This window comes from Oryzias latipes, chromosome 17, assembly GCF_053564925.1.
Source record: "Oryzias latipes strain Hd-rR chromosome 17, Olatipes_Hd-rR_3.1".
NCBI classification, from domain to species: domain Eukaryota; kingdom Metazoa; phylum Chordata; class Actinopteri; order Beloniformes; family Adrianichthyidae; genus Oryzias; species Oryzias latipes.
The window spans coordinates 18,090,077-18,205,330 of NC_136253.1; the positions used below are offsets into that span (position 1 = coordinate 18,090,077).

The 115,254-nt window shown below is 39.8% G+C and overlaps 3 protein-coding genes across 29 annotated transcripts; 1 reads left to right on the forward strand and 2 right to left on the reverse strand.

Moving 5' to 3' along the window:
- The first annotated feature begins 4,262 nt into the window (after positions 1-4,262).
- Positions 4,263-6,055, forward strand: ptger4c (prostaglandin E receptor 4 (subtype EP4) c). Its single transcript, XM_020710855.3, has 2 exons — positions 4,263-5,257; positions 5,338-6,055. Exons 1-2 carry the CDS (start codon positions 4,397-4,399, stop codon positions 5,911-5,913), a joined length of 1,437 nt encoding a protein of 478 aa, XP_020566514.1. The 5' UTR covers positions 4,263-4,396; the 3' UTR covers positions 5,914-6,055.
- A 1,280-nt stretch (positions 6,056-7,335) lies between these two features.
- LOC101162318 (artemin b) lies at positions 7,336-40,184 on the reverse strand. Of its 2 annotated transcripts, none has more exons than XM_004078944.5 (5): positions 39,463-40,184; positions 38,778-39,088; positions 13,080-13,147; positions 8,679-8,886; positions 7,336-8,519 (listed from the first exon to the last, which is right to left on the reverse strand). In XM_004078944.5, exons 2-5 carry the CDS (start codon positions 38,890-38,892, stop codon positions 8,014-8,016), a joined length of 897 nt encoding a protein of 298 aa, XP_004078992.1. In that variant the 5' UTR covers positions 38,893-39,088; positions 39,463-40,184; the 3' UTR covers positions 7,336-8,013. The 2 variants fall into 2 exon arrangements, with proteins under 2 accessions (XP_004078992.1, XP_020566515.1); XM_020710856.3 differs by having other exon boundaries at positions 39,800-39,936.
- A 5,837-nt stretch (positions 40,185-46,021) lies between these two features.
- st3gal3b (ST3 beta-galactoside alpha-2,3-sialyltransferase 3b) lies at positions 46,022-107,550 on the reverse strand. 26 transcript variants are annotated; one of them, XM_078933968.1, is made up of 13 exons: positions 107,426-107,550; positions 97,736-97,885; positions 89,516-89,578; positions 88,995-89,036; positions 87,825-87,867; positions 85,613-85,705; positions 78,596-78,690; positions 70,251-70,314; positions 70,079-70,174; positions 69,186-69,372; positions 56,902-57,048; positions 52,809-52,955; positions 46,022-48,738 (listed from the first exon to the last, which is right to left on the reverse strand). In XM_078933968.1, exons 2-13 carry the CDS (start codon positions 97,842-97,844, stop codon positions 48,649-48,651), a joined length of 1,176 nt encoding a protein of 391 aa, XP_078790094.1. In that variant the 5' UTR covers positions 97,845-97,885; positions 107,426-107,550; the 3' UTR covers positions 46,022-48,648. The 26 variants fall into 26 exon arrangements, with proteins under 26 accessions (XP_078790094.1, XP_011484607.1, XP_078790097.1 ...); XM_011486305.4 differs by having other exon boundaries at positions 88,923-89,036; positions 107,426-107,527; XM_078933971.1 differs by lacking the exon at positions 107,426-107,550 and adding an exon at positions 105,928-106,042 and having other exon boundaries at positions 69,189-69,372.
- Positions 107,551-115,254: the final 7,704 nt, after the last annotated feature.

Sequence of the window (115,254 nt, forward strand, 5' to 3'; positions counted from 1 at the left end):
CCCCAGGGAGGTCTCCAGGAGGCTTCTGGACTGGATGCTTGAGCCACCTTAGTAATGTGGAGAAGCAGTGGCTCTACTCCAAGCTTTACTCCGAGCTCTCCGCGGGTGACCGAGCTTCTCACCCTATCTCTAAGGGAGCGCTCAGCCACCCTATAGAGGAAGCTCATTTCAGCCGCTTGTATTTGGGACCTCGTTCTTTCGGTCATGACCCAGAGCTCATGAGAGCTCAATCTTCAACCAGAGCTCAATCTTAATTACAGTAAGAGCTTAATTTTCTGGCTCAGCTCTCTCTCCACTATGGACCAGCACAGCAACCGCATAACGCCAACCAATCTCAGGCTCTCTCCCTCACTTGTCACACTCGGCTGCAAACCACCCCAATGCATGCTGGAGCTCCTGACTCAAGGAAGCCAACAGGACACCATCATCTGCAAACAGCAGAGAGGAAATCTTGTGGTCCCAAAATCAACCGCCCTCCGATGACTGCACCTAGAAATGCTGTCCATAAAGACTATGAAAGAACCAGTGATAAATGGCAGCCCAGCGGGATTCCAGCATGCACCAGGAGCAGGTCCGACTTACTGCCGGCTGGACTGGACTCACAACACTGATGCCCTGGATAAGAAGTGACAATAGCCGCCTCCACCTTCTGAGGAGACTGAGGTCTTTTGGAGTGTGAGCATGACTCTGTGGTAGCCTCTGCTATTACGCTGTGGCCTGTTGGGGAGCAGGCAGCACAGACCGGGACAGAAAGAGACTCAACAGGCTGGTCAGGAGGGCCGGTTTTGTCCTGGGCTGTCCACTGGACTTTGTGGAGGAAGTGGGTGAAAGGAGGATGTTGGCCAAGTTAACATCCATTATGGTCAACACCTCTCACCCGGTACATCAGACAGTGGAGGCGCTGAGCAGCTCCTTCAGTTGCAGACTGTTACACCCCCCATGTAGGAAGGAACGGTTCCGCAGGTCATTCATTCCAACAGCTGTTTGATTGTACAATGCCACAGTTCAAATATGCATGTATAAACTGGTTATCATGCATCCATAACCCATACAAATATTCTGTCTTTTGCTTTATTTAATTTTAGTTTACGTATAACATTTGTTATGTCGTAATAGTGTATATAGGTGTAGATTCTTCTTGTTGTTAAATGTTATTACTTTTGCATTTTTGCACATTTTTAAACACCCTGTCATTCTTTTTGCACATTGCTGTTGTTCTTCTTTTTTCTCTATTTAGCACTGAACTGCTGTAACAATTGAATTTCCCCAATGTGGGATCAATAAAGAATATCTCTATCTCTATCTATCTCTATCTCTAAATGACTCTTTGATGTATTAAAAACATGCTAAATATCTTGATAATTAATTCTTTATAATAAAGTTACACCATGTTAATAAAAATGTGTGGATCAAAATTTGAGACAGTAAGTAAATAAGGTGAAATTTTTTGGACATTCATCAACATTTTTTGCTTCTTAAAATAACATTGTTATGAGTGAAAACTACTTAATTACCAAACGTATCATAATTATTTTGTCAAAATCTCATAAATAATAATATAGCAATTTTTTTCATGGATTTCACCATAGTAAAAATAATTTAATTCTCAAAATTTTCAATTTTCTGTCAATTCTTTGATATTATGGGTTTACAGGGTTAAAAACTGCATCTGCACTATTTATGCAGGTCAAAGGAGGCACCTTGATGATAGGAAAAGTCGTATTGTTTTATCATGAAACAATCATCAGTCTGGTTTTCAGTTTTTGTTTATTTCAAACACAAATGAAAATGGACCACAGTGGTTTAAAAAGGTTATACGCTTTGTGAAATGGTAACACTGAAACACACACCAAAGAAAATCCTCATTGAACCAGCGGCAGCTCTGTGGGTGTGAAGACAGGAAGAGTTTATTTTCACAAGTGGGCAACAGAGCCACCAACGTCAGAAAGCTTTGGGTTATAACAGCTCTGAGGCCAGAATCTCCTCAACAAGACAAAGCACAGTGTTTCAAGGGAACCTGAATTGATTTCCTTTGCATAGCAGGCAATAACATTAGGCTTCAAGCGCGCCTAATTATCCTTCTCGTTAACACCAAGGCAACCCTCTGAGCCCAGAGCTCCAGTTCCAGCTAGTTCAACCCAGACTGGTAGTATGAGTCAGAGATTAAACACAAAAAAACCCAAAGACAAATAAATTAGGTTGACACCGAGGACTGACCCTCCCATTGGAAGGCTATAGCTGAGGGAAGCCGACAGGTCTCCGACACTGCAAAGTGGTGCACAGAAGGCATTTTGGGGCACCAAAGAAGACAGAAGCTGACAGAGAACTGTTGTTGGCATGTGTACAGTGCCTTTTTTTGTTGCAACTCAATGACCTTTGAAAAAAGCAAAACAAAAGACATGCATAGGATGGAGAGAAAGGGATTTCCGCTGAGTATTACCGTGCAGTTGGTTCAGTTAGTAAATAAATAAGGCTTATGGGTGTGCTAGATCTAAATAATTGGGTGAAAAATAATCTTGGTTGGAAAAAAAGGAGGAAAGGGGCAAGTTTTGAAAAGTGTATATCAAAAAAATTAAATCTAAACATTTACCGTAATTTGCGTTCATCAAAGACAATTACTTTTTTTTTCTGGAATGCCATCGTTTTTGTCTTTGTGACTTAATGGATAGTGTAAGTCCTCTATTGGCTCAGTGCTTGAGATGAATGGTCATAAACATGTGTGGCAGATTTTTAAGCAACACGCTTTTCCAACCTGTCTCATCAAATACAAGTAAATTAAAGATTTAATTATTCAGCTCTGTCTTGCTCCCTTCTTTACTCGTTTGTCACAAACTGTCTGGGTGCAAATGGTCACAGGGGTCTTTTGCCCAAAAGTACCCATCCTGGCTACTGTTTAGCGTAATGGGTACACCCTGGATAATCTGTCGCAGGGCACATGGAGCTGGAGCGATCCCGGGAGGCGAGCTGACGGCCAGTTTGCATGTTCTCCTCGTGTATGCGTGGGTTTTGTCCGTGCTCTAATGCTTCCTCTAACGGTCCAAAAACATGCTTCATAGGTTAATTGGTGACTCTAAATTGCCGATATGTGAGTGTGTGACCCTGTTCTGTATCCTGCTTTTGCCCCAACGCTTTTGCCGTCTGAGCCCGTGAGGAATGAGGCAGGTTCTGAAGATGGACAGACGGACTGCTAATAGTGGCATTTTTTTTGCAAAGTAGCTTAATATTTAAATATATAACACAATGAAGACTCAGAATAGCTTGAATAATTTTGGACATTAGAGATAAAATGCTCAACTGTGTGATCAGATGGCATTTTAACTGTTTTCATGCGTAAAATTATGTCGTGGCGTTGCAGGATTTAACTCAGAAATCTCACTCGTGTTGTCACAATCTTGTGATATGTTGGTGAAACCTCAATGACGCTGCTTCTTTTATTCTGGACGTTATCAGATCTTCTCCTTCCACAGGAACCATAATATTTTGTGGACGCTGCATCGCCGTGGACCCTGACACCTCTGTGGATCAGGCGCACGAACTGTTGTTTTTCATCTGCTTTTTTATTTGAGCATGTTTAGCAGAGAAGGTCGTATTTTGGGAGAAATTACCCAGAGGTCACCCTACATAAAAACTGGGAGCATCACAACAACAAACATGTGTCTCTTTTTTGAGCAACCAAAAACTATATTTTTAATAAAATAAGTGAACATATGCTGTCTGTTCATGACGAATGTGAAGACTCATTTGCTGTGAATCAATCAGGTGTTTCATTATCAGTAATCAATAAGAGGGTACAGGCAGGCAGTTTGAATGGCCCTCCAGGCAACGCATTAAAGGCGCTGACCTTGGTGCTGAAGTTTCCACTTCTCTTCTTGGGTTATCATCTGAGGTAACAGAAGATGTTCAGTCTGTGAAACGTTGCGCATTTTATTCAGCTGCTATAAACCTCCATCCACAGACTCAAAGAAGACATGGTTTTTGTAGGTACTTCACTAAAAGGTGTCAGGTTTCGCCTTTTGGTCTGACGTGTGTTTGTTTACCTGTGATGTCATTGCAATAGGCTTTTGTTTTTTTTTAAATAAACATGAATTTTAATATAACTTTGCCTGCAGAGATGAGACTCTCGGAAACTCATCTCCTCGCACTCACACTCCGCGCGTCACTGTGCTGACATCAGCGCGCGGCTTAAAACCCGCAGCAGCAGCAGAGAGCACAGCCAAACACCAACAGGTGCACCCTCATGTGGCGCGCGCTCACTACCAAACGCACCACCTGCAAACTTTCAAACTAAACAAACACTGTGTTCTCTGCGGGACACGAAGGTGCGGGTATGGTCGTCTGGTTCTGATCCGGGCTCTGCGCTTCTTGTCAGCGAAAAGAAGAAGAAAAAAGTCTGGGGATGATCAACGAAACTGTTGCGCGTGGACATCTGGACACGAATGGCTCTGAGTTGCTGCTGTCCCTTCATCTCAGCTCCAATAATTCATCTTTCCCTGCGCTCCGGCTCGAGTCCAGGTCTCTGGCCACCTCAGCGACAATGTTTGCCGTGGGAGTCCTGGGAAACCTCATCGCCATCGTGGTACTGTGCGTCTCCAAGAAGGAGCAAAAGGAAACCACTTTCTACACGCTGGTGTGCGGGATGGCCATCACGGACCTGCTTGGGACATGCTTCACCAGCCCTGTGGTGATAGCAACTTACGTGGCCAACCGCTGGCCAGGGGGAGCGCTGCTTTGCCACTTCTTCTCCTTCTCTATGCTGTTCTTCGGCTCCGCCGGCATGTCCATCCTCTGCGCCATGGCCGTGGAAAGATACCTGGCCATCAACCACGCTTATTTCTACTCCCAGCACATTGACAGGACTATGGCGCGCTTTGCGCTCCTCGTCACCTACCTGGCCAACATCGTGCTGTGCATCATGCCCAGCTTTGGCTTCGGGCAGCACGTGCGCCACTTCCCCGGTACTTGGTGCTTTCTGGACTGGAGAGCGCTGGACCCGATGGGCGCATGCTACTCCTTTCTCTACGGAGGCGTGATGCTGGTGCTGATCGCCGTGACGGTGCTGTGTAACCTGGCTGTGTGCAGGTCTCTGGTGGGGATGAACCAGAGGACTGGGATCGTGAGGGGTGAGGTGTGTGATCAGAGCGGCTCGCGGCGCCGCTTCCCGCGGCTGCCATCGGTCACTTCCGCCGCCGAGATCCAGATGTTCTGGCTGCTGATCTTCATGACCATCGTGTTTCTGGTCTGCTCCATCCCTTTGGTGGTGAGGAAACACATTTCCTGCCCTTTAATACACCCGTTCATTTAGTGCCACTCACCCTGTGGCCTGTTTTCTCCTGACAGGTGCGCATCTTTGTAAACCAGCTCTACGGTCCTGCAGACATTTCTGCTGGGGTCAGCCCGGATTACCGGAGCGACATGCTGGCGATCCGCTTCGCCTCTTTCAACCCGATCCTTGACCCTTGGGTGTATATTTTATGCCGGAAGAACCTGCTGTTGAAGGGCTGTGAGAAGCTGAAGAGGGCAGCTGCGTGGGCAAAGGACGGCCGGGACAAGAACGGAGGCTGGGTGGCGGGACAAAACTCCCTTCGGTCCTTACACAGCGACGAGACCAGCTACGCGTCATTACGCACCGCCGGCTACCGGAACGACGACCTGCAGCTTTCCATCAACAACAGATCGTTTGCAGAGTTTGCCATGAGACAGGCGTGGGAGTACGACACGGCGCAGGCCAACTTCCATCCGTTCAACGTGGAATCGACGATGGGATGCGAGGAGGAGAACGCAGAGCGTTTCAAAGCCAGCCGGACAGACAAAGCATCTCCGGATCCAAGCGCGGCTGCGCACATCAGGAGAGTGGACATTGTGGCGTGCTCCTTCAGCACACCGAGCTCCAGCTACTCCACCAAATGCATCTAAAGCACTTTTGCTGTCAACACCAGCTTTAGAAAAAAAAAAAAAAAAAAACCCTCTTTTCCCTCTGTTAGAAAATATCACTCAAGCAAACATATCTCGGTAGAATGCACTGATGGGGGCTGTTTTTGGACTCACAGCTCAGTTTTGTGAGCAGGGTGTTACGGAGGGAGGAAGAGGGAGTACCCAGGCGCAGAGAGGAGAGGAGGCAGGAGGTTGCAGGGGAACGGGGCTTTAATAATAACAAATGACTACAAACCAAAATCCACTGCTTAGCAGGCTAGAAACTCGAAACTTGAAAATACACTAAATCTGTCAGACACTTTCCTAAATGTCAATTGAATGCAAAGTTCAGGCTGTGTTACACACGTGTCTGACACACAGACATGTGCACCAATTGGAAACACAAGCCAAATGATAATCATCAGGACATTTACAAATGCTCTGTGATGGACATGGTGGCATGTCCCGGGTGTACCCCACCTTCACCCAACAGTAGCTGGAATAGGCTCCAGCAACCGCTTGACTCCAAAAGGGTTTCAGAAAATTTGAATGATGGACATTCTTCAATTGATGCCCCAACATTAAAGTTTGATGCCTTTCAGTCATGGAAATGAGAAGATTATTTTACCCCATGGGTACAAAAATATTAATATATGGATTCATTTGTGCATCCAGACTGTGTTGTTGTCCTTCTGAACTTTCCTAGCCTCATGCGCTGCTTATTTGTCATAATGTTTCATGCAAAAGTGTTGCATGATGCCGGAAAACGAGGAACGTAACTTTTTGTGTGTTGAATGTTGCACACTTGTATTGTTGTTTTGACTGTATACAGCCTGTAAGAACAAAGTGCTAAGGAAAATACATTTTCCTCCCCAAAGTGTATGACCTGACTCTAAATATGGTGCAGATTAATAAAAAACTGATATTTATTTTTGAGTTAGGGGGTTAAAAAAAAGAAAGAGAAAAAGTCACTTTGCTTATCATGTTTGGCCAGCAGATGGCGCTGCAGCATCATGACTTGTAGGTTAAATGGCAGAAAAACACTGATAACATGACATTTTTCAGAAATTTATTCCCTTTTACGATGTACAAAAATAAAGAACACAATAATAATATTATTATTAATAGTTATAATGAGTGACATAATGAGTGAAATTTGGGTTTTTACTTCAGAGAATGGATATGCTGAGGTGTCACAAAGTTTTATTCCGTTAAGATTTGCACATTCTTAGTTGAGAAAAAGACTTTTTCCATAACAATAAGATTTTGCAGTGCATTTAGAAAAAAAACAATAAATAAATAAAAATATTTCAAATGAGTTTTGGATGCTTAAACAGCCAGAACATCCTGCCGGTTTAAGCATCTCAATGCTTTTTTTTTTTAAATTTTATAATCCAATCAGATATTTTGGGGAGTGAATTAAAGTTTTGATAGTTAAAAATGTGAAAATCATACGTTAAAAAAAAAATGTGAGCAGAAGCCACCGTAAACGTGAAATGTGAGTCTTAGCAATAAATATTTTAGAGATTTATGTATTCCTATTTCTACATGAAAGAGTCCATACAAATAGCTCTCATAAGAAGCCGTAATAAATAAATAATTTATTTGAAAATAAATATAGTTTACTTTTACACAGTAATACACAAAGATGCATGGCATCCATTTGGCTGAGTTCACCTGAACACAGAGGAGATGCAAATGTGACGTCCCGGTTTGTGTAAGATAATAAAAAAAAGAGCTGATTTCAGCATGTGTCTGCATAGAAACACGGTGAGTCAAGCATCAGCCTTCAGGTTTCTCCCACATCAAATAGGTGTTCACACAAGAGGTCTGTTGTTTTTTGTTTTGTTTTGTTTTCTTATCTGCATAAGTAATGTCCAGCTTTCAGCATCCTGCATTTGAATCCTGACTGAGATTCCCTGATGATCATCTCCTCAGCCTCTCAGTATGACATCAATAGTCCGGCTGCGTCCAACGAGCATCCTCATCCTAAGCTCAGAGTGACAGCGCCCCTCTCTGGTCATCTTGCACAGAACTCCCATTCCGGACGCAATGAAGAGCACTGACTGCTTTCTCGTCACTGTCCTACCCTGGTTTTTCTCCTCAGCCCATGCACATACAGCTGGCGGCAGACAAGGACTGGATGGTCCTCCACGTCGTTTGGGCATCCATGAAGGAGACCGGCTCGTAGCGGTCGGGTCGACAGCAGGGGTGGCTGGTGACCTTGCGGACTGTGCGACGAGGCAGCGAGCCGTTCTGTAGCAGCGCTTTCAGTGCCAAATCGTAGTTCGTCCTCGAAGACTGACAGGAGCCCACGCAGAACTTAAAGAGGACGATCTCGTCCGAGTCGAAGCCCAGTCCTAGGTCCCGCACCTTCATTTGCCTCTTCTCCACGCGGCAGTCCCTGCTGCTCTGCTTTGAGGGTCTGCTTCTGTCTCTGCCCCTTCTGTCTGCTTTTCCTGCCTCCTCCTCATCCTCCGGCTCTTTCTTCCTCTTCTTTTTCTTCTGAGATCCTTTGGATTGGGGTTCTGTGGGATCTGAGGAGCGTGGGGAGCGCCCCGCCCAGCGGATGCTTGGATGGTCGTCCATCTCATCCATCACAAAAGGCTCTGAAATAGACACAAAATAGTAAATTGAGTTAATTAAAAACTCTCAGACATAATTAAGTTTAAGATCTAAGAACAAAATACTGCAAAATAAACCCTATTTTCACAGAATCCTGTGGCGTAGAAGAGTTACAGGCCCTCTTTGAGGAGCCGTTTCTGTACCGTATAGAGCGTGCCAGGTAGAGTGGGGGTCACTGTCGTCTTCCTGCTCCTTGTCTTCCACCACCTCCGGCAGCGTCACTGGAAACTCCTTCTCCTCCTGGCTTCCCAGGACACCCACAGCGTGGCCGGAGTCCGATCCCTTAGCAGCTGCTCTCATGTGAGCTCCTTCCACCACAGGCAGCAGAGAAACCAGCACCCAAAGCAACACCTGAGGACACAGAGAGCAGCACATGTGTAAGGGCAGCAGGACACAGCTTTGTTGTGTTGATGCAAAAGCCTCACTTTTGTCTCATTGTGAGTGTTAGCATTTCTGAAAAGAAGAAAAAACTTAAAAAAACTTTGGGAGACTTCAAACTTGGTTTTGCTTCTAGGAGTAATTTATGTGTTGCGTTTATGTGAAAGATGGTCAAGTGCTGCTGTAATATTCACATGATGCTATTTGGGTGACATAAAGTGATGTTTATTTGTGTTTTAGTTTTTGCAAGTTTTGTCTCTGACTAGCATTTGCTTAGCCCTGTGCTGCAGCACAAGCAGCTGGGGTGCAGAGCAGATAAAAATTTGAGTAACTTCAAGTTACTCCAGAGTATATGGTTTTCTGGGTACATATTTGAGTAACTCTGTTGACAAAGTTACTGAAGCTTCTGAATATACAATTTTTGAATGTTCATAACTCATTTTCTTTTAAATAAAAACATGGAAACTAATAGGAAATGTTCTTTTAAGTCAGCAAGACATTTAGAAACAGGCATGGATTTAGCCAGCCTCACAATGGGGTACAGAGAGAATATCAGGGGGATGTGAGTCTGGGTGTGCTTAGAGTGAATGGCGTATAATTATACAGCGCTTTTCTACCTTCCCTGAAGGCCCAAAGCACTTTACAGTCACACACACATTCACACACTGGTGGTGGCTCTGCTGCCGAACACTGGCGCCAACCTTTCACCAGAGCCAAGGTGGGGTTCAGTGTCTTGCCCAAGGACACTTTGACACATGGGCGAGCAAGAGAGTCGAACCTGCAACCTCCAATTGGAGGTCGACCGCCCTCCCACTGCACCACGGCTGCCCCGGAGAGTAGAAGGACATATGCCTCAAAGCAAATGAAATGAAATGAAATGAAATGTCTTTATTGTCATTGTACATGTACAACGAAATTACAATGCAATTTTTCCAGTGGAATAAAAAGGTCGCAATAAAATTAAAACTAAAACTGCGAAATAAGACAGTATAAATATAAATACAATATAAAACACCAGTAGGTGTATTTGATATGATATAGTATTTGATATCTTTTATAGGTTTTTTGTTGAATGCTCTATCAAACACTTCACTCTACCAGGCTTGGGACAGGCACAAGCAGGAAAATGGTTTGTGCCTTAACCCTTGTTCTATCCTAGGCACTTTAACATTGGGAGTTGGGTCATCTAGACCCACTAGACAGTGCTCTGAACCTTTTTTCTTTAATGATTTGTGATCTTCACTGGTGTCCATGGATTACATGAAATCTTTCCACCTTTATCCACCTTTGTCATGGTAGGGAGAACACGTCAATGTAAGGGTGGGGTCATCAAAAATAGCACAAGGGTTAAAGGGGCTGCATTTATCCTTTTTTTTTCTCTTTTTATGTCTGTCTGTCCATCACTAATTATTGTTTCTCTTTTTTGTGCAGTTCTTTTGTTGGGTTTTTGTCATTATTTGTGGGCCATCACATTTGGGGGAGGGTGGGGGAGGGTGGGGGATGCAGGGGCAGTCACGGCTTTTAGGGGGACAATGTCCCCCCTCGGCCATGCCCTATATCCAGCCTTCTTTAGAAACCCAAATAATCCTGTAAAAATGTATTTCACAATTAGATATTTCGGATTTTTTTTTGATCAATCACACATATTTTTGAATGATTTTAATCAAACGTGAATCATTTACACTGAAAGAAAAACTAAATAAATAAAAAACGCAGTAGAAACACATAAGGATTTCATCTATTTTAGGGGGAAATTGTTTGTCTGTCTGTGCCTGCCACTCTAAACCTCTAATTAGTTTTTCCACACTTGGCATCAAACCTCTGTGATTAAGAGTTTGTGATAATTGTCTTATGTTTGGCTCGGCTCATCTTTCGTGGGGTGACTTTGGATGAGGGACGGGTGCAAGGTAACCCCTAAAATCTGCACTGGACATCCTCAATGTGTTTTTGGTCAAAACTGATTTCAAAAAGTCAGATTTTTGGTCAGAGCAGATGAATCCATTCAGACTCTTTTTAATGGAAAATAGAAATTGTAAACTTTTTCCTAGTCTTCTCAGTCTTCAAACCATAGCAGTCATGTGTAAAGAGCAAATTTTAACTTTATGCATCATTACTTTCAATGATTTGCAATTTTTATTGGTTTTTTGCTTTTATGCCTGCTTTTATGCTGCTTTTAAGCAGCATCTGAAGTTTATTAGCTTAACTATGACGTAGACAACAAATGTTTGCAGTATTTCTGCACAATTTGCAGCAAAATGGAAGAAACACACATTAATCAAAGTCTTTTTCTTTTAAATTTTACATCAATTTCACTCTAGCTCAACTGTGCATTGGCTGAGACAAATCAAAGCATAAGTCATTCTAGTTTCCAGCTAGTCATCAATGTTTTGGAAGTTGTGGTCACCCACAGTAACTTCTTGAACTTCTTTTATTCCACTCCACATAAAAATGTCCTGGACAAGCCACCTCCTTTTCGCAGAAAATTTTTCACATGGAGACAGGCAGTTTGGGACAGCTTTTTCCAAAATAATTAAAATTCTGCGTAAAACATGTTTTTTTTTTCTAGTCATCAATGAGTAAAATTAAAATCAACCTCAAGATGCGAGTCGTATCTATGTCTATTGACTGACCATCTATCCATCCATCCATCCACCCATCCATCCAAGACTGCAGTCTGGGCTGTAGCTGTAAAGACCCACTCCATTGAAAATCACCCTTTTGGTTATTTTGACACATTACGTTTCATTTTTCCTTTGATGGAGGATTAAAAATTAAATTAAATTTCAGATTTTTTCTTTATTTAAATTGCTGTGCCGTGTCTTGACATGGAAAAAATAAAATATATCTAGTGCATTTCTGACGAAGAAATTGTGCTTGGGGGGGGGGGGGGGGGGTAGACAACATCCCTGTTTCCCTCTACTCTACAATGGGAAGGGGGGTAGGGTTGCTCCATGCCAACGGTCTCGTTCACAACTCAGGGTCAAATTTCTTATGAACACCAGCAAACAATGTCCTGGAAAACAACTGTTTTTTTTAAGTTTGTCTAAGACACTGGAAATGCTGTAAAATAGATTAAAAGATGGTTGGACTGGGACTTTTAGTTAGTACAGCTGGTGCTACTGCAGCCTTTGTGGAGACTTCTTTTTCTGTTGTGTTTGTTTGACCTGTGACACTTTCAGCTGTTGGTGGAGGTTTCTGCAACATCCTGGATGCTCAGGACTCCGTGACAGAGGCAGCTGAGCTCGACTGAAATGGATCTGGTCTCTGGACTCAGATCAGGTAACCGAGTGTCAGACATTCAATAGAAATGTCAACAGATGCTTGTCCAATTGTGAACTGCAAAGTAAACTCGGTTCTTGGTGTCAGCAGGACAGGACGAAGCGCCTCTCGCCGCTGGTGCGTTCTTAAGTCACGATAACCGGATTGAGGCTCAGCTCAACTGCAAAGACTCTTCACCTTATGGAGTAGATTTGTCTAATTTCAGGTCAAGAAACTCATTACACTTGATAGAAGACACACTAACTTAAAAGGCAACATTTCATGAGAAAGAAGGACTTAGTGTAGGGCAGATGTTCCTCCTCATCCAAATATGGAATATGTCAACATCTGGAACTTTTTAGTTCTTACTCCTGGGGTTTACATGGCAGACAAAATGAAGTCAGACAAATCAATGGCCTGTTATAACTTTTTCAAATGTATCAAAGTCATGTAGACTTGACTCTATGCCATCGAGGACAAAACAAAGTTTAAATAAAGTTAAAATGTTTCTTTTTATGATTGGAAAGTTTTTTTAAATTTTGATCTGCAGAGTCAAAAGAATTGTTCTCATATCTAGAAATATAATTTATCTGAGAAACAACAACGGCACTTTGTTCTTCGCTCATTTAATCAAAAGTGATCACTTTCAGCCTGAAGGAATGGTTAAGCCAAACTACACTGAGTCCGGCATGCCGACAATTTGAAGAAAAGCTCACGTCTCGCTGCGGATACATTTCATGAGTAATTCAGACCTACATGTAACTCATCTTGAGGTTTGTGTGTCAGCCCAGTGCAGAGGAAATTGTATACGTCTGGGCTGTTCACAGGGACGGCGAGGGGAGCGGAAAAGGAGAGCCGAGGCAACAGGAGACCACAGCTAGAAAAGAAGATGTCTCTTTCTGACAAACCTTGGCGCTTGCCGACGTGACAGCGGAGCTCCGTCTGTCCCTCCGCCGAACCCTCCATCTGGATCCACCTGCAGAAACAGAGAGGCCAGGAGGAATTTTAGCAACAAAAACAAGCTGCGCTCCGTCAGCCCCGTCACTTTTTCTTTATCCCAGAGGGCCTTTTGAAATCTGCAAGCTAAAGGCACAACATGCGGGCAATATGATGCCTTTACATTCACAATTGTCCAGATACTGTAAGGAAGGAGCAGCCCCGTGGGCCCCCAAGCGGGCGTCACATAAATCACGTCCTCAATGCACAAGGACAGTGTTTTTGTTGCTGCTTCAGAAAAAAAGCAGTGTTTGCTGCCAACAGCTGCAGCTAGTGTCGGCTTGTCTGTTCATACATCCATGCAAACAAGCTCAGCGTGGCAACAAAAGGCAGCATCTGTGATTTACCCGTCAAAGGCATTCTTCAGGGTTATTCCTGTGGCAGACGCACAAGCAGGGAACTTCACGGAGGTCCCACACACACACACACACACACACACACACACACACACACACACACACACACACAAAAAAAACACCCCAGAGATGGAGGACAACTGATAAGCAAAGTCATGGATGCAGATGTTTATATGTAGTACGTGCTGGGTGGAGGACAGACCTGGCCCTGGGATGAGCTCATCAGGTTCAATCTGTGAAAGTCAGAGCATCTCCACTTGGTAGCCTGTGTAAATGTTTCAGACTTTTCTTTGATTCTTGAAGAAATGTTATGAAGGAAGCAAAGGGAACATCTGCACCACATCTGGAAATATAGCGGTACCTGGACGTTCACAGGATCCGGCTGCTGTCAGACCTGTGGAGGTCATCAATACACACCAGATCATTTGTTATTGTATTGCTTCCGACTGCATATTTCACTTCGAAAGGCTCAACAAAAGGCTCTGCGTGTTTTTACGAGTGTCTTTATTCGCTTTGTTGTTTCCTTTTGGCTTCACCCATTTTTCAACACAACGGCGGTGTCTGTCAAAGAGCGTTAAAGCGGTCAGAAAAATAAGGGATTTGTCGTAAAAATCAAAGCAAATAAATTCAAAAGTCTAGCATCAATTCATTATAAACTCTTGTAAATTGAAAGCAGATTTAAAAAGGAAATAAAATTGTTTTTTACAATGTTGTTGAATCATTAGAGCGATTTTAATATTGCAGGATTTACTCGTGAATTCTGTTTGCAGTTAATCTTTTATTTCTCTCATAAAAAATACAACTTCAAAACCCGCTGCAGTCAAAAAATCGTACATTTGAAACGACTTCTATTGAATTGAGTAATCAGTATTTTTATTTTTGCAATCCTTTTTTATGTCAAGATCGTCATCCACAATTGTGCGTTTAATAACACACAGCTTAGGAACATTTATACGTGTTGGTTATGACATTTATACTTCGAGATTCAAGAATGGTTTTGTTTCGTCTCCCAAGCAGTGTACAAATTAATGAAAAGTGAAAAAAAATGATAAAGGATTTCATGGTGATAGTATTTATTCAAAATTTCCCTATATCACAAAAAGTATGTTATATTTGTTGGTCTTGTTTTTCCAATTTAGCTTTTGATAAAAAATGAGTCCTTATTATACAAATTCTGGATTTTTAGGAGATGAAATCGAATTTTTTAACAAAGTAAAGCAAAAAAAAGCTGCTGTTTTTTTTCATATTTTACCACTACTTTTTTCTCAAAAACAATTGTTTTAAATGGATATGTTTCCAGGAAAATTCTGGAGTTCAGGAGGAGACAACAAAGCGGACATTGCGGTAAACTTTGTGGTAGATTTGGTTGGTTTGGTGTAGGGGGGCTGTTTGTTCCCTGTTAGTCCCCGATTTGCCAAAGTCTGCGCAACGGCTTGACATGAAACGTTTCAGTACTATGTGTCTGAGAATTTTTGAATTAGCCTAGATTTATCTAATTGATTTTCTTAACATCCACACAAGGCTGTCTTTCTGCTCTTAAGCTACGTTCACATTGCCATCTGCAACATGTGTTCAAGCGACCACTTCCAATAAAAAGTCTATGTAATTGTCCATAAATGCTTGTGTCGGGCTTCTGCATTCAAACCTCTTGGGTTCTCTTGGTCTTCTCTTGCAGACCCCTAAATTCTGACTCTGTAAACTCATTTGAACTCCAGCTGACACCACTGACTCACTCTACCGTGTCCTAATCTATAGACCTCCAGGTCATGCCCAGGTTTTTTTAGATGAATTCCAGTTTTTAACATGTTATTAAGCTTCAGAGAATTTTAATTCTTAGGGATTTTAACTTACACATTGATGACCCTTCTTGCAGTGCTGGATCACAGTTGCTGTCACTCACATAGTCGTTTATTTTTAATCAACATGTAACTGGTCCCATGCATGAAAAACGTCACACCTTGGACCTTGGATTCTCGGTTGGCCTGAATGTGGACCAGCTCTGAGCTGTGAATGTTCATGTTTCGGACCATAGTTGTGTAAATTTTAATTTGTCGTGACTTTTTAAAACACCCTCAGACGTTTGGGATCTGTTGTACCCACTTCACTGTTTTCAAAAGAATTTGATGTACTGGGGCCACCTATGTTGTAAAACGGATAAACATGTCACTGTCTAGTGGTTCAGTGCCAAACTTCCTCAAACAGGCAGCCTTTAATCCAATACTGAAGGAGCCAAAGTTAGATCCATTGGAGTCAATCAATTACAGACCAATATCAAAATTAGCAAAAATCATGGAGAAAGTTGTTGAAACTCAACTGACATCTTTTGTGAACAAATAGAGTATCTAAGATAAATGTCAGTCTGGGTTTCGCAGGGTGCACTCCACTGAGACTGCTTCTGAAAAGTCTCAAATGACATTTTGATGGCAGCAGACTCTAGTCATTACTGTATCTTGGTTTTATTAGATTTATCTTTAGCTTTTAAAAGAGTCAACCATAAAATTTCATGATGTCAACTACAAAATGAATTGGGGGCTTTTGAACTGTTTTCTTGTGATTTTCCTCCTATCTGTCCAACAGAACAGTTACCATGTTTGCTAACAACATTTCATCTGAAATGACTCCCCTGTTACATGGTGTTCCAAAGGGCACAGTCCTGGACCCAATCCTTTTTCTGCTGTATATAAACCCTCTTGGGAAAATTATTAGTAGTTTTAAAAATGTGCCATACCATTTTTATGCTGATGACATCCAACTATACTGTTCCTTCACTGACTATGAATTTTCAAATAGCCTCTCATGCATTAAAGACTGGCTTGGACTTAATAAATTATAACTGAATGAAAATAAAACTGAAACTTAGAAACGGAAGACTTGCCCTTGGGGCTTGCCCCTCCTTTTTTGCCCATGGGGCAAGTCTTCCTCAGAAACCTTGGTATTATTTTTGACCAGTCAATATCCCTGGACAAGTATTTAACTTACCTGGTTAAATACTGCTTTTATCTCTTTGAAGAACCATCTTTAAACTGAGAGGAATGATTTCTAAAACTGACATGGAGGTTGTTATACATGTTAGTATTTTATCTCTCATCGTTTTCTCCAACAGTCTGAAGTGACCCTGATTTTTAGCAAAGTTCTGACCTGCAGACAACTTGACCTCAACTTTCAGCGCCGCTGATATCAGCTGTAGGAGGATATGGACCTTAATATAATATGTGCAGACATAACATAGAAGAGAACTATAACCTCTGTTTTCCGAAGAACGGCTGTTAATCAGGAGAAGAAGGAATACCAACCTTGGTCATTCGACAGAATATGGACCCTTTTTTATTTTATTTTATTTCAGAGCATTACCTTATTATAAAATAATAATAATAATAAAAAAAATGCCTAATCAATTATTGAAAATGGTCAAATTGATTGATTTCTAATTATATTACTTCACTTGCTCCAAAAATTGGAAAATTGATTCATGATTTTTCCTAATGTCATTTTGCACATATTTTAACATTTGAGACTTGAGCAATTGTTGCTATGAAGATTTTTGAAACAGTGTTATGTTTATTTTACCGATATAGTATTATTTTTTAATTATATAAATGACTTTTATAAGTAACATAATCTGCACATATTTCAAATAACTCCATTTGCCATGTTGATTTCTAAAAGTTATTTTACATAATAATTGAGTAATTCATCTTTGTCATGTGATTTATTGATACCTAATGATTCTTAATTTTGTCTGATAAAAGTTATGAACTGGATATTGATAAATCATGTAATATGTAATGGTTACAGTAGAACTGGGGTGGGATTATATAAATTCGCTTCCTTCCACTCCCTTTCAAGCAATATTTATCAATATGTCTAATTATCCTCAGTTTGATAGGTCATTGTATAAATGTATAACCGATGATTGTATTGTTTTTGTGAATTATTCTTATGTGATTGCTTGAAATAAACAACTTCAAATCAAAATCCAATCAAATCTTGATTAGATTATTGTAATTCTCTTTTGACTTGTTTAAATCCCTCTACAGTAAAACGCCTACAGTTGGTTCAAAATGCCGATGCAAGAATTTTAACAGGAACCGCCAAAGGAGCCCATATTTCATTAGTTCTGTCATCCCTACACTGGCTCCATGTCAATTAAAGAATTGATTTAAAAAATTTTGTTTTGACTTATAGATTTCTTAATGGACAGGCTCCTGATTACCTTTTCTCTACTGTTGGTTCCAAACACTCCTAGCCGCCCCCTTCGTTTCTTGAACCTGAATCTGCTTAAGGTAAAACTGGGGGGGGCATTGCTTTTCAGGCAGTAACCCTGAGACTCTGGAATGCCCTCTCCTTCTCTGTTCAGGTGGACGATTCAGTTTAGTCTTTTTAAGAAACCGTTTAAGACGCTCCTTTTAAAAAAAAAGCTTTTAACTAAATTGCTTTTTACACTGTTTTACTTATTTGTTGATTGGTTTTGTATAGTTCTTGTGTCACTCTTTGAAGCACTTTGTGACACAGTCTGTGAAACGTGCTACACAAAGAAAACTTTCTTACTTACTCACATAAGTAAGTAAAAAAACATATTCCCCGTTTATTTTTAGTTCTTAAACTTACATTATTTCGACTTTTAATGACAACAGCAGTAGAAAATATATCTTCTTAATGTCTTCTTAATTCAGAACAAGCCTGATCAGTAATCTGTTTATCTTTATCCATTTGTTTCCTTTTTTTAACAGTTTTCCTTTTTATTTTTTTAATTGAAACCAGTCAGCAACCCAATAGTTTATTATAGCACTGGGAAACTATATTGTTTTCTTTCAACTAGAGAAAAGTTAATTTAAAACAATTAGTGTGTGATTTATAGTTGAAGTGTTTACTGAATCTGACATTTCCTCACACTTTTCTGGACCAGTGCATAGAGGAGGGTGTCATCAGCAAAGTGTCAGACCTTCATTCTTCAAACTTACAACTTAAATGGCATCACACCTTGTGTGGCATTGAATGCTTAAAATAGCTCACAACATAAACTCAACATAAACAATCTGCCATAAGAGAACTGGTGGAGAATTCATCTGTCTTTTGTATCCTGTTCACATCAGCTAATCCTAACTGAACCATGCCAGAGCACATTTGTTCAAATAAACTGGCTTCTCCCTAACCAATGCTCAACCCAAGCTTCAGAGCATTAGCCACTGTTTCAAAAACCCAATACAGAGCCTCTTACTTGATAGTTTAACATCCACTATTGAATGAAAAGATGAAAGGCTTGATCACTAGCCAAACGTTGGAGATTATGGGTGCATTGGCACAACATAAATCATTTGGTGTAAGTGTGGCCCTTGGATCATTAAACACGCACTTGTTTTTATAAAAGTTTGATTAAAGAGAAATGTTGGGGCAATTGCCCCTGAAATGTGGAGCTTCTAATAGTGTCAGACACGCAGCAGACTTAATGCTAAAGAAGTTTAGAAAAAGTTGAAAAGTTTATTTAAAATGTTTTTATTTACATTTTTTTTAATTCATTTTTTGCGGCTCCTCATAGGCTTTTAATTTATTAATTAACAAATTTGATTAATTTCTATGATTTATGGCTCTACTTTTTGTTCTTTTACCATATTAATTTTGGAACCATTTTTGTACTCTCAATTCCTTCTATTGTAATTTTATTGTGAAAAACCTACTGATCAACTGGTTTTCATTTTAAACATCCTCAAAAGCTTGATTTAGAGTCTTGATTTAGAAGTCTTTTTAAAATGGAATAATTTCTGCTGATTTTAGACCAAAATATAGGAACGTTGGCTGTTGTGCTCTCAAACGCCAATCGGCACATTGCAAAGAAACACCCCTCAATCCTCCAAATTACAGTCATGGAGTTTTTACACCAGTCGGCTGGGCAACATAAAGGTTTTAAAAGTTGAAAGATTATAATCAAACCACCTGAATTTATCAGGTTCATCATCTGACTCCAAAAACAAAACATAATAAAGAAATAAAAATAATAAGAAGAATAATTCTTACTTTACGGTTGTTTCCAAAAAATCTAATCAGTTCAGCACTAAATGTACAAAAAAGTTTGTGGATAAATCTGTTCAAATTCTACTTCAACATCTGAAACCACATCCATCATTTGCGCAGGTCTTTGTTTAACTTTGCCGCTGAACTACAGCCGTGTTGCACAGCCGCTGTACCACACTCCTGTGTGTGCAGCTCATGTATTTGTAGATCTCGCTGATATGAAGGCACCATGTTTATTTAACAGTCAGTAACAATCCAAGCAGTTCAGTCTGTGCAGCGAGATGAAAGCCTGACAACAGCATACGGTTCACAGCTCGCGATAAGATCTGCTGATGCGTTTATGCAACCCTGCATGCTGCAGCTGTAGAGATGCAGTCCAGACAGTGACTGCTACACACTGAGGACATGGTAAAGTAAACGCTGCTGCAGAATTTAGACACAACTTTGGATGCACTGCAGGCTAAAACCAAACCATGCGGACTCCCGTCTTCCTCTCTGCAGAGGGCTGCAGGTCCTCACCGGGTCTCTGGAGAGGTGCCGCTCAGATCTCCTAATGCCGCAGCTGGGAGTGTTTAGCCCTCTTTTAGATCAATGAGTCTATACTGGCCTGTCTGCTGGTTCTTTTCACCCCAGCACTCCGGAGCTGTTTACAGCCTGACGCCTCCAGCCTTTTTTTTTTTTTTGCAGATGAGGTGGGAGGATGAGGGAGAACAAGAAACGGGCGAAAGGACTCACATCGGCCTCCTGAAGGTGTTTATGTGGCCTAAAGTTTCAAACCCAATGCGGGACATGTGTGTGATTCTTCGTGGGATTAGAAAGCCAAGCATGTTTGTAGCTTCTTGTCCCGTTGATTAAAGCCGTGGGTTTGTCCATTAGTGGGCATGTCTGCAGCCGGGGAGAGGGTCGCTCCTGTCAGCTCCCATTTACACTGTTTGGTTTTCTGCAGTCCAGTTGTTGTTCACTGTTAGCTGAGTGGGTAAACTGTTGGGAAGTGGGGACAGCAGATGAGGCCAAAGTCAGATATCACAACAACTGGACAGGTGGAAGACTTAAAAACACTGGAAAGCCTGTGCAGAGGTTAAGAGGAAAACTGGAGACTTTGGTTTGATTATGTTTTAATGCAAAAGCAGCTGAACTTTGCCCAATTTACCGTTTTTTCCACAGTAAAAGGCACACTTACAAGCCTATTTTTTGTTGTTGTTGGGCCCATGTTTATAAAATTACACTTAAAGTTTAAGTCCCATTATATGTCACACCTAGGAGTATGAAATGAGTTCTCTGCATTTGATCCATCCCCTGGTGGAGCGGTGAGCTGCAGAAAGAGCCTGCTATAGCGGCACCATACCCGGAACTATTCGGTGGTTTAACCCTAACCGCAACCGTAAACCAAACCTTAACCCTTTCTCTGGGCCCATGCAGCCAAGAAAACGTTCAGGGCTGGCCGCATGTATTTCGAAAATAGCCTACGAATAGAAACTTTCTTTTTCTTTTTTTGTTACTAACAAGGTTGGGATTTAGCACAGTCACAGTAATGCTTATTTTAGTGGAATCGGTCTGTTTTTTTAGGTGTTGCAAACAAGGCTCACTGGAATTGTGAGTACGCTAACATGGTTGACACGGCTAATGCTTAAAATGGCTTCTAACGTAGCTAACGCTTCTAATGCATCATTTCAAAAATAGACCATTCCTTGACTGTGCACCTCATAATCCAGTGTGCACTATTGTGCAAAAAATACAGCTTTTACTCTATCATAGCGCCACTCAATCGGCTTGAATGTGGTACATTTCAAATCAAGGGTATATATGGGTTTTAAAAATATAGACTTTTCCGTTCTCCAATACTGATTTCTTCAACTCTGTTTGGCAAACATCATGGGTCACGGGAGATAAAACAAAATGAAAATGGAGATCTGCACATTTGTAGAACAACAGTAAACCTTTCCTAGAGCTACGACACCAAATTCAATGGACACAAAGTGTCATTTAACCACAAATAAACAAGAAAGGATGCAAAAAAATCCACTTTCAACAGGGTCAGGCAAAACACATCATTCTGGAAAACACACAGTACATGTCGCAGCATAGAAAATGTTAAAGAGAAAAGTCTGGAATCTAAAATAGGATCAGTTCAGTAAGTTCAAATTTCAGCAAATGTTTGCACAATAATTTCTAACATGAATATAACAAAACGTAATTTAGAGCATAAAAGAAATGAACAATTTGTTTGTTTGTTTGTTTTTTGAAGCTTCTTATCTTTAATTGTATATTACTCATTATTGCTTTGCTTTATGTCTTGTCACCACAAATATTTGTGGCATTGGACCATCGTCTCCCTGTTCCGAAAGCGTTGTCCACTGTCCTATGTTAGAGAAGATTTATTGGAGGCTTCTTTCTTTTTTAATTTAGCTGAATTTGAAGGACTTCAGACACGGTTCATCTCATAAACCCAACTCAGATCATTATTCTTGGAAATCTTCTGCTGCACTTGTAGAAACCATTTGGTCTTTAGATTGACAGCAGAACAGAGAATAATTGTCCATAAAAATCAACCAAATCTTGTCTACACTTGCCAGTATTTAGCTAATTGATGCTAAACTGTATTTACTGGTAGCTCAAACACAGAGCACACAGTTACAAATGCACTGGAAAAGAATACAAATAAAACTTGGGCATGTGCAAAATTTGTGAAAATCAAAATTGTTTCTATCTGCTGATACCTGTAGACGTCGCAGTAAATCTTTGAATAACCCTGTTGCAGATTGAAAAATCATGAGGTCTTTCCAACCCTAAACAACAGCAATGCCAAGTATGTGCCAGGAAGTACAAGTCAGGTAAGTTAACACGCGTGTTTATACTTCATAGTTTTATCTCCAAACGTTTTTTTAAACTTCTGATTTGACAAGTTCATCCTCAAATCAAACATTTTTTTAAAGCCTTACTTATTTTTTAGACTTAGAAACATGTTTAGGGAGGGTATCATCCTCAGAAGTTATTACTAAATGGATGGACGGACAGATAAATAGATACAAAAATATATTACTTAAATAGCGCAATTGTTAACAAACACAATATAAATTATTAGAGAGGGAGGGTAAAAAGGCTGATTCTCAAGTGTTTCCAGGTATTAGATTAAAAGCGAATGGTACCGAAATTGGATGTTGGGTATCGACAAAATAAGAGTTTTTTTTTTGTTGTTGAATTCAGCCTGAACATGAACTTTAATACATTTTACTCCTAAAAAAAGATGAGTGTCTTTCTGCAGGCCTGTATAGACATTTTTAAAACTGTGTGTAGTAAAGCGGGTCAGATTGGACCCCTCATGCCTCTTGAGCATGGAGAGTCACTTTGGGGAAGTATCCTGGACACTGTTTTGCAGGACTATAGGGTGCGACCAACTTTGTTGCACATGCATCTCATTTTGCAATGGCACAACCAATAACAATGTCAGCTCTCAACATTTTGCCCAGCTGTTCATGCTATTAAAAAAAACACATCTCACATTCAGACAAGTTTGATGTCTAAACCGAGTTGTCTTAACAGAGCGGATGTAACCTCGGATGATAAGAGCAGACCAAAAGAAAGATTGAAAACTTTTAAGTTAAAAAAAGGTTCAGGCCTGATCTGTAGAAAAATGATGAAAACTTCCCCCAAACAGTTGTTTTACTCTGGATTCACAGCGACTAGGACTCATTGCTCTGGCGCTTCAAATAGAAACTATTCTAATCAGTCACACTGATTGTTGTAGGACGTAGAATGTTACAAGATCCCAAACATAAGTCAAACTGGGCTGAACAGCGACACCAAGAGGCTGTCAGCGGTACTGCACACACTTCAAGAGTGGAGACCACTATTTGCTCTAAATATGTGAGGACAATATGAGGCTTTTAGTCTGTTAACATGTCATTTCATTTGAGTATTAAAGTAAAACAGTTTAAACATGCACCATACGTGACTAGTGTAAGTTTGTTCTGAAAACATTTTCAGAACAAACTCCTTTTGTTTACAGTCTTAAAAAAAGTTTTTAGAAACACAAAAACAGGATCAGGTGAGAAAGATAAACAGCTTTAAGCAATAGGACATCCAGTGCATTGAGCAGTAGGAGTCCATTTGGTGACAATTGTGTTTTTACATACAGAGGATGCTGTTAAACTGTGCTGATAATCCAAGTATGGCTGTACCTCACTTTTTGCCTGATGCATCTACAAAACAAAAGTTTTTTAAAGTATTTCACCGCTGGAATTATTGGAAAACGTCACCTTACAACCCTGGTGCCTGAGATGCTTTGCATCACAACCAATGGGAGCAAATTTATCAGAGTGACTTTTATTTCAATCCAACTTGTTAACAATCATTATTGCTTTGTGACCTCTTCACGTTAGTTTCTGATGCCCTGACTAGGGCTTGCACAGCTCATGGCTAACAAGAAACACAAAAAGAGAAAAAACTTAAAACACATCTTTTAAGTAAAGCTTTTACATAGATTTTACTTGTCCACATGTTTTTATTTTATTTTATAAAACAACTAATTTGATTTGTTTTGGATGTGTATGTGTTGGGTTTTTGTGTGTTTTATTAATTCATTTATTTTGTTATTATTTTTATCAATTTTTATTATTATTTGTATTATTTTTTACTATGTTTATTATTTTACCTACTATATTTTTATCTTATTTTTATTTTATGTTTTTATTCTTTCTCTGGGAAGCACTTTGAGATACTCTGTAGCATGAAAAGCATCATATAAATAAAGTTGAATTTGAATTTGAAAAAGTTGCAATCAAAAATGCAAAGTAACAGCAATTTGTACTCAAATGACATTTCAACATGTAGCACAAACTTTTCCAGAGGTTTCCAATAATCTCATGCAATATTTTCTCATCTAGAGTCGTAGATTCTTGGTCTCCAATCCACCACAGTTTAGCTTCATTAATCCCAAATCCTGAAGTTTTCGACCAAAAGAGTTGCAGTGTGACTCACTGAAACTACACTGAGAAAGATTTGAGATGGGTTTGAGACACCACCAACATACGTTTTTCAACCTTTTAGTGCAAAGTTTGTAAAAATGTTCAAAAACCCAGACTTACATGAGGGAACACAGCACCTCAAGAGTTACCAAACGTCCTGGAAACCCCCTATAGAGAATAGTTGCTCATTTATCACCAACAGCTGCAGCCCGGTAAGATATGACTGAACTTTTAAAGCATCAACTCGGCAGAAATATGGCTTTGGTGGGTTGAATGTGAACAGACTGTACTGATAGAATTGAGGATTACTTCCATCTTAGATATTATAAAGGCGCCCCGCTGCAACGGTTTATTAGAGCTGCACTGGAACTCAGCCATTCATGCAAACAACTTTACTGTGTTGACAATTCAACTGCTTTGTTTCATTTCCGTTAGGAAAGTGTCAGATACACAGCGGCTAGCAACAAACCAGGTTTTTATAACATGTTTAGTATAAAGTGCCACAGATTTCATCCAATGAGAACTGAAATTGATTAGGAAAATGTAAACTTTTTCTTTTCTTTTTTTTTAGAAATAACTCAATGGGGTGGGATTATATACGTTTTCTTCTTTGCACTGCCTTTAAAGCAACTAATCCAACTCTGACATAAATTGATAATCAATACGTTTATTGAATCTAATGTGACATGTGAGTATTCTGCATTATTGCAAAAAAGTCTATTTATGTTTGATTAATTACTCTGTCGAGAAGATAGCATGATTTTCTAAAACAAGTGTTAATTTTTCTTTATCAGTGTATTAATTGATAGATGAAATGGGCTTGGTATATCTGTGTTGCAATACTAAATTATTTTTTAAATGCTTGAAATAAATCAATCAAATCAAATGTAAAAAGTAGATTCAACATTTTGAACAATGTTCGTTTGTATGAATTAAAATTCAGCTCAATCTATTTGTATCTCCATGTACATGGATGTTCATCTTTTATTGTCTCACTGTTCTAAGTTTGACTTCAATGAGTTTGATCAAAATCTGCAACAAAAAAAACTTTTTTTCCTGAAATCAGAAAAAATACATGAAAAATGTACTCAATTCAATGAATACTAATATTGACACGAACTCCCAAATGCAAGGATTTCTTTAAATCTGTATTGCGAAACTGTAAATAACTCATGCAATATTTTTGCTACACCTTTTTAAAAAATAATAACAAGGAATTTACTGTTTTATGGTTTGAAGAAGTCCATATTTATTGCAAAAACTAAAACAATTTTTAACCAAATGAATATTAAAGTAATTCATGTTATCCCTTATTAGGGCCTTTTTGAGCATTTTGTACAAATTTATTATTTGCTCAAACAATTTACTCTTACATTTTTGATATCCAGTTTTAACACATCCTCAGCTTATTTTTTGTGGATATTTTTCATTATATGACACAATATTCTATAACAAGCCTGGAACTGAACAAAAAAGTAAACTCTGCGTAGTACATTTTATTTTATTTTTGAACTACAAACATTTAGACCAAAACGTTTTTAGGTTTTATAACAAAGATAAAAAGGTATAAAATAAAAAAGGAAAAATCCCAAAACAACGCAAAGAAAAACCAATGTGTGAAAAGTTCTAAACATCCAGCAAAGCTCTACTTAACCATTCCAAGGGGGAATCACAATAATGTCATAACTCATGTTATGTTTGTTTTAAACCAAAATTTTCAAAGCTAAAAAATATTTTTGAAACCTTTTCATTAAATTTGGAAACGCAACTTTGCTAAAGTCAAGGCTGTGTCATTCCTAAATCATCGTAAACAAGCGATGTGATTGGCCAACTCACCGCTGAATTCAGTGACAACTGACGGATAAACATTTAATAACAAACGCTGGAATATAAAGATTAGTAAAGGAGAAAAAAGAGCCGGTTTAGCTCGTGCTGGTTTGCGGCGCCTTCCGTCCGTGAAACCAGGGTTCGACTCCGGGCTGCTCCCTGTTCCCTTCTCTACCTCTGTACCAGTTCCAAGCCCGGTTTGAGAAGGTTGCGTCAGGAAGGGCATCCAGCGTAAAACATTGCCAAGTTTACCATGCGACTTGTTCGCTGTGGCGACCCCTGATGGGAGAGCCGAAAGAGGATGGAGTAAAGGAGAAAAAAGTATAAAAACATATCTTAGATCATAGTGTGCTTTTTCCTGCATTGGTCACAAGATGCATCTGCCATCTTTGACTAAAATAATGCATCTGAAGGACATTCAATTGAGAGTTTACATCAGAAATATCTGCAAGACAGCGGACTCCACAGTTACTACTATGTGCACCATTTCCTGTCAATTCCTCACAAAGCTTTCTTTGCAGAGACAGAAAAAAAAGGCAAAATAATATGCGTGTGTTTCTGATCAGGGATCTGAGTGCTCACTGTGCACGATTAGGTCCCAGGGTCCGAGCCGTGGCCCCGGAGCCTCCATAAAACTCTCGCCTTGTTCAAAAGAAACAAAGCTCTCTGGTGTTTCCTCTCCCCGGGAAAGCCAAACTTCTCTAATACAGTAATTACCTCCCATTAGCAGCGCGCTGTGCCCTGCTGTGTACGCATGCACGTATGTAAAATGTTCTGACCTCCAGCTTCAACCTGTCACTGCCGCAGTCTTGATTGCAGGAGTTGGGAGGAAAGCAGGGGAGCGGTAAATCACAGCTGGCTCAATAAAAGACACCTGCGGTGTAAGAGGAGACGCAGGAGAGGGAGGCCGAACACCAGGAGAGCCGCCTGATCACTGCCAGACAGCTGAAGATTTGGGGAGGTCCTGCAAAGCCAGAAGGTCTGCTGGATCCACGGCTCCGTTGAAAGCAACCAAAACGGGTTTTGTGACTTTTTGTATGTCGCTCTGCTGACAGTCTCATTAGTGTGTCAGAAATGAGGCTTCAGGGTGTTGCTTCCAGAACTTAAGTCTGATCTGACTAAAGAGGAGTCCTTTAGGAAAAACAAGGTGCTCCTTCGTGCAAAACATTCTGTCCAGGATTCCCATCTTTCTCCCTTTCTCATTTTTTTAATTTTTTATTTAAGCCCTCCTTCTGTATTTTCCTCCTTTCAAGCACTGAAACCAATAAACCAATTTCACTCTTCAGGAGTTCTCCATGCAGATAAGTCTTTTGTAAGCTACACTGCTGCTTGTCAGGTGCCTGTTCGGGAAAGCTCCCGGCTGATAAATACAGTCGAAGGCACATGTTTAGATGTGTGGCTGACACAAAGTCAAGGGTGAAAGAGCTGGAGGGGGGGGACATTTAAAGAGAATGAGATCATTAAAAAGAACATGATAAGAGTAAGAGGCGTTCTGGAAAGAAAATGGGCCGTAGCGCAGGGGCAGGGAAAATAAGAAAAAGATCATTGGAGCGCAAAAAATGGAAGGACTAAGATAAGAAAATGGGGAAGGACAAAATGAGAGTGCAGAAAGAGGGTGCAAACTGAAGGCCAGTCGCTCTGTAATCCCCATAATCCCTGCCAGGCAGGCAGGATGTAATTGCTCGTTAGTGCCAGTTTCCACTCTGAGGGCTGTCAATGCTGGAAAACCGCAGAGCACCGGCCAAATGAGAAACAGATAGCAGGTCCCGCGTCTCAGTTCAGGTCGGGTAGGAGGGCCCCACCTATTATCAACCCCCACATATGCGCACACAAACACACTTCACACGCGCCGCACTTTTGTTCCCTCAATAATCCCAAACCGCAGACACGAAAAGCGAGAGATGCACTCTCCTTCTCCTTCCATTTCCCTGACGGTTTCTGCACAAACACACTTCAGCCCACACACAGGAGGTCCGGCCCGGAGGAGGAGGAACAGCATGACCTCACTGCTCCGGGTTTCCCCCCGCCAGGTGGTTTTATTAACTGAATGACAACGCGTGCGTGTGGAGGTGTCGGAGAGACTCTCAGGTCAGGGTCAGACAGGACGGAGAGGGAGGTTCGATTACCAGGCGAACTGAAGCGCAGCGTGAATCTCCACAGAATAAATATTAAACTAGACATAAAAAATATGACATGGTATATTCTAGTTTCAAATGTATCAGGTGCCAAAACAAATAAATCAGTTAACACATTGTCTCAAGCAAAAATTATAAAAAGAATAACACTGTAGACACAGACTGTTTTAAAAAACTACATTTTTCAAAACATGAGCGAAAATTTGTTTTATTTTGAAATTTTGAAATACAAAAAAGCAAATTTCTGCTTTTTTAGGTTGCTTTACTTAGACCCAACTTTGAAAACGTGCAGAAAACCGCCACACTGGAGCAGACATATTGTTAGCACTTGTGCATGGTTGTTGTTGGCACTGATCTGTAATAATAGGGCCAATTGTTTGTTAGTGAAACTGGAGCTGAAATAACATTTTAACAGGAAGGTGGTCTGTGAATGTTTTCAAAAGATGTCATGATAATTATTAGTTAGTTAAAGTTAAATTATTCCAAAGTATTGATGGATGAAAGAAAAAAGTTGGCACAAAATGCAGCACAAGTGTTGCCCATTCAGGGGGGTTAAAAAACACTATTATCCAAACCAAAGAAGACGCTGTTTTTATTTTTCCAGAAACAAGCTTTATCACTTTTATTTTGGCTGCTTGTGGGACTGGTACATCTGAAATCAGGGTTCGATTCCCAGGAGATGCAATGAGCTTTATCCAGTGTGGGTCTAACTGTGGGGGCCCAAGTCAGGGTCCCCCTGTGTTTGTCCCTCAGCCTGGGTAAAATATAGGGTTGTGTTAGGAAGGGCATTTGGCCAAACCACCTGCGTGAACCAGTGAAAGCTGATTCGTTGTGGCGACCCCTGAAGGGATACGCCAAGAGGCGAAGGACAACTTTAGAATTTACAACTTTACCTTTCATTCAGACACTCAGAGATGGGAAATCGTTACATTTGCAGTTTTCCTGTAGCAACGCCCCCATGATGGTGATCTTACAGTTAGAGAATAACCACAAAAAGTACGTCATGTGATCCTAGCAGAAAAACAACATTTTGTGTAACGTAGCCATGTTAGTGATGGGAGTGTGGTTAGCTGTTGTGACAGCAGCAAAGAAAAACACTGAACTTTCATTCCTTGTACACACACAGTAATTTGAAACCCATAATAAACAGGTTGTGATATTAGGGCTCTCGCGTTGTCCCAGAGACGGCTTCACTTCCCCAGTCTGCACGAGTTACAGGCTATTATGAGGGTAGAAATGTGGCCTCCCAAAACTTATGAACATCCAGGTGTGGGGCAGCAACAAGGAGGGGGGTGAGAGGATGGATGTCTACATTGCAATTTTATTGTTGTATTTGTAGTAGTACAACTTAAACTAAAAAGAAAATGGGTCCTATTATTTAGTTTGTTGTGGAGTGTCTATCCTTAAGCTGCGTTCACACTGAATTTGCGTGTCAGGGGAGTCCAGCGTCAACGTTAAGTCAATGTACAGACGTGATCAGAAATCATGGGGTGCGGTTCAATTGTCGGGCGCAGTGGTCTGGCAGCAGTGTGTTTTGGACTTCACAGAATGTTTTTGCCGTTGCTGTAGTTTAAATCTTGTCACTTTGCTGAAAAGGAGCCTTCGAGTCAACCAATCAGGGACTCAGCTTTGGTCCAAACCAAATCTAATCATTCTCTTCCTGAACCTTAATATAATTGTCTTGTTTGCATCAAGACAATGATGTAAACAAGTTTCTTTACCGTTTCTTTAGCAGAAATTGACAGTAGCTCCTCCCACACATGTCAGGAGCTTTACGAATAAGAACATATTTTTGGACAGACTTCTGACGCCTGTCCAGTGCGATCGCAGCATTATACTGGGAGGTTGTGGGTTAAACCAACGGTTGGGTCATACCAAAGACTAAACCTGGGATCCAATGCCTTTCTGTTAGGCACACTGATTGGAGGGTAAAACTAAAATGGTTCCTGAGGGCGGCGCTCTCCCGGCAGATGGGTCAAATGTGGAAAACAAATTTCTCAAACTAACTGATGGAGCTTTAACTTGACTCTTAACTTAAAGAACCAGTGAGGTGTTGAAATGCCTCAACGGAACCCAAAAGCTTGCAACATTTCAGGCCAGAAGTGAAGCTCATGAAAAAGCAATGCTAAAGCTTTATTGATGGAGAAGCTTTTCACCATCCAGTGATTTGGCAGAACCATTGAGCCAAGATCTACCCAAACAAATGAACCAGACTCTGTAAAGGTTTTTTTTTTCCATTAGAGCTTGGCTTTTCATGACAGCATGGAGGGTAAAGTCTGAACTTTGACTACATCGTTGAAACATGAGTGGCTGCTGTGCTCTGGGTCGCTGTTCAGACTAACCTTCAGTTAAGCTTTAACTGCCAGGCAGCCTCGCATTCGTCCGCAGAACATAAACACAGAAGTTCACGGTTGATTCACTGACCTTAACATGTGCGGGTGCTGCTTCGTGGGTCTAAGGCTGGTGTCTCCCACAGCTGTGACGGGAAAACTGCGGTTTTACCCTAAAATCAGTCTGAGGTGGTTTTGCATCAGTCCAATGCAAACTTTAGGTGAAATGTAGACTACAGTTTCACTTTTCATGTAATATTTTTTATTTTTTCCTAATAAAAACGAATTAGATCATTTTGGAAAAGTTCTTTTTTTAATTGCTCACCATAGATTTAGCCTCGTAAATGATTTGAGCGTGTTCAGACATGAACGTGAGACCGAAACCCAACAGAGAACACATGCAAATCTTTCGAGAGATTTTCTGCACTGGCAGTTTGACCCCGACTGTGTGTTTCCATTTTCTTTTCTGACAGAAAAGACTTTCCCCGTGACAGCTCCTCCAAACAAACCGTACTCATGCTGCTCTTGTTCCTGACTGTACTCTCGTGATGGTTTATCATTTTAAGATCTGTTGAGTCTGTGAACAAGCTCCTCACAGTTCAGGCTGTTTCTTTGGGACTTGCAAAGGTCGACGTTGGAAAGCGTTTGCTGGGACGTCTGGAAGACTGAACCTGGACTTGAAAAGCTTCCATGCTGGTGAATGATCTCTTCACCATAGAATATGTTTGGAAAACCGTTTCAAAATCCATCTCAGGTTGACGTTTAGCAGCAGTTGCTCCTCCATTACTGCTGCTATCCTTCCCTGCTATTTCCTCAATAATTGGCCCTGTAGAATGTTTCTGCTTCCCTTTTATTTCCCCAAGATTTACAGATCACCAAGAACAGTACTCTCTTTTAGAAAGCGTGTGCCGGATTTGACCAAACAGCCTGGACTCTAATTGGAAGGAGCTCTTAGAGGTAAACTGTCTGATTGCATAATCGGACTGATAGATAATTTCCTCTGCTGACCCTGCAGCTTCTGCACCACGGAGCGGGGCTCTGCAGAAACGTGTCTAATGGGTCCTTAGCGGGATAAAGGGCTGCACTCGTTCTGCACAACAATGCGTTTGAAGTGCAGCAGTCCTGGATTACTGCCCTCGCACGTTCAGGGTTCAAGCTGCCAAAAGAAAGTTACTGCAGGTCGAGCAGGTTCTGAGATCAACGGGGTGCTCCACGGGCCACGAAGAGGCCCTCGACTCGCTCTTTAACCTAGAGCAGAGACTTTAACAGCGTCGTGGCGGAGGAGGAAAGCCGCCACCTGACTGTCGCCGGCAACAACAGTGAGGCTGAGGGCCGAGGCAGCATCCCAGCACGCCTGTCAGACAAAAAAGCCAGATTTATGCCTAGACTGTGCTGGCATATAGCAGATGCTGTGACTCCCCCCCAAACCGTAACTCAGCATGGGATTCCTCTGAATGACTGGAGGTGGGGGGGGCTTTTATTTTGATTCTGACTTTCAGCGTCCCCACTAGATTTGCCTCCAAAACAGTGTGGCTTATTGCTTATGACATCCTAAAAGCAAGTTTTTTTCCCCCCCAGAATGCAATCCTAACTCTTCCCTCAGATTTCTGGATCTCTCTGCATGTCTTTCTAATCACGACTTGTTGGGTAAATTTGCTGCTGTTATTGGATGACACAGCAGCAACTCCTCCTTCCATCAGTTCTCCAACTGTTTACGTCTGTTGGCAGAAGGCTTTGAAAATCCTTCCATGACCAGATCCCTGAGGGGAACACGAAAGAACACTTGTGTGGTGCTGTTCACGATGAGAACCGACCTTTGGGTTGATGCAGCTCTTGTGGCCCGCTGCCGTTCTGTCACTGTGAACGACTACCTTAAACTGCAACAGTGACGGTCAACAGACTTGGATTTCTCAAACTGTTCCGGATTTCATTTGTATTAATTTAAAAGCGACCAGATAAAATCCAAAGTGAGAGTTATTGGAACGTTTATCTTAATAAACTGTGTATCTAGCTGTATGCAGTAGCAGGTGAGTGAAAAACAATCATCAGCAGTCATTTTCACTTGGATCTAGCAAACAACTAGCAAGTCTTCAGCATCAGTAACAATCAGTGAGGTAAAAAGAGATGAACCGTCCCTGAGGTCACATGCTTCACTGTTTTTTGTTTTGATTTTGCTTTTTTTTCTTCTTCTTTCAGATCTGTCTTTATTTTGGCTGGATGTAATGTCATCAAATCCCTCTCTTTCCAAAGAATAGGCGGGACTAACAAGCCTGTCATTTTTTGAGACCAAACTGCCAAATCTGACACAAACCAGGAAAAGCCAAATATTGCAGTTAATGCTTCAAAATTTCTAAAGGGCCTGTATCATATAAAATCAACTTTTTGAGCTATTAAACGTATTATAATGTCACAAAAAAAGAAATCCCAAAGTGGTATTTTGATCCACTGGCGCATTTCTGAATAATCCTCTAAAAACCTGCTCTCTGACTCTAGGATGACGTCATGAAATGGGCGGCACCCACTTAAAGCGGAAGCCGGTACGTCAGAGATCGAATCATCATACTTCCGAATTGGAAAAGAGCTCAGGAAAAGAACCCAGTTCACCTAAACAACCTGGAGGTTTGGGAGTTGAAGTGTAGAGATCAATATTTCTGTTGCATAGTTGGACTAATTTAAATCAAGCTAAATAGGGATTGTCTTGTTTGTTTGTTCTAGTGGTTACTGGAAGAACTAATTTGTAACCAGTTCCATTTTTTTCCCTCCCTAAAAACCTTAAGGAGGAAGTTAATGTCTTTTCTCTGACCGTTACTGTTCTGTCTTTGTCTTATCATCTTGGGGCCCAGTTTTGTTTATTAGCGTCTTCAGCGCCACCATGCGGATGCATGAAGTAACTGGTCTTTTAATGCACTTTTTATTGGCTAAACATTGCTAAATTTGGCAGCCAATAAACTCTTGAGACGTAGAACGAGTAAAAATAAAATACTGCTGTACTGATATTTTTAGAAAACTTTGTGCTTAAAAACCTCACAGACGTATGTCTTCCTCACCAGACTCTAAACATCTTCATCCTGAAGTCCTGCTCGTCTTCACACTCAGAACTTGGTTCACTCCAGTTTCCAGATAAAGTCAGGAGTTGTTTAAACCACAAACACTCAGATAAACCCTGCTGTACTCTGGCTTCCAGACAGACAGCAAAAGCCGCTGAAACTTACTGAAGCATTTAATCACAGAAGAGCCAGACGTTCCGCTGGAACATGGCGGAGAAAAAAAACAGGTATAATACTCCCCTTATCATCCTGTTTACACATCAATCTGCAAGTGAACTAAAATAACCAACCAATATGTCTCTAAAATTCTCCAAATTTTTGATAAAAAGCTCATCCACTTAACGGTAAATGGAGCGTTGCTCCGGAACTGCATGGAGAACATTTTTAATTGGGTTTTCTGTGAAACATAAAACCTGGATTCTTTTTTTTTTACTGAAAAGATCTTGAGAAAAGTTTCTTTTTGTGTTTTGTTTCGCTTAAAACAAGCAGAGTAAAACGAGGAATAATGAAGCTTTTACTTCCACCGTGTACAACAGCCTCAAGACAAGATTAAGTGTGCAGGTTCACCGGAGAGTTTAGCCCACACAGAAACCCACAGGGCGGCAGCCTCACAAGTGTCTCATGACCCGTTTCAGGTAAATTAAACGGGACACCATCGCCAGCCACTACAGAGTTCATTTTTCCCATGAGCACCGAGATGCAGACAGCTGCTGATGCGACACATCTGTGCTCCTCGCAACTCTTCCACTTTGTTTCTCGCTGAGGCTGCCTCTCTGTCCATGACCCTAATAACCCAAATTCCTGCCTGATTAAGTTGGTTTTAAAAGGAAGCCACACAGAGAGCGCCGGGGCGAGCCTCACCTTAAATGGGAACACATTTTAGCCACGCTGCAACAATGATCAGAGGGTAGGATTTCACTTTTTTGGTGTTTGGGAGCACGGCGGCGCTGAAAAACAGATAGAAGGCCGGGCAAATGTTGATGGGGAAAGGAAGAGCAGACAACTTCCCCCAGCCTCTCACACCACTCTCCCCTTCGTTCCATCTTGACTTGTCCAAATGGAGCCAAAACGGAATCAGGGAGAGTTGGTCCAAAGTAGCTGGACGCACACGTACTCACACATGCACCCACATACACACACTCTGGTCATTATTAGTGTCTTGTGTCTGGCTGAAGCAGCGATCACCAAAGTGTTTCCGTGTCGCCTGCTCGTGCCCCAGACTGGCTGGGTTTAATGACCTGGCCTGATAGTTCAAAGCAGCCCTCAAACGCCATGATTAATGAATCTGACCTGCTAATTTCAGAAAAATACGGCGTATTGTATCAAAAAAAAAAAAAAAAATGCTCACACAAACAAAAGCGCCGCGCTCGGCCTGTTAACATTCCTCTGTTTTCTGAGGGAAAGCTGTTTTAAAAGAGGGAGATTTGTGATAAGGATGGGAGCTCGCTTTTACGTTTCATCAGCGGCTCCGAAAGTATTAACTGCTGCTTTGTTCTTGACAATTTTCGCTGTTTAGGGCTTGAAGAAAAGTGCTCGACATCATCCAAACAATGCAAGATCACAGAAAAGAAAGCAGTTTGGTCCCACGCGCTCACATGAGACGCTCCACCCCTGCAAAAATCAAAAGAAAAAGCAGAGGTAGCATGGGAAGCATTTGTCTGAAGAAATACATCTAACAAATTGAAATTCCTTTTTGTCAGATCATGCCTCCTTTAATTTGGCCTGAAGGAATCACTGTGGTTTGCTGAATACTCTAAGCACTTCCAGATTGGAGTTGCCCTGTGGCACTCCAGGTTGCATAATCAATCTCCCTTGCTGCACTCTCTCCATTAGTGCCGCGACAAAACAAGCAAGAGTAACGTTATACACCGGCTTGGAGACCCAGCTAGGACAAGGCTCCCTGCACGGAGCACACATCCATCTTTTACTGACAGACTTCCATTAATCTGAGGAAGAAGGAAAGAAAAAAAAAACATCAGTTGCTCTAATTTGGTGACTGGGCTGCAATAATCTTGGCCAGTACTCTCAACACCAGATTAAACAAAACATAGTCCACTAAATTCCATAAAGTACAAGAAATGCCACAAGGACAAATGTCAAAAATGATCATTTAAATCATTTGAGAGCATAAAAACATTAGTTTTTTATCCATTTAAAACATTTAGGTTACAGTCACTTTACACTTTAAAGACCCTCTCCTATAAAGATTTATTTTTCTTTTTGGGGTGTTTGATTATGTTGGTGTGGCATCTTTCTGATGATGGAGGACATTTATGAGCAAAATAAGCTTAAAATAGTGTTTTAAGCTTTAAAAATATATGTATATGTATAATTTCTGAGGATTTCTTCATTCAAACCCACGTCTTTTCTGAGCTGTCATCCGCCTCAGTATTGCTCGCCATTTTTGTTACACCGGTAATGATAGGTTGCAGGGTTTGAAGGGAGAGAGTGCAAACTAATGGATGAAGGAAAGTAGGGACGGTCCTAACAGTCAACTCAATTTCTAATGAACTCCTGCTGCTCTGCAGAAACTATGTTCTAGAAAACGCCACAGGTTTTTTGATTTTAGCTAAAAACAGCACAATCGTAATCAAAAGGCCACTGGAAATGCTTTTGCAACTAATCAACCGATTAGTTCAATCTGAGTAAGAAGACAAACTTCATTAAAACCTTTTTTTTTTTATTGCTTTTATTGAATTTTTCCAACTGAAAATCTGAATAAAACCCAAATGGACTTTTTTTACATTTTTTTTGTTAACTATTGGTCTGATCAGAGGAAGCTCAATGCAAACGATACAATATGTGGCGCACAAAACTGATCACAAGTGAGATGAAGACTTCAACTTTAAGGTGATGGAGGGAAAAGAGTGTCCAAACATTTGTAGCGTCACAACAGCAGCTTGACTTTCCCAAACGCTGCCATTATCCTGTTCTAACTAAAGTGTTCTGAGAGTTTTTCCTCTCCATCCCAGTCATGCATGCACAGGTTATTGTACCATTCACATAAATGTCTGTTTTTGAGTCAATAGTGCTCCAGTGTTTTTTTGTTTTTCCCCCATTTGTCTGTCTCCTTCAAGTCCTCTCCAACTCAAGTCACAGATGGTTGCCCTAAAGTCTGGTTCTGCTGGAAGGTTTTCCATGTTTAGGAATTTAGAGTCACCGGATTACAGCAAAATTTCATTTCTATCATTTATTGGTGGCTTATATGTGTAAATGTAAAAAATACAGTAAATATTTGGCTAAATGGGAATCCTTTGGAGCAAAATGTGTTAAAATTGAATTATTATGAGACTCAAAAACATTTTTTATTGTTTTGATGCTTTTTTAATATATATACCACATGGAGATGAATTTTCTTTTAAATTTCCATTGTTTATTGGAAAATAGGCGAATATTTGCTTCTAGAAAACTAAAACTGCTGTGGTTTATCTTGTTTTATCAATTGTTTTCCAGCTAACACAGTTAATAGCTTTATTTGTCTTGCAATATTTTTGTTTTGTTTAGGAATTTGAAAAAAATTGACTATTTCTATACTTTTTATTAGACACAGTGATAAATTAAATGAAAAACAAGATTTAAAAATGGAGGTTAAATTAAAAACTTTGTGACACCGTTCTGCAAAGGAGAATTGTTATGATTTGGCATTTTCTCGTCAATACAATTTTATCTAAAGTTGGGAACTTTCCCTTCAATTTCAATTTTTCGCCATCTTTATATTCAAATCAAGTAAAAATGCCGCTTAAAGTAATTTATAATCTAAAATGTTTTGTCTAAAGATAAAGTACTAATATATTAAAACGCATAGTAGTGACATTTTACTGAAATAGTTTTATTTTTCTCTAGTATTGGAACGTTTTGGACAAAATCCTATTTTTCGGACAGCGCTAAGAGTCTAAACACTCATGTTCTTGGCAGTTTGACAGTTTTCTACTAAAATAACAGTTTGACCCTAACAGGATCTTTGAAAACACGCATTTTAAAGCATCAAAGTGCAATCAGTTCATTTGAATTGTTTGCTTGTCTAGTGCTCAGTGCCTGAGCCAAACACATTCTAATGCCAGAAGAGCTCCCATCAGTCTGTTGGGATTGTGCCATCCAACAGCCCAGGCTCCTCAGCAAGGTCACTGACCTTATGACCTCTGGCTGGAGGAAGTAAAAGCTGTGGCGGCTTGGTGGGGTGGTGTGAGATGCCTGACTGTGAGGCTGTTCCCTTGTGTTAAAGAAAATTTAAAGAAAAACAGATTAAACTAAGAGGGGCAAACCCCCGCGCACACAAAACATCATCCTCCACCTCCATCTGATCCCTGTGTCTGTGTGACGCAGCATCCACGAGGTGAGTCAGGAGGTCGTTGAGTCACTCAGAAAGAATGAAGTGAGCCATCATCCTTCCCTTGTTCTTTCTGTGGAGACACATCTCCTGTTCGGGACAGAAAGTTGGAGCTGGGGGTGTGAGGGAGGAACAGAGCGCAGTGTTGGAGCGCGTCCCGGCAGCATCCCTGCCCCACATTTCACACAGCCTGTCACTGATGTTTGTCTGCAGCTCACCTCCAACAACAATCACTCCTCTGAGCCATAAAAGCGCTCGCTTTGATTTATATCACACCACCATTCACGGCCGCGCCGCGTAAACACTTCTACACTCTGGAGTCATGAGCTACAACTTGGCTCCATCAGCCGCAGGTAGCAAAGCGCTGCGCTTCCTCGACCCCCTCGGATAGACAGCAAGCCGAGTGCAGCTCTGCGCCCTGGTCACAGCGACCTGCAGCCCGCTGGCAGGTGCGCAAAGAGAGCCGCAAAAGTGAAAGGAGGCTTTTCAGAGCCCAGAGGGGATCAGGAGGAGTGCGTTCACTGGAGCGTCACGAACCCAAACACCAGCTCTGACTGTAATAATGTCGTAAATCAATGTAAAGACAACTTTATAGAGCGGGAACTCTGCCCTTACCTGCTGTCGCGTGGGCTTTCTGTTTCAAGAGCGCACCGTGGCGGAACGGAGAGCCGCCTCTCCCGCGCTGCTTTCCGCTCATGTCCCTGGATATCCATACGCCGCGGTGCGTCATGTCTGACAGCGTGCTGTCACGGCACGTAAACGTTCGGAGCGGGCTGTCTCCTCTGAGGCTGGAGCGAACATGAAGAATCCGTCCGAAAGCGGCGCAGCTTCAAGGCGAGAGGCACCTCCTCCTGTTCCTTTGTGCGCCAACAGAACGCCTCTCCTCTGCTCTCAGTGCTGCCAAGGCCTCTTGCAGGATCTGTACCCTGAGCAAGAAAGGAGAGACATGTCCCGTCATTCACTATTAATGCTTTCAGGTGCGATTTAACCGTTTCAGACGCGCAAACCCAACGTGGATGAAGCGCAAAAATCACGAAATGCTTCCTTTATGCGCTGAATTTGGACAGAAACAGCAGTTCAGGTGTGACTTTTGCAGCAAATTAGCAGAACAAAATCTAGATAAATCTAGAAAAATATAGTTAGACTTTTCCAGACTGACATTTTGCAGGTGGGAGTTTTTCCCAGGACGAGGAAAACAGTAAACTGAAAACTTGAGGGGTTTGTTTGCAGTGATATAAACAACAGAGAGGCAAAGAGAAGGACGGGAAGACAAACAGTCACAAGTGTAAAAAATGCTTACCCTTAATACTTGTGTCTTTGGTGACTCACATCGCTTGATGAAATGAAGCTAGTTTTTAAGGCACTGCTCCCCTTTTCTTACCGACTGCGACCTGTTCAGTCTTGTCTCCTAAAAGCTTGTGAAGTTAATGAGTAAATAACAACGTGGAAAAAATTCCTCTCGGCTTCCCTTATGAAGAAGGTCGAAATATGATGTAAAACCTCGTAGAACTGCGCCAAAGTCGCTTTTAGATTTGGAAAAATATCCCAGTTTGAAAAGAAAAAACGTCCGCGCGTCACGTTTGGGCAGCCACGCGTGTCCTCTGTACAGAAACACGTACAAAGAAGAGAAAAATCACCTTAATCGAGGTTCTGGTATCCAATGAAGTGGCGTTTCTCCCACAGCAAGGTGCCTAACAGCTCCGGGACAGCGCCTAGAATGCCCCGCAGGAGGGTTGCTGTGCGTAAAAACAGCGCGCCGCTCCGCCTGTCTGAGGCTGTGAAACCGGAGCGCGGCAACGGCGGCGGCCTCACAGAGCGCTGAGAGGTTTTCCTCCCCATCCCTAAGTCTCAGATGTCTTTTTGTTCCCGCTGGTGGGAGGGTGGAGGGGGGTGGAGGGGACCGTCACACAGGGGGAAGCCACGAAGCGTGTTTCGGATCTGCAGCCTGCGGGGATTTCAGCAGGTGTTCCTGCTTCACGTTTGGCTTACTGGTCCACTAGGGAAACCGTTTGCATTCACACTGAAGTGAACTGAACCTGAGTACCTTTATAAGTGAGCCCCAATCCGAAAGCTGGCTGTGAATGCACCACCAAGTTTTGGAGGGAAACCTGGTCTGCAGGATCCACTGCTCTACTTCCTCTACTTTGACTATTGGTTCAAGCTCTTAAGGAGAAAGTAGATCATTCTAGAAGTCTGCAGCTTTCACTAATCCAACTCGCTTTTGTTGGTAACGAGTTTACAACATCCAAGAAGTGAGATTACTCATTGTAACCTGGTTATTTAAGCACATGCAAACCCAAAACTGAGCACCTTTAAGCTTGTCTCCACCCATCATCCTCGTCCGAGTTCTCCCAACCTCTCCACCCACCCACCCATCCATGGACACACACTGTAAGCCCTTCAAGCTCAGACACTCCCTGCAGGGCAAACACTGAAGCTGGCTGGGCAAACAGCTCCTGGGCTTTCTTTTTTTGTGGGCCCACTCTTCACGCTGAGGCAGAGACAAATGCAGGGAGGATCCCTGCTCTCTGCCACAGCGCTATTATTAGCAACAAGCAACAATGCAACAATGCACACAACCATGCAGGAATGTACCCTCACATAATAAAGATGAGTTCAGCAGCAGGAGGAGGGGGGGAGGAGAACCGGGCTTGGGTCATAAAGATCCAGAATATCCGCCACCTGTTGAGAGGTCAGGTTTGTCTTATTTTGGTTTAAAAAAGAAAATAAAAGAAAACAAACACCATGAAGACGACCACACAGATGAAACTGACCCCACGTCTCCTCCGTAAGTAAAGACGCTGAAGATCAAATAAAAAAACTGTCTTTGTAAAAGTTAGTGTTGGAGGGCGTCTGCACCTGAGGACGTGGGTGTTTGTGAGCCGTGCGTCTGCATCATCCATCACTGTGAGCCATGCCGAGGAACTTGTTTGGCACTGTCAAAGGGATTTGCAGCATGACACTTTCTGTACACTCACCGCTCAAATCCCATGCAAGCAGAGCACACATACATCTTCAGGGCTCACAGGCTTATTCACACACACGCTGGATTAGAACGGGCCGCCTCTCTGGCAGGAAGCAGCAGAGCAATCGCTGTGGTGGAATTTTTCATTTCCTTGTGAGAATATAAAAGTAAATTCATCAGGAGATGATTGTCACCTGCTTGTGGGGTTTTCTCTGTGTGTCTCTGATTCCTATCACCTTTTTGGGATGTGCAAAGAGGTTTCCATGGAAACAGAGTGCAGGTTTGGGCCTCCTGAGTCGTTCCAAGTGTTAGGTCAGGAGGTGAGAGTGTGGTTTTGATTTTAAGGGACGCAATGCTGCACGAACGGCGATAAGCGAGGAGAAAGGCTCCACTTCTCCAGATGTGACATGAAGAAGAGGTCGAAGGCTGCTTCCATGCGCCCTCTTTTTTCTTTATGAAGACACTGCTCGTCCTTGTTCTCTGCCTTTTTTTGTGCACTCCTCTCTGGGTCTCTTTCAGCTTCAAGTTTTGTTGTTTGTTTGTGTTTAATCAGAGTGAAATCTCACCTCATCCAGGGCTTACAACCTCCAGAAAACTCCACAACATGAAGTCCAGGAATCTATTTTTCAGTTGAGGAAAACATGATTAAAGTGGATATGATAGTATGTTTCCATCTGAGAAAGATAAGAAACAATCAAACTAACAGGAAGTGGAACAGCGATTGACTAAAACGAAGGATGAGCAGCTAAATCTCTAAAGGTTTTTTGCACTACAGGTGCCTTTTTCAGCAAATGTAACTATTCTGGCACCAAAACATTCAGCTGCTCCAAGAGACTCACGCTTGGTTTTGTAAACAAATTGCGTTTTTTCTTTTTTTTTAAACTTGAAACTATTTCTTGGCATTACACTTTCAATACCTCTCATTCTTTCAAACTCATCTGTTTTTTTATGGCTAAAAAGATATATCTAATTTTAGGATATTGTCCATCCCTAAAAAAAAGTTTTTTGTTTACAAAATTGCATACAACTTTAGAAAATTGATTTTTAACCAATTTACTTTTTCAGTTTCATTAATGGCCTTTTCTTTTTAGAAAAAGGCATTGAATGCGTTTTGTGCTTTTAATTGTCAAAGTTGTTCAGCTTTATGGCTTTCTTGTTATTACTGAATGAAAATAATCACTTGTCACTATTTTGCAGACTTTTCCATCATTTGTAAGCTGTTTACAATAATTATTTTTATTTAACCTCATCAAAGAACTGACAGAAGATTCACACTGTTTGGAAAGCAAACGTTTGATTTCAATCTTTTTAAAGAAATCCACTTTTTTAATATCATATTTTTAAAGATGGGCTGCATGGTGGCGCAGTGGTTAGCGCTCTTGCCTCACAGCGCTTATTTCCAGCAGATTACATTATTGTAATGCCCTGCTCTCTGGTTTTCCCAGAAGAAGGATATTGAACCTTCAACTGCTGCAGAATTCAGCTGTACGCGTCCTGATGAGGCCAGGGGGCGGGATCACATGACTCAGACTGCTTTGACTCCCTGTGCAATTCAGAATTGATTTTAAAGTTATTTTATGGGTTTGATAAATGTCTGTTGTTTTTAAAATGTGATTGTTTTTGTATAAACCACTTTAAGTAGCACGAGTTGGAAAAGTGCCATAGAAATAAAGTTTGATTTGATTTCAAAATAAATTTTTTTGCGGCAGTTTTTTGTTTACCACACCCACAATTTTAACACTGTCATATCGGATGTTACATCATTTTGTTCAGCTTGGGTCAGGGAATCGAATGTTCAGTTTTTTCAACATCACTACAGTAAAATGTGCGAGCTAGGTAAGATCGCAACAGTTGCGAATTCGCAATGCGCACACTGATCAAAATCTACAACTTCTAATTCCAGCATTTTTCCCACAGTGGCTTGCCATTGATGCCCGAAAAAATACGAGGCAATGGATAAAAACCCCTAGGACAAGTTTTCATTTGTAGTTGGTAGTTAAGGTGCTTTTTTAAAATTCAAGATGGCGGCCTATTCCCAATGTCAAAGTTAAACAAAACCTTTGTGGTATTTCTGCACTCAAACTGCCAGCATGTATGTAAGATTCCGTGAAAAATCACATGAACTAAAATGTTGTTTTTCCATATTGTCCAAAAACACGAAAATCGCCAAATCTCAAACTTTGCCACAAAGTGGCCGCAAAGCCGTTGGTCTTGGGCCATCCCATAATAAGTTCAAAACTTCCTTTGGAAATCCCCGACATGTGTGTTTTGGTTTCATTATTGTATTTTGACAGTTTTTGTTTTGGCTCCATCAGCGATTTTCGGTCCATTCATTTTTTACGGTATGGTCCGCTGTTCAATTTGTCGAAAATGTATTTTTACCAGATCTTAGGTGTGTGCAAATTTTGGTGACTTTTCGTGCATGTGGCTGGGGTCAAATTATCGCTCAAAAGCGCAGAAATGTTTCCAACCGCAAAACAATATGATCCTTGCAGTCAGTGACTGCTACTGCGGGCCATAATGAATACAAATAGAATATTATTCTCACCATAAAATTAAGAAAATTAGCTAAACCTTTACCTGCCATTTTGAAATGAACAGGAGAAGCCCCCCTACTGCCCCTAGTGGATGGATAATAAACTACAGGGCAGAAAACATGGACCAAATGTACAAATAATGAGGTGTTAAGGAAAGTTTGTATCAGACTAATGAGATGGGGGATCTCAGAAATGCCGGTATTGAATATGATTCAAATGGTTATGTAGGTTTAAACTGTTTTAGCCTTTAAGTTGTCCTATTTGGCAACATTTGCAGTTTTTAAAAATATTTTTTTTTCTAATAATAACTGTTGGAAGATTAAAAGTTAAGTTAAATCACTCAGAAATTTTGGGAATTGTTTCTGCCTCGTCCCATTGGAGCTTCTTCATGCACGAGCTTCAGCTGGCAGCATGCAGTAGAAGTGAATGTGGATGGTGGCTTGCAGAAGCAAAACCTCCTCAGGAACATGACAGGGCTGCAGGTGAGTCTCATGTACAAACAAAGTCAAACTGACTGGATGTGGGGCATGAAGCGGCAGGGGGGTAGAACTTTCCCACATCCCAGCTGACCCTGCTTTAAGTAAACAGTCACACAAAAAAACTAAGCATAGGTGTCTGAATGAGGTGTTTTCTCCTCGCTCCCCCAACTCCGTTTTTGTTTTTTTTCTTTTTATGAGGGGTTTCAATTTCAGGCCCGGAGGTCGTGGCCTCTCCGTTCCAGCCCTGCTGAGACTGGGCGGGGTGGGGGAACCTGTCGCTCAGAATAAGAGTCCCGTCAGCTGAAGAGGCGCAGGCGTGCTCATTCTCCCGCCGACCAGACCGACGGGAACGCTGCCTCCAGCCCGGCCAGCTGCCTCTGGGAGATCCCAGGTGGGAAATATTGTCCTGCAGGGAGCGAGCATTTGATCCCCGCCCAGCAGAAGTCAGGAAATCTGTGGAGCCGGTGCAGGCTGAGCTCGGTAGACTCAGCGAGGCGTGAGTTTGTTGAAGCTGAACGTTTCTGGCACCCAGTTAACAGCAGGATGGGATGGTCCGGAGGTGCTTTAAAGGCCCTCGGCGCCACGCCCTTTAACCTCTGCTCACAGCGGCCCACACATGGACGCTTTCCTCCCTGTAAAGCTCCTTAATTTCACAAACATGCTGATGGGGGGCTTCGAAGAGGAAATTCTAATCGACCCTCTGCATTTAGAGGGGCAGGGGGGTCCAAACAGTCTTTAGATAAAGGGATAAAGTCGATACACCCTTTAAAAAAAGGGTCTAAAACTCTGAACCCAAAGGCAGTTTCTTCCCTAAATTCTCAATTATTTCTAATTTACAGCAGCTATTGTTTAAACTTTTATATATGTCAAAATTCCAAAAACTGCCAGTAATATGTCTAATTTCAACTAAAATTAACTTGTTACGACTAATATAAAACACCATGACTTTAAAGGTGACATCCGACTAAAATAATGACAATTTTACAAAAGTAATCTCTAAATTTAGCAATTAGCAAAAAAGAATCCAAAGACATGAGAGTAGATCTAGAGTTCTTTGGCCTTTTAGAGAAACTCCTTCAGGGTAGGTCCAGCTGCACCATATGAGGAAAACTTGTGATGTGTGATATTAATGGTCAATATAGCGATACAAGAACAAATAGCAGAACAAAACAACTAATACATCATTTTCATCTCACTGTAATAGTTTTTTAAATGAAAGTCAACGTAATTTCAATTATGCTACCGACTCTCGTCTAAACAGGAGGTGGGAATCTTACATAAAATGGCTCCATCTGATTGGTCAAATGCCTAAAGGCTCTATTTGATTCGTCAAAAACCTTCCAGCTGCCATGAGAGTATTTTTAATGCAGTTTACGCCGTTTTTTTTTTAATACATGCATCACACAGGCTGATACGGCCATAACGATAACATTGCGATTCATGTTCATGCAACTGATCAGATTTTGGACTTAAAAAATACCAGCAACCCCTCCAGGATGTGCCCCCACCTTTGCCCCACATTGGCTTCAATAGGCTCCAGCAACCCCATGACCCCAAAAGGGATTTGAAAATGGACAAATGGATGGAGAAACTGTCTTTTAGCAGTAAAATTTAGGGGGAAAAGTCAGATTGGAGAAAGTTTCTCCCACAAGGTTAGAGAAAAATTAATAGAGAAAATATACTACAGCTGTTTGGGCCAACAAAAAAAAAGAGGCTTACTTATTGACATAAAGCAGGTGAAATACAAATATTGACTGTACTTTGACAAAAACGTACAGCAGACTGGAAAAATTCTTCCAGAATAAGAAACATATGCAGAAGGAATATAATCCTAGTTTAAAAAAAGCCACAGAAATGCAAAACATGTGCAGTCAAAGGTCTGTTTAAAATGATTTATTTCATAGAGATTAACACTTCAGAGTTGAACAAGAGCAGATATTGAAAAAAAAAAGTTTACAAACAAGACGGAGGGGAAAACAATACATTCAACCTGAATATGATCAGAAAAGCAAAGATATGAATTTAATGAAATCTCTCCAAAGAAAACTTCAAAGAGAAGTAGCCTTACACCAACGACGGTCTGCTCAGTTTCCAACTCTTGAAAACCACAGAGGTTGTTTCCACGCTTTAGCCCAAAAGTGCACGGTTAAAGGAACAAGAAGGATATTTAATAAAGTGACTCTTGTCAAAGAAAGCAGATGACTGAAGGGTTGTGAGGGTCCAGTTCAATATCGGTTTTTAAATCCCGTCATTCCAGCATCATCCCATAAAAGGCACAAAAAGACAGATTGTGGAAATTCAATGAGTGTCTCCTGGGCTAAACCGTGTAAAACCACCAAGATGTTCAAGTCTTCTCAGGTGAGGAATGGGTAATTAACAGGGAACGAACATGCTACGGGGCAAAATCACAACAAAACAAAGAGCAGTTTAAACTAGAGCCGCAAACTGGGTCAATCGTTAAGTGTAAGGCACTGCCGCCATCTCGCCAGGGCGCAACAGTCGCCGCTACCCGCCTCTCTGATCCTGCGCCCTCCAACCTGTAGAGGCGCTTCGGCAGGGGTCAGGGCGGAGCACCCGGCTGCACCGGCCACAAAAAAAAAAAAAAAAGAGGTTGTGGGAACAAAGGAGGGGGAGAGGCAACAAGCAGCTGACTGAAAACAGAGTCAGTGAAACGCACAACCTGCACTTCCAACGCAGCTGCTAACCGAAAGAAAAACAAAAACAAGCTCTGCTTCGCTGAAATGCACAAATACTTTGTTATATCAAAAAAGGATTACGTGAAAAACATCCTGGACATTCACCCCCCCCGCAGAGGACGAATCAGAAAAAGGAAAACGGTTTCCTTACATGCCTGAACTGAAATGTAACAGAAAATAAATGCACCATGTAAACAGACATTACTTAAAACAATAAAAAAAAACAACAAGTGTGTTTTTCCAACGGATGTTGCAAAGATTAAAAAAAAAAAAAAAAGATGAAAAATGTTTCACGGTGCTGAATCATGAGCAAACCGGACAGGACGGCCAGCCTGTGGCCAAACTGATAGGAATTCATAACTAAATAAATAATCAACTCAGAAAGTAATATGTTTATATAGATATATATATATATTTATATAGTATTTTTATACTGTACAATCCAAAAGGTTTGGATTTATGGCAGCAAACCAAGGCTGGAAGGCGGACACCTCCTCTCAGGCCTGGACAGAGCTCCATCCGTCACTGTGGAAGTCTGTGGAAGCTGAAGGCTCACAGATGATATGAGTGAAGAAACGACCGGGGCGGGAATTTAAAAAAAAAAAAAAAAAAACTAAGACTGGAAGGGGCAGAGCGGATTCCATGCCACAGCTCTGATGGAGCTGGTTTGCTTAGATCTATGAATGGGAGTCAGTCACGGTGATTAATACTGAACATGAACGGATGAAGGTTGCCAGCGGCAACCAACATGACATGGAAAGAAACGGGTTTGTGAGAAAAGAAGGGCAGGGCATGACAAACTTCCTCAAAAATCAACTTGATTCCATTTTATCTCCACTTTTTCAAGTTTTATACTGAAATGAACTTTTTTCCTGTTTTGAAAAACGGATAATACATAACGTCTTTAAACTGAAGAAAAGCGGAGATTTTGTTTGTGAAATGATCATTTTTTAAGAGAAAAATGAAAGGAAAAGGCAGGATTTGATGGACCGATTCACTCCGATTTTGTCAAACCCAGCCCTGGGAGGAATGTTCAAGCTCAAGAGGTCAGCGAGGATGTTACAGGAGAATAAATCTAAACAGGAAAGAGAAAAGAAATGTACTCCACATGTCAATAAATACATTTCTGCTGATGCTTAGTGTAAACATCTCGTGTACCATTTTGTAGAATACAGATTGTATTTTGCTCGTTACTTTCTTGTTCTTTCACAGATTACTTCCTGCAATACTCCGCTCTGAACTGCTGCTGTAGTGATACCAGTCGGTGGAACAGGTGGCGTGCGCTGATGTGAGCCTCAACGTTGGGCAAACAAAGAGACCCGATGACTCCATGGAGTCAGATCTTGGATATTTACACTCAGAAAGATGAATACATTCAGGCGTTGACAGGAGAGGATGACCTCTTCCCTGTGCGAGGTATGTTTGGCACTGCTTTTACCCAATGTACCCCCTCTGCTCCCCTCTGTTGCCCCGCGCTGCTGCAACCAGCAGGCCGAGCAGCGCTCCGCTCTCGCCGCGGGTCTGTGGTGGGGAACGTAGCGGCCGTCGTTGGGACGGGAGCAGGCAGACCCTCGTGATGCCCGTTTGCTCCCCCCGCCGCAGGAAGCAGGAGTCTTTGGTTCAGAAGGCACGTCGCGTGCATCCCCTCCAATAAACCGCGCACATCATTTCAGCTTTCCTTTATAACACTAAAACCTTGGGTGGTCCCAGTGGGATCCAAAGGTTTTCTCGTCTGATTCAGTCTTTTTCCTGCTTCCAGTTTTTCTTTGTCTTGGAAATGGCAGAGGGAGACTGTGGGTGGGTGCAAACTCAGATACCGTTGGTGAGATCTGTGATCACATTGGCCTTTACCAGTTTGCGCAGGAACTCCTTCTCCTTGGGTATGTTGTGTGTCCAAGACTGAGGGGAAAAACCAGCAGAAAGAACTAAATCAGATACAGCAGGAAAATGCAAATTTAGCACTTTAAACACAGTTTTTCTTGCACCAAAGAACTGCATTCATAAATCCAGCAGCCTGTGTGCTTGTTAGGCGCTTTCATATTCCAGTCCCCACACATATGTGGGTGTTTAATAGTGACGATACGCGTTTAGCCACAGTGGGTCAGTTTTCCACCCTGCTGTCTTGTGAGACTTCAGTCCAGCTGGCTCGCATGTAACCAGACTCAGCGGTTCCTATGTGGCACTTTGGAATGAAGAGTTAAAGGCACACATGGATAACAAGCAAAAAAAGAGTCACTGAAAATCTATGTCTTTATTATGATCTATGATCATAACAAAGACTCACCTTGATCATCAATTTTAAGTGATGCCAGTGGTCTTTTTAATTATTATTATGCTGTTTTTATACAAAATCAAACAATCCTGGTTGTTTTCTAGGAGTTCATTAGAAATTCACCTCTGAATGGTGGGCGGGACGTAGAGCAACCCCACCCCCCTTCCCCTCCCCTCTGAGCCGAGAGCTCAGAGAAAGGAGCCACAAAAAGCTGCATTTCAAATGGCCTTTGTCTCGTCCTATTTCACACCAATTTAAATAAAGAAATGATCAGAATTGCAATTTTAACCTCAATTTTCTTTCAACTACCCAAGCGGCCTCCGACCATTATATTTTGTCTTCGTACAGACATACAAAACATGTTGCTAGGAAATTAAACTCTTTGTTTAGTTACTGAAGTAACTTAAGTTACTTTTCAGCCAGTTGTTTGCTTGCAAACAGGTGTGCCAGTCCAACTGGCCGCTGCATTTGCTTTTTAACCACGTTGTTTTAATAGAATCTAGTCTTTTGTGCGGCTGCTGCATTTCCATGGAAACCCTCTCAGCATTTCCACAGCTGTGGAGTAACGCGTCACCTTGCAGACTGGCAGTCTATTAGCCTTTTCCCTCTAAACAAAACAAAAAAAAAGTTGTTGTCATTAATTAGCCATGTGTGGGTAATGATGGCAGTGTTGATGAGGATGATAATGAATGCCAAAGGTTCCCTGGGAGTTTAGACAAAGGTTATCATCATACCAAGTTCATGGTTTACACTCGTCAGAGCGAGGGTGACATCCCTGACTCCGGCAGGCTTCAGTGTAAACACTGAGAGGAAGACATGACTGATGGAGCTTCCAGCGCTCTGTCATGGGCAGCAGAGGAGATCAAACGATACATGGTGAAAGATCAGTGTGGACTTTACAAACTCTGAGGTTCTTCGTGTTTGGATTCATGATTTAAGGAGTTTAGCCTACTGCAGCACACTTTTACCTTTTATATAACTTTTACATTTGTTAATGTTTTTAAATTTTTTGTTGGTTTTAAAAATAAACCTGGAAAAACCCATTCAATGGCGATGTGGTACAGTAAGAAAACAACCGACAAGTCAAACGGAAGTCTTTTGCGTGCTCGTTTCTGCAAAGTGGTGCTTTGAGCCGGGCTCTACTCACTGACAGGTAACTTAATCAGGTCCAGATAATCAGCAGAGCAGGGATGTGGAAAACAAGCCGGCTAAAAGCTCTTAAGGAACAGGGCTGCAAACCCTTTTTAAGTGTTACATCACTTAAAATGCTAATCATTCATGGAGTAGACATTCGCCAAATAATTTAAACATGCATAAATAAATACATGCGTTGGTGATTTGATATGTATGTTTAGTAAAATTACCTTGATAAAATTGTGTATTTAAAATGAGTAAAATGACCAAATCCTTTCCCTCGTAGGTCTGAGTCTAAAGGCCGGTCACACAGCCACTATGTACATTTTGCGCATTTTCCCACATATATAATTACGCTTTTTCGTGATACATGCGTGGTATACCTTATTCTCTCTCAAGTGTTTCTTGCGTTCATCATTCGTCGATGTGTGCAGATGTCCGTCGAGGGTTTCGGCCAATGGGTCTTTATGTGAATCTGGTTTGAGCCGTTCAGAACTTTTGATCGGTTGAGAATTACACAGTTTATGCACATTTTTATGATTTTTATGTAAATCTTATGCAATTGTGCGTGATTTTTGAAAGAGAACAAATTTAAAGCTTTCCACGACCATTTCACTTATGTCTTACAGACTTTACACGTATGTATCACCAATGTACAACTTTTCTATGCATGTGCGGCGCACATGTTTACATAATTAATGAATGAATCACATTTTTGGTTCTTACTTTGATTTACGTGCACTATGTGTGGTTTCTACGTATTCCAGCCGTGGTTTTAACGTGGTTCTTTTGTGATACATATGTAAAAATTTCACATAAAGACCACAACTCTTCTCACTTTTCTCAACGCATTTTCGCCAAATGTTCATAGTTGTCTGTGTGACAAGAACTTATAGGTCAAATGAATAATCTCACAGTCTACAGCAGGGCTTTAACATTGGTGCAACTTTTGAGTGGACCAGACAACAATTTTGTGAAGTGTTCCTGTTAAAATAAATGTGTCAAATTTTACATGTGATCAGTTCAAGAATGCAGCATATGGGGCCATCTCATGTGACCAAAAGGTACTCTTTAACCATCCAAACTGTTCAAAAATGGAAAAAACAAACAAAAAGCCACTCCGCTTGAACCAGACATAATCTAGAAGCCTACATCAACAATCAGAGATGTCCGTGTTTCATTACCTTAAAAGTATCGTTTACATCTGCCAACACTGCTGACAATATTAAACAGAAAGGACTGTTCGTTTTAATGTTTTCTTTGGTCGTCATTAACTGCTTTTACCCACCCATTACCATGTTTGTCCCAGGAAAATGTGAACGCATGAACATCTGGCCCAACTAACTTTGCAATTAAATAGCGCTGCTCCGTTAACATCCATAACAGCTTTTGTATTCTATCTTATCGTCTTATTTTATTGCAACCAAAGTGTTTTCCCTGTCTGTAAAGCAACTTTGGACTAGATATTTCATGAATAAAGCTGCCTATCGTGGTGGAACCTCCATATAAACGTTGGGTTATTCCTACTTTTGGGGCTTTTTATGGAGTGGAAATGTGGGGGTGCTTGATAGTCTCCTCATCTTTGTATACAGCAACATCTACCATTAAATAAATGGTTTAGAAAAAGATGGTGAAATAAATAGTGAAATACATGTATTTCATCAAATAGTTTTAGAGATACTGACCTTAGCCTATGAAGATGCACTATATATGCTCATTTTGAAACGGTGCCAAACATCATTCAATAATTTGCACTCTGACTTAAGTTGCAACAAAAATATTTTAATGTAAAATAAAATTGCCAAAATTTTTAATAAAGCACCGCTGGGATATTCATTCAGTTAGAAATAAAAAAGTTATTTTCTGCATCACAAATACTGTTTTTCAAACTGCATTTTAATCTGCTCCTGATTCTTGACAATTTGACCAAAGAAATACTCAATGATGCAATTTTAAGCTTAGATTTCTTACTATATGTCCATCATCAGAAAAATACCATAGGAACATGTTAAAAAACACAATTTTCATCAATGTGGGGCCTTAAGCGAAGTTTAAAGCTATAAGCTCTAAGTTCATGAAAAGCTCACTTGATAAAACTCTTCAATTGTGATGCATGTGATTCATCTCAGCTGAATGAAAAACAACGAAACTCCCCCAAGTCTGTTGGGAATGTTGTGTGTGCCAATGATTACAACTCTTCCTGAGGTGAAAGTTAATGGATTTTACAAGCCGCTGTGCCTGATAACCCTGAAACTGTGTAAATGAAGACAGAAAATGCTGAACCTACTGAACCAATTAAAGATTTTTAGCCTCCAAATCCCACTGTGAAGGGAATCTTGGGGTTTAAACGTCTCTCACAGAGCTCAGTCTACCCCGTGGCTTCTGTGGTGGAAATAATACCCTGTAAATAACCTTGGGTTTCTTAAAAAGGTCCCTGCGGTTGTTTTTTTTTCTTCGTTTTTTTCTTTAAGTTAACCTTACCTACAGTGTTTTATGATTAAAATTTTACAAGCGTATTGGATGCTCCTTGGGTAAAATACGAGCTGATGTCCAAAGCACTCACCTCTTTAATAGTGGACATCCTGACAGTCTCGTAGTAGTGCAGGGGAGCATAAGGCATGTTCATGTCATAGCCAAAACCAGCCACTGCCACCTCGTCGCAGTTGTGCAGCGCCATCGTTATAGCAACTGTTCCCAAAGTTGGAATGTTCTGCAGTAAAAACAACCATGCGGTTATGACGTGCACCCAAATACACACTTACCAAGCTACCAAGAGCAGACTGCAGGCCTCCACCAAAGCCTGTAAAGACAGATCTGGATGAATGTGAGAAATGATGCACTTCTGGAGAAGGTCATGCTCCTCTACGAAGGTTGTTATGCAATCGACTCCCAACAGTGTCAAAGACTGTTTTTCTAGGACAGTTAAGAATCCCATCCATCTATCCATTGTCCAAAGCAGCTGAATTCCCTTTTTTTTTGGGAGGGGGGGGGGGGGGGGGTCACAGGGTTGCTGGAGCCTACCCAGCTTCTGAAGAGGTGAAGGTGGGGTACACCCAGGGCAGTTCAGAATTACAAAACCAGATTACGGAGGCATTTCTGTTCCTGTCATTTAACTTTGTATTTGAGCTCCCAGTACACCGCAGCAACAAAAACTTTTTTTCCAGTCAAGCGTCAAGAAAAGGATTATGTTTCCACATTAAGGCAATCATTTTCGCCATAATTCTTTTTCTCAAATTTCTTCATCTCTTGGGGACCACTGCCTTTGTTCTGCATCACCACCTCTAACAGACTTTGAGCACTTCGTAATTAACCATTACCTTTAGGATGTGACTCCTGCAGACCTTCGGTGCTATGCATTGATCTATAAGGTTGAACCGGGCTTCTTAACTGCTCTGGGCTGCTAGAAATCAGGGGTGTTGCATGTGTGATTGTTGAATAAAGAGAGAAAAGGGTCTGACTTGGGGAGGGGAGGGGGGGGGGGGATGCAGGAGAGAGTGCAGGGAGGCCCCATTTAAATCATTACCCTGATTTTCAAGCCCTTAGGCTAGGTGTGGTTGAAGCAGCAGCTGGTCAACCTCCTACTGCGTGTCCTAATGCAGATTATTTCACACACATGCACCCACGCATGCCCAACATAAACACAAGTATAACAAATAGACCTCCTCTGTAATTTCCATGTTCATAAACATAAACTGCTCGAGTCCGAAGAGAAATAGTTGTAGTGTTGGAGAGAGTGACTGTGCCAAATCATATATCTCTGCAGCCTGTATTGTGAGACACAGCAATGCAAACACACACACACCACCAGCTAGATGGCTCTTGCAAGCAGAAATGCACACACACACACACACACACGACTGAATAGCCACATGCTGAACACATGTTGCAGGACGGAGTTCATGCAGGGGTGTTCTGGTGGCCCCAAAGGGTAGAGTTAAGGTGATCCGCTCCTCATGTCCCTTCCAATTCTCCAACTATATTCCTTCTCTACTTACCAGGAGCATGCAGAAAATGCATACACATGCAGCTGTGCAAAACACGCTTTCTAGGGTCTAACTGCAACACACTTGAGGAGGTTTGTGATCTTGCTTTCTAATATACAAACCAAACCTTAACATTTCCTTTTTAATCTAAGACTTATCTGGTGAAGTTTTTCATTTCTGTTTTTCATTTCTGTCACATTCTTTAAGCAGAGCTCAACCATCATCTTTTTTGAATTCACATATTTTCCGCATTTAAAAAAACAAAAACTGACGGCGTGCCTTTTAAGCCGGAGCGCCTTATATATGGATTCATTCTGGTTGGGCTCACTGATGTCAAATTTGGAAGAGTTCTATTCTAAATACATTAACTTAGTTATTAACATGTAGCATTGTTGGACTGGGTTCTTACGCGTTACTAAAACGGTTGCGAGTTAGCGTAGTCATAGTAACGTTTGTTTTAGCAATATCGGTAATAAAGTCTGACTAACTGACGGATCTATCTCTGACTCAATGTCTCGCTTAATACGCCTTATATATGACCTTATTTTGAAAAATAGACCATTCACTGACGCTGTGCCTAATAATCCGGTGTGCCCTATAGTGCAGAAAATACAGTAAGAAAAGCAATGATTAGCCTGATTGTATTGGGTTATGTTTGTGCCAGCGGTTTTTAAGCAATCCTTATCGTATTTTAATGAAAAGTAAGAAGCTGCAAGAAAAAAATAATCTCCTGTGGTGCAAGGAAAAATATGCTACTACAAATACAACCCTTTAGTTTGCAACCATCTTTTTGCAGAACTTTTTGTTTCTTTCCAACAAAATAACTTTTCAATACTCAAACTTGCCCTAAGGTTGTTAAAGTTGCAGTCACATCACCTGCCGTCCCCGTTTGCAGATCCACGTTTTTGCGTCTTTAAATCTGACATTGCTCACAAATGGGAGGGGTTTTATCCCACTAGCTATGTGTTTTTGAGTGACAGGTTAGTGACCCAGACATATTCTGGTCTCGTTTGCACACCACACACTCAACTTTTATCCCTGATAATTATTGTTGTTGGTAGAGCGGAAGCTACATACATGGAAATCTTAAATGTTGAGTAATGACTGCATGTTTTGTTTTAAATTGAATAGTAAAAATAAAATCAAGTACACAGGGGTATACCTATCTCAATATCGAGAAATACTTCAAGTAATGATTATCAGCCACTAAGCCTTCAAAAGCACCACTCCACCAAAATCAGAAACAGTTACAAATGCCATCTTATGTTTGCAACGACTTCTCAACAAAATACAGAATTAAATTCATTTTAGCAAATTAAGGGGTTGCATTTCTAGAAAAATTTGTTCTACGCGCCGCTGGAGATTTTTCGGTTGCAACGTTTTTTTTTGATCGACATACCAAAAGCATAACTTAGAGATTTCGCAAAAAGAAAACTCCGCATGATTGAGGTTTTGGTACAAACTGAGCATTTCAACACTTAATTAGGTGTCAATGAGAACTGGCTAGTATAAACCGATAATAATCTATATAACGAAATAACTATTTTTTTCTATGTTTTTATAGCTTTAATGCATTTGTTTTTCTCGGCCTCTTTTAAACCAAAACTTGAAAATGACACACATGACAAACTATATCAGTCAACGTTAAATAACTGGGTGATGTATTTTACCAGAGGTATAATTACACAGTAGCCTGAGGACAGAAATGTTTCTTGTCGTTTTTTCACGCGATTTTTCTCGAGGCAAACAAGAAGCAAACAAAGTGCAAACGTTTACAAACGGTTGTATAGATGGAGGTGCAGGAGGAAGTCTTAGCATGGCAGTGTTTTTCACTGTGGTTTAGGGCTTTAATCTGAGTCATTTTACCATCTAGTTACTCACACCTACTCACTTTCTTTAGATGCTAAAATGCTTTGAAAACGTTTCTCTCTGAATCCCAATTCTCATGCCCGTTGATAGATTCTTGTTTGAGAGATTTGCTTACTTCTGCGCTCCACAGCTTGTACTTCCTGTTCTCTTATACTCTGAGTGTTTGCTTCAAGTAATGAAACATGTTATGCATCAAATACTGCCCCGCATACTTTTGCACCGTGGTTTGGCTAGTCAGTCTTCACCTTTGTGCACTACTTTAAGACAAAAAAAAAAAATCAAACAAGAAAATAACTACCAGCATTAACTGCTCCTTTTATTTATTTATTTATTTATTTTTTAAACAGTTTTTAAGTATTTTAGTGGCCATTGTGGTTTTTTCTGCAAGTAAATGAGAGGGTACCATCCAAATTTTCCACGTCAGTATCTCAACAGTACCAGAGAACAGCTCTTGTGTTCAGCTTCTATGCTTGTTGATGTATTTAAACGGTGGTCATTTTCCTGGATGTGTTGTTGGGCAAACAGTCGCTGAACAAATGGCCATTACTTGGGTTCTTTTCTTTACTTTGGTAAAATGCTTCACTCAACTTTTTCCTCTTTTTAAAAAAAAACCAAAAAAAAAACAAACAAACCCAGAACAAACCAGGGAATGGTGTACATATTAATACAGATTCATTTATTTCCAATCAACCAGTGTTAAAGGTGTGCTGTTTTCAGTAAGTTACAGACTTGGGTCAATTTTAACCCCCAAATCCTTATCAAATACCACTTTTGTAAATTAGGCAAAAAGAGTGAGCATCTTACCCCTTTGCCCATTAGGCCGTTGTTGAATGGCAGGCCTATGAACTGGAATGCAGCCTCCTGGATGAAGTAGGGGTTGAGGATTCTCATGTCGGCCGGTGCTCGAGGAACATATTGGGCCACCGATTTCCAAAAGCCCTCCATGCCCCTCTGGTGGTGTGGGGAAACAGGGAAGACAAACAGAAGACCGCCAGTTAGTCTTTTTTTTTATATTGATGGTACGTACCAGCATATCTATAAGAAATACACTACAGAAATCTGTCACATGACACCTCCCATGGGGAGGACCACTACTAGGGACACATCAAAGTGGAACTATCCTTTGAATTGGTGACATTAAACACAGGAGCCAGCCAGGAGCCAGACCCCTTCCTCCACTCATTAGGGAAATGACTTTTTTGGCCTTTAATGGATGAAGTACGGTTGCGGGGCTCGCAGGCCATTGGCAATTATGACCCATCAGTGTGGAAGCTGTCATGAGAAGGTGCAACAACAAAGGCGCCCTTCTACAGCCATGGTGAAGAAGATGCATGTGCGCAAGTGGACGATAAATCAACAGCCTCACTGACGTTACGTTATGCAGCAGACCAGTCTGCCCCCAGTCAATAACATGAACAGGTTAAGGCAACCGCGACCCCAAACAGGACAATGTTGGAAATGGATGAACGCATTTTTTTTTCTATAAAATATTTCTCTAAAATGTTTTAGTTATACCAACATGACATATCGCACAACTTTAAAAAGTAATTCCAGCTCTCTCGCATTATAATGCTGTTTACTTTTCACAGCTTTGGGCTTTGGCTACTTTCATCAGCATAACAAATCAACACAACCTGACAAAGTAAAAGGTTTGCATGAGCACACTTAATAAACAAACAAAAAAAAAACAGTGAAGTAAACCAACACTTGTGGTTGAAAAAGGAAACATAACAGAAATGTTTCAAATCACTCTCACCTCAGGGTGTAACAAGAGAGTTAATTATTTAACAATTACCACGTGTTACTACAAAAACCAATTAGACATGGCAGCAACAACATCAAAATAAGGTAGTCATGCTAAGACACTTGCAGTATGCAACTTGGTTAAAATAAAAAAAAATAAAAATCCACATGTATCCCAAGAAACGTCCTGAAAAATACCCTCTTTTGGTCTAGACGAAAAGAAAAAAAACTTCGACCTCAGAACAGCAACTTTCTCCCAATGTAAAGTTAAAAAAAACAGCACATGATGGATTTACCTCATAGATTGCTTCCTATTGGTCTGCCCTTCTATTGGCACAAAGCCAATCGGATCAACAGTTGTGAATGGGAATCACCTGTTCAAACAGCCGAGCACCCACCCTGCAACCTTTATTACAGCAATGCACGACTCCCAATGTGTGGTTGCGTGTGTGAGTGTTAGCCGAAGCAGCAGCAACAAGTCCACAGGCTTTTGTGGATCGCGGCGGCCCTTATTTTTTTATTTTTTTTAACGTGAGCTCAGCTCTGAGCCTTCAGCAAGCTACAACAGGAACAGCAGCTCATCTCTCCTGTCAACACAGTTTGTGTTTGCCAGGAATCTATTTAGCGGTGTCGTTTGGATATGAGCGTCTGAATGCGCCGAATAGAAAGAAATGCTTTTTTTGGGGGGGGGGGGGGGGTGTTCTGGGAAGGAGAGAGGCATGTGACAAACACGCCTCTCACTTTTACAGAGCAATGACCTAACATGCACACAGACGCAAATGTCGCAGGGTGGGGATCTATTTAAAAGCAATAAAGACAAAAAAAAAAAAACAGGTTTTGAGAAATGTAAAGGGAATTAGTTTGTAATAATTTGGAGCTGTTGGAAGAGAGGGTGCTGCAGAGTTTATGTGGCTTAATTCAAATGGTGGGGAATTAACCCCTTACATTAGCCGAGAACTTTTAAAAAGTTTTGGAATTTTTTTTTCCTTTTATAATATAGACGCCATAATATATGTTTATCATCTGAGCACGCAGAGTGGCAATTTTAAAAGTCTTTAACCTCGTCTTATAAAAGTTCTTCTCACATTTTAGAAAATGTAGAATTAAGGTTCCATATTAAATCCGTCTTTTGGTCAAACATAAATTGTGGTACATGTATTATTTGAGCCCAGACAGAAAGCTGCTGAAACACTTGTTTACCAAAAGCTTCACTCAACCATGACAACAGCTGTTCCGATTCTTCTCTACTCCTGATTCAGCTTTGAAGACAAATAAATGGGCGTGGTTTATTAGAATAAGTATTTGTGGAGAACATTCAGGGAAGGGTAGTAAGCAAAACGAAATATCAATTCTGGGCCGTTCCTCGTGAGACCATCTGCACCACTTCAAGCATCGTTCACAATAGCTTTCTAGGACTACTTCAAGGCAAAACTAATTTTTTTCATGTGTTAGCAGTCCGTTTTTAAAAAATGTCTGCTTGTTCAGCTATGAGCATCAGCAGTGTGGGTAAAGTACTTCTAAAAAGTAATTGATTATTTTACTTAGTAACTGGATCAAAATTAAAATAATTAAATTAACTTATTGCCTTTTTGTAAAAGTAATTCACTACTAATTACTTTTTCCCCACTCGTGTACAAATTATCAAGGGAAAAGTTTGCACACAAAAACATCCTCTTGTCTTTCATTTAACTTCATTTTTAAAGCAATGACCTTGTGCAAAGTATGAACCTGATTCAAGACATGACCTGGCTTTATTCGAATTCAGACAACAGTGTGAAAAATGACACAAAAATAAGTTACAACAAATAGTTTACGCCACTGCTCAAATTGAGCTGTGAATAAAACTGCGACGCCTTTATTCATCTCTATCAAATCTGAAATTAAGCCTCTCTTTAGAATAGAACTATGTAATGCCTCCATGCAGCTTAGGGAGAAAAATAAAGTAGGAAAGGGTAAAGAATATAGAAAAAAAATTACTCCCAGGAAGAAGTCAGCTCTTGTCTTTCACACTAAAGTTGTTTCAATAAAGTTGTTTCATTCTCAGCCGACACATCAGTAAACGGGGCGGGCCTCTGCTCTGCTGCTCACCTACTGCTCCTCATGGAGATATGCAGATATGCACCACTAAGTCGTTTTTTTATTAACCTCCTTTTTGTTCCATTTAACAGAGAGAAAATGTCAAAGCCTACAAAACCTTAGTAACAAGGGTTTCTATAGTCCAGTAATTGTAATTAATTAATAAAATTTGAAATGTAATTTGTTACGTTACTCGTAAAGTGACAAAAGTGGTTCAATTACAGTAATTCATTACTTTGCAATCCATTAACCCAACATTGATTATCAGCTGGCAAACGCTTTTTCTAGTATTCATATTTTTTAGTTACTTACTCAATTTTTCTTTTTAAATCCGACTTCCATTACTTTCCTTTTTAATCTGGAAGGTCTAATTTAAGTCTGCTTTAAATCAAACAATGCAAATGAAAGTTTTTGCAATTTGTCCAAAAATTATAATCACAGGTTTATTTACTTTAGTTTTATATGTCTATTTACCTCTTTTTGTGCCAGTAAATACGAAAATCCACAAAATACCCTGCATTTGAATGAATATTTGCTAAACTTTTAACATGAACGCAGCAAAAAAATATGTTTTTTTGAGCTAGTGATGTCAACAACATGTCTTTACTGATTTGTGTCTGTTTCGATGATTTTCACAGCTGCAGAAAAATCACAGCTATAAAGAGTCTGTCATAAAAGGGAGCTTAAAAGAAAGGATTACATACAGACAATTGCTCGTGGTGAGAAGATTCTACTGTAGGCAGGCAGATCAAATAGATGGAAAAAAAACTGACGCGAACAGAAGAAAAGAAGTAAAAAAAAGAGCAAACAAAAAGAAAAGTTCCAACACTTGTAAAGGGTCTTAATGTTTGCTGGACTGGGCCTCATTTTCCTTGATTAAAGTGAAAGAAACACATAAAATGCACCTCCCTGAACATACATAAAAATGCTAAAAAAGAAATAATTAACTTTAAAAAATGGCAGAGTTTGAAACAACTTTTGCAGCTCTTTGTGGTGAAGACGTCACTGTGGCTTGAAGCAAAAGTTCATAAAACTGTCTCAAATAAGCATAAAATAAATGTTTTCATGTTGGATGCAGAACTCCATCGTCTCTACCTGAATTTAAGGCAAACCAGGAAGAACCAGATGATGCAGTTCCCTAAAAATCCACCAGGAACTGGTGTCCGGGGGAATAAATGTGTGGGTATAAAGTCAGAGTATACAATAAAAGTAAACAAATGCACTTTGGGCTCAAGAACGTTTTTGTTGGGGATTTATGGAGAGAAATTAGACTCAGTCGGATTTGTGCGTGCGTAATTCTTGATTTGTGTGTAAATTAGGATTTGTGTATGCATATTCTTGCTTTGTGCGTGCGTAAATTAGGATTTGTGCATAAATTTGGATTTGTGCCTGATTTGTTACTCACATAATACGTTTTGTGTATAAGTTAAAAAAATATAAAATGAAAAAAATACAAAATGCAATTTACGTTTGCACAAATTAAGATTAGAACAGCTTGAAACTACTTACACACACACACATCTTTCAAAAACACGCACGAATCCCTTGTTACGCATACACAAAGCCAAAGTTACGCACGGATCTACAGTGAGACTGTTTTGACGTCTCACAAATTCGTCCGTAAGTGCTGCGTTTAAATACCAGTGGAATGCTCGGTCATTAGAATTTTCCTATCAGCCTTCTCTTCTAAACGTATCCAGACAATGACTCAATCAATACGTGAAGACAGTAGACGTTAGTGTTAAACATAGAGGCTGCTGACTTCGGGGCGCTGACCACCGAGATAGGCCACCATTCTTCCCGTGACTCTCTCAGTCTGACTGCCTTTGATTTTTCCGGAAGAAAAAAAACAGTGCCCCCTACTGGTCATTCCTGTTACGCATTTTGTATCAATTCGGAGTCTCGGAGAATAATATACTTTTAATCTATATCTATATATATATATATATATATTAGCGTTTAAAAGTGAACATCACATTCTCAGATAATAATTTTTATTTTCCTTTAAAGTTTTTTTAAGCCCTGCTACACCCACTGAAGGAAATACGTTTAGAAGGTAAGGCTGATAGGAAAATTCTAATGACCGAGCATTCCACTGGTATTTAAACGCAGCACTTACGGGCGAATTTGTGAGACGTCAAAACAGTGTTGCGGTAGATCCGTGCGTAACTTTGGCTTCGTGTGTGCGTAACAAGGGATTCGTGCGTGTTTTTGAAAGATGTGTGTAAGTAGTTTCAAGCTGTTGTAATGTTAATTTGTGCAAACGTAAATTGCATTTTGTATTTTTTTCATTTTACATTTTTTTAACTTATACACAAAACGTATTATGTGCGTAACAAATCACGCACAAATCCAAATTTATGCACAAATCCTAATTTACGCACAAATCAAGAATTACGCACGCACAAATCCGACTGAGTCTAATTTCTCTACATAGGGATTTTTTTGTTGTCTATTCATGAACACACCTGTGTGAGTGTGCATGCTGGGGGAGGGGTTATAGATACCACCATTGACTCTCCATATTGACTAAACCTGGTGGTGGTCTGGCTTGACAACCGGGGACAGTCTACCAGCTGTCCCTGACTTACCCTCTTCCTCATATAATATCTTATTAGGGTGATGGGGGGGGGTGCACCTTGTGGGGAGGAGCTCACCCCCCCCCCCTGTTTTAATTGCACCTTAGACACGTAGGACCCTTGGTAGGGGGGTGCTTTGACATCACTGCCAGCAAGCAGCAGATGTTCTTTTAGCGCCCCCCTCTATCCCTTACCCCATCCCTGGTAGGGGGTACTGGGCCCTTGGTAACGGCCTCAATTACAAAAGGGGTTTACTCAGACATACCTCTGGTTTGTCAGAAGATCCATAACCCCAATAAACTTGTTAAAGTAAAATATGTCCAACACAAGAGGCCTTCAGCTCTCATCTGTTTGCCCAGCTGTTGGACAGGACAAGTTAAAATAAATAAATCAATAACTAAAATAAAATAAACACACCTGACCCAGGTAATCAGCAGCAGATAAGGCAGGGTTTCTGCAGGGGGCCGGCCCTCAAGGCCTTTATTTGGATGTCCCTGGTCTATGTCCATAGGTTCTGTAGGACCCGCAGGTTAAATTCGCGCAACAATGAATAGGACAATTGGGCCGACTGGAGAATTGTTATAGGTTTCAAATATGCTGCTTACTATAGCTGGCTTTAAACCCCTTCCTCTCCACCACAAACAAACTTGAGGTTTTTAATGATTTTTAAGTAGCAAACCACAACCACCCAGTTACCAGTCAGGTAATGACCTGACCTCTAGTTTTCTCTACTGTAATCTCATATCAAGTCTGCATTAGGGGCAGATGTACCTTCCTACTTGTTAAGCAACCTTCATTCAGTTTGGCTCATTTGGGGCCTTTCGGTGCTGTAAAATATCGAGTAAGGATGTGGTTGTGTTTGATGTTTATAGAGCGGATTACTAAAATGAGATGAACTGGATTCCAGAGGCTTACTTAAAGCATTTTTAAAGTTTTGTTTATTTGTGTTTGTCACAGTAAAGGTTGTCTGGGGAACTTTGTTGGGTTTACAAGATGCTAAATTTCACCATATGTGTACCTGGTTTAGCAGGCATCAAAAGATTACGTTCACACGCATTTATGTGCGGGGTGATGATTGTGTCAAAAGTGATTAATGACTGTGGTTCTTCAACTCTTTGACATAAAGACAAAATTCTCACGTATTTGGGGTGGTGTTTGTTTGGTTTTTTTTGGGTAGGGGGTTCACTGCAAATGTATAGAAAAGATCATTGGTGTTGACATTTATGAACATATGCTGTAACTGTGTTTTTTAATCCAAAGAAATAACTCCAAGGTGTGAAGATACACCTGTTAACTTTCAGCATCTCAGGACGTCTGCCGATGTTTGCATGTGGCTTTAGTGACTAATCACAGTCTGTAAACCCTAATCAGGCACAGTTCTTTGGGTAATCAGTCATCATAAAAAAAAAAAGTCAGCTTGTGTCTTAATCCAAGTCTTCGCAAAAACAAGTGAAGACTAAAAGTTGTGTGGCGTTTCCTCAGCTTTACACAAAAAGAGCTACTGATGTCTAACCATAACATTAATCCATCCCTTCAGTGACCTGTCGTCGAACACTCAAGTCCTCCTTAAAAGCACATAAAAACAAGACAACGACGACGACGACTACAAACATCAAAAGAAACTGGGTTTATGTTTTTGAAGTGGACAGAGCATGAAAAAAAGAAGGTTTTGTAACACAACCCTTGTGGTAATTAGTGACATCCGGATAAAGAGCGCTCAAAATCCAAGTTTACGCGCATGTAAATATTTATAGATGCATGTATGCACGCTGCTTAAGGCTGCTCCACAGATCCATTTGCTGTTCCTGAGCCGCACAGCCGCTAACATACGAATTCATAATAAACTTCTGGGAGGGAAAATAATGACAGACTGCCAAAAATTACAGTACACAACGCAAAAAAAAAAGTTTGAATGTAGTTGCAGGGGAATTTTCAAAAAATATCTGAGATTATTACTATTTAGTACTCCTTTCATATTCCTCGTAGATGATGTTCATGGACTTGTCATCGAGATTTGAGACTTTGCTACATTTCCGCTGAAAAAGGAATATTTCTCAAATTATCCACACCAATCATTTATCTTTCCGGCCTGCAGCGACCGAGGAAAGCTTTGGTAAACAAACAGTCGAGAGAGAACACCAACTCTCTCCCTTCAAACCATGTGTTTACCCCCAGCTGTATATCCTTCACTGGTTGTATAAAAATAACCTCACATATGCAAACAACCGCGGCGCGTGAGCATCGGCTCTGCGTGTTCGCTGTAAATGGGAGGCAAAATTGAAATTTGACACAGGACAAACAGATCGGATTGACGAGGAAAATCATATTCGAGGCCATTTGTGAGCAGTCTAGGAATAAATCAGGCCGGTGCTTATATGGGGTCAGACATTGAAATCTTAGAGAGCGTAATCAAAAACTGCAGAGGCAGTTTTGACAGCTAGAAGTTGTTTGATACAATGTGAGCACACCGGACCTGATTGGAGGCCATTTCAGTAAAAACGTTTCACCCAACCCTAAAATGTTCCACTAGAAGGTCTGGGCGTGAATGAGGGAGGAGGAACTTGAGTTTTTTTGAGAGCCACATCTTCAGTACAGTTAGACTCACTTGTGACTTCTTTAATTGGCCGCCACCAGGTGTTATTCAAGAAAACGATACACTTTCCCTTAATGGTGTATAGTTACAGTGGGGCAAAAAAGTATTTAGTCGGCCACTAATTGTGCAAGTTCTCCCACTTAAAAAGATGAGAGAGGCCTGTAATTTTCATCATAGGTATACCTCAACTATGAGAGACAAAATGAGAAGAAAAAAAGAACATCACATCGTCTGATTTTTAAAGAATCTATTTGTAAATTATCATGGAGAATAAGTATTTGGTCACCTACAAACAAGCAAGATTTCTGGCTCTCACAGACCTGTAATAACCTCTGTAAGAGGATCTTCTGTCCTGTCTGTTGTTACCTGTATTACTGGCACCTGTTTATACCATTATAATAAAAGACACCTGTCCACAACCTCAAACAGTCACACTCCAAACTCCAATATGGCCAAAACCAAAGAGCTGTCTAAGGACACCAGCAACAAAATCCTTGACCTGCACCAGGCTGGAATGACTGAATCTGCAATATGTAAGCAGCTTGGTGTGAAGAAATTAAGTATTAGGAAATGGAAGACATACAAAACAAGATAATTTCCCTCCATCTGGGGCTCCCCGCAAGATTTCACCCTGTGGAGTCAAAATGATCACAAGAACGGAGAGCAAAAATCCCAGAACCACACGGGGGAATCTAGTGAATGACCTGAATGAGAGCTGGGACAAAAGTAACGAAGGCTACCATCAGTAACACACTAAGAGACGCAAATTCTGCAGTGTCAGGATTTTTTTGCCCCACTGTATATAGCGCTTTTCTACCTTGTTTTAAGGCCCAAAGCACTTTACAGTCACAGTCCCATTCACTCATGCACACACACTGATGGATGCTCTATTGCCTTACACTGGAGCCAACCCATAATCATTGGGAGCAACGTGGAGTTCAGTGTCTTGCCCAAAGACACTTTGACACATGGGCAAGCAAGTCAGGAACCGAAGCTGTGATCTGTGAACTTCTACACCACAGATGTCATGCTTGCTTCAAGCACATGGTTGGTTTTCCCACAGCAAAACCAACAAATCTGGGCTTTGCCATCAACAACAGATATTTAGAGGTTTAAAAGCATTTTCTTTAAGTGGGAAAAAAAGAATTGTCCTAAAAACAAAAATTTAGATGCACAACCCTCAAAAGCCTTTCATTGTGCCGAGTTTGCCCAATTTGCATTTCTAAGCTGATCGGCCGTACTGATTGCTGGAAAGTTCTGTTGGCCGATCACCAGCCCCAATCAAAGGCTTCATTTAATGCCACTTAGGAAATGAGTGTGCACGCTGTGGATGTGCTCAGCTATTGGAGTTGGTTAGAGGCTGAGGAGCAGTGTGCACAGTTGAAGGACAAAGTAGGCAGACGTCAACTGGACTAGTCAGCAATAATGTCAAAAGAGGCACCAGATTACTGACCATCTTTTTCACTCTATATAATATTATAGTGTGTGCGTGGAATAAAAGTTTATATCTAACTAATATCACACCTCCTGTATTTCAACATAAAAAGACATATTAGATCTAAATCTTATATTCAGCAATAAAAAAACTACTAGATTTTCCCCTAGCTGAGCAGCACTCACTCCTCAACGGGGTGGATAAACCCTCGGCCACCTAAAAAAAACTGTGTGGTCCCGTCTCACATGTCTGTACTGTGTCATGACTGACTAAAACATGGGAGAAACCGATCAGTGGATCATCGTTGGGCCGGTATGAGCAGAGTAAACACCCTTGATGAGTGTCAATCACTCCTTTACTCCAACATCTGCCTCCCCGGGAAAACCACAACACGGATCTCAATATCAGCTTCATGAGGCTCTCACCCATTGAAATCGTGTAGTTAGACTCGTCCACATGTCAAACAGATTTTGTTCAGCATTGCGAACCGACACAGAAAATGACGGACTTATGGGTATGGAATGTGGTAAACCCCTGAAAAGATCCCAAAGCTTATAACGGAGGAGAAAGCATCCAACGGGTGAAAGGGAAGGGGGTAGGGGGTGAGATCCAACTATAAATGACTGGAAAATATGACCATCTGCCAGTTTAATCTTAACTGCAAAAATCAATTGCTCCTTTAAGTGTTTAATGAGTTCTTCTGGCACCAGAGCACTCTTCTGGATGTGTTTATGTCCTTCAATTATGTCCGCCATGTTGAAAGTTTTTATATGTAAGAACTGTTTAATTCATTTCATTTGAGTTAACAGTGTTCATATACACATATTTTGAAAGCAGCTTATATGGTGTTTACTTAAGCAATTTAAGGGATAGGACTTAAGGGGTGTTTTTTTCCATTAAATGTAACTTCACTTGCTCTTTGGTGAGCAAACAACCCGTGATTATTAAGCAATGAGAAACATTCTTCTCCCCTCAACAGTTCAAAGGAAGCTGAGTAAGACGCCAGAGGCCAGATCAATTATCTCAAACAGCTATTTCCACTGTCCTTCCCCTCTGACACGCCAGAAAAATCTGGGCCCTATCAAATACTGAAGGGGTCATCAGCTTGCCAAGCAAGCCATTTTCCCTCCATTTGACTTGCCTTCCAAAGCCCATTTTCCTTTTCCAAGCTATTATCCCTTTGTCCTATTTCTTTTTACCTTTTTTCTCTCTCCCCTTTAATCCAAATTCATATAATTGCTTGATCTCAGCTCGCTTTTCTCCGCTCTTCCTATGCAACGCGATAACTGCATTGCTCTCTCCTTCACTGCTTTAATCCTGACTTCCCATCACTTCTTCCCATTTGACAAAAGTCACCTTTGAATTATTCCAGACAATGGCTGGTCACTGAAGGCCTGATAATATATTTAATACCTGGTAGCTAAGAAGCACCTGGCATTAGAGCCAGCAAAGCAGAATTTGACAGTTCTGTCTGCAAAACATTGTCCTGTAATCATTTATTGTCACTGATATTAAAGGAAACAAGTCAAATAAAAATTAATCCCATTTATATTCTCATATGTACTATATAAACTATTTGTATCCAACCTGTTTCTATATAGAGACCGGAGCTTAGGTTTCTGAATCCAGGAGCTTTGTCAGAACATCGTTTCAGGCTCACCTCAGTTCTTCCACACAGACTGAGGTTGGGTTAACATGTTGGGGCTTTGGAGTTTTCAAAAATGATGATGGCCGTAAATTGCATATTTTCCTCAAAAAGGCACTCGTCTTATTCGATGGCTCTAGCGGTAAATGAAAAAAAGCCCTCCAGGCACCACATAAGGTCACGTAACACAACGTTCTCAAAGCGTTTCACTGGAGCCAGTTGGTTTAACCAAACAAACCCGGGAACTGTTCAAAACAAATGACACCCACTTGTTAATGTCCCCACCATAACAAGAAAAACTTCTTTTACATTCCACACAGATTTAGAGCCCTCGCAGAACCCACGTCTGTCAAACCTGACAATTAAAACAGCGATCTGCACAAAATCCAAACGTTTCTGATGTTTATGTCAGAGTTGTAGACATTTAAATTTAGTTATTACATGACAAAAAAAGCCATAAGGCTAAAAATGATTAAATAAAAAAGTGCCTTTGCCTGTTTATAAAAGATTGCAGTGATGAAGACAGTAGAGCCTGATTAAAACATACAATAAAAATACTGAGGATCATTTGGTTGCAAAGAACACAAATGTGATTAAAAAGACCCATTTCACTAAACCATATCTCTTTTTAGAAAATCTCAGTTGGGGCACAAAAGATTTCTTATAAAGTGAGGTAAGATTGAGAGATGTAAAAAGTTCTCCATGTTTTCAGGTATTTCAGATGTGCATAAAGTACTAAAAACAAATACCAATGACTTCTGTATTATCTTATAATCACTTGAGAAAATAGGCCTGGATTTCCCCTGGGAGGTTTGTACTGCAGGTGACTGAATGCTTCTGCTATTTTCCACTAGAAAAAGGAAACTAAAGGGGATTTTTCATGGTAAAAACGATGGTTTCTGGCTCTCACAGACCTATAACTTTGCACTATCCTCCACTCATTACCTGTATTAATGGCACCCGTTTGAACTAGACTGTGTATTTAGACAGTATAAAGAGTAGAGTTTTACTTCTTACCACCTTTTCTTTGTAGACCATCTGTTTAAGCCATTTAAAGTCCAGGGGTTTGAAAGCAGAAAAGACGAAAAGCGAATTGTCTTCGTAGTTTTCAGGTTTCTGGATGGCTCCCTCTGGATAAGTAATCCTCATGGTGGTTTTGGATCCAACATCTTTGCTGTAACCTTTTACTGGAGCTTCATTCAGTCTGTAAGAAGAGACAAATGAATTCTGCATTATAAATTTCCAGTACTTGTAGGTTTTTTTTCCAAGTTAATTCAGAATAGTGGGGAACAGTCACAAAGAGATCATTGCTTTACAAATAACTTCATAACTCTATTGAATGGCCTTCTCCTTTGCTGTCACCTGTTCTCTTGCACCTTAGTTGCATTTTTGACCACTTACCTGACACGTCAAAAATATTAAGACGAGTCTACTCCCCAACTTTAGCACTCTTATGCTATGTTCACTCAAGCCCTGGTAACGTGCGTTCAAGTTACCGATTACAGGTCATGGTAATGGGCCTAAATGTGCGTTTCAGTCTTCTGCGTTCAAAACTCTTACGTTCACGCGTCACTCTGCACATTTTTTAGCCAGTTTTTAAGCTATAAAAACAAAATGCATGGCCATTGAATACGCATTGAAAGTTAAACCAAGTTGACCCTTGGTCGGATTTGGTGTTTGGGTGCGTCCTTTTTAATTTACGGAAGGGCCAAATGTTTGTAAATAATTTGATCATGGTAGACAATCGGAATAGAGTGGCGACAGTCAATGTGAACACCATATGTAAAATGTGTGTTCAAGAACTCTTGTTTATGTAAAAAACAAAAAAACATTTGCATTCTCTCAATATTTTAAATGTAAGTCAGAGTTTGGTTTAACGCTGTTGGTGATCTCGTACGCCAAAGTCTTACCTTATCACAACGTCGTACTGATCTATACGAGAGCCCAGAGACTTATTGGACAGGATCCCTCCATTACCAACAATAATGCATCTTTTACAGCTGAGGCTAGGATTAAGAACAAGCAACAGTAAGTTCAATTTGACCACACATCATACTGACACATGAAGGAGAATTGGAATACCTGTCTAAATGCTCTCCAAGTCCATAATACTTTGTTTCACTTAAGATGCTGCTGATTAATTTCTCTGCAGGGACCAAGAAAAAAAAACAAGATGCCATTAAGACAAAAAGCTGCTGCCCGGAATTAAATTTAAAACCCAAATATATTTAATGACAAAATGAATACATGAGAAAATCAACATTAATACAGCCTTTCACAGCAAACTTGCTTGTTAATGTTTTTTTGAAAAAATTTCACTACACTACACTTCTTAATTTCCCCCAAATAATGTAAACAATAATAGAGGCCAGTCACTTAAGCACAGAGTTTGAAGCTCTCTCTGTAAATAGTCGAGATGCCAAAGACCTTTTATTGGATGTTTGTGGTTTTCTGGGCTTCAGGGGACACCATGTCACACATCAGCGTGACTGTGTTAATGCCAGGGAATGGGTCCAGGAATTCTTCCATAAACCATCATCAGTAAACAAAATTCACTGGGTCATTTGCAGACGCCAAGTGTGACTCTGTCATTGCTAATCTGTCATTGCTATGCAAAACCCATATCTGAACATGGCATTGAAGCGCTATCCAGTCTTGCAGACCAAGACTTGTTGAAATAGGACAGTTTCAGAGTGGAAAAATGACCAATGAGAGGAGGAGTCTAAAATTCATCATTTTTGGTTGGCGATTATAGAATATAAACATGACCTACAAGTCTATAACGGTTCTCATTCATCCAGGTGATGTCTTGGACTTTATAGTAAGAGGTGTCTTTTATAAAAATAAATTAATAGTTAGACAATATAGTCTTTATATGGACATTAAATGCCGATACCATGAGTCCACGTCCTACAAGCTAATGAAAAAAAACCAAAACACAATTGGTCTGCACTTTTGTTTAGAAAATATTAGTACTTAAAGAACTTTCATAAATCATATCTTTAGAGCCACAGCCATATCTTCAAAAAAGGTAACCCCGCCCCCCAATACGAAATCAGCTTTAATAGGCTATGTTCTGTGATATTAAAGGGAAAAATAGGAGCCTCAAGTTTAGACAGTATGCATTTTTTTGATAATAAACTGAATGGAAATATCAGCGGCAGAACTATTTCATTTCTATTTATTTTTCTAATTTCCATTCAAAACTCTATTAATGGTGATTTAAACTAATCTAAGGGGGAAAATGATTTAAAAAAAAGGTTCCTAGAACAACATAATAAATTCAAAACAAAAAAAGATTTTTTCTGAAAAAGGAAAAACAAAACAAAACCACAATCAGGATAAGAAGAATCAATAGCAATCTCTAAAGTAAAAAATGAGCAATTCTTCCATTGAAAACCAACACAAGAGCTACTTTATGCCCCGCCTTTCAAGAAAAAATGATTCATGAATTTATTGAGTTATTCGATCTTTTTTTTTTTTTTAAGCAACCCTGGTCATGTGATTGATATCTGTTTAAAGAATTAACTCTTTTCATTTCAGTTTTTTTAGCTCTTCATTCAATTCAAATTTTTTAAAGTTACAACCCTTCTGGAGTTTGTGGTTATAAAAGTTTCTCATATGTGAAAAAAAAAAAATCACATACTTGACTCCAACAAACTCAAAACAACACAGAAAACTATTAATCCAAGTGGTATCCATTAAGGAGGGGAGGGCACATCTTTCCATTTATGCAGCTGTAGATAAGGAACACCTAAACTGACACTGATGGGAATGGTGTGGAGAGGCTGGAAGGAGAAGAAAAAAGTCATAAAACTGGGAGGAGTTGGCATGAAAAGTTCAGAATGGTATGTGTGTGCATGTAGGAACTACCTCATAAAACCACTCAGGGAAGAATGCAAATTTTAAACAAATACATTCTCCTAGGTAGTGTGGGCGGAGGAGGGCAATGTGGAGCTCGTCTCCTTGCATTCGCCCTCTGATTTCAGGGTGAGAAATGAGAATGTTTAGTCATAGCGTGCATACCTGCTGTGTTCTTTAGGACATTCTGCTGGAGTCATGCTTCCAACATTAGATCGTTTACACAATTCTGCTCATCCTGGATATCTTTAGACCTGTCATCCTTGCGATTCATGTTCACAACACCCAAGGAGCAGATCTAAGTACAGCCGCATTCTTTGACCCAGACACCCAAAATGGATTTTTCGGATTTATCGGGAATAAAATGTAACTTGAGATTCTTGAATATATGAGGCTTTTTTTTCTTCTAAATATGATTGCTGCATCTTAAGACAGGAGCCAGGAGCAACAGTCGGGGCAGGGTAATAGTTTAGACTGGTTCCTTACAGCTGTTTGCTTCAGGTTATTCATTAGGACCATTTGCCAGGGTGATTGAGCAGCACATCTCAGAGAGAGGCTGGCAAATCCACAACTTATTATTTGGATGTGGTGTCGATGTCAGGTGTCAAGCATCACCCCGAGTAGCGTAAACAGAACTTTGAGGACCACACCTGGATCCAAGCTGTGAATTCCAAGTGAAATATTACAGACGCTGGCGCTTGCTTCCAGAGGACGATGTAGAAGCTAATTGTTCTAAGCAAAAGGTAAACACTTCAGACAAGTATGTCTTGTGGTGGAGCCAAAGATGAATAGCTATAGGTCCAGACATTATTTTAGCAGGAAACTTTTGTAATGACAAAATTTAAGAGTAACGCAGAGGAACTGCAGGAGGTGTCACACTACATATAAACAAATGTATGTTCCTGGAAAAGGTGGAGCTTAAACCAGTGGTCTCCAACCTTTTTTTCAAGCCACCGACGGGTTTATTGTTAGATGATTATTATACAGACTAGCTTATACGAGGCTCATGTTGCCGTTCAATTTTATAGCTTCAGGTTTTCCTTAACCTTTAGGGGCAAACGTAATCTTTATCGTGGGTAAAATGTCTGCAAACTGTTAAAACTTTTTTTGCACACAAAAGAGAACAACTGTCACAATAATTCCATAAACTGAGTAAAGAAACCTGGATTTTTCTGGGAAATAGATTTTTTTCTTGGAAGTCAAAGGCCCTTCCGCGTTTTTCTCGTTCGCTCTTCTCTATGCAAAGAAACTTTCCAAAGACCTTTGTTTTTGTCAACTTCACCAGCTTGAAAACATTGTTTCAATGTAGCGGTGAGAGCAGCTGCGTTAAGAAGGCAGCAGATGAATTTAAGACCAGACCGAGGAGATTGTCTTGACCATTGTATATGATAACTGAACTAAGTGAGTACGACCTCAACCATAGAAAATGGTTTACTCCCAGCTTCAACGAAATGAAGTCAATTTAGTCACCATTTTTTTCACGATATGGATGTCGTCATGTTGGAACCAGAAGTTGTCAGTAGGCAGTGATCAGTCCGAGTTGGTCTGAGTCAACGTTTCTATGGCAACTACTCTTACTAATCAGGAGTGAGCTTGTTAGAAGATCACCTCTTCCACTTGAAAGTGGGCTCAGTTATATCCGTCAGTAAAACGTGCGACTTCATACTTTTATTCAGGCATCTGATTGGTTAGTTTATAATTGAACAAATTAATCTACAGAAAAAATATATAATTAAATCCTATTAGGATTAGCATTAGGATTAGCAAAATGATGTTTAACAGGTATTAGAGCAAGAATGGCTATTCTCATAAATAGAATGTCTGAGTAATAGCTTTATATTTCTCTATAGAGGTCTATGAGATTTTGGCTTCTTGAAGCCAGGGGGTACTTCCTCTTTGGAATATGAGGGAGGAGGGGGGGTCACTCAGTCCAGTTCTTTTATACAGTCAGTGAACTTGACCTGCATCAAAGGTGAGTCATAGACTTCAGTAATAAAAATAAAAAAATTCTCGCAGAGTAAAAATAATAAATAAAATGGGGGGAAAAGTAAGTTAACATGTTTTATTCTGCTCCCCAGTTTTGAGAGATCCACAGACCTGTACCGGTCCATGGCCTCAGGCTTGGAGACTCCTGGCTTAAACAATCAAAAGCCTTTATTTTTTTCTATTAGCTCATAAGAAAACTCCGTTCTAAAGTGCCAATATATTATGGCATAGATAATGGGAGAAATGTGGAAAAGCAAACACAAACAGATGCTGTCTTCGTATGGAACTCTTGAACCTTCAGGAGCAACAAAAAACAGCAGATGAGATCACACCTGAGTCGATGAACTTCAAAAGACACAACGAGCTCCCTACAAAAGCAATGCTATGCCTTTAGCAGATTTATGAGATCATGGTGTTAGCAAGTGGTCAGTGATGATTATCATTCAGCCCCACCCCTCACAAAGGAAAAACAAAAAGAACGTTTAGGTAGGGTAAAGGTGACAAAGAAAGGACTGTCTGACTAATTCAATGCATGGCTCCATCAACCTATGATCTGTAACACACCAAACAATGGATGTCATTCATGAAGATTTATTACAAACAAAAACAGTTTTCTTTCTAAGATTTGGGAATTCACCTGTTTTATTTATTTATGTATTGCTTTTTCTTTTAATTGTGGGAATGAGATTCACACTATTGAGAGCCTTTTAGGACACATACAAGAGGTTTTTTTTTACACTTTTGGAAAGTTTCATACAACAGAGTATTAGAGCCACAATAAAAATGAAAAAATAAAAATTAATCTCCAAGAATAATGTCATACAATCATGAGGAAAAAGTCATAATTTTATAAGAAAAAAGCCATGCTTTCTTGAAAAATACAGCTGATTATGTGAGCGCCTGTTCACACTACGTGCCGACGAAATGCATCAATGCAGTCCTTTGTTTATTTATGGTAGGAAGAATCCAGGTGGCATAATGCATTTGGATGTCTGCAACTATAATGCCGACGGCATAAACGGTTTAGAAATCCCAGTTTCCTGCAAACTCTTTTTAATATCCATCTACTTATAATGAAACAATGCAGACTCACTATTAGATTTAGATTTTCTCTTTTTGTGAACCCAACGCTGAAATAACCGCGTACAATGCACACCACGTCTATTAGACTGAAACATGATATTGGTTCTTTTGTTGTTTTTTTCCTTCTAAATAGCATTTTGTCTCATAGATATTTGACTTTAATCTAATGCATTTTCAATTTATAACTTATGAAATCTTAACTTTATTATCATAAAATATTGATTCACAATTTTAAAGAGTTTTTTCATGTAAAATGTTGACTCTCATAATTTTACAACTTTATTCTCATAAATGAATTTTTTTCTTTATTTCTATGGTGGCCCTAGTACTCCATTGTAGTTTCATGTAATGAAATATAGATTTAAAAAGATTAAACTCCATGAGAGTCTTTGTTTGTAAATTTTGTGCTCACTGTATCATACTTTAAAGTCCCCTATGACAATTTTTAAACATAAAAACGTTCCTAGTGGTGCTTTAATTAGGACGTTTTTGGAAGTTTTTGGCTGCATTGCATCAGCTAGCAGCACTGGCTGTGTCTCAGAACTGATTGGTTGCTAGCACGTGCAAATTGTTGAATTCACAGCAAATTAAATGAAATTTTCGAAATACTTAAAAGAATACTTAAAAATGAGACATACTAAGTTTAATTTTAAATAGATGCAAAGCGTATGCACTCCTGGGCCGTTCTGACATCACATCGGCTCATTATTCAAACCGAGCGTCTTTGCGACAGTTTGATTGACAGCGATTTTAAATTAGAAACAATCAGAAATGCAAAAATGAAATGATTTTTTATTTCGTTTGTTCTCTTTCATAAGAAAATTGCCACACGTTCATGTGAAAACTGAAAAAACATGATTCTCATCGGAGAAGGGCTTTAAGGTATTGTATAATAACATATAAAAACAACATATCATAAAATTTTTTTTTTTTTTTTTAACAAGCCCTTCATCGTGAGAAAAACATCACAAGAACATGTTAAAAACACTAAAAACGCTATATTTTTATTGGAGTGGGTCTTTAACTACCTATCTAGAATGAGTCCCAAAATGGATTTGGTTCCACAAACGAGAACATTTCATTTATTGAGGAGAGATGAAGAAGGCTAAAAGCCTCTCGATGTTCTATCTTTTTACAATAATCTGCATTAGTTAAGATCTAAAGTGAGCAGGCACCCCTGTGTGAATATCTGTGCCGTCAACACGGAGAACTCAACACACCTGAAACTGTAAACAGGCCTGAGTGGATGGAAATTGTCAAAGGGTAATAACATTTAGGAAAATAAAAACTTTAAAATGCTCATTTAAAAATTGGAATAAAGCACTATCAACCTTACCCAAAGACACTAATCCTCCAGGATGTGAGAGCATCGCAGAACTACAATGATGTAATCCCACATTATCTCCCCAAAATCTGCTCTCCTGCTATTATATTTAAAGACTTAAAAATTAGTTTAGATTAGTTTATCTGCACAAGTGCAGGTTATGTAAACAGGAAGCTTACGAAACGCTCAAACGCACACAAAAAACGCCGCTAGAATAAACGCCCCTTTCTCCTCCGAGACACAATGAAGGCTTCATAGCCATCACCGAGCCACGGCTGATGTGTGCCAAAGATATTTCTCTGCACAAAGAAAACTAAAAATACAACTCCCTCTCACAATCTCCCCACCATGCTGCCCCGTTCAAAATCCTTTGTGGCGGTTCTATTCAAGATCCACACGTCTCATCTCTCCACATGAGCACCACTCAAAAGGAACGCTGCCATCACAGGCCGTGGAGAAAACAGAAACCAGGTGTAACAGTCGCGCAGGGAGGGCGCCTTTGATAGCGGCAGCGGGCGCGCTCACATGACAGCGGAGGGAACTTTCCGGAGCACAAAGGCAACATTCACTGTACCATCTGTCTGTTAAGTATTGAAACTATGTCAAGGAGATTAACGTTATCTCCCCAGTTCCCATGATGCCGGTTCCATATCTGAGCTACTGTAGTGTGTTCAGGTCTGAAACGAGTGCGACTGCAATGTGCTCAAGTGGTGATGGGAGGACAACGAGCTCGTACCAACATGAGCGGTTATATAAACTGTACAGTGCACTGATTGTAACAAACACACTGTACATGTTGGTTTGTCAAATAAATGTGAAAAACATGTACATGATTTATCTAGTTAGGAAGATTGAAATGTTAGATTCTATGCTGTAAACTACACCGCAAGTTTAAAAAAAAAGAATCATTTTAAGAAATCGAAGGTTCTCCACTAGACCTCTTTCTGTGCAGCCCAGCATCAAACCGATGAGTTTTTCTATTGACACCAATCTGACCTGCCGGCAGTCACACATTTCTTCCAGAACATTCCACCTCTCAAGTGATCTGTTCCTCTGACAGCTCCGTCCATCAAATCGAACGCAACCGTTTCCCCAAATCAAGCTCCTTTATGTTTTCTACTTTTCCTCCACAGATCATCCTTCAGATAAGAGAGTTCATCAAGTTTGACATTAAAGAATCAGGGGATATTTTTTTTTTTTTTTTTGCAGATTGGGAGTCAGGTAAAAAAAATATATAGATGGAACCAGTAACTGGAACCAGCAAAGGTAAACATCCGTGCATGAGGTTGGACGATTCTGACATTAAAAAAGGCAACACCTCACTAACTGCTTTAGACATTTCCAACGGCCCATCACTACAGCGGTGTGGAAAGCACAGAAAAATGCACTGTTTGCACTTTCATCTAATGGTTAAGGAACTCTGTGAGCATTGTGATGGATTAGCCATCACCCACCATCGTGACTCAAGCTGAGGCAACAAAGGTAACAAACAAAAGCAAAAAGGTGAATCTGGCAAAGAGCTTTACAACTAAGATAAAGTATTTTGACTTAAACATCATCTAAAGTAAAGTCAGCAAATACTGAGAGAGAGAAAAGGATCAAGTTAGTGAAAAGCGGCTTTGAAAATAGAGGTAGATAAAAAAATAAAGAAATAATGACATGAATGCATGAAAGTGATTTGATGAAGAAAAAAGCAGACATTTCACAACATAAAGAGCTATTTACAAAAACGATGGTAGATGATGAGACCTGTAAGTGATGAAACCATGTGCAACACACTTCCTGTTTGATTTTTTGAAGAGTGGAAAGTTATCATACAAAACTAAATAAATTCAGGTCATGTTTTTTAGGATTGAGAACCTTCTTTGAACCTTCTTTTGACATTTGTTTAAATGTTTTGTAATTGTCTAAAATTTCACTTTTCCAGTATTTTTTCAAAGAAATTGGTATTTTTGTCTGCTTCTTTATTTAAAAAAAAGATTAAATTATAAATGTAAGTCTATTCTGTAAATATTGATTTTAAATCAAAAGAACAGTTTTGATCACAGCACCACACTGACTGACTGAATTTCCCCCTGATAAATACATGTCTACCCTATGATCTGTTCAAGAATTTCTTTTAATGTTACCATTTGTAGCACAAAAAAGCTTTAGCAGTCATTAACATTCTTACCTTGAGTTTTGAACCCAAACGGAGGCATGTAGCCGCTGACTTTCCCTAGTCGTTTGAAGTTGGGATCTAGAAACATCGGTGCTAATTTCATAAACCTGCAGAAGAAAAAAGAAAACACAATTCTTATGAGTTAAGGAGAACTTTAAATAAATAACAAGATTGTTGTCAGGACATTTTATGTTCTTGGCCTGATAAATATTGTGACAAAACAGGCAGAAGAAAAAATAAAAAGGTAACATAAAATAATATCAAACTTTACTTTCAAATCCACAATTTATAAAATCCATGAACCAATTTTTATGTATTTTTGTGGGACTTAAAAAAACAGATGATCTGTTAGTTCTTTTTTTTAACAGTTCATCATTTGAAAATAAACTAATAAAAGTTCAATTAACTCAAAGAAGTTGGTTTTAGAAGGGAAATTTGAAAACTGAAGAGACAAAGTAGATGCTGTTGGAGTTGGTTTTTCCTCTTGGTATTGTGCCAACGCACTTACAACTTCTATTTTCTGAGTGTCCACGCCTATGGTCAATAATTAAATGTATCAGAAGATAACAAACTTCAGCATTATTACATGTAAATGCCTGTGTTTTTCACTCAGCCTCAGTATTTTGGCTCAGCTGTTCAGTATTCAGGACTTGTGGATCTGTAAGCAGTACAAGTTGCAAGAGGGAACCTTTTTCTCTTCCTAAGTGATTAGCCCAGGGAGCATCACCAAACGTCTGAAGGACAAAAAGTCTGTGTTTTCCCATGATGGAAAACACATTTTAAACTATTCCAGTCAGAAGCCAATCACATTAAACAGCAAGCCACGTTTGGCAACAACACCCGCCTGTGACCAATGTTTTAATGCCCGTGAAGTGCTCCATCCAGCATCGCCTCTTCCTTATCCTGTGTGCTGGTCTACAGGTTGCTTTTGATTAATAGCAGAGCAGAAAATCAAAAGAATCCATTTCCTCTTAGTCACGCCTGTGACCTGGACGCTGGGCTGGGTGCCACTCTTCCAAGAAGGGCTTTGGGATGGAGTGTGTGTGTTTCTGTGACCCATTGTGATACCTTAAGGGATGCCAGGCGTGAACAAAAGGAGGAGTTGTTAAGGTTCATTTTTTATTTCTTTTTTTTTTAAACTAAAAAACTAAATACGAATAAGAACATATATATAAATGTACATTTTGAACTATATATCACAGTAAATTTTGGACCACAAGGTGCACTTAAATCCTCTAATATTCTCAAACATTGACAGTGCGTCTTATAATTTGAGAGAATGTACATATGAATTGTACTTGTGCTCATTAGGTCTATGGATCGTTATTTAGGTGACAATCTGATGCGATTCACAAATCATTAATGATTCACATCTCATACATGATTCAAGGGGCCTATATCGTGCAAAAATCAACTTTTTGAGCTTTTACGTGTAATATAATGTTCATTCCTCACAAAAAGAAACCCCAAAGCGGTATTTTGATCCATTTGTGCATTTCTGAGCACCACTTAGCTACTTTGTGATGTAGATAAGTGAAGAACAGCCCCTTCCAGGAAGTGTCTGTGCTGCCAGCACCGCCTCCAGGCTAACACACACACACCCACACACACACACACACTCACACACTTTTTCCGCGGAGCTAGCGGTGATTGGCAAAAACACTTATTTTATATCTACAATATACACATCTATCTTTGCAAAAGCTTGGATGTTGTTTGTTTTTGTGTGTGAAATGCAGACACACTACCAAGGTCAACTATAGGTTGACGTCATGAAATGGGTGGCACCCAAACGGAGCGAAAGGCGGAGTCTCAGAGATCGAGTCGTCTTACTTCTTGGTTGGAAAATGAGCTGCGGAAATAACTTATATTTAATAAAAAAATCTGTTCTTTTGTGTACCAAATGTAATATATTCTCATATATATGGATATAGTTTACTCTGAAAGGCTCAAGAAAAGCAGGATTTAGGCCCTATAATATATTGTGCTTGCTTTATGCTTTATGTTTTACTTTTACATGTTTAAAATCCAACATTATTCTACAATTTTGGTGTGTATTTTTTTTTACAATACTCTACAGCATTTTAAATAAATAAATAACCAACCCCAAATCTGCAAACTCAGACGTCACAAATATTTGTACGTGATTTCTCTCCAACACATCGCAGCTATCAGAGTATTCAGTTGCGTGTTACAGCTCTAGTGCTTACTAACTCGGAACCAATTTTCCGTGGACCTAAAAAATCTGGACCTAAAAAATCTATGTGGACCTAAAAAATCTGATAGAATGTTTCAGTCCAACTTTGGTAGCTACAATGGATGGATTGTCGTATTCAGGAGCTTGTCAGCTTGTCAGAGTGGTATTTACTGTCCTTCAACGTAATGAACGGAAAAAGTGAGATCTTTGTTTGTAACTGAACAATGTTGAGAGTTGTTATGCATAAAGCCTGGCTTATCTGTCGTGCCGCTCTCTGTAAAGGCTACATGTTACAGATAAAAGAGGCATACACGGATGACAATTCAGTTGACTAGAAAAACTTACCATCAACCCATCTGACCAACCCCCGCCTCTTGGCCCCTCTAAGCATTCTGGGTAATGTTTTCTCACCACATTACATGACTGCTTTGTTTAACTTAAGGCACCCTATAATCCGGTGAGCCTGATTGTCTGAAAATTACGGAATACATTGACTACATTTTTTACTACAATATAAAAAAACAAACATTTCTCATAAGGACTGATGGTTCCAGCTGAACAATAAACACACAGACACTTTCTTCTGTTTCGCCGCAAAGAAACACTCCAGCAAAAACAGTTGGAGCCTGGAAATAAAGGAAAGACAGGCACAAACTCCTGTTTCCCAGCAGGAATCTTAACTACACAGTTCTCACAAGTCTGTCATTGATCTTCGTGATGTATTTGGATCTATGTAACAAAGTGACTAAACAAGGTTGACAGTGTTGTGAGTCCGTCCAGTGAGGTTCGACGTCTTCCAAGCACTGTGCACGCCCTTCGGTACCCTCATCAATCTCTCGTTTAAAGCTTGCGACTAAAGGCAGGCGCTCGTGTTTGGGTTTTTCTTCTTCTTACACTGACTGCGAGGAGCACATGCACCCACGTATGTCTATCCTTACTAAAACAAATGGAGATTCATGAAACTTAAGACTTTTACAACCAATACGAGCAAGAAATAAAGTCCAGTTTGAGTTCAGACCAACATTGTTACAATGAGACAGGCAACAGCCTGATGTTTAAAACCGGAGGGCTCCCACAAAAGCCAGAGAGCAAGGATGCATGGCGCTCATTTCCTTCGAGAAGTCCATCTCTCACATCCAATATTTTCATAACCGCGCCACTTCACGTTCACTGCCAACCCTTGATTTAGGACTTCAACACAAACAGTTTTGGGTAAAACAGAGGCAAGAGGGCGGTGTTTAAAATAAATTGGACTCGGTGGGGCAAAGGCCTTCGGAGAAGACAAACACAAAGGAATCGGGAGATGATTAGAGGAGAAGCCACGGGACCTCACTGCTAGCAGTAAAACCGTTTCCTCTGACTGCTAAGATTGTCAGCCACGCCCCTGTTGGATCAATTGTTAACCGGACCATTCAAATGAATCCATTTTCCCTTGTAAAATCACAAAGCAAGAAGATGTAAACCAAGGTAGGAAAAACAACGCTAATTGGTTTATTTTCTTTAAACAGAGCCAACAACGAACCCTGACCTAATACACACACGCGCGCGGATTTATATCCGTGTAGAATTGCAAACCAGCTCGCTTTCTTACACCACGTTCTGCATTTATTGCGCTCAATGACCTGAGCGTGATTGAGCTGAAGGTGGTAATAATCAGCAAACTCCCAGGGGCGTTCTGAATTATGCAGAACTTTGATGCGACACATGCTCAGCAGAAGATCTTGGTCGATCTCATGCAGAAGCGCTGCAGTCGACAGCATCTGATCCGAGTTTGTGTTTGAAGCTGTTTATGTTCCGAAATAAATAGACACCGTAAGTCATCAGTACTACACATTATACAATGTGGGTGTTCACAATTGCAAGTGATTGGCCCACTTTAGACGAGTTTGATTTTTATTTATTATTTTATTTAAAGAGCATTAAAAACAAACAGAGCCATATCTTCTCGGCCCTTCCTCCTTTTCCTCTCTATGCAATTAATACAAGAACCTTTTTGGGGGTCTATCAATACTTCAATTAACATATCGTATATACTAAACACTTCTTCAATTCTTTCAATGTTTTATGGAACTAAATAAGCATCAATGTGTTATGGTGGTGAAGCAAGAATGTATTTTATCAATTATTGTTATCTATTGCATCAATGTTTCCATTCTTGATTCCATATTTTGTTGAGTAAATTTCTCACAAAAGAGCGACTTACGTATAATTTATTTTTATTTATTATACTTTTTTTTTTGGCTGCTGCAGCTTATACTCCAAAGTGACTTATAGTATGGAAAATACTATAAGTAGTTTACTTTTTTATGTTATTCCACAGTTTAAAGTGTTCAGCTTCTTGTCACTCTTCACACAGCTCGATACTTCTGGTTGAAAATAGAGTCAAATATGTCCCATAACTGGGTCAAGTACCTTCTTCGAGTGCCAATGGCTGCTGCTCATGAATGCGGAAAATTGCTCTTCCTTAGTGTCCAGAATGCTAAGCAGACAATGTCCTACGAACGATGGGAAGCTCAGCAAATAAAAGCTCAGAGAAGAGCGGGAATAGACAAAAAAACAATAAAAAGAGCTCAACTACATGAAGATATCATCAGTGTGGGTAGGGGGTTCAGAAAGCTCATGATGTGTCAGGACAGGAAGTTGGTGTCACCCTTTGAGACAGACCTTTAAAGGCTCTGCGACATGACCGCAGGAAGCTAGTGACAATGCTTGTATTATGTCACCGGGGGGAGGGGGGAGTGACAAGGACACAGTCGAGCCCTTGTAACGATAAAAAACATGACTGAGACTCAGAGAGATTGGACAGGAATGTTGGGGCATGTCCTCGTTTCACTAAAAAACCCTTAAGGCATTGTAGAGTTGTAGAGTGACATCATCCATCTCAGTATGATAAAACAGAATTTCCACCCAACCAACTTTCACTTTAGGCAGCTTCTTAAGATTTTGTTTGTAAAAAACTAACAAACTTTTACCTTAACAAAACTATAGGTTAGGTAGATTGTCCTTCAATTAGGCCTACACAATAAATCGCAAATTTATCATTATTGCGATATCAAGGTGTGCAATGCGCATAACGCAAAAGTCGGCAAAAATTGTGATAAGTGGTAACCTTAAATGTGATAAAACGATCTTATGGCAGCCTGGAGTATTTAACAAATCAAATAAATCCCTTTATGCATTTGGCCAATCGGATGGAGCCTTTTTATGTTAGATGCACACCTCCGATGTAGATGTGTGCCATTTGGAGTGTTATTCAAGTTATGTTGACTTATTTAAATTATACTCCTGCAGTTAAAAGGAAATAATGCAATTAGTTGTTTTGTTAATTGTTCATGTATCGCAATATTGATCACTAATATCGCACATCGCCAGTTTTCCTCATATCATGCAGCCCTACTTTCAACTTATATGCAAATGGAAATCAGAACAAGTTTGTTATTCAAACAAAAGATAAGATTTTTGTCTTTTTTGAACCAACAAAAATTATAAAAGCATGGTCTAAGAAAGATTTCAAGTTTAGTATCACTTTAGAAAAGTTGCTTAACCCCCACAAAACCCAAATTCTTACCAAGAATATTCTGAACCCCTGATTGTGGTTTAATGTATCACCCTCATCATGGTGATACATTAAAGGGGAAAATTTGTCATCTCTGCATTCTAAGGTAAATTCATCGCCTCTTTTCTGTACTTCTTTGGAAGAGTAAAACCAATACTTGGTAGATTAATCAGGATACTTAAAAAGTGTCTTTAGCTATAGAGAAATTTAATTTTAGCCAGCAGGGGATTGTTTTGGACACTGCTGTAAATGGTGTATACTTTACCATTTTGATTAAGGCTTTAAGTGCTTCACTGTTGCAGTCCCATTCACCCACACACTCATACATTCACACAGGGATGGCGGATCCGCTGCCATACGCTGCCATACACCAACCTGTAGCCACCAGGAGCTATGTATGGTTCAGCGTCTTAGCCAAAGATACTTCAACAAATCGGTGTGGGCAAGGCGGAAACCGAACTTGTGATCATCTGATCAGACCAAAGTGAAAGGTTTTGATTTTTCTGTCTATTTTACAGATGAAAGCTTAATAATTCAAGCTGTTTATAATTGATGGATTTCTGTGCCACAAAATCGCTTCATCAATTACAAACTGTTTTTTTTTTTGCAGTTGATGTTGCTTTTTCTTAAACCGATCAGCAAGTCTGCTGGGAAAAAATAAAAAGCAAGGATCATCATTTAAAATCGTTTCTATGTTTGTGCACAAAATTTAAGCGTGTTGGCTTAAATAACAGTAATCAGTTTTTCCAAGTTTCTAAAAAAAATATTAGATACAGGCAGAAATCAGTAATATTCTCACTAAAACTAAACAACAGATTGGTTTTGATAAGCTTAAAAAATTTAATTGGCATTTTCTGTTACTGCAAAAGAAATGCAACAATCATTAGTTGTGTCCAAATTCCTTCACTACTCACTACTTCGTGCACTATATAGCGCATTCACCAAATCTACAATTCCAAAATCCAGTTCCCTAAAAACTGCCTAGACAGCATCGATGCTCACTAGATCGGCAAATATAGACCCCATTGCATTGTGTTTGATCAATTTTTCATGGGAGTAGGGAGGAAATTCTAACTTCAAAAATTCTAATTAGCTTGTTGTTAGCGTGTAATCGATTCAGAAGTTCCTGATTTTGCCTTTAGGAAAATTGTCACCAATTTGTACCAATGAGTATCTACAGTCATACAAAAGCTTGGATACCCTCTGTTGTGATTTAGGAATAAACTGAATTAAATTGAAACAAGACGACAAAAAGGTGCAGAAGTGAACCCCTTACTTTGGATAAATGGAAGTCATCTTGGCAGCTGCATATCCTGGCTTGCAGGCCCCTTCGCTGAGGTTGCCATATTTATACATCAAATCTGGGGATCTGGAAATGAGCAAAAGTAAATTAGGTGATAGTAGCTACATGCACTGAAAAAAACAAAACCCCACTAAAGAGACTTTTGGAGTGAAATGCTTGAGGAGTTAAAGAAGTCAGCAGCAACAGAATCTGTCTTGTGTGTGTGCGTGTGGCAAAACAAAGCTGTGAGGTCTTGTTTAAACAATCACACTGGCAGTGCTAAGACTAGAACCTCCCAATTATTAGCACAATCATTAATAACCTGATGTACACCGAGATTCTAGTTCAAATAAACAGGGAGGAGAGGAGGAGGCCGGCCAGGGTCTCTGCACAATGTGAGGTCTAAAAAAAAGAAAAAAAGAAAATCATATCTGGCAGGAGGAGCAGCTCCACTGGGGCTTGTTTACACGCCGTTTGAAGCTATCCGATGCTCGCACACTTTATTTTAGTTGTGCTTAAATGCGCTCGCTTGTTGCTCTACAGCTTCGAAGTTATTTCATGGGGTGAAATTTGAGTCCCCACCCCCAAATCAGTCAGACTACCAGCAGGAATAAATTACCTTTATCACAGAATAATTACAATTTCGTAGATGAATTGCATGTTTGGCAGAACTTCAGCAGCATAATTGATGAAAGTGTAGATATAAAGTGAAAAGCGGTATTTTATAAACTGAACCCCTTGTGAAAGCCAAGTTAAAGTATTTGTTGACAGAGCACAAGGGCTCAGTGTGGACAGACAGGCGAGAGCCAGCATGGCGATGGCGGCGTGTGATTACTGCCTGCACGGTTATGCAGAAGCAGATGCAATGGCAGTTTGGAGTTTAAGTGTCAAACCAATTCAGAAACGTGTACACACATCAACCCCCATGCTGACGGCCACACAGTGATGCACTGTGCCAGGTTCTCAACCTGGCGAGAACCAGCGACGTCTTAATGCACATGTATGACCTCAATGATTACCCAAACTATTGTTTCTGTTTGTTCATCAGAGGGGATTTCTTCCTCAAATGAAATTATTTCAATTGGTTGGCTAGTGTCTATAACTTCACATGCATGTTTTTATTGTTGGTTTAAATTTATCATAGTATTTCAAAAATAATGTAAAAATATATTTGCCGAATGTCCTAGAATGATTTGTTACTTTATCTAATTTAAGTCTTTTTGGGACTTTGGTAGACCGATCTTCTCCAATTTCCTCAAACTCTGCTGTGCCACAAGAGTCCATTCTGGACTCTGTACTATTTTCAGCATTCACGCTAAGATAGATCCTTTTAAAACATTTCTTCGTACAACTGTAATGCAGATGCCATTTCAGTCGTGCCAAATATGGCAGATGAGGTCCTTGGGCAAGGCCCTTCACGATACTGCTCGACTATGTAGCCACAAGGGGGCCCAAGTCTAGGTCTCCCTGTGCCAGTCCCCAGCCTGGATCAAATACAGAATTTTGTCAGAAAGGGCATCCGACGTCAAATTCTCTGCCAAATTCCCTTTGGCGACCCCGATGGGATGTGCCGAAAGGTGAACAACAACGAAGACTAAAAACTAAAGACTAAAAATAAAAGGTGCTATGATCAGTTTGCATTACTTCTATCTATTTAAAAACAAAAACAAAGATGTTGTGTTTGGCCCCTCTGACACATCCCGTAATCTTCCCCCTGGTCTTATTGGACCTTTTATTTGACAAGTCACTTAAAAGTTTAGCTAACTTCCTCTTCTAGCAAAACCTTTAGTGTGTCTCAATGACTTCAATAAAGCATGCACATGAACAAATGTGCATGAGCATTTTGGCTCTACAGGCTCACAGAGCGGTCTACGACCTGCGTGTCCCATACAGGTTTACCCATTTTTCACCTGCAGACAGCTCATATCAGGCCATAAGGGCAGTTGTATCTAAGCCTTAAGCAGTGAGGTGATGGTTTTTGCAAGTCCAAAACTCTAGAACATTCTGCGACAATGACCCATGAAGCATCACTAACATGACTGTTTAGAGTTGAGACATATATTCCTACAAGGTTATTTGCAGCTTAATGTCACTGCGTCAACAAAAATAATATCACTTTACTGAGTTTAAATAAAAAATCTTTTATAAATGGAAGGAAATCTGATTTTTTTCTCAATAAGACACAATCAAAGAGAAATGTACTTACAGTGGTGTGTCCAGCTGCATCAGAAAGCCCTGTTTGTCATACACTGAAACACAAAGATAAAACAAAAAAAATGAGAGTATGTTCACAAAGTATGGTTTTATAAAAAAAAAAAAGTGGAAGCAGCCTTTTTCTCCAACTCAGTAGACATTTGAACTATCAGCCTTGAAGCTGTAGTTGCAGTCAACTTTATGGCGCTTTTTGGAGACAAAAAGGCAAAATGTAAAAAAATAAAATAAAAAAAAAGGAAGAAAAGAGATTTGTGATGAACAAGCGCGAGGTTAGGGAGAAGCCGGCCCAAATAAAATGATCTGTTGGGGGGGAAAAAAAATGAAATGTTACAAAATCATTCAGAGATCACCTATGGTCAGCCAGTAGGTGCCTGAAAAAGCTTTGCAGCTAAAAGACAGAAAAGCAGGAAAAAAAACCCAGGAGAAAACATATCAGAGGAGTAGATACGTTTATTCTGAAATGTGTTAATGAAGACACTACAGCAGGCTGACATTTACAACATCGCTTTGGGAGTTTCAGAGGCTTCCCGAGAGTTAGTGAAAAGCAGAAAGAAAGCAGTGTTACTCCTGTAGCTGTGGATCTTTTATTTTGAAAAACAAGCTGAAAAGTAAGATGAAATAATAAAAAATAATAAAAATAAAAAGAGATCACAGGAATGTGTGACAGCTGAACAGGGCAGGTTCCAAGCGCGGTCTTGGAGAATGGTCGACGCAGGTGGAGGTCAAATAAACATGTGCGCGTTTTGTTAGTGTTGAGGAGCAACAAGCAGTCAGAAAGGAAGATGAGGAGACTTTTTGCAAAGCCTCAAGCTGCAAATTAAAAAAAAAGTTGGTATTTGAAAGGATCCAACCATAAAACCAAATGAACATTAAAATTACAGTCATTTCTTGCCAATCCAACAGAGGGCAGTGTTGTAATACAAAAGAGCAAAGCATATGTCTGAACAGATGCTCGGTTTCAGAAGTGTATATAATAATCTCAATACCTCACGTTAATTGAAAGTTTAAAAAAAAGAATTTGGTGTTAAGGGAAGGGTTAATAGAGAGAAAAAGTGAACAGTAACTGAATTTTGAACCCATTTTATTTTACCATTTTTTCTGAAATGGTGTGGAGAGAACACAATGACGGGGAGGGGTTTAGCTGCATGGGCTGCAGAAGTACCTGAGCCTACTATTCGTCCAACGCTGATGTCTGTTTCCATCTCTGAAACACAAAAGGTCATTTAGCACCGTCTGAGGAATATCGAAAAACTGAACTGGAGAGGTGAATTAAGCCGTCTGCATGAGTCACACATTACACAGAAAAAGTGGGTTTAAAAAATTAAGAGTGGAGATAAAAGAGAGATTAGTGGCTTTAATCCCATAATGCCGAATGTCCCTGTCTCAATGGAAAGGCTCCAGTGAAGGATAGTGATTGTAAGAAACCCTCCATTGGTCCATTTATGTGAATTTTTTTACTACACTAAAGTGTACCTACAAGACTACATGAAAGGAAAAAAAAGATATCAAATAAACAAAAAAAAGGGATAAAAACAGTAAGTTAATGACATTCATGTGACAAAAAGAAGTGGTCAATGTTGAGTTAGAACAGGTTTAGATTTTCTTCAGGGTAGCAGGAGTTAACCACTTTGCTTCCCAATAGTTAGATGAAGTATAAAGAGCGCAGAGTCCCATTGCCTCTACCTGTCATTCCTTTCACATCAGCTGCATTAGTCAGGACTACAGTTGTTTCTTCTGCATCAATCTCTGAAAACAAAAGGGGTTCAACACTGAAATAAGGTCATTGGTGTACAGCTGGGGAAGCAGCTACAACCATTAGCCAGGAACACACAATCCATAACTTTCAAAGTATTTAATAAAAAAGAAAAGAAACATTTATTCTGTAAAGCACAAAGAAAGCCTGCATCAGACAACAAAAGAACTGAGACAGAGAAGAAGCTGAAAGTCACAACTTAAGAGCCTCAAACCCCCCAAAAATGATAGTACGCTTCCGTGGATTAAAGAGGACCCACCAAAAGGTCCCAGGAATAAGTTCTAATTGACATAATGTAATGATATGCAAGTACTAGCAGTACAAGTAGTAAAGTAAAGAATAGGCCTGCACAATAAATCGAACATTTATCGACATCATGATATCAGCGTGTGCAGTACGGGTATCACAAAAGACAGCCTAAAGCGTGATAAATGGTTACCTTAACTGTTTCCACCCATGCATAGACAGAGAAACCATTTTGTTTTTCAAAAAGCCCAAGCACACACTACCTACATAATTGTTGTCCATATTAGTTTTGCCCAGTACTACCACAAAGGTAGAGCATAGTTCTTTGGTGTGTTACCATGACAAGTTCTTACCCATCTCCCATTATGATCATTTGCAAAATAATGTATGCTTCCTTTTATTCAGATGAAACTGTTGCAGTGAAATGGAAATGATGCATTAGTTGTTTTTGGTTTTCCTATTTGTTAATGTATTGCAAGTTATATCATCACAAGATTGGTCACTGACATTGCAAGTTTTTGTCCAATTGTGCAGCCCTAGTAAAAAAATAACAAAAGGTTTGAAATGAATTTGTCCATTAAACTAATATGCACCGTCTGACTGACATTTAAATCTAAAACCAGTCATTGTATGCCATTTGGTAGAATAGGATCTAATTTACAAAATCCAAAATGAGATCTATACAACCCTGTGTCTTTTCATCGGCACTAATCTTGCGGTCAAGCTGGGGCGTAAATGCACAAGTGCTAGACTCGTCCCACACCCATCCAAAGAAAATCCACAGAAACAGGAAACAGATCATGAAGACGTCAGCACAGGAACAAAATACATTGTTTGTGTAGTGCAAAGCTGAACCACAGAAAAGAGATTCTATGGACATTTCAAGGTGTGCGTCTGTGTTGTTGCCACAACTTTGGTGAACCGTTCGTTTGATTTTGCTCCAGAAGTCAAGGGAGACCATTACCACAGGGTAATAGACATTGTGTGTTCGATTGTATTCCCCACTTTTTGCTTCATAGTTTCTAGACATACTAGTTTTGAATTCAGCATCCTTCAGAACTGTGGACATCATTGTTGACAACGAGAGGGGGGGGGGGGGGGGGGGGCAGGACAACCGTAGTGCCCAAGGGATTAAAGTCATTTTTCACTTTAAGGAAGAAGACATTCAGGCCCTGATGCGGTAAACAGTTCAACTGCAGAAAGACAAGTCGAAAACTTCTGTACATTTTTGCTTTGTGACACATTAAACAAACACCATCATCTCCTGTTGTAAAATGTTCCAACAGTGCCCTTAGTAAATGTTTAAAGGCACACATGCTTTTATGCTTTTTATTGTCTAGACGTTTTATGATTGTGTTAATTATGACTGTGTGTAAATTATGTTAAATATTGTCCCAGTTTTTGACTTTGCTTTTCTTTTTAATGTGCAAACATGTGGAGCACATGCTTACCCCCATAATTATTATCCCACCACCATGTTTTAATAGTTGCTTTATCTATATTTTCACATGTCAAAGGATAATATAGACAGAAATTAGTCCAAGACTAAATTTTAACATGTTTGCCTTCAGTAAAAAGCTGTTACAGAAATAACATTTTCTCAATGTATCCTAGAAAATTGGAATGACAGTGTCTGCAGTTTATTCTCATGCAAAAATGAGACAAACACAGGAGTGAACCTCTTTAAAAACAAGGTTTCCTTCAGTAAAGACAATAAACTTTATGAATTAAATAGCCAAAGAACAGCTGTGATGCTGTTTCATCCAACCTGATGCAACAAAACCTTTTCTGCTGCTGCCCACAGACAGGAATGCAGTACAAACTTTGGATGAATTAAAACAACCTTCAGTCCAAAAGTTGATTCTTTCATTACAAGGACAATTCAACGTCTGTGAAAGCTCTAGCAGATCTGATTCCTCGACTGGCATACCTGCTCTATGAAACTCTAGAGGCTGATCAAAAGAGCTTCAGGATGAAACGGAAAACCGAGCTGGGGTCGACAACCTTCAGAGGGTGCTGCCTGAAGATCACAACCACTGGACTCTCCAGGGGCCAACATGCAAAATCTGCATAAACACACCGGTATTTTTCAACAAATTGTGTAGCTTAACTTTAGAAGTCTAGTGGTGGTTACGTTTTTGTAAGTTCCTGTAAATACAAAACAGAAGGCTGGCAGCAGAATGAAAGTTTCGAAGCAGCTCTGAGTTTAGGAACTCCAACATTCTTCTTCTAGAAGCATACAAGCTGTAAAAATGTTGGTTTCTTATCACAGCACACATTCATCTTCATGTATCCTGGACAGAAGATCTGCTCCCTAATTCCAGCAGCTGGAATGTTAACTGCTTTCAAAGGTAGTAGGTGTACACTGCTACGCATCATCAATGCGTTTAAGCGTGTAAGAGCACACTATTTTATAAAAGCCCAACACTAATGTTTTTATTTAACATGTTCTTGTTGCATTTTTCTGATGATGGAGGACATATATTTAAAAAAGTAAGCTTAAAACTATATTTCTGAGTATTTCTTCAGGTCACTTGTAGACAAATAGATCCGTGTATGTCTTTGTTTTCTTCGTCTGAGCTGCATCTGGCCCAAAATTTTACAGCTGGATAGCTCCAACATTGCTCACCATTTTTGTTGCACTGGTTGTGAGGGGCTGGAGGATGGCAGTAGAGCGCATAAACAGAGAGCTCTCAGCAACGGGGAAGGGAGGGGGGGCAGGATTGCTCCACACCAACAGTCACAGGAAATACAACCCTCTAACATCTGTTAAAAAAAACTCCCAAACAAAAAAAAATAAAGCAACAACCTGATTATTTACAATAAAATGTAGTTGGGAAAGTTTTAAATGACTTTCAATAAAAAAAATGAGCGGACGACTGGAAGAATGATGCTCCAGAACCAGTAGAGTAGAATAGATCAGTGTTTTTCAACCTTTTTTTGAGCCACGGCACACTTTACCTTTTTATTTTTTTTATTTTTTTTTTAACTTGTCCTGTCCAACAGCTAGGCAGACAGATGAGAGCTGAGGGCCTCTTGTGTTGGACATATTTTACTTTAACAAGAGGGGTTATTAATCTTCAGACAAACCAAAGGTATGTCTGAATAAACCCCTTTTGTAATTGAGGCCAAACTTTATTAATTTCAATCATGTTTGAAAATCTTTGGTGTTGGACCGGATGGAAAAGGAAAGAGGGGAAGAAGAGAGAGGGACATTAGAGAAGGGGGGGGTAGGAGGGTGATAATGGGAGGGGAAGGGGGGTAAGACCATGAAGCAGCATAAAGCAACAAGTTTACTGGTTGTTAATCATTATGGTAAGGTTCAAATGTAGTACAAAAAGGGCGGGGCCTATCCACACACACACTCAAATGTTATAAACACACCTGCTAGCTGCAAAAATGTCCACCTGTCGACATGTACACAAAACAGATAGTGTTCACACGCATACTTATGCCTTTAAAACCAACTAGTGTGAAATATTTCAGTCATTCAATCATGCAAACTGTTAGTGCAAAGGTGAGCTAACACCAGTGCTCAGGTGAGTGTTTATGTTCTTCTAAAATGGATGGTGGAACGTGACAAGAAGGAGGGAGAGTGCCCAGCCATCCCCACCCCAAGACCCCCACCGCAGCAGCAGCGGCAGCCGGAATCCCCCCAACGCTACACGGGAACCGGCAGGGAACAACCGCCGCCCGGGCGACCAAGCCCGCCACCCAGGCCAGGGCCAGCAGGACAGCCGCAAGGCCCCCAGAGCCAGAGAGCAGGGAGGCACGGAGGGAAAGAGAGCGCCGCCCCAGCCCAACCAGGAGAGCAGCCCCCCCGCCGCGCCGGGAGCGCCCAACGCAGGGCCCCACCGGAGAAGGACGCCCACAGCCCCAGACGAGCACTCCACCACCACCCAGGAGTTCTGGGCATCCCCCCGCCCCCACCCCAGTTACGAGCCAGGACCCCCCAAGGGAGACCCGCTCCGCACTCCAGGCAGCCATCCGCCCGGCCCACGGTTGGTCCAGGGAGGAGCAAGGCAGGCGCCCACCGCCCCCGCCCAGGAGGGGGAACCCCGGGGAAAAAAGAGGGCCCAAAAGGGGTGTTGTAAAATATGGCCCGACCAGGCTCGGCCACAGTTGGAAATTTGGCGGGGCCCAGTGCACACTTTACCTTTGACAAATATCCCGCGGGACACCAGCATCCAAAAATTTAAAAATCTCACATGCATTTTTTATGATTATTGTGGCAGAAAAAGCTAGAAGTTGCAGATGTTTTTTCTAAAAGATGTAATAAAAGTTAATTTAGTTTTCCGTAATAATTTTCAACTAAATGATTTGACATTTTACCCTGGTAGTTGTTTTTCCCTCCAGTTTTTTAACATGCAATTTTTACATCCAAATATATTCTTTCTAAATTGTGATTTATTTTTTTTATATATATATATATATATTTTCAATGTTGGTGCAAAGGCAACTGTAATTTTTGAACCATCGAGACGACTGCTGTTGTGAATTTGGCTATACAAATAAAATTATATTGAATTGAACAATTATATCTTCACAATATGTTTGATAAATTTTACACAAAAAGTCTAACATTATATTTATGTTTTCTGTAGCTACACAAAAGGTGAACATGTTGAAGTTTTTAGTTTTTCTTTTGTCTTAATCAAAGATGAAGTCTTTGAAGACTTTAACAAAAATGTTTTATTTGTTTTTAGATGATTAAATTGTTTCAATTTAGTTTAATTGTGTCTGTTGGCCACTTCACCTTAACCCCTTTTTCTTAAATGTTATTTGTTCTTCTTAAATTGAACATATAAAATAATCCAGATGTTATTAGAAAAGTGTTTCAGTTAGAAAGATGACTTGGAACAAACTCTGGGATGTTTGGCTGTTAATAAACACAAACCTTGAAGGAGAACTAAACTGTTGACCTCTGATTTCATCAGGAAGATGTAAAAACTGCTTGATGTGTCTTCATTGTGATTTCAAAACGTTTAACAGGAAGACTCATTTTACGCTGAGATGCTGTCACTTTAACCCAATGCATCATGGGAGATGTAGTGCGAAATTGCCGCCGATCGCAGACAGATTCGCTTCTCTGATCTTCATTATTTTGTTTACTTGTTCCACGGTCTGACATCGGATCCCGCAGAAAGCTACACCGCTAAAGACGAGCTTTAGCTGGTATTTTTGTTGTTGAAGTCTTTAACCACTTCTGATTCGTCAGACTGATGGCGTGTGATTAAGCCTCCAAGAATGATTGGTGAAGACAGTTAAAGGGGCGGGACTTTTCAGAAAGCAGAGCTGTATCTGCAGCTAAATCGCTGTACCGTCAGTCTTATCAAAGTGTCTTTAATAGAATCAAATAAACACAAAGAAAAAAGTATTTTACGATCTTTCATATTCCTAACTACTCAGTGTTTTATCAGAGCCTGTTTGGATGAACACAGAGCCGATATCCTGGAAATGGTAAATGCTTTTAGATCAGTGAAAATGGGTACTTTCCCACAGTACACCTGACCATCTCCCACAGCACACTAGTTGAAAAACACTGGAATAGATAGACGCCGATACATCAAACACATTAATTGCTTATCCTAATTTTTGCATTTTTTTATAGGCAGAAACAGTTTCTAATGTAAGAAATGTATGATTTTAATCACTGAATTTCCACCTTTGTTCATTTTATATTACTTGTTTTTTGATTTAATTGAAAATGGTTTGAATGGTAATTAGAGAAATATAAACAATATAAAATGAATGCTAAACCAAATTCAGTTGTGAGCTTTAAAATAAAAATTTATTTGGATCCCAATAACTGGTATCAGTAAAAAAATCTCCAGATTAAAAAGTGTTCCATGAACTAAACTGCTTTAGAAATCCTTTATCCAGTTTTGTGCAATGTACATACACGCTATTAAATACGGAAACTAATCAGGAGACTCCGATAGATGAGATGTATAAGCTGAAGCCCACGTTAACGTTCTTTGGATGTTCATTAAAAAACAAAGGTTACTTTCAGCCAAGCTTTGCTGACATGAAAACATGGCATCTGACACCCTTTGCACCGTCATCATTTCTTTCTAAACCACCTGCACCACGGTGCTCTCCAATGCAGAGCAGATGTTTACCTCCTTCATACATGTCTACCAAATCTCGTCTATTTCACGTCTATGTCTCATAATGGAAATAGAGAATTATCACCTGGCATAATGTGTTCAAAAAGAACTAGGGTTAGCTAATAAAGTATAAAAACCTGTACACATCAAGGCTGACATTTGTTGTGTTCTCTGAGGAGGACATGCTTTTCAAAGACCAAAACAGAAAATTTGACGCCATTTATTTTAGTGGATTTTTTGTACTTTTTAAAAGGTATAGAATACTGTTAAAATGATTTATAGTAAAATAAACTGTTCTGGTAAAAAAAAAAAACATAGGACAAGGGACTTCATTCAGCAGCAGAAAAAACCCTCCTTAGGGTGATGTTAAAAACACAGTTTGCCTTTTTTTAAATGTCCAAACATCTGAAGCTCATGGTTACCCCCATTATTATAACCCCACCACTATGTTTTAACAGATTTAAAAGCTGATCAGGGGACAAAAAAAGTAAAAATGAACTTTATTCAAGACATGAAGTTTCATTACAAGCAAAATTTTCTGTATGGGATAACCACTGGTCAGCTTTGAAGAAACAGTTTCATAAATGTTGATGTTATTTTTGGCCCTTTCTGTAAAAGCACCCATGACATTTTGACTCAATGACCCACGGCCAGCTGGCGGCTGCATCTCGTCTGTGTTACGGTCTGATGTAACCCAGGAAAAATGTCTTGAAGTCTGGGAAGTCTCTGGGTAAACAACCAGCTTCTATCACCATATGCAAGTGTTTGTTATGAAGGCACCCAAATATGGAAGGACAAAGGACAGGAGCTGCAGCAGAACTAATCACACTGTAATCACATTACTTTACTACATGCTTTTTTATTTTTTTTAATACAACAGACAATGCTACTTTGAAAAACTAATGCAAATTCTTTTCATTCTGAAAGAAATGCATGATGGACTAAAGATTCCAAGAGTTACATGAGCAGTCAGAAATTTAACATCATCTTTGCACTTTTTGTTGACATAATCAATTACATTATGGGACATTATTGGGTCATTGTACATAATTTCACACAGTTGAATATATTTAAAACCTTCCCAATACTCAATAATGGCTTCTGAACAACATACTGAGACCAATTAAAGATAGTCTCTAGCGCCCTCTTCTGGCGAAAAACAACCATTCTGCACTTTTTTTAAAGATACATTTTTATGCTTTAGAAAGTAAAATATGATCCAAGTCCATAATCACAATCTGCTGGGGAAAAAGGAGCAAAAAATATGAAGGTCCTATGAAAACACGTGACCAACCCCCAATCATAAAAAAGCATTTCCTGTGTTAAAACAACACAAAGAGGAAGACGCATCTTTGTCGTTTCAGTGCTTCATTGTTAAAGAATAACTCAAACCAATGGCCAACAAGGAACAGTTTGAATAAAAATAGTAAAGAAAACTAGGCTTTCCGGCTCCAGAACCACTGTGCATGCATGTATATTCTGGATGACAGCAAATCAGATAAAGCAGCTCCAGCGGCTGCCAGGAACTGGAATTTTTTAATTGGAAATCTAATATGTCAAGAAACTGAGCCGGTACAAAAATAGACAACCATAAGCTGAAGTTTAGCAAAGTTAAAAACACACACACACCAAACTTTAAAACATCCCAGACAACCAGCAAAAAGCACAAAGAAGCTAAAAGGAAGAAAAGAGGAAGACTTCAAACCATCCCTCACAACAAACACAGATTTATCATGCTCTGTTTTAAAAGGACAGACACAGAAAGTAAGACATCCGAGTGAGGAGGTGACTTACGAGGCTTCTGGACCCAGATGTATATATGCAGCTTCCATGAAGAGTAGTAGATAAAGCCCAGAACCAGTACGGGACAGAGGATGAAGAGCAGCTTGTGTGTGGCCTTCATGGTCTTTCAGTTAATTCACATGGTACAATCCAGGTCATCACCTGTGGAGACAAGCGCAGCAGAGGCTTGAGCTTTATTTAAACAAACACAGAGACAATTTTTTAGGTCACAGTGGGGGGGAAAAAACAACAAAAAAGAAAAATAAAGCCCAAAACCAACAAAGACAATTAAAAAAAAATATCAAAAATGTTCACAGAATAGAGGTTTGTACCTTTAGTCTCATTACTTTGACATACTAGCTCTGATTGGTTTTTAATTACACCAGTGTCAAAAAAAAAACACCCTCGTCAGTTAACAGGAAACCCCACCTTTGCTCTGATGTCACCAAGACATTATATTTATCTGCTCTGGTAAAAGTTCATTAGCTGGGATACAGCGGCGAGTGAATCGTGACCAGGTCACACTTTTAAGCATGATCTGTGAGAAGGGGCCTGTTTCCTCTTTTCTCAGGTCCATTACTTTCACTTAATCCAAAAGCTTTCATTAGATTTGGCTTTTGCACAACATAATACCATGTGTGCAATAAACACATTTATATCCATTTCCATCAGCTCCGCTTTGGATTTTAGTCTCAGAAATGAGAAAAAGGAAGAACTAAGAGGTTATATAAAGAAGAAAGCCATAATACTGGTGCATAAGACTTCATGTTTTGAGCTGGGGGGGTGGGTGGGGTATGGCTAAGAGATGATTATAAAATGACTAAATTCAACATTAAACGTTCAGTTTTCATCCCTTAAAGCCACAATACCTGTTGATCCTGTCAAACTCTGCTCTTGAATTATGATTGTTATATACAAACACACACACAAGTCATCTGCACAACTACAATTTCCGGCTGTTCTCTTTAGATGGTGATTTGCACCCAAACGCATCATTCCAAACAGCAGATCCAGCACAAATAGACGCTTTCTGAGTGGCTTCCTTTATAAAAAAAAAAACCCACACAATTTTTACACTTATCTGAACGTCAAGTGAAATCAAACACAAAACAGGAGCTTAAATACGTCATATCAATCGGAGCAACCACGTCGATTTCTAATCAAAGAAAGGGCAGCAAACTAGCAGTTTTTCTTCTGTAAAAAAAGGAGAAACTTTGGTGCGTTTGCATGAAAGGCGGAGGGACGCCTCTTTACCTGGAGTTCCATACATAAACAAGACCGACATAACGGGACTTTTTGCGCTCCCACAGCGGAGCTAGCGGCCCCAAAACACCGTGAGAACTACGAGGCTTGGAGTTGTTTCCCGACCTGACGGTATATTTAAAGACTAACCATGTATTGCAAAACGGGTAGAAATAGCAAAGGGACAAAAATAGCTCAGCTAACTGCTCTAACGTTAGCTACGTTAGCTTAGCGGGTTGGCTAACGGGGATACGCTGGCATTGTGGTGTGAACGCTTTACCTTTAGGCCTGTAGCTTCAGACTCAGAGAGGAGCAATGCAACACGGGATACATACAAATATAGTTTTAGAACCAGAATTTTCCATTAACTTGAGTACATTCTAAAAACAGCGTGTAAGAAAAAAGATAGAGTGGACCGTTTACTTAATGTACCCTTATCAAGCTAAACGACGGCGCAACGACGTTTTCCTGTCTTTTCCTATGTTGTGGGTACCCACACACAGCCATCACCTTTCTTTTCCTTAAGTCCTGGGGTCGTAGGAAGATAAAGCCTTTGATAAAATTAAATGTCGGTCGTTTCTCCCTCGCCTCCAACCCATTTTTTCTTTAAAAAGAAAGAAATAAAATAAAAAATCTCTGTCGGTGGGACTTTAAAACAAGACGCGCGACTGAATCCTGAACTCGGCGTTCCTGAATTCTTGAGACGGACTAAAATGAGCACTGAGTCCCTGTATGAGTCTCCTGCACGCTTTTTCACGTGAGCACGAGCCCACAGCGCGCGCGCGTGTGGTTTTTTTCTTCTTCAGTCACATGAGGCATGAGTTAGGATGCGCCTACGCTCTGATAAAAGTGAAATACGACCGTTTCTGTTAATAAAAAAATAAAATTCATAAATGAATAAAGACTTTTGTTTATTGCATTTATTGCAACACGGCACCCCTCGTCAAATTCTCCTTTGTTATAGTCCGGTAATGTAAACGGACTGGACTGTAGACCTGCACACCCCACGACGTTCTTCCAAATTGTTCAAATGTCCGTGGGAGGACGTTTCAGTTGCACTATTTTAATGTCGTTATTTGCTGAGAAGTTTCTGGTTTTTTGTTTTTTGTTTTTTTTTTTGAAGAGGCGTTTGGTTTAGTCAAGCTTCATGAAATTATGAATATTTTTCAGATTAGTCACTCTTTTACCAACATTTGATGTGATTATTCCAAATTTGTATTTAAGGTTAAAAAAAAAAAATGAAAACCCGGCGTTTTTCAAACCAGACAAGTTAATATTTTGTTAATAAGTTAATATTTTGTTCACAAATAGTTTAATTATTCATTAAGTTAATTATTTGTTGTTTTATTCTTTGTTTGTTTATTGAAATGTGTTTCAAACATGTTATTTATAAAATACAGCCAACATGGCACAATATGGTGGATCATAATAGTAACCACAAAATTAACAACATAATAATAATAATAATAAAACAGACACATGTTTGAAAGGGAGTTGGGAGCTTAGCTTATTAAAGCCCCCCCCCCTAAAATAAATAAAAAATGAAAAAGAAAATAAATTTACATTTACATGTTCAAAATAGTTTAACAATCACAGCCATGTTGTTTTTTTAATCTATATGCAGAACAAGAACTGCAAATTATAATATTTGAATACGATTATTCATGTAGGACCACATGTTATGATTAAAATATTCAGATGTATGGTTAATTATATTATAATTCGTTTTTTGCCTACTGGCAGATATATTATATTCCCGTTATTTTGTATTTTGCCCATATCATTTTTTGTAAATATATTTGAAATTTTGGATATTTGGGATATGTATAGTTTTTGTTCTGGATCCAAGCTGTTTCAGATTTTTGGTCTGCACACGGAGACAGAAAATCTTCGTGCTAATGGTAGTTTACATTTCCAAGATCCTCTTAGTTTATTAGTGTTTTCTTAAAATATAAATAATTTCTGAATAATGTCTGGTAGTAAGTAATTAAATGCCTTATATGTCATTAATACTGTCTGATTTATATATAACATTATTAACATAACAGATTTTTGCAGAATACCTCCAAACTATGAAGCTACGCACACACCAGACATGTGACACGTTCAAGAGCGTGGTAAAAGCAGGTTCCTGAATGGACATGGGCAAACAGAACCTCTGAACCCTTTAGTGCTGCCAGTGTGTCCACTTCTAAATACTGATTTCAGTTACAGATTTGTACTTTTTAAGCAAAAAGGAACAACATACCCTTTTTTTACTGTAGTCTGTAAAGACTCTTACAGTCAACAGTCAGCCTAAGTATGTTTAGCTTCTTAGTTTCCTTGTAAAATTGTTTTGTTAGTGTACTTACTTGTTAACATGCTGACTTCCCTTTTATTAGCCGTCCCATAAAGTATTAGGCTACACGAAAGTCTATTTGAAAAAAAAAGAAAAGATTATAATGGCTAGAAAGTATTTAAAATGAAAGCTGGAGAGAGTGGTTGCCATAGAAATGATGACCTTGAGCAACGTGGACCAATCGCTGCATACTAACTTCTGACTTCAACGTGGCGTTGTCCATTTTGCAAGAAAACAAAAAAAAACAGCAACTGAAGGGAGCTATCATCAAAGTTGGACATAAACCATTTTCTATGGGTTACATCACACTTACTCTCATTACAGTCAATGTTCACCTCTCCACGAAGATTTGTGAAATGTGGAAAAAGAAGAAAATCTGTAGGAATTTGTTGTAATACTAAAAAACAAGGGTTTCATTGTGATTATAATAAGTTGGATATTAATTAATTTAGAACAAAGTTCCTATTTTTGTTTGCTTGCTTACTTTTGTTCTCCGGTGATACCATAAAGATTTAAAATGTGTTTTGTTTTTGTGATTTTGACAAACCACAGGCCATGAGAATAACAGCTTTACCACCTCTTAAGACCGAAACTAATATTTGAGCTTATACTTCCTACACAAGCAGTCACAAGCCCCTCCAGTTAAGAAAAATTAACTACTGTGGTAATATAACCCAAAATGTGATGGAAGCTAGATCTTAAAAGGTTACAAAACAAAATAAGTTTGTCCTTTTGGATTTGCTCTTCTTCATATTGTAAAAGTTGCAGCACTTACATTAGCTACTGATGCTTTCTTTATTCACTTTTCAAGAATGTTTGTCACTGATGTTTATTCAAAACCGAGTGTCTTTTAGCTGTAAATATAACCCAAAAAACTTCTGCTGTGGTACATTATCACAAGTGATCCGTGTTCTTAGTGGGTTGTAAAACAAGAGCAATAACGTCATCACTTTGATATAGTTTTAAGTTGAGTGTAGAACTCAAAATCTCTGCAGAGCACAAACATCGTGTTAAGCCTAAAGAAAGCTGGGAGTTTAACACAAATTAGAGTGGTGTGGAAACAGTCAATCAAGGCTTTCATCAACACTTAATGGAGTAGATTCTGCACACTTGCAGACCTGATAATACGGAGATATTTCTGTTAAACAGCAGTTTCCAGGCTTCAAGCTTATAGGTAAAATTGGTAAGTTCGTACAATATGGTATTACAAATGAATGACAGCTGTGTAAAATCTTATGTTCTGGCCAAAGTACTGGTATTTATCAAACACTTAGAAACCCTCTGCGATCATCTTTTAATCAATTTTCAAAGAGTTTCCATTGGTCTTTTTTATTATGAATATGTCATTTTTAGCCACAATCAAAAACCTCCGTTGTTTCCTAGAATATAGTTTCAGCAGAGCGACAGTAGTTCAATAGAAATTCACCTCTGACTGTTGGCATGAAGCAACCCCGCCCCCCATCTCGTCACCAATAACCTAGAGCTCTCTGTCTACATGTCCTCCCACTTTCTTACAGCCCCTCACACCCCACCCCAACCTAACATTAACGGTGCAACAAAAATGGGGAGCAATATTGGAGCCATCCAGCAGAACAGTTATGAGCCAGATGGCAGCTTGGATGAGGAAAGTGAAGATGTACATGGATCCAGTCATCTCCATGTGGATGTTGCTACATGCTACATTCACACCGAACACGATTCATTCAGCAAAGGGGTTCAGTTTCAATGTTAAGTCAATGTACAAATGTGACCTGAGGTCCTGCAGTGCTGTCTGAGCATTGGGAGCAGCGTGGCGGTCCGGCAGCAGCGCGATTTGAACAGCGCTGTGCTGTCCAGCGCTGTCCAGAGTTAAAAAATCAGAACTTTGGGTGAAGAAGACGTGCCGTGCCAACCAATCAAGGACTTAGCTCTGGCTTGTGACGTGTTTAACGACACGATCAGAGAGTGGAGTTCAGTCAGTCTCGTCCTGAACAATACTAAAAAAAATCCTCTAATTTTATTTTTTCCCTCCTTGCATTAATGCAGAACAGCAAACTGGCTCACAGAAAGATGGAAGTACCGCTGAAAGCTCCGTCATTCAGTCACAGCTCCTGCAAAAGATGATGGCTCTCACCTGACTGGGAGAGTCTCTGAATGATCTTGGGAACCCAGACATGGAGATGAGTTTACTGATGCTTTAGTAGAGGCTTTTAAAATAAACAAACTGGATCTCTCAACACCATCCGAATCTTCCATGTGCTGTAAATGGGATCTACACAAACACGGCTCCATGTAGCGATCAGGCTACAAACATCTTTTTTTGGGACAAGCGTTTGGCAGCCAATTTGCCAGGTCTTGAAACAGATGCGGCCGACGCAAATTTGACAAGCGAATCGCGTCTTTTGTGAATGCAGCTTCAGAATGGAGCAGAGAGGAGCTTGTGGCTTGCCCATTGTATTTTCTACATAAGAAATCTGCTCCGGATTGTCAACGATTTGAATACACAAATACACAGAAAGGAATTTTTGGGGTTAATTTTCTTTACGAATGTCCTCCATCATCAGAATTATGCCGTAAACACATGTTAAAACCACAACTTTCATCAGAGTGGATCTTTCCTCATTGTCCTCCAACAAATCCTGTAAAAATTAAAGTATAACTTAATTCATTTTTTGTTCAACCCCCTGACATCCTTGTGAAAGAATTTGTATCCAGTCTACTTTACGAGTTGCTTAGGATTTACCCATCCTTGTTTGATCTGCACCCCCACTGTTCATTTTCTTTTTATTTTGCAGGCGTGAAAGCTCATCTGGTGTGCCCATTTGAGAAATTGGGTCACGTTTTACTAGAAATTAAACTCTGGTGTAGTTCAATTTAATCTCACACCACCTCTCCAGAAAAAAACCCTTTCCCTGCACAGACATTATTGTTGGAGGGTTGATAGTCCCTTTCACTAGTTCCTCTTGGAGATTATTTTAAGAAACAATTAGGCAATGTTGTGCATTTGACCTTGTCCTTCGAACGGTTGTGGTTTTTGTTTCGACTGTCTCGCCGGGGTTGTGGTTGGGAAGATTTTACAGTGACAGTACCCAAAAACCAGAGTGATGCCAGAAACATCAAAAGTTGTTTTGATGACACACAACTTTTTCACACCGTCAAGCAAACATTTATCAATTGTCGAGACATTTTCAACAACTAGCAAACATTTGACTAATAAAATACGACTCATACGCTTTGTGAAATGAAAAATTATGTTTTCTGTTCCTAATAAATATTAGAAAACCTTAAAATCAGTATGATCAGATGGCCTGTGAGTGTGTGTGTGTGTGTTCTTGTATTTGGTACCTTGAGGGACTGCTTTGGGTAAAACCACCTCAAGGGGTCAGTTTGGGGAGATTTGAGTGATCCTGACGTGCAGAAATGCAGGTTCCAAGCTCGTGGTTGGGTTTAGGGCTTTAGTGTGAACAGAAGTGAAGTTGACATTGTCGTCAGGCAGTCTCTGGGCACACAGTTAGACTCACATCCTCAGTTTGAGTCAAACATGTACAAAAAACAAGAGCTATGCTTCCTTTAAGACACCCTAATGTTGTAATTTTTCCCCTGGTCTTGATTTAGGTGAATAGAGAATGCTGAATTTCAGATTTTGATTTAGTTAGTTTGCTTTTACACTTGGCACTCTCCACAAGCCAAATATAGAATTGGGCTAAACCAGTGACGTGTGGTGAGGTTAATGGCTGGTGAGGCACTGACGTCATCAGTCAGATTTACAAACATATGAACCATACTGAGTAACTTATTCACCATTTGATTGACAACAGTTAACATGTTTTGTTTAAAATATCATTTCAACGTGGTTTTTTTTCATATACAAACTGCAGCATAGTAAAAAACACAAACCTTATTATCATCTTACCTTTACTTGTAAATAAAGTCCATATGCCGCTCCTTCTGAAGAAAATAACTTGCAGCTTGCTATCACTTATTCTATTGTTTTTTAGCGTCATAATCTCAGGGCTCACCGGCGCCCCCTAACATGAGGCACGAGAATGTCTGGCCTCACCCAGCGGCTTTTTTGCCGGCGTTTAGCGCTCAGCACAAGAAACACGTCCATCACATACAGTTATTTATAAAAACAAACACTGTACATTATATACATCTGCTATATTATGTAAACTCAGCTCGTATAGTACAAGTGATTGAACCGACATACAGAGAGACAGCAGTACTGTCTGACTGCATAGGTATTGCGCAATCCAAGGTGAGGCTCAGCGGGCTGGTGCCTCATCGCACGTCACTTCTTATTATCTGAACGGCAAATGCGGAAATTTAGCGATTTTGAAAAGAAAAAACGCCCAAAAATGGCACATTTAAATGGAAAATGACTGCAAAGCACAAATTACTGATTAAATATAATAATTGAATTTATTTTTTCTCTTTTCTTCCCATAATGACTGCACGTCACTGGGCTAAACCGACCCTGATTCTCAATTTTAGGTGAGCTTTTACACCTGCTAAACGTGTCAAATCATCCGAGGAAACAAAGTCTGGTGACTGAGATTAGTTTTTCTTTTAAGAGAAAAGTACAAAATATGAAATCACAGTGCATCCATTTTTTTAAGTACTAATTTGAAGCACTTTGACTTACCATGTGTATAAATTGCGCTATACCAATTAACTTGCCCAATTTTAAGACTAAATAAGAGATTAAAAAAACAGTGCTGTCGTTCATCCAGAGATCTTGCTTTAACTAGCTCTCTAATAGGGAGCTAACATCACATGGGCAATTTGGTTTGCTCACAGTACTTTCAACACTATACAAACAACAGGTAATCGTTTGGTTAACCAATAACAGGGATTTAAACAGAAACAGGGATATGTCTTCAAACCTAGAGCAAATCTCTAGTAGCTGATGTGTCTGTAAAAATTTATGAGGGAATACTACAGAAAACTAAGCTGATGTGTTATTTTACTTTAAAAACAACAGATAAGTAGTGAAGTAATAATAAAAAAAGCATATTGAGTTGGAAAGGTTGCAACATTTTGACTAACTGATAAGGTTTAACAACCTCTTTTACTGGCAGCTTCTTTCACATTTTTGCAAGTCAGTGCATTTGCATTTTTCACACTCCATTGGTGTTTTCATATTTAAGCAGCTTACTGAAGCACAAATGCAAAATATATGTCACATCAATTTCTTAATGTGGTAATTTGATTGTATTTGCATTTTAATCTGTTGGCCTGCTTATTTTCTCAGGCATGAGCCACATCAGCACAAGGAAAAGTGCTGACAATCACATGATATGTACCAAACAAATATTTACATTCCACTCAATGACCCATCGACTCCCGGGAGGCTTTACACTCCCAACCAAGTTCTACCCAAATGAGTTTCTATGTCAGATACCCAAAACAGAAAGGGTCAGTTTCAGCTTCTGTTTTTACATTTTCAGTTTGTGAGAACTGTGTCAAAGTGCATTTTCAATAAAATTTAAAAAAGGTCTTGTGAACTTATTGGAATCACCTAAACCAAAATGGATCATTTCAATCTTGAATTAGTAGGAAATAGATTGGATATTAATCTTAAATCCTTGTGTTTGTAGTTGATGCTTTTCTTTCATCCTTTTTGCAGGCTTGAAACACCCAAGTTGTGAATTTGCACTTTAAAAGTCATAATCCCCTATTTTTTATGTTGTAGGTATCAAAACTTCAGTAGAAATTCTTATGGGAGATAAAGTTGTCAGGGGTTTTATCCATAAGTTTTCTCTTTTTGCTGACGACATTTAGCTATTTATTAAAAACCCTTTCTTCAATACCCCGACTTATGTTGGGAATTGGTACTTCAAAAGTTAGCTGACTTTAATGCTCATTACGCAGGCAACATAAAGCCTTTTTTAATCTGAGTAAACACAACTACGGAAGCTCAGAATGACAGGAAACCAGATGCAATCGTGTAGATAAGCAGGAACCACAAATCATTCAGATTAAAGACAAAACTTTTCAACCAACAACATGCATATTAAAAGCATGGATTTAAACAGATTTCATTCTAGCGCTCTGCCACTTTGTTAATGCAGCCCTAATGCAGTTTCAGCTAGGTACCGGCAGCCATTACCGCATATAAAGGGAATGAGTAATGCGCTTACTTGCAGAGTTTGACAGTAATCCCAGTCTGTGTGGTGCTGACCTGTAGTTCAGGGTGACATGAAACGAGTTGTTTTAGGGGAAGCAGGAAAATGCTTATAGGTGGTGGTGGTGTGTGTGTGTGTGTGGGGGGGGGGGGGGGGGCTGTGATGAGAGGAGTTGCTTTACATTGACCAATAGAAAGTCAACTGAGTAAAGGCATTTACTTTTTTTTCTGGGGCAGATCAGTGGAGGTATAATTTTTTGGTAAGCGGGGAGCCTGAAACTCAGTCATGAGGATTTCACAGACCAGAAACTTCCGAAGTTTAGTTTGGTGCAACAAAAACATTTATAGAAACTCACTTTACCTTCATTTTTTGTTGTTGTTGAGTTGGGTGAAGTAAATGGCAATCAACAGAGACAATAAGTGAAGAGGTTACATGTCTGTTTTGAAAGATTTACATGTTTTTGCTGTTCAATGCCTTTATTCCAACCATTTTTGAAATAAAAAATTAAAGAGGATTGACTTTAACTGTCCACTTTTTTATTTAAAAAAGAACAATTTTGTGTTTTTGCGGTAGTTTACTCTGGCTATCCAAAAAGGTTTGGCTCAGAACGTGAAAGTATCTTGTGAAACAGGCCAGGTTTCACATAGGAAGAAGGAAACAGGTTTGTACATGGAGAAAAGGAACCAAATCTAGATTCACAGCTGTAAATTTATTCCTGCCTGGCCTTTTATTCCACAGAGATTTCATATATTTGAGGCAACATTCACAGGACAAGACTCAAACAGAATCCTAGTCCCTTTCACACTTTCCACACTTTCTCTGTTTTTGAAGTGATTTCCAAATTTGGGAGTTATAATTTGTAGAAATGCTAATTAAACTACAGTATTCTGTTATATTTTATTCTATTCTGTTATGCAAACTAAGGACATTTCATCCATCAACAGTTACATCAAAACCTGAGAGTGTACCTTAAAATCAGACATCAAAGCTCAATGCAAGCAGAGTCACTTGACTGTCATGTGACTGCCCTGACGCAGTTGCATCCCATAATACCCGGCTGAGAGGCGACCCCGAGGGAGCCGCTGGCCTGCAGAGTGCAGGCATAGGTCAGGATGTGGAGGAAGGAGCTGGTGTTACGTGGATGTGGGGAGACTTGTACACACAATGCCTGGGAGTGTCTAAAGTAACTCCTCTGCGGCTGCTTCACAGCAGCAGACACAAGGTGCTTTTTGTACAACCGGGCTCCACTGAGGGACATTTCTTTTTGGTCCTTTGTGTAAATTAGCTTTCATTCGATCGTACTTGTTTATATTGAAGCTCCACGACGGATGGAAAAGAAGGGAGTGAGAGCAGGTTGCACAAAAACCCTTATCTGTCTTTGACCAAAGAGCAGAAGCCAACCAAAGGGAGTAAATGACCTAGGGCAATGCATTATGGGTATGGAAAAAAACCCTCCAAATTACAAATCTGAAAATATTAGAAATACAAAAAATTATGTCTATGTTTTCCTCGTCTGAGCTGGTATCTGGCCCAAAACGGCTGGATAGCTCCAATATTGCACAGATAATGTGAGGTTTGTAGCAGGGACTAATGGGTCATCTGAAGTGGAGGAGGTCTTAGCCAATAGTCCCACCACAATTCAACGGCCAATTTCTAATGGCGCTCTGCAAAAACTTTGTCCAAGAAAACTGCATGATTTTTTTACATTTTTTATTTAGGCTAAAACAGCAAAATCACGATTAGAAAAACCACTGGGGACGCTTTCATAATAGATCAAAGGATGATCGGGGTGGGACATTACATTGTTGTAGCGACTTGCATCATGAAATTGTTGTTGTGTTCTGGGATTCTGTTGAGGTTTGTGGTTCACTTCTGTGCAGCTGCTGTTTCTGGCGTGGTTGTGGCCCACAGCAACCTTCAGAGACTTAAGAGTTAAAAAGTACAAAGCACAAACGGCCATCTCCAACTCCAATCACATCCATCAGAACTTAGCAACACGTTAATTTTAATAAAAAGGTTTTTTTTTTGTTCACTTCTAAGGGTTTGAACCACACTAGGGGTTGTTTGTGCTATCCATTCTGTATTGGAGCTTTGCTCTAAAATCAAAGCTCCTAAAGGCGACGGTTCTCGGTCTTGCAGATAAACTGGTAAGGTTTAAGGAGAATCCTTTTCAGAAAAAAATATTTCACCAGTGGCAACGCTCCATGGACTGTCCTGCAATTCAACAAACGGAAGCTAATCATATAAGTAAATATCAGATGTGTATTACAAATAAAAAGAAAACCCTACGACTCTTGATAAATGTGAATCACAAGAAAAGTAGGAAAATGTCTTTTGTAAGTCCCTTTCCAATCACCTATTGATCTGTTTTCAAAGCGTTTCTTGTGTTGTTTTCTAGGACATAGTTTCTGCAGAGGAGAAGGAGTTCTATAGAAATTCATTGCTTGATTTTTTGGCGTGACCATTGCCGCACAGCAACCTCGCCCCCCCTCCTATTCCCGTTGTGGAGCGGAGTAAGGAGCCCAGTTTATTTTCCCTGTCCAAGCTTGTTTAGGGAAACAACTACCACTTCAAAGAACACTGTGTGTAAAACGGAAACCAAATCAGGTGAAAATGAAAATGATAAGTGTTCCTCGTCCTCGTCCTCTACATACGTGAAAGGAAACGCTGCATTCCAGAGCAGCAACAGAAATGGTTTGACTAAAACTTCATTCAACGACAAACCAGCTTCAACTTCTTTAGTCGAGAGATCTGCAGGATTCAAGCACAAAAAGGCATCCCAACGGCTAAAATGTGGACACAAAACGTTATCAATAGGAGTTTCTAAGATGGCGGCTAGCAGCTCTTGGATTGTGGTGTTACTTTTGTGTTTTTTGTCCTCCTCTGCACATGTAATTATTGGTTACTTGCATATATTTTGATTTAAATTTATATTTTCACCACTCCAAGGCTGCTACAATTTCTTTCTAATATGTACAATGACAATAAAGGCTTCTGATTCTGGTTTTACCTTTTGAAACAGAGGTGGGAGCATTTTTTTTAAAATCTCTAACTGGATAATTTCTTGTAGAGCATCTGTGAAACCAAAGAGAAAAAAAAGGGAAAGATTGTTAATATTCAGTGCATCTCAAAGCTGCAGTCACAACACGTTCTGCTCTAAAACCCCTGCGCTTTTACCACACATCTACCTTTTTGATAAGTCACGTAAACGTGCTGCACACCAAACCATACTTTACATCACTACCAAAACCATATTAGCTTGGATTCTAGAAGTTTTTTCAGTTTCATTTTCTTCTACTTTTTCGGCTGTTCGGTGAGCAGACGTCAGACACACAGTCCCTCTTTCCCCCACTTTCAAAGCCGGTGCATGAAAGGTGCACAGAAAGGCCAGCACCTGCAGCTGGAAGAACACGTCCTGACCTTGCGTTCCCGAAAAGGCCGGAAAAAAATGAAAAGCAGCCGCCATTTGCTGCAGACGCTCACTGAGCCTTGTGGCTGTGGCTTTCTCCCCCACTGCACTGGGATCCCACTTATCAGCAGAACTCGGTGAGAAGTCTTGCAAAAAAAACTCAACCTGTTCCGTCGATAAAGGTTTCCAGCAAATTTTTTAGGTTTGTGGACAGAGGAAAGAACAGCTGAGTGGAAAGAAGAATCGTGGAGATTGTGAACTTTTGGGTAGAAAAATGTTGCATTGTTTGGTTTAAGGTTTATTGTCAGCTAACTTTTATATTTCCAGAATATAAAAGAGGCTAAAGAACAAAATAGCTTGAAATGTGCAAAAGGCAGGCAGGGAGGAGGACAACACTGCTGTTCTGAGGCACCAGCATGCGCATCTACACAAGATGCACTTTTGTGAAACCTGCAGAGAAACTGAACTGGAAACCACTGAGGTGATGATGAGGTGTCATCAGCAGGAAGTCATTAAAATAGATTCAAACCGACATGTTTCTCATTCCACATCAATGTCTAACAACAGGAAGCCATTCCTCCGCTTGAAAGAAATTGTGGACACTTTTTTTAAAACAAAGAATTTTTTTTTCTTTCAAATTTAGCCGCTTAGTGCCAGATCTCACAATTGAGGCAGACTGTAGAGCTGTGGCTGCACCCCAGTGTAGTGGTTTGCACTCTTGCATTGCAGCAAGAAGACTCAAATCCTGGTTGGGACCTTCCTGTGTGAAGTCTCTGCTTGTGCATGTGCGGTGATTGACAGGTTGATTTGTTGCCTCTAGGTTTGCATGTGAGTGTTTGGCTGCGTCAGCTCCAGCAACCCTGTGACCGTGAAAGAGGTTCAGTGGGTTTTTAAAAAGGATGGATGGGTAAAGAGCGTTAGAAATCCAAATTTTAAGCTTCTGGGGTCTTGGGTTTTTATTCTTTCTTGATGTTGATCTTTAGCCACCTTTGACGTTCATACGTCGCTCCATGATGGCCAACCTGCCTTTAACGGCCGACTCTCCTCCCGACCGCCATCTTCCACATCCACTCTATTCAGATGAGGTTTGTGCATCAAATGAGGTGAGGACAGACAGTTGTTTGCTTCCTGCAGCTGCACAAAAAATGTTTTCAATCAGTGACAAACACCCAAGTTTCAAGTCATCCTTCCTGCAGCTGCAATCCACCCACTCCACTATATGAAACCTGTAACTGAGAAGCAGTGCTACTAAAAAAAAAAAAAAAAAGAACAACCGGCAGGTAACATCCGGTTGTTGTCGCACAGCGTCTACAGACATTTTGCACATATTGCATGGATGAAAATTGGTCATAAGTGAATACATGTTGAAAACGTGAGAAAAGTTGTGGCCTTTGCATGAACTTTTCAAAGATGTATCACAAATGAACCTCGTTATAACCGCAGAAGAAGTACAACTTAACCACGCAAAGAACACGTATATCAACGTAGAACATGAACCAGGCCTCAAATACATAATTTACACGTGATATATTAGCAAAATAAAAGTTACACATCAGTGGTACATGCATGAAAATAGGAACAGCCGTGGAAAGCCACAAATTTTCCCATGCATATCACAATTATCAATTTGAATTTGCATAAGATTTACCTAATGTGTAAATGATGTAAAATACGCATAAAGTCTGTAATTCTCACCAGCTCAAAAACTCAAAACCCAAATTCACGTCAAGAGCCGTCAGCCAAAACCCTCGACGCACATCTGCCTACATGGATGAATATTGAACGCAAGAAACACTTATTATATCACGCATGTATCACGAAAGACTAAAGTTTCCTATATAGAAATCACGCAAAATGTACATAGTGTCTGTGTGGCACTCGAGCTCATATTTAGGCTAACCCTCCAAACACATAGTCACATCTAACCACTGTGGTAATAGAACCCCAAATGCGATGTCCGGTCCTAAGAAATTAATGTGTATTATTTTTTTAAAAATTCAAAATGTTTTGACAGCTTTATCAGTATCCGGCAGGGGTTTCACTGATTACAAAATTGTCATGCAAGTGGAAAATATTCAAAGTTGTTTTGTAATACTGAAACCAACCAAAGTGGTAAAATAAAATAAAAATTAGAGAGAAAGTGTCACTTTACCAGACCACATTAGCCTTAACCCTTGTGCTATCCTAGGCACTTTGACATTGGGAGTAGGGTCATCTAGACCCACTAGACAATGCTCTGAACCTTTTTTCTTCAATGATTTGTGATCTTCACTGGTGTCCATGGATTACATGAAATCTTTCCACCTTTATCCTCCTTTGTCATGGTAGGGAGAAAACGTCAATGTAAGGGTGGGGTCATCTAAGATAGCACAAGGGTTAAAGAACCTCAACACAACTTGGTACACAACCACTGTCATATCACAAGACGCATCTGCAAAGCCGCAAAACCTTCTACTTTATTATTATCATTATTATTGTTTTTGCTAAGTTTCTAGTTTAAACACTCAAAGCTTCAGAATGCATACAATCTCTGCATACAGTTTTTGAGCTGGGAGAAGCTATCGGAGCAGATGGTGAATGCAGATAGCATTTAAAAGGCTCCAAGATGTGGCGATGTCTCACAGGGGGAACATCGTTTGCAGCGAGACCAACACACATCCGGAAAACTGAACGTTTGCTCTGCCTTTAACCAACATTAAGGTCTTGCTTAATGTTCACCCTGTGGTGCTAAATTCAAAATTTTTAGAATGTACAACACGTGTTCACAGTACTTCTCTTATTTTAAGCACGTGGTCTTTGTTAGAACTTGCAGGGCATGATGTAATTCTGTAAAAGTTATTACTTGTCCATTGTCTTGGAAAGACTATATGCAGCTACTCAAACCCACAACTTTACCCTCAAACCAGTTATTTTCAAAGTCCAAAAATATTTTTTTCTTAAATAAAAACCATATGAACCATGTTTAAAGAGACAAATGTTAAACTTTTGTTCAATTTTAATAATGTCTTCTAGGCATAAAGCTTTGATGTTTCGGTAATGAAACCGGCATCCTTTTATGTCTGATCCATTTGTGTGATTTTTGTTTGTAAATAAAACTAAAAATCTTTTCATATTCTATGCTTTAGAAATTTTAAGGAAATTTCCCAACTTTTTAGATTTGTATAATTTATTGTGACTCCAAAGAGATTATTGCTAACTGTAGCTTCTCCAGTGCTTTCAAATATATAATGTGAAAAAGTTCAAAAGATGAACGGGGAAACAAAAAAATGCAAAAAAAAAATTTGCAGAAACAATAAAGTGTGATGATGATGCAGCAGCATGACAGGGTCACATCTCTCTGATCGATCAGGTCGCTAAACTAGAATCTATTGCTGGGAGGTTCTGCAGAACTTTGACCCGCTTAGCCGATGCTAAGTAGCCGCTGTGCAGCTGCAGTGCTTCACTCATTCTTATCAGAGACCCCTAAAAAAAAACATTGCAATCCGCGTTTTTATATATTGCTGGCAGCAACATGGCTTAGAGTTTCGGTTTGGTATCCATCCAAAGTAAAAACTAAGTAGTTCATGTCTTATAACAACTAAAAAAGCTGCCTCTGGCTGAGGTCTTCCTGTTCTTTTGTGTGGTGTAGAGCTGATCAAAGAGGCTCTGCGTGCTCTGCTGCCAACTAGTGGTCGGAGAGTGAAGTGGTAAAACAACAGTCCGAAGCAGTAGGACGCTGATAAATAATTAAACAGATATCGCTCTGACAGCATTTTGAATCGATAGAAGTATCGCCAAAAGAACTATCACGATATTTTGCAGAATCGAGTTCTTCCAACACCGCTACTCTAAACTGGAAAAAGGTCCTTCTTAAAACAAGTTTAAAAATAAAAAACACAAGATGTTTGGGCTTGTTAAAAGTGAAAAAATCTGCCAATGGAATAAATTTGTCTTGGTAATATTTTCCTTAAAACAAAAAGGGATATCTTGTTTTTCTAGGACTAAATTTAATCTTGAAATTAAACATTTTTTTCCTTCACAATTCTGCCTTCTTATTGCATGAGTTTGACCCCACCACATACTAAAAATAAATTGACCACCCTCCCCCCCCCCACAAAAAAAACAACCAAACGAAAAAAAAAAAAAACAGTTCAAAAAACGTGGGGGAAAAAAACTTTTGTTTGGCCAATCTTAAAATGGCACACATGCCACCAGGTTAAGTTTACAACCAGTCCAAAGTTTTGTTGACCTTTGACCTGGGGAAGAGGCTGTCATCTTGAACGAAATTTTTTTTTTTTTACCTTTTTTTCCTTCAAAATTTTTTTGCTCCTCCTTGGGATTTCAATCTATCACTTTTTACCTCCTTGAGCATTTTGGGAAGCTACTTAAAGAAAAATTTTGGAACTACAAGTTGTAGATTTTGAACAGCATTAGCGTGGCGTGCTCATAAAAGTTG

What these genes read in the sequence shown, in the direction of transcription:
- ptger4c (XM_020710855.3), top strand. Translation starts at nt 4,397, where the DNA reads ATGATCAACGAAACTGTTGCGCGTGGACATCTGGACACGAATGGCTCT. An exon ending in TCTGCTCCATCCCTTTGGTG is followed by an intron (nt 5,258 to 5,337) that starts GTGAGGAAACAC and finishes TTCTCCTGACAG; the next exon opens with GTGCGCATCTTTGTAAACCA.
- LOC101162318 (XM_004078944.5), bottom strand. Translation starts at nt 38,892, where the DNA reads ATGACGCACCGCGGCGTATGGATATCCAGGGACATGAGCGGAAAGCAG. An exon ending in GAAAGCCCACGCGACAGCAG is followed by an intron (nt 13,148 to 38,777) that starts GTAAGGGCAGAG and finishes CTGTTTCTGCAG; the next exon opens with GTGGATCCAGATGGAGGGTT. An exon ending in TCACGTCGGCAAGCGCCAAG is followed by an intron (nt 8,887 to 13,079) that starts GTTTGTCAGAAA and finishes CTGTGTCCTCAG; the next exon opens with GTGTTGCTTTGGGTGCTGGT.
- st3gal3b (XM_011486305.4), bottom strand. Translation starts at nt 97,844, where the DNA reads ATGAAGGCCACACACAAGCTGCTCTTCATCCTCTGTCCCGTACTGGTT. An exon ending in TGATGTGAAAGGAATGACAG is followed by an intron (nt 89,037 to 89,515) that starts GTAGAGGCAATG and finishes TTTGTGTTTCAG; the next exon opens with AGATGGAAACAGACATCAGC. An exon ending in ATGACTTCCATTTATCCAAA is followed by an intron (nt 78,691 to 85,612) that starts GTAAGGGGTTCA and finishes TTTCTTCTGCAG; the next exon opens with GTTTATGAAATTAGCACCGA.